The sequence below is a fragment of the Neomonachus schauinslandi genome, chromosome 10 (assembly GCF_002201575.2).
Source record: "Neomonachus schauinslandi chromosome 10, ASM220157v2, whole genome shotgun sequence".
NCBI lineage: Eukaryota > Metazoa > Chordata > Mammalia > Carnivora > Phocidae > Neomonachus > Neomonachus schauinslandi.
Window position 1 is genome coordinate 71,717,422 of NC_058412.1, and position 144,179 is coordinate 71,861,600.

At 41.1% G+C, this 144,179-nt stretch overlaps 2 protein-coding genes and 2 pseudogenes across 2 annotated transcripts; 2 read left to right on the plus strand and 2 right to left on the minus strand.

Annotated features, from left to right (window-relative positions):
* Nucleotides 1–16,547: 16,547 nt before the first annotated feature.
* On the minus strand, nt 16,548–98,118 carry MSH2 (mutS homolog 2). Its single transcript, XM_021701213.1, has 16 exons — nt 97,908–98,118; nt 88,528–88,682; nt 84,022–84,300; nt 82,537–82,683; nt 74,162–74,311; nt 72,788–72,921; nt 60,006–60,205; nt 45,169–45,278; nt 32,746–32,869; nt 30,718–30,868; nt 27,453–27,550; nt 24,708–24,953; nt 23,449–23,653; nt 21,842–22,089; nt 19,251–19,426; nt 16,548–16,996 (listed from the first exon to the last, which is right to left on the minus strand). The coding sequence occupies exons 1-16, from the start codon at nt 98,116–98,118 to the stop codon at nt 16,826–16,828; spliced, it is 2,805 nt and encodes a 934-aa protein (XP_021556888.1). The 3' UTR covers nt 16,548–16,825.
* On the plus strand, nt 52,743–53,750 carry LOC110590372 (annotated as a pseudogene).
* Nucleotides 98,119–108,149: 10,031 nt separating the features above from the next.
* Nucleotides 108,150–121,577, minus strand: EPCAM (epithelial cell adhesion molecule). The gene is made up of 9 exons (XM_021701192.1): nt 121,324–121,577; nt 118,956–119,063; nt 118,426–118,672; nt 117,396–117,461; nt 115,694–115,757; nt 113,724–113,825; nt 112,309–112,509; nt 110,389–110,433; nt 108,150–108,598 (listed from the first exon to the last, which is right to left on the minus strand). Exons 1-9 carry the CDS (start codon nt 121,397–121,399, stop codon nt 108,557–108,559), a joined length of 951 nt encoding a protein of 316 aa, XP_021556867.1. The 5' UTR covers nt 121,400–121,577; the 3' UTR covers nt 108,150–108,556.
* A 6,050-nt stretch (nt 121,578–127,627) lies between these two features.
* LOC110590459 lies at nt 127,628–127,907 on the plus strand (annotated as a pseudogene).
* Nucleotides 127,908–144,179: the final 16,272 nt, after the last annotated feature.

Here is a 144,179-nt window from a genome sequence, read left to right on the forward strand (position 1 = left end):
ATGGCTCAGTCGGTTAGGCATCTGACTCTTGATTTTGGCTCAGATCATGATCTCAAGTTCGTGAGATCGAGCCCTGTATTGGGCTCCACGCTGGGCATGGAGCCTGCTTGAGATTATCTCTCTCCTTCTCCCTCTGACCCTGCCCCTGCCCCTCCCCTCTCTCTCAAAAAAAAAAAAAGACAAATTTCCAGCCATCTCCTATTACATTTCTAACAAATGTTGTCTCCAGCGTTGACTTAGTGCTTATGTGACAGGGTCTCTGCCAGCCCAGTTCTGATACTATTAACCAAACACCCCAAGATTGGCAAGAGTCTCTCAATCTGTCTCCTTCTTCCATGTTCCAACTTCCCTAGATTCTCTTCTCAGCATCCAGAGCTTGAGGCAAGAGGGCTGGAGGGAGGTTTCTACTGGCTAGAGAGTCTCTCTGTTCCAGAAACGGGGAACATTTGCTCCTCCACAGCCCACTTATCCTCGCCTCACCTTCCCCGGTAAGGGATTTCCCTTACCACTGGTTAAAAATCAAAATAATAAAAGTGGGGGGAAATTATGATTACGGCAGTTTTGTTCATTCTAAACATATTAACAAGGCATAACGCAGAAGCACTGGGGGTGGAATCGAGCTTTCCTGCCAGGAGACGTCTTAGGGCACAGCCTTCTCCTGGCGTTGCAGCCCCTCACCCCCTTGCCCTGACGGCATCAAAGCCCCTCTCCGCCCACAGCCTCCACGCAGTGAGCGCCCCTTCCTCTGTGGGGCCTGCGCGCGGACTCCAGGCTGGGCTCACGCCCCCCTGCTCCACCACCAGTGCCATTCGGGAGCTTGGCTCCTGCTGCGGAACCTCCACACAGATCTGCCATCAAAGCCCAGTGCCCCCTTCGGCGCAGTGGGAACACAAGCCGAGCATCGCCGGCCTCTCGGTACCCCCTCCAGCTCACCCGCTGCGCACTGGGGAGGCCAGGGACACAAGGGAAGGAGCTGCCAGAACAACCCCCCGAACTCCAAAGCCTGCGCTGGCCACCCTTCCCCACGGTTTAGCCTGCCCTCCCGTGTTACAGACGAGGAGCCTGAGGGCGAAAGGGAAGTGACTTGCCGTCCTGGTTTTATGCGGGGCGAGGCAGGATGGGGCGGGGGGGGGGGGGGGGAGGCCAAGAACAGAAGCAGATCTGCCTCTGAGGGGAGATTTCAGGGCATCTCCTCCCCCTTTCACTTAAAGAAAAATAAGTAACACTCCCCACCAGCTTCTTGGTGCCAAACGCGGGTGAGACCACCTGCTGTAGGGCCTTTGAAACAAACATGGGGCTCAGGTCCTGGCACTTTTGTCGGGGGTCCTCAAGACCACCCTCAGGTTCAACGAAGGACTCACAGAACTCAGAAAAGCTATGCTACCCACACTTGTGGCTGATCGCAGAGGAAGGGTAGAGATTAAGATCAGCGACGGAGAAAAGCACAGATTGCCGAATCCTGGAGAAACCAGCGGCAGCACCTACTGGTCCTCTCCTGGTGGGCTCGCTCGGAGGGCACCTATTCTCCCAGTCACAATGTGTGGCACCTACAAAGTCTTCCAGCAAGGGGAGCGCCGCTAAGCCTCGATGTCTAGGGTTTTACTGGGGTCGGGGTCAGTCACATGGGCATGAAGCACCCGCATGACTGACCTCAGCTACTCATGCTTCAGCCCCTCCAGGGATCAGGGCCCCAGGTGAACAGATAGGGGTTCACACGAGTGACTCACTACATCTCGTCCCTTCTCCTTCCCAATGCCTCGCAGTGAGGGGGGTGCCGACACACTTCTCTCCCATGGCCACTGTTGACATCCCTGCACCTTATCACTTTCCCACACAGCTTGTTTTCCACTCTTTGGGGGGTTAGGGGTTCTCTCCCAACCAGTGTTACAGTTTCTAAGAGTGTCTCCAAAAGGGGCTGGCTGTCTCTTCTTCCTATAGCCCTCTTGCTCAAGGAGCCAGGGATAATGTGAGTCATAGGGCACTCAGAGGGCACTACACAGACTCCTACCCAAAAGTGCCTCTCCCCACAGAATTACAAGGTCCAGCACGAGTGCCTTCAGCCTCTGCCACCTCATGGGGACTTTCTCCTCTACCTCGTCAGCTCCCTGGTGGAGGGGAGGGGGTGCTCTCTTCATCCATTTTGGGGATGTGTTCCAGGAACCAAGCACCCACTCCAAAGGGCACAAGGACTCCTGAGGGTCCCCATACAGATGTGTGCCAAAACAGCCTGGGCCTGCCAAGGCGTTCAGGTAGGCAGATGAGTCTCCCACAGAGATGCAAATAAAACAGGGTTATAATCACCCCGAAAGACAACATATGTGAAAAAATAATGTCTACTGTTGAAGGCCATATGAACAGAAATTAGGATTAGTATTCTTTGACTGACAAACTTTTTCTCCATAAGATGACTTGAAGTGTAAATAAGAGAAAGAGATACTGTGGTTTCCACTTAGACTCCCACACCAATACATGACCGATAACAGAAGCCTTGCAGAGGGTAGCTGATGGCAAAGCTAAAGGAAGAAACAGTAGGCCGTACTGGTATCTCAAGGGGTGGGGAGAGGGGTCTGTGAGGAGTTCACAAAAGCTGGGTAGCTTTATGGTTTGTCAGAAGCTCAGAAGCTCCACCTCAAAGAGGACAGAGTAACCGTGGCAGCTTGTTCGTCGGGGTGGGCCTGCTGACAGGAGCCTTACCCCCACCCACAAGACAGGTCATCTGTGAGGGACAGGTCCACCGGGTCTGGTCGGGACAGACTCTGAAACTAGGATGCTCCCGCAGGGCAGACGGCCACCATGTGGGGGAGTCACACCAAGGATTCAATCTCCAGAACCAAATGCATAGTCTGGGCTCCCAGCCCTGCTGCCCGCTGGCTCCCAGCCCTGTCTCCTTTGACGGTGACATCAACTTGAGGCCAGGCCTGGCAAACGTGTCCCCAGCCAGCCCCCAGCTAGCAGAATGCGGCCTCCTCTCTCTCCTCTTCCGAGGCCTGCCATTCGGGAAACTCTTGCTCTCAGCTCTTACACTCTGCAGTAGGCACTGAGAAGGGTACAGTCGGCTGTCTGCAGGGAAAGGCAGGGCTGGGGGACCTGGGAGGGAAGAAGGACACCTCTGCTGGCACACAGCACCCTTTTTTTTTTTTTAAGATTTTTATTTATTTCTTTATTTGAGAGAGAGAGTGTATGTGTGTGAGCAGGAGGGGCAGGGAGAGAGAGAATCTGAAGCAGACTCCGCCCGAAGTAGGGCTCGATCCCACGACTGCGAGATCCTGACCTGAGCTGAAACCAAGTTGGATGCTTAACTAACTGTGCCCCACCCCCAGGTGCCCCCAGGCACACAGCATTCTAGGATAGGTATGCTCAGGGCATGGCCACACCTGTCCTGACTCCTCTGGAACCAAAGAGGGAAGCCAGTCTTCCTGGGCTGACACTTCAGTCAGCCAGGCCTTGGGGAGGCGAGCACCTCGCTCACTCCCACAGCAGACCCTCGGTCATGCCCAAACCTGCTCCACCAATCTGCATCCACATACTTTTGGGGTCAGTGCACTGGGTAAACAACATCATAAAAGTCAACTCTTGGTGCCCACTTGGTGCTGGGTTGACTTTTAGAGTGTGGTGGGTTTTCCAATTCAGACTGGTCTAGATGAGGGTCCCATTAAGCAAATTCCTTAACCCTCTGGGCATTAAACACCTTGAAATGAGAAAACAACCCACCTGACTGCATTGGTGTAACGATTACTGAAATGGTTATAACGTGCCAAACACAGTGTTTAGCAAGGACAGACGTTCAATGGATATCAGCTCCCCTCTTACCCTCCCCTCCTGAATCCACAAGTTCTACTCTTCCTGTGCCAACCTGCCTATCAGGGGCCATCCATCCAACCAGCTGTCCATCCATCAGTCTGTCCATCCATCCAACCATCACGTATTTATATTACATCATTTATTGAACACCTTCCATGCATACAAACCACTGCAAACTGTCCACAGAAGTAGATATAGGGACATACCATCTAGAAGCAAAAATTAAACATTAAGACCAGACACAAATAACTTGGCAGCAAGTAAAGAGTGTCGGAAGGGAGGTACAGAGAAAGAATGAGCTGGGAGATGAAACATTCCCAGGCCTCTCTTCAAGCTCCAGTAGAAAGCAATTGCCAGGATTACATATAATTTAATAAAACATTTCTTTCTCTAATGGAGACCACCAGCATAACGGTTTTTTTTTTTCCTCTTATACAAGGAAGAAGCCTTGAATTCTAATTGTCCTAACCTGAGCAATGGCTTTGTCTCACTTTTCATTTTACTCTTTTCAGCTCTTAGTTGCTCCACTGAGGACAATGTACAGAGCCCAGATTCCTCCCAAGATTTTAATTGGACTCTCCATGAGGGATTGTGAAACCAGCAAAATGAGCTAAATGAGAAGATGATGGATACACTGAAGACAGCTGCCTGGAGCCAGACTGTCCCTGGACAGCAGCGCTCCGGTGAGCCAGTAAAGGGAGGCTGGGCGGCGTCAGCAGCCAACTTCCACCCCTTACGCACCTCTCCCCAGCACATGGGTCCAGCCCATACTTCAGTCAACCCCAGGAGGAATTAGGGAGAACGTATCTTGCTACAAAAGTGCCTGATAAACAGCGTGGAGATGCATCTCTCAAATAAGGAGGAAAATCTGACAAATTTTGTTGCCACAGTGAGAAGGGACCCATCAACATGAGAAATGAAACACTCTGAAATCTCCGCAGACCACGACTCACCCCGCAGGCGGAATTTGACTGCAAGATTCCTACAAAGACATCATGGAGCCAATGTGGCCGCCGACCCTGCCCCTGCCAGCCCAGCGAGTTTGGGCAAGCCTCCAGCCCTCCGAGTCTTCATGTCCCCGTCTCTGCGTGGGGAGTGCTCTCTCGGTGAGCACTTCACAGGGGTGAGGGTGGGGGGGGCAGGAGGCATGGGGGGCAGCCGTCCTTCCATCACTCAGCTCAGTGACCTTGGGCAAGTGACTTCCCTTTTCCCAGCCTCCCTTTGGGGGTCCCCACAGCTCACGGGTTTGCATACGGATTAAATGAGAGTGTGTGTGCAGAGCGCATGGCGCAGACTGGGTGCTCGATAGCTTTAGTTCCCTTCCCCTAGACTTCTGCTGTCCATGCTCAGTTCCCCTCGGCCCAGGACAGGGTCTCCCTGGGGCCCCAAGCTAAGACCCTAATGCCTTAGGCTGATTTCCACTTGGAAACCTACACAGGCTCCATAGCTCTTGGCTTCTAGAAAGTGATTTTCCAAAACCCTTCCTCATTTCACTACCCCACCAGCCACAAATTCATTCTCCCATTCAGCATTCCTTTACAAGACTTTAGAATCATTTTTCCAGCACTGGCCTTTGTGAGTTCAGGGATTTTAGCTCTTTGTGTCTCAACACAAAGACATCTTTTTCTTCCGAAAGGCCACTGCTGCTCATACAGGGCCTTTGTGGGAATGGGCCGGCCCTCGGAGCAGACAAAGCCCGGGCCAGAGCACACAGGGGAGGTAGGGCTGGCATACAGCCCACTTGGCCTCCAGCTGGCAGCCCTCATGCAAGGCACAGAGCACAGCCCAGCCCTCCTCCTGCTCCTTCCATTTCCCCCTCCCCCTCCTCCTCACCGCCACCACACAGCCGCTGACTCTTACTGAGGGCTTTGGAGCAACAGACACAGCTCAGGTTTCCCCTGCTGTATCTCTTCGAACCTTCACCTCCTGGAAGTGCATGGACGTGCTGTTCTCAGCCTGGCACCCCTTCTTCACTCCTTTGGGTCATGATGTTCCCCATTTCCTCTAGGGAACCTGTCCTCCCCCAGGCAGGGGCAAGGGGTGAAGCCCGTCAGCAGGAGGCAGCCCAAGCAGAGCTGAGAGCAGGAAGTGGCTGGGCCTGGGCACAATGGGAAGATCAAATTGTGATAAGAACTGGCCTCAACAGTCCAAGTGGTGAGAGTGCTCGGTCCTTCGGCTGCCCGAACTAGTAGGAAGCATTTGGAGCCAGAAGGGCAGAGATCTGGAAGCTCCAGGAAAGGAACCAGAGGGGGTAAAAGTGGAGTGGAAGCTACTCAGCTTCAGACTTTTCTTCGTTGGCCATTGGGCTGCCAGGGCTGAGGCGGGATATACAAGAGAATGTCTTAAAGCTAATCAGAAACGGAGCCCCCAGAGCTCCCAGGAGGTGGTGTGAGAGCTGGTCTCTGAGCTGTCACCTGGGACCTCTCCGGTGTGACCATAGAATATGGGCAGGAGTCACCATGGGACTAGCTCCCGGGGACACTGTGCCGCCTCTATAAGGCTCACCAGGTGCTCCCAGCCACATGGATGGAAGTGCTCGCTAACCCCTGAGAGACTCAGAGGGAGGGCTGCCTTCGAAACCATGAGGCCAGCTGAGGACAAATAGGAGACTACTTTATGTAAGAAGGAACCAAGAGACAGGCATGGATTGATTTCAAGCAGTCTGAATGATAATGTCATTAAGCGAGCCACAAATATCTGAGAAAAGTCAGAAGAAAGCAGAAATGGCCTCAAAAAACCAAAACCAAAACCAAGAAACCCTCATGAGGGGACCCTGGGCCTCTGTCAGTGAGATTCTGGGAAGGCAGGAATTTGGCCAATGACTGTGTGAGTCCCGAACTGGCCATTCCTTCCCTGGAGTGTGTTCTCCAGTGAGGTGTCCTTGAAGCACGATTCCTTCCCCAAGGGGAGTACGGTATTTACAGCGCTGCCCTTTAGAAATATGACACAACTCCTAGAAAAAAGAAACTGTTCTTTCTTCCAGCTCATTTATTTTCTGGCTCCTCAGTTCTCAACACTAAGGGGGGAAAAAAAAACTGGGGGAGAGAAAAGGGTCCTCTTAATAAGTATTATGGTCTTCTGGAAGTCTACAAACAAGGTACAAGAACAGTAATTACCATTTAGACCTGGTGCTCAAAAAATCAGTTCAGGTCCATTATTTCCAGCTAAACGAATCAATTCCAAGAGGAAGGGAGGAGAGGAACAATTTCCGAATACATAAGAATTTATTATCCACTTCTTTTTTAAGATTTATTTATTTATTTATTTGACAGAGAGAGAGAGACAGCAAGAGAGGGAACATAAGCAGGGGGAGGGGGAGAGGGAGAGGCAGGCCTCCTGCTGAGCAGAGAGCCGATGCGGGGCTCGATCCCAGGACTCATGACCCTGGGATCATGACCTGAGCCGGAGGCAGACTCTCAACCATCTGAGCCACCCAGGCGCCCTTATTTCTTTTTTTCTTAATGATGCTGTGTGATGAGGCTTTGCCTTGAGATCAATGTTCGATTGAGCTCTGTGGTCAGAGGACGTGCCTGAGGGTCAGGAGGCCCACTAGCCGCTCTGCCACCAACCACCCATGAGACCTGAGGCCTAGCTCCCCAGCTCTGCATGCTGGCTTCAACACTCTGCCAGTCTGTTCTGTGGAGGGTCATTTTGTTCTAGCCATGCCCATGTCCGAGCGCTCCACAACCCTTCATGACAGCCTAGAGGGAGGTATATACACAGGGCACACCAGAGTCCATGCTCAAAGGTGCCGATAAGCTGGGTCCCCCCCGGAGCTTACACTCACTACACAGGTGTGTCCTGAGAGCCTCTTCCACACCTATGGTGGTCAGAACTGTGGGCAAGACTGACAAGGTCCTGAATTTGGAGCTTAGTTGGATTCGGTGGAAACAGGATTATAGAACAGAGTGGAATCTGAAGGAGTTATTACACGGGAAGGAGAAGAACAGAAACCAAAGGACACTTTGAGAGGAAATAAATATTAAAGGGGGGGTTTCCGAAGATGGTGCGCAGAAGAAACATCATCATCCCAAAGCATTTACTAAGCACCGAATTAAAAATCCCCTGCCATTCCTAAAACGCACTTTTCAAAATGAGTTTGCTCAAGCGCCCCAATGAGGTAGGGTGAATAGCTAAAGACAGCATTTCCCAGCCCCCTCAGTGCAGGCACCCCCCTTGATTCTAGCCAGGAAGATGCAAGTGGAAGCAATGTGTACCACTTCCCTGTTTCCTTAAAGCTAGTAAGAACAACCTCACAAGCGCCTTCTTTCTGCTGCTTGAAGTGTGGGTATGTTGGCTGAAGCCCCAGTGGCGTGTTGGGCCATGAGGGCCTTGAGAAGAGACGCCACACACAGTGCAGAAACAAGCTCAAGGAATCCAGGGTCCCTGATGTTCAAGGAACCACAGCACCGAGACTTCCTACCTCCAGATTTCTTTTGCATGAAAGAAAAATAGGGTTTTCCAAAATGAAATTGTATTATCATGAGATTCATAATAGAAAACGGCAGTCTTCCCTGCCTGTCCTGCTCACTGTCCAGAGGGGGCTGCTTTCAGCTCTTAGAATCCTCTGGCATTTGTCCCCATGCTTTTTATAACATGCTCATGCTGCTATGTCTTTATTTTGCAATTTGAGACATTATCTTACAGAAAGAACGTCAGATTTCCTCTCTCATGTACTTCCTTATCCCAAATACATGTACTTTTTTTTTTTTTTTACTATTTTCCTTAAATTACTTGTTGGTGTTTAAATTATTATGACTAACTTTAAAATAAAATAGAGTGGAAATCAGCAAAACAGAAATGGACAAACAATAGAGAAAAATCATGGAAACCAACCAAACGCTGGTTCTTTTAAAAGTTAAATAAAATTGACACGATGAACACTGAGTAATGCATATAATTGCTGAACCATTCTATTGTACATCTGAAACTAATAGAACACTGTATGTTAGCTAGACTGGAAGTAAAGTTTAAAAAACCTAGTAAATTATTATGACTAAATGAGCAAGATACTATAGTTGAAGTGGGCAGTATACAATCATATTTTACTTTTTTAAAATGAAATTTTTATATCCCCGGAGTTAATAATCCCACCACCTTTCTTCCCAATCACTTTTTCTTTGTAGCTATTATGCATTGAACCCCAAAGTCCTCCACTGCACCCAAACCCAGCAGGTCCAACCTTCCAGGGATTCCTGTCCTCCACCTGGTCGCCGTCTGATTTTGCTTCAATCTACTATTTTTCAATCTTGAAGGTTACTTAAGTCAGAGCGAATTCCGAGGGTCACAGCCTGCTTTATCTCCTCACCCCCACTCTCCCCAAAACGTGGACTTAAGTGTATGCAGGTTGGAAGTGCTGCTTTGATCCAACCAGCTAGGCTTTCGTTTGTCAGGTAACCAGAGGTCCTCTCCCATTCTATGTCCTTGGGATTCACTGGGTCTTTTTTCTCCATGTTTGGTTCTAGTGAAGGAGCCACCAAAAGAGTTTCAGGGAAAAGCATTATCAATGAGTATTTCTACACCTTGACATACTTGGGTGCTAAGATCACAGCTGATAATAGGAGATAAAGCAGCCAAGTGTGCTGTTCCTGATGAGAGAAATACCAGCTGGATCAGAAACATGGTACTTGGAGAGGGAGCAAGAAGGACAGGACCCCGTCGGGGTAGCAATTGGGGTGCTGGCATAGACTGACTACAACAGAGGCTTGAGTCTTGCAGGTGTACAACTACCATTTCATATAAGCAGGAAATATGAGACCACCCCAACAGACACACACTGGTGGCCCTTGGACAAAATCAGACCCGCAGACATATTCTCCTGGTCAGCAGCATTTCTAAGCTTTTGAATGCTTTTAGGCTGGCGTTCGCCTTCACCACTACCCTCCGTACCCCGTACCAGCCCGGGCCCGAGGGTGTGGCATTTGAGAACTCTAATAATCTGGTCCCTTTAAATTACAGAAGGTGGCGGGGGGGGGGGGGGGGGGGGGAATCTCCGAGGAGGGGCAGTTTCAAGTCACGCAGCTCAGTGGCGACGACGCAAGGGCTAAGCAGCTCTGACAGCCGTCTGGATACGTCTGGATACGCCACTCTGCCGCTCACTCTCACTTAGCCGCATGGCCTGGCCTGTGTTGGCTGAGTCATCAGTTTGCTCACTAGGAACAGATTTAGAGCAGAGCAGAGCGCCTGAGACAACCAGCAGGGCTATTCCCCACAGGCTGGATAAAACCTTCCTGGCTCAAGAAAGAACATACATAACCTCCAAGTCAAGTGATCAGAACATCTGAGTGTGCCAGCTTCAGTGTCCTGCTAGAAACGCTGCTGACTTTTCATTTCATTCCCCCATTTTGCAGGCTTCTGGCCAACCATCTCTTTTCATTTCAACGTAATCCTTTGTCCAGAGTACAGTGCTGCCGCTTGATTAGAGGGCAGCATTTGGTGATTGGTAAGCACCTGAAAGAACGTAGCAGCTTCTCAGCTGCTCAGTGTCCTTGGGCTCATAAGCCCTAGACAGCGGCCGTGTGTCAGCCGTAAAGCTGGCGGGCAGCAGGGCCCTCGTGGACAGACCACTCTCGCTGTGTCCCCAGCCGCCAAGAGAGAAGCCTTCCATAGGAGTGCCAGCTTCCACCACAGAATTAGAAATACCTAACATCCGCACCACACCTCCCTCTATTTTCCTTAACTCCTGTTCCTTTGCCTGCACCACTCATTTTGACACTAAATAATATTTAGAAAGATTAAATTTATCACAAGTGTGCCTTTCAGATTCCTAACTATATTTTAAGGCTCTAAATGGAAAGGGGGAAAAAAGTACAGATTTTGGAGACACGCTCCTGGGGTGCAGATCCTAGCTCTGCCACTTACTGGCCGTGTGACCCGGCCGGGTCCCTGAACCTCTGAGGCCAGGTGGCCTCATCTGTGGAGCGCAGACAGAAGTGCCTACCTCTAGGAGCTTCTGGAGGAACAAGCACAGGACCTTGTCCTTTCAGATACTCACCAAGTATTTAATGTTGCCAAACTGTTCATCCAGGTTGTCATATTCAGGATTCATTGTGGAAAGTCATTGTCATGATTGATTTGGCTGAGACACACAATGTTTTAACAATAAAATACCACATTAAAACTGATACTAAATAGGAAGTCCTGATCATTATGTGAAGAAAAGACAGAGAAAATAAACATACATCTTGCTGGACGGACAATGCATACTAAAATTCCAGATCGGTGTCTGAACTGAAAATAGTTACACTGTCCTAGATTTAACTATGCTTAGTTTGGTTTTAAGCTATTTCCATTCAAGATTATTTATAAAATTAAACTGGCTGCCAGTTATAAGTGTCACCAAGATTCTAGGAAATAAACATAATAGTAATAGTGTGATGATACATGTTAACCGCTATGGTTAAACTTACTGGTTGCTTCTGAACACCAAGGGACTCATTGCCATTGTTATTTTGTTAGAGCTAATGAATTGTCCACTGAGAGTTTTCCTTTCCTTCTCAATTTAACCATTTAAGGGAGTTTATAATTTCTCTTGACCTCTTTGAAGTGAACCAAAGGCAACAGCAGTGTGGTCTTCTATTCACCAAGCCTAGAAGTAAGAGCAGGATGGTCCAGTGAAGGCTGCCCAACATCCCATATTGTTCGTGCCACTGCTGAATTTCCCACAGAGCTGGATGAAAGATGTGTGTGGGCACTTCTGTTGGACAAACCACAAGCCAAAGCAAAAATATGCTAACATACATTGAATTTGGACCATGTTCTGAATGTTGTCTGACACCATGAAACACTGCTTCCAGGGAGGTGGGGAAACTGCTGTGTCAAAGGCAAGGCGAGGGCTCCCCATTTCCCTCTGCAGCGGGCGGGAGGCATGGCTACCAGCAACGAGCCGTTTCCTACAAGGGACTCCTCTGTGACGTGCAAGCTCGGCAGCACAGAGTTCAGACATCTGAAGGCCACATGGATAAATTCTGAAGCAGAATTAAGAGAAAGCTGCAGCTCGCTCTATCAAGGAAAGTGGAGTGGGGAGAACAGCAGGCAGAAAAGTATTATTTTAATTCGGGCTCCACTTCCAGGTTTAGCCTCAAACTGTGGGTATCACTCTGGGCATTTTTCATCACCGTCCCCGGCCACACCAAATCCCCCTGACCCAAATACGCTGCGCCCAGGAAGGCAGTGTTAGATTTCCTTACAAAATCCCCTTTACTCATTTGTTCTTCTTCAGAAGCTGATTAACAGTGTTTAACTTATTTCAGACCAGGAACCGGTTTTTCTTCTGACTGTTCAGCGCACCATTCTGATCAACAGAATGTAACTAACAAGCTTAAAGAGCCACTCAATACTGAATCAGCAGCTCATACCATATGCTGTGGGTAAAAACATACTTCCCAAAAAAGCTAAATGCAGAAAGACCAAGGATAGAAGATGCATTTAATACTTAAGTCTAACAGGATGTGCTTAGTATGTGGAACATTGAGATTTTAAGGGGGAAAAGTTATTCTTTAAATATATCTATCCTAAAACATCTTTCTTCTGTTCTGTTACAGTTTTTATCCTCACAACAGTATTTTAAGGGAAGAAATCAAATTAATTACAAAAACAATTGCAACTTGGATGGATCTTTAGTGCGATCTTTTAAAAAATGCAAAATCCTGTTTTCTCAGAAACGTGGTTATATGGCCCACAGATTTCATGGTAACAGTATGGTTAAGTTCTAAATCTTGGAAAATATATATTCGACTTTACTCCGGTATTATCCAAGTTCATGTCTGAGTGAAGAAAACCCAAACCACATCACAATTACAATTTTTAAATGCAAGGGTCTTTTGCTTTTCTTTTGCTTTACATCCACCATTCCAAAAGGAAGGAGACTCTCATTGAAGGCCTGGTTGCTTCATTAGCATATTCATGTAATAAGCACAGCTTAGGCCTGAAATATCTCAAAGGGCTCCATTATGTATTTGTCATTTTCAAAAACATCTTACAACTAAACACTAAATCTCTTAGAGAAATGAAAGCCGCCTGATTTATCAGAGCTTGATAGACTACGTTTTCTTAGCATCAACACCCCCTCCCCCGCCCCGTTTCTTGTAGGGCTAACAACTAAAACCATGGGCTGATTTCTGTTTTATGCATGCTTTTGTGTAGCAATCTAAAAACACTCTTTCCCCGCTAAGCAAGGGACGAAATATTTCACTGGAATTTTAAAATTGCTTTTGAATTATATGACAGTCTTCCATTTGGAAGTGACTAAATGATTTTGTCACCAATAAAAATTTCCACATTTAAATTCTTCCTAAGTTTACTTTCTTCCCAAGCTTTTGGTATCCAGAAACGAAAAACTGATATATAACTCATCCTAAACTGTCGATGATGAAAAAAAGCACAGTAAATTAAAATGAGCATTTTAAAGGGCCCATTGGGTCTTAAATTTTCATTTGTTCTCATAACAAACATAATGGCAGTTTAACAGGAACTATAAAGCACGTGCACAACCACCACCCGGGTCAGAAGACAGAATGCTATAGCACTCCAGAAGCCCGCTAGGGGCCGCCTACCCCTCAGTACCCGGGCCTCCAGAAACAAACCACTCTTCTGACTTCCACATTCAACGTTCTTGTTCTTTAGTCTCAGCCCCTATAAATGCACCACCAAACAGTATTTACCTATTCTTCAACTTCAACCGAGTGGGGAAAAAACTATTATTCCTATCTCTCACTTCTTTTGCTTATTGTTAAGATTCCATCCAGGATGTTTTGTAGAGCTGTAGTTAATTTCCAGAACTGGGTTGTTTCCAGCTAGGGTCTATCACAAACATTTTTTTTTTAAAGATTTTTTATTTATTTATTTGAGACAGACAGAATGAGAGAGAGAGAGCACATGAGAGGGGGGAGGGTCAGAGGGAGAAGCAGGCTCCTTGCTGAGCAGGGAGCCCGATGCGGGACTCGATCCAGGGACTCCAGGATCATGACCTGAGCCGAAGGCAGTCGCTTAACCAACTGAGCCACCCAGGCGCCCTATCACAAACATTTTTGTATACTCATCGTAGTACAACATGTCCAAGCATTTCTAGAGTATGCACCTAGGAGATTTGCTGGGTCCTGGGCATATTTTCCACATACTAGAAAATTATTCCCACCAGCAGTGTGGTCATGTCACATCCTCACCAACAGTTGGCGCTGTCACACTTTAAATGACTGTCAGTTTGGGGGGGGGGGGCGGTAACCCAGCACAGTTTTCATTTTCATTTTTCTAAATGGTGATTGAAAATCTTTTCATGTGCACAGACCATTTAGATTTCTCTTGGGTAAAGTCCCTGAACTTTTTCTGAACCGAGTTTTATGGAGATATAATTCAAACACCACACAATGCACCCATTTAAAGTATACAATTCAGTGGCTTTTGGTATACTCAGACAGATGCAACGATTAACAGTTTTAGAACATTTTCATTTCAAAAAGAAACTTTAAGGCACCTAGGTGGCTCAGTCATTAAGTGTCTGCCTTCAGCTCAGGTCACGGTCCCAGGGTCCCAGGATCAAGCCCCGCATCGGGCTCTCTGCTGGGCAGGAAGTCGGCTTCTCCCTCTCCCACTCCCCCTGCTTGTGTTCCTTCTCTTGCTGTGTTTCTGACAAGTAAATAAAATCTTAAGGAAAAAAAAAAAAGCCAAAACTTTATCGTATCACCTCCTTAGCTACCTGTTTTCTGCACACCAGCCCTGTGCAACTGCTAAACTACTCTTTCTATAGTTTTTTATATTCTGGACTCTCGTATTAATGGAATCATATAATACATAAACTCTTGTACCTGGCTTCATCACTCATGTCCATCCACGCTCATCCAAGTTGTAGCACGTAGAAGTCTTTCAGTCCTTTTATGGCAAAATAATATTCCACCATATAGGTATCCCACATTTTGTATGCTCCTTAATTCATCCATTGGCCTTGGCCAATTGGGGTGCTTCCACTTTTTGGTTATTATGAATAATCCTGCTATAAACTTTTGTGCACAAGTTTTTGTGTGTTTCTCTTGGATATATACCTAGGGATGGAAATGCTGAGTCATATGGTAACTCTGAGAAAATGCCAGCCTATTTTCCAAAGTGACTGTACCATTTATATTTCTCAGTGTATGAAAACTCCCAATTCCTCCACATCCTCATCAATACTTGTTATCTACTTTTGATCTTAGCTGTCCTAATGCGTGTGAAGTGGAAGCTCACTGTGGTTTTGATTTGCCTCTCCCCATGGTATCCTGTACCTTTTCACGTACTTATTGGCCATGTGTACATCTTCCTTGGAAAAGTATCTCTTCAGATCCTTTGGCTTTTAACTGGATTGTCTTTTTGTTATTAAGATGTACTAAGACTCTTAAATGCCCATTTTCTTAGTAACTGTATAGAGTAGTTCTTTATATATTCTGGTAATAAATCCTTTGATATCTTACATAGTACCAATATATTCTCCCATCATGGATCTAGTCTTTTCACTATGTGATGCCTTTTAATGAAAAGAAATAGTTTCAATATAGCTGAGTGAATGGTGTTGTGACTTAAGACATCTTTCCCAGGGCGCCTGGGTGGCTCAGTTGGTTAAGCGGCTGCCTTCGGCTCAGGTCATGATCCTGGAGTCTCGGGATCGAGTCCCACATCGGGCTCCCTGCTCAGCGGGGAGTCTGCTTCTCCCTCTGACCCTCCTCTCTCTCATTCTCTCTCTCAAATAAATAAAATCTTAAAAAAAAAGACATCTTTCCCAAAGCCAAATCATGAAAATATATTTCCCTGTATTATTATTATTATTTTTTAAGATTTTTATTTATTTATTCATGAGAGACAGAGAGAGAGGCAGAGGGAGAATCAGGCTCCCAAGGAGCAGAGAGCCCGATGAGGGATTCGATCCCAGGACCCTGGGATCATGACCTGAGCCGAAGGCAGACGCTTAACCATCTGAGCCACCCAGGCGCCCCCCTGTATTATTTTCTATAGAACTACAAAACTAAACACTAAAAGCTTTCCAGTTTTGCTTATACATTAGGTCAAAAATTCACTGGAGTTCATTTTTATATATGGAGTAGGGATCCAATTTCATTTTGTTCTTATACGGCTATCCCATCATCATTTATTGGAAAGATGGTCCTCCCCACCCATATTCAGCAGGGCCAGCCACTAACGCTTAACCATTTCATCTGTCCTGTAAAATAAGAGAAGCAGACTAAATCAGGTTCCCAATCTGAAAGGTTTTATTAAAATGCAGATTTCTAAGTCCTCCCACAGAGAGAGGTGGGAGAACGGCAGGCAGGCAGGCAGGCAGGCGGATCACACTAGGACTTCGGGTTTATAGTAAATTCCTTGGCTAATGAGTATGCAGCCAACCTGGCTCCTGCCAACATATGGACACTGTGGAGATCAATGGAAATGATTTCCATGGTTCCTTCTAGCTTTTTTTTTTTTTAAAGATTTTATTTATTTATTTATTGGAGAGCGAGCAAGAGAGAAACAGCATGAGAGAGGAGAGGGTCAGAGGGAGAAGCAGACTCCCCGCTGAGCAGGGAGCCTGATGCGGAACTCGATCCCGGGACTCCAGGATCATGACCTGAGCCAAAGGCAGTCGCTTAACCGACTGAGCCACCCAGGCGCCCCCTTCTAGCTTTAAGAGCCTTTGTTTTTGCAAAGTCTTTGGGTGCAACTTGCTTTTTCCATATCATTTGGGAAGAAAGATGTATACACGTCCTATCACAAAGAACCACAACGCATTTCAAATTCCACAAACTACATGACTTTATTTATAAAATGCAACACACCACCTACTATTGCCCATGTCCATTTAAGTATTCCTCAGCCACAGCTCTCATTCTTCCAAAATAAAAATCTTTGAAAATGTACTCCAAGTATTACTAAATACTTTATTAAGTTGATATCCCATGGGTCTCAAATTGCCAGCACTATGAAAACAGGGTTAATATAAAACAATACAAAAGTGATACAGATAACAGCTTATCAGTATTCTCTTCGCTCCTTTGGTGGGATTTTCTCATGTAGTAACTTTGATTCGTGAAATGATTTCATTTACAAAACTATTATTCTTTGCTATTACCTCAGCTTTCAGCTGTTTTAGCTTCATTGTGATGTTTTCTTCTGACATTTCAGTAAAAGGCACTTGCTTCACCTTGGATAAAAACTCCTGAATAATTTTTTCACCTTGCTGAAAGACATATGAATGCTCCATTAGTCTTTAAAATCTCTCTAAAAAGTCACAATAAATTGTAATGAATTGTTTCATTAAATTTCAATCTAAACACACCACCCAATATTCAAAGAACATTCTTTAAATTTTAAGCGTGCACTATCCAGAATATATAGAAAGCCCTTAGTTGACCACATTTCGTCATAGCAAGTTATTAAAGGGTATTTATAAATACATTCTCAGCTGCTAATGAAAAGGGGCTCAGTATTTTAGTAGTTCCCAACTCTGTCACCCTTTATAATCGATATATAAACTTAATCTTCTGGGAGAAAAAGAACTCAAGGTTTATAAATACTGTAATGCCTAGATAGTCCCTGAAAATTCAGTACTCGCATACACACAGAATTTTTAAATTACTATTTTACTGGCCAGTTACTGGCATTCTAAAGAGCATGGCCATCACTTGCCATGTGATCGTGGGGAAATTCCTTAACCCACATTCCTCATTCATACATGGGGATGATATTACCAACCTCACAGGGCTGTTGAGAGAACTGGAGAGTGAATATGTGTGCTCAGAAGTGCTTAGAACAGTGCCTGGCAAAGGGTAAGTACTATGTAATGTTCATCATCGCATATGAAGCAGAACTAAAAAGTCTCCTTTTCATACACGGAGCTAGTTGGTAGCAAGTACCTTAAGGGTTGAAAGGTAGATATCCAAATGGTAAGGTAAAGAAGATATATTTCTCTATTAAATAACAAGTGTACTCTTTTTGAAATACAGACAGGATCTAGACTTAACATTCATAGTTATGCATCTCCCTTAGCTTAAAGTTTTTTCAAAATACAATGTAATTAATATTATCAAAAGTACATGGTTTCTGTTCTAGTTGGAAACCAGGGATTACATAACAGAGCCTACCTAACCCCAGATCACTGTGTTGCTCCTAACAAGACCATTCCAAAGCAACCTCCCTAACTTAAACTAGGAGCAAGATAGAATACATTCCTCCTGCCTACACAGGTACAACAGATAAAACTATACCTTTTAAGCTTAAAAATCATACATGCTCATCTATTACTGTAACAATTATCTATCCTTCAGGTAAGAACATCAAAAAACTCACTGGCTAAAAGCTAAAACATGACAAGAAGTTCTCACAATGCATAACCACAGTAAATGCTGCCAGGACCCACCAGTGAATTAAGATCCTTTTATTTTCATTATTGCAGAGAATTATCCTTTACTTTTAAAAATATACATCAGGCATATGCTGTACCTTTCAGTGTGATTTTCACCCATCACTCAGAGAAGGCCTAACTTAAGATGCACTTCTCGCATGAGAACTGAAACATCCTGCCCACAAAGAGCTTTGTAGAGTAAACATGTCATATACCGCATTATTCTCCTTGACAGGTTCATTATTATCTCCCCAAATAGATTCTAGACAACTGGAAGGCAGAACTGTGTTTATTTTTTTGTTAGTCCCTTAACTAAGCAATTAACTGAGTAAATGTGCAATTAACTGGACTTGACCTATTTGTTTATGAAGTAATCAAAAAAGGGCTTGGACATCTGTAACTCCTTTGAATTACTTCCTTTAAACCTAGACTAATATTCCTGTCCTCCTACATTTATTTTATTTTATTTTTTTAAAGATTTTATTTATTTATTTGAGAGAGAGAATGAGAGACAGAGAGCATGAGAGGGAGGAGGGTCAGAGGGAGAAGCAAACTCCCTGCCGAGCAGGGAGCCCGATGCGGGACTCGATCCCGGGACTCCAGGATCATGACCTGAGCCGAAGGCAGTCGCTTAACCAACTGAGCCACCCAGGCGCCCCCCTGTCCTCCTACATTTAAAATGTGGTATTGAGGGCGCCTGGGTGGCTCAGTTGGTTAAGCGACTGCCTTCGGCTCAGGTCATGATCCTGGAGTCCCGGGATCGAGTCCCGCATCAGGCTTCCTGCTCGGCGGGGAGCCTGCTTCTCCCTCTGACCCTCCCCCCTCTCATGCTCTCTCTATCTCATTCTCTCTCTCTCAAATAAATAAATAAAATCTTAAAAAAAAAAAAAAATTTGAAAAAAAATGTGGTATTGACATGCTCTCTTTTGGTCATGTACATAGTGCAGAAATCAAAAACGATATAAATGAAGTCTTCGCCAAGCAAAATCTAAGTGAAAGGCAACAATGAATGATTAAGTATTAGAATCACACGGGACCTGACAGATCTAACAACACAGGATTAAATAATTACAAACACAATGCGACAAACCTCTCTTTCCAGATAGCACCTCTTTGCTGCTGGTTCCATGTCATCATATCCTTCTGATTCTCCGATATTCTGAAACTCCTCTAGTTCCAGAGCTTTCTGTCTAGCACACTCTATGACATGCCTAGGGAAATTTGCAAGCTCTGCAACGTGAATCCCAAAACTCTGATCACAGACACCTAGAAGAAATTTTGGGGTTGTGAGGAGCAGGGCAGAAAGAGACAGCAACTGATGTAAATAGAACTTATCCATCTCACCTTGTCATTTGGAAACTTAATTTTGTATTTCAAATACATTAGCCAAATGTTTCACAGTAACTTAGACGAAGGAATTTTTTTTTTAAAGATTTTTATTTATTTATTTGAGAGAGAGAGAATGAGAGAGAGCACATGAGAGGGGGGAGGGTCAGAGGGAGAAACAGACTCCCTGCCGAGCAGGGAGCCCGATGCGGGACTCAATCCAGGGACTCCAGGATCATGACCTGAGCCGAAGGCAGTCGCTTAACCAACTGAGCCACCCAGGCGCCCTAGACGAAGGAATTTTAATTAAGCTTTCAGTGGAAAGTAATTATGACTCGGCACACAGTGTTTTGTTTTATCCTTGACAAATGTAGTAGGAAAAATAAAAATACCCCCCAAAAAAGCTTGATAGCGAATCCTCAGAGGTCTGGACAAATATCAGAATCTGAAGAAAAATTAATCAACTCAATTATCCCTCTGAGGTTTTCTCATTTCATAAGGGAGGAATTAAATAAAGTACAAAGAAAAAAAAAAAACAAGATAAATGTGTGTCACTAATTAAGAGCATTTTATTCAAAATATATGGCTTGTTACTGAACAGTCCATCCTCTAGATCTGCCTACGTCATTTTCTGGAGATAGTGACTTCAGGAAATTGGCTGGATAAATACAAATATTTACAATACCGGTCTTAGAAAAGTTACTTACCAGTCTTACATAATCTTATTCTGATTCTAAACTACTGCAAACTCATGACAATGGAATTTTAGACTCATATTACCAGTAAATTTTGTAGACTAGGTAGCTTATCTTCATCCCCATTTGCAGAAAATAAATGGACTTACAACATTCCTTCCAGACATTTAATACAAATGATGCTCAGAGTTATCATGGAGCTTCCATTTTTTGCCTCAACTATGTATCAACTATAAAAATGTTTTTGGCCTAGTTATATATCCCATGCACTCTGGGCTGGATACTCTGCACAACTAAGAGAAACAAACAAAAATAAAATAGAAGCAAATGTTGATAAACATCCACAGCGACGGATGGATTTATTCCTATCTTCTCTCAGGTCATCTAGTCTTTTAAAAATTCTAAACCCAGGGGAGCCTGGGTGGCCCATTCGGTTAAGCGTCTGCCTTTGGCTCAGGTCATAATCCCAGGGTCCTGGGATCAAGCCCCTCGTTGGGCTCCCTGCTCAGTGAGGAGTCTGCTTCTCCCTCTCCCTCTGTCCCCTACTCGTGCTCTCTCTCTCACTCCCTCTGTGTCAAATAAATAAAGAGAATCTTAAAAAAAAAAAAAAAATTAAAAATTAAATTCTGAACCCACTTCTTGGGGCGCCTGGGTGGCTCAGTCAGTTAAGCGTCGGACTTGGTTTCAGCTCAGGCACGATTTTGTGGGGGTCGTGAGATCGAGCCTCACAGCAGTCCCCATGCTCAGCGGGGATGATTCTCTCCCTCTGTCCCTCCCCGCCCCCTCGCATGCTCGCACTCTCTCTAATAATTAAACCAAATTCTGAACCCATTTATCATACAAAACACAAAACAAAAAGCAAAACTTCAACTTCGTGCTAAATGCCAGGTCCAACTAAAAGTATCTGTGTTTTATATCAATAATAATAATAAACACAGTAAGTCAAACGGATTCCCACTGAAGCATAAGCAACAAAGGATAAAAGAACCAAAAATAATATTGCACTTATGTGCAACCAAGTGATTGCAAGAAAATGTGTTCTTGGTAAATCAGAAAGCTATCTGAAAAAGTTATTCCAATGACTGGTGAAATGTCTAGGCAGCAAAAACTTTACAGCACGTTAATCTCACCAATTTGGTAAATCTCATTAGCTGTCAGACCCACAAATGACAAACTTTTCCGAAAAGATGTCATTCCCTATGTGAGAACTACTAACAATTTCAGGATTTGTGAAAACCCTACCTTTAAATGAGCCTGTTTATGTAACACACCCTTAAAAATACAACGAGATAATTACAATAAATGGTTCCTTAAGCAGCATAAGAGCCCTGGAACTTCAAAGGTTATTATTGTTACTATCTAGTAGATACTTTTGACAAGAAATCAGGCTGCCATGGGAGGCAGTACAAAACCCTCTGTGGTAATGTTGAAGAGCAGGAGTTATTCTTTCTGCAACTGTCTTATAATGAGTGGTCCTATTATGAGACACAGAAATATAATGTACCCTGTCCTTGTAGCCAGATTATGAACTAAGAGTAAATGTGTTCTGTACAAACATCAATAATTCATACTCAGAATCAGGAAATGACTGATGATGTCATGGGTAGAAGTTTCCCACTGCCACACCTGAGTTTACAGTACACCAGTGGTATACACTCACCTTTCTTCACCTGATAAAGCATAGTTAAGGTCTCTTCAGTAGTTAGTGCTGTGACATGTAGATTATTAACAGTTGGTATCTGATTGGCCAAGGCAGTAAGTTCATGAAAATGTGTTGCAAACATGCAAAAAGCACCAATCTTTGTTGCGATGTACTCTGATATAGCCCACGCTAATCCAAATCCATCATAGGTAGAGGTTCCTCTCCCCAATTCATCTATAATTATTAAAGAATCTTTGGTTGCAGACCTGAAACACATAATTACATGAAAATCACCCATGATGTGTGATAATGCAAAAAAAAAAAACAAAACTAAGGCAATACATTGGGAAAGATGTGCCACAAACATAACAGATCATCTTAATATATAAAAAATTCAATAGTAAATTAAAAAAAGAGAACGGGCATGGTCATAAACAACTGATGGAAAAGGAAACAAATTGTGAATAAATATTTTTTAAATTACCAATCTCACTAGTAATCGAAGAATTTCTGAATCAGCTATCATTCATTTCTTGCCAATCAAACCAGCCCAGATTTTAGAAAATACCGCATGAAGATGGCACAAGGGTGTCAGGTTATGGACACACAGCTGGTGCACGATGGCCGTAGCCCTACCAATCAGATATTAGCATTCTTCCTTTTCTCTTCTTTAACCAAATGTAAGAAGAGGATTTTTTTTTTTTTCTCAATTAGAGAATGCAACAGTACTTTTTTTTTTTTTTTAAAGTAGGCTCCACACCCAGCATGGAGCCCAATGTGGGGCTTGAACTCACGACCCTCAGATCAAGACATGAGCTGAATTAACATAACATTAAAAAAAAAAAGACATGAGCTGAGATCAAGAGTTGCACGTTTATCTGACTGAGCCCCCCAGGCGCCCCAAGAATGCAACAGTTCTTCATGTGCTTACCGGTCATTTGTTTTCTGTGAATTGCCACTGACATCTTTTGCTTATTTCTTTAATTTTTAAGTTATGAATATTAGCTTGTTGACCAATTATTATACCAAACACTTGTACTGCTTCTATAATTCCCCACAAACAATGAATAGTAATTTACTAGGCATCTACTATATGTGATGTGCTTTAGAAGACACCAAGAAACGGAAGGGATAGCTTCTCTACCTTTAAAGAAGTGTCTTAAAAAAATGAAATAAAGACAAAAGATTTCAGTAACCCCTAAAACAAAAAACCGAGTAATTACAGGCATGTCAAAGAGTTCAGAGAAGAAATACCCATGACCTGAGGCTTATGTGACAAGGAAAGTCATCAGAGAAGTAGAATTTCTGTCACTAAGGCCTTTAAAGATTGGAAAGGACATGGGTAAACATTCCAGGTACTGTGAACAGTTCAAGCAAAAGCACGGCAGTGGTGGGGGTTATAAGGCGAACAACCACCAAAAACCTTAAGACAAATTTAAAAATCAAAGCTTTCCTCAACTATTAACAATTACCCTTTTAAGATAATATGAAGTGCATAAAGTTCACAAGAAAACTATTAAACTAGATAAAGGTTCTCCAATGTTTTATCAATGAATCTGCAAATGTACTTCTAACAGGACAGGGACATTCATTTCCATTTTGAGAGGACTGGGAAAATCACTCACCTGAGAATAGAAGCAGTTTCTAGCATTTCAGCCATGAATGTGGAGACTCCTTTCAACTGACTGTCGCCAGCCCCTACACGGGCCAGGATGCAGTCCACAATGGACACTTCTGCTGACTCACATGGCACAAAACACCCAATCTGGGCCATGAGAACGATCACCCCAGTTTGGCGAATATATGTGGATTTACCTCCCATATTGGGGCCTTTAAAATAAATTACATCAAAAAGCAAGATTATGCATTTATTTCTGCCACTAATAAATTGCTAGTCCTAAATCGCATTTTGGTGACTAATCACCTGGTCGTACAGATACGGCATATAAGCAGCAGAACCATCAACCGCCAGAGTATTGCTATTCTCCCTTCAGACAAACCTACACTGCACCCTTCATCGACAGGACCATAAAAAATATACCTTACCTATAATTTGCCTAGAAGAACCATAGATTTTCCCACAGCTCATACAACTGCCTGCACGATAATTTTATGTCATCCAGAAGAGTAGTACACATCTAATTGATTAACTAAACACAGTAATTCATTAATAAACGAGGCTATTAGTGAATGGGTCAGTACGGTCTAATCCTTCAAATCACTTAAATTCCACACTAAAGCCCTAAGACACAACCCTATTTTTCGCTAAAGTATAATTTATTTGTCTGGGTTAGATCATATCAACAACTTGAAAATCCATTTGGGGAACTAGAATATTATCTCTGACTGTTTCCCAAATATATCTGGTCAAAGACTACCCCCTCCACTTTTGTTCTCTAGAATCTGGTTGGTTAAGATCTAAAAATACTTCAGCTTGAGAGACAGGCTGCATTAGTCTATAAGCAAACTTTTTTTCATATTTCACACGAATACAGTCCCATGTCTTTAAAAGAATTGCTACCCTAGGCTGAGGTCATTCCAGCAGTCAGTTCTGCTTGACCTTCAATGACGCACTATCAAAAGGTCTGGCTTTGAAGGCATGTTCATTTTTAAATGCACTAAACCCCTGGAACAGAAGTTTCATATAAAGATGACTTTCGCTCCTAAGGCCTCCCCTTCCTTCCAAATCTTCCCTCTAACCCAAATGTGAACATATTACTAACTAGGATGAATAACATGTTCCATTTCTAACATCAAGAACTAGGATTTTCTTCATCAGTTTTAAATATTTCCACTCCAACATAAAAAAGGGGAAACATGACCCCCCCCCAAAAAGCCCATAAATTAGGTGGGGGTTTTTTTGTTTTATTTATTTATATATTACCAGTAATGATGTGGAACATCTGTTTATCTTTTTCAAAGTGAACATCATTAGGAATAAATGCAACTTCATCTTGAACTTCAACACAAGCATGTCTGGATGCTTTCAATGTAATTTTCCCTTGTCCTTTCTCCAAAATGACCGGTCGTACATATGGAACAGGTGCTCCGTTTGACACATGTGCAAAGCTGACAACAGCATCTAGCTGAGCTAACACATCATTGAGCGTCTGCATTGGTTCTACATAGCCTGTATAAAAATAGAAAATGTGCACAGAAATACTGAATAAAGAAAATACATATAAGCAGTTAGAGGAATAAATTTAACTTCCCTATTTAGGAATTTAAAATCCATTTTCTAATTTATGTACTTAAAAAATTAACAGAAGTTTGCCATAACTAAACTTCAAAGGAACATCTAAAACCTCCAAGGTTAAAACGTATTACTACATCTTCCCCTACTATGAATAGACTTCAAAAATAGGAAGAGTGTGATGCCCTCCCTTACCAAAATCCATTAAAACAGAGAACACACAGCTGCTTATCATGATACATGCAAACACCAGGTTGTAAGATACAAAATTGTGACCATGAAGGCCTGTGCCTGTATAAACCTGACCATATGAGTGTTACTTGAGCTTTTCCTCCCCATCAGTACCACATGCAGTTGAATTTTAGCAAAATTTAGATCCATAATTGTCACTTAAAATACTTTCAATGAGATTCTACTCTTCTAGAACATTAAAACTAAAAGCTATTATGTACACTAAAAAATCCCTGACAGGTGGCAGGCAATTCATGTTTCAACAATAAAAATGGTCAAAATTTATAGAACAGATTCTGAAATTTTAATAGCGAGGAGGGGTTGGTAAAACATCCCATACATTATGTAGAACTATCACACGGGCATCAATGTGTCAAAAGCTTCAAAGGACATTCATGAGAATTAATGAAATGGCAGGATATAGGATTCATCTTTGACTCCCTTGTTCCCCATAGAATTGATAAAATGTTTTAAAAATAAAAATTAACTTATGAATGGCTGAATACAAATAATTCTGTTACTGTCTCACCACTTTTAAATTTATTCCTGTCTTACGTAACAGGTATCATTTAAAAAAAAAAAAAAAAAAAGGAAAGGAATGGTTCACACTACCCTATCATGTAGGAACAAGAACCTGCAAGAATTACTTAAACATTAATGGAGTACTTATTGTAGCTACTTTAAAAAAGGAAAACTGAAGCCTCTTAAGGTATCTCACATCGCCTAGCTCTTAACAGCATCACCTAGTCTCATTTAATAGCAAGATAAAGAACCATAAAGATAACCCATTACATTTTTAAATACAGATAATGTGTATAGACCAAGAAAAGGTTTCATTTAAATTCAAGGTAACTCTAGGGGCACCAGGGTGGCTCAGTTAGTTAAGTGTCTGCCTTTGGCTTGGGTCATGATCTCAGGGTCCTGGGACTGAGCCCCGCATCGTGCTCCCTACTTGGCGGGGAGTCTGCTTCTCCCTCTCCCCACCCCACTTGTGCTCTCTCTCAAATAAAATTTAAAAAAAACCTTTAAGTTTTATGTTTATTTTGATTTACTATAAAATTCATAATAGTAAAATAATTTATAGAATGACACAAGTACATATTAAATGAGTTTTTACCACTCAATAATTCAGCATGAGTATCCTGGAAACGAGGACATCCTCCTACTTACTCACAATACAAACTCAAGAAATACGACACCAGTACCATGTTCTCTCTTATTAAACTTCACCGATTTGTCCTGAGTGTCCTTGATAGCTCTTTCCCATCCCCAACTCCTAGTCCTGGATCCATTCAAGGACCACCTACTGATTTGCTTGTCGTGTCTCCTTAAGTCTCCTATAATCTAGAACAGATCCTGGCCATTCCTTTTTTGCTACCATGACACAGACATTTTTAAAGAGTACAAGCCTTAAAAAAATGTCCCACAATCTAAATTTATCTCCATTTTCCCTTCTTGTTAACAATCAGGTTAAACATTTTTGTCAAGAATACCACATGGGCAATACTGTGCTCTTCCCTCTACCTCACATCCGGAAGCATATATATGTCATTTGTCCCATTACTGAGAATGCCAACTTTGATCCCTTGGTTGAAGTAGTTCTTTGGTATATTTTTGAAAGGCACAATAACGGTTATAGTCAATACACACGTGATGACAGGCAAAACCTTCCAGTTTAACACATCAGCCTCACCTTGTGCTTCATTCTGTGCCAAGGGCAATACCATAGTGTCAAGCCATGCAATTTTCTCAAACAGTGCCTCCAGAAGAACTCTGAAAATCTACAAAATGGCACATAGAACTTGGAAAGGCTTGTTTCATGCGTAATTTTCTATTTGTTTTTCAGTGATATTTATTTCCAAAACTTAGAGCATGGGCCCATAGATAATCTAATATTATTAGTGCCTTTAGTCCTTGGTGTTTCTGTTCCTTGTTACAACTACAATAAATTTTGTGCTTTTCTGCAGTGTGTTTTTCAGGGTATTCCCATTCCTTAGCCTGCACTAGCTTCTCTTTCTAAGTTATTTCCAGTTACTTTTCCCACCACAATACAGCATGCATTATTTAATAGGTAGCCTAACATAATAGTCACAGTATGTAACAGCTTTTTAAAAAACCACTCTTGAAACATCCTGATATTTTTTTCTATTACTAAAAACCAGGTTATATTCAGAACATTTTATGTATTGGTTCTATTAAATTTACCTGAAGAAATATTGACAATTTCTTTAACAATGGCATCCTGGGCTTCCTCATACTCGGTTTTATTTTTGGTATACTCTTCATTGAGAGAAGTCAGTTTACTGCAAGTCAAGATAATGACATTATTAAAAATATCAAAACATCTACTAAAGTAATGTGTACTATAAAGCACCAAAACAATAATTAAAATGAAAATGTGAGTAGAAAATGGGCAACTCATTAGGGACAGATGTGGATGGAATTCAGTGTATTTAACATTTATACTGTTTGGAAGAGCTCACTGGCACAAATCTTGCTATAACATTTATTCCCCTGAGTAGAATTCTGATCTGTGACCTTTTCTAAAATATTTAAATGGAATTAAGTCTTCATCCTCATTTCAGATAGAGGCCATCTCCCCCCCCGGTTTTTTTAAGATTTTATTTATTTATTTGACAGAGAGACACAGCGAGAGAGGGAACACAAGCAGGGGGAGTGGCAGGCAGAGGGAGAAGCAGGCTCCCCGATGAGCAGGGAGCCCGATGCGGGACTCGATCCCAGGACCCTGGGATCATGACCCAAGCCAAAGGCAGATGCTTAACTGACTGAGCCACCCAGGCATCCCCATCCCCCCTTTTCAAATTCACACACACACCACACAGTTTCTCTCATTACTGTAGTATGGCTGTCTTTTGATATTGAAGGTTGTCAAAGTAAGAAAATGTTTTGAAAACCAAATCTTATTGAGTAAAGAAAAAAATGAAAACTATAGGTTGAAATAAAAAAAGAAGAAGGACGAGAATAAAGTAAAGGAAAAATATTCACCGATATCAAAGAAAGAGAATGAAATAAAAAACAAAAAGACAAGATTGGGGGCACAGAGGAGAAGAGAAAGAAGGGGAAGCATTCACTAGATGGAGGAGGACATCGACCAAGGCAGTAATTGTGAACTTGATGGATTAGCTGACTGCATCACCCACACATGCAGCTCAGGCACAGTGCATGGGCAAGCAGCAGCAGCAAAGACTGCTAGGAAACAGGCAAACAGAAAGAATTAAAGGAAGACAAGCAAGAGGCAAAGACATTGTGAAAGTGAGACCACTATGTGAAGGAGAGCAAATAAGAGATGAAAGTGGATGGGGACGGGACCAGACTGTGCAAGTCACAATAGATTTTCCTGGATGACAGATACTGGAGGATTTTAAGAAGGAAAATTGTATGATCAAAGAATCAGATACACAGCAAGCATTCAATTTGTTGACAAAAATGAACAAATGAATCTTCCACAACTTTTAGACTAAATGTGGTCATTCAGCTCAATCTCTTTTACTTGTAACTAACCAATGATGATTTGAAGATGGTTTTAATACCCCAAAGTTCTATCTCAGTTAAGCCATTATTGGATATAACTTGAATCAGATATAGTTTGCTGGAAAAACAACTACTACTAAATTGGGCAATAGGAGAGCTAGCTGTTGAGTACCTAATTTTAGTTGTCTAATCCTGGGGAATTGGGAGTTTCAGCTTCTTCATCTAAATAATGAAAGAAATAAACCTATTTATTTCAAAATTGTTACAAGAAACAAACCGAACAGATTGTTTTCATTCCTGGGGTGTCTGAACACCCAGAATAATGACTGCACATAATAAACACTCAAAATACTTGCTGAATAAATGGATAAAAGGGGATCACATAAACAAAACTACCTGTAAAGTACTGGGAATATTCAGGAGGGGTGGGTGTAAGGCCTGCCATAAATTCTAATATAGTACAGAAGGAAAAAGATATATGCCCCCACCCCAAATCATGGAAGATTATTTCAAAATAATTCGTCTTTCACCTATACATAATTTGCTTCAGAAACTTTCTAACATCAGTGAAGGAAAAGAAAACTTATAAAATCTTTTTCAACATGAAACAGGATTTTGAAAAAGCAACAATCTAGTGAGTGGCCTCACTAAAGATGGTAGGCATCTCCCTAACTAATTTATATATCCAACTGATATACCAGAATTTTTTAAATTGATAAATGATATCAAAGCTTTCTTAGAAAAAACAAACGTGAAAATAATTATAAAGCAGAGATATGATGGGAAACTCTGATATGGAAGCGTAATATAAACTAACTATAATACAATCTCATATTGACAAAAGAATGCTGAGACAGATATGTAAAAGAACAATTTTTTATTTTTTTATTTTATTTTTTTAAGATTTTATTTATTTATTTATCTGATAGAGAGCACGCACAAGCAGGGGGCGCGGCAGGCAGAGGGAGAAGCAGGGTCCCCATGAGCAAGGAGCCCGATGTGGGACTTGATCCCAGGACCCTGAGATCATGACCTGAGCTGAAGGCAGACGCTTAACCAACTGAGCCACCCAGGTGGCCAAGAACAAACTTCAAAATTTATAAATAAATAAATATTTATTTATTTGAGAGAGTGACAGAGGAGGGGAAGAGAGGGAGAGAGCGAGAATCTCGCTGAGTAGGGAGCCTGACTCAGGGCTCAATCTCACAACCCTGGGATCATGACCTGAGCCGAAATCAAGAGCGAGCCACTAATTCCACTGAGCTGCCCAGGCACCCCATGAAAGAACAATCTTTTTTTTTTTTTTTAAGATTTTACTTATTTATTTGAGAGAGAGTGAAGTGCGAGAGAGAGAGAGCGCGAGCACAAGCTGGAGAAGGGGCAGAGGAAGAGGCAGAAGTAGACTCCCTACTGACAGGGAGCCCAATGCGGGGCTCAATCCCAGGACCCTGGGATCATGACCTGAGGCGAAGGCAGACATTTAACTGACTCAGCCACCCAGGTGCCCCGTGAAAGAACAATCTTAAAAACAGACCCAAAGGGGGCACTTGGATTGCTCAGTTTGTTAAGCATCTGCCTTTGGCTCAGGTCATAATCCCAGGATTCTGGGATCGAGCCCCTGTGTCAGGCTCCCTGCTCGACAGGGAGCCTGCTTCTCCCTCTCCACACCCACCCCCCTGCTTGTGCTCTCTCTCAAATAAATAAATAAAATCTTTATAAAACAAACAACAATAAAAAAAAACAGACCCAAAGTATCCCTTCAGTCAATGAGGAAAAGAGGAGTTATTTAACAAGGGGTGTTGGAACACCCAATGAGGCTCTTATAAGAAAATAAAGCTTCATTCTTACCTGATACCTCATATCAATTAACAAGTAAGGTAAAACTTCCTTATCATAGAACATTCATGTCTCATCAGAAAATAATTTATAGTTCCATGGAGCCACTGAAGGCTTAACAAAATAATGTAGGCATACAAACCTGTTGGTAAATTTAACACCATTCTTCTGAATGTCCACTGTACTGAAGTTTTTATTGTTACGAAGGACTTTTTCTTCCTTACATGTTACGCGAAAGTAATAACCAAACTGTGCACTGGAATCCAGTTTAATCTGTTTGCCAGGATCCAAACCTTCATGATATGGAGATAAAGAAAAAGTATGTCACAGATGTCTATAGCCATCTTTCAATGTAAATGTTTAAAATAATTAACTCTTATTACAAGACAACACAGTGGAAATTATTAAGATGATCTAACCGGGAAATACTGAAACTCTACTTCACTCAACTACATGAATGAAGGCTATCTATAAAATCCTCCAACTCTCGTATTAATGGTAGCTTCTGACATGGAAGTGCTCTCTGGGTACAGCCAACCAAAGCTGTAGAGCACAACAGTGGGCTATGGGCACAGGGATGGATACGCTACAGCCCCTGCCCTTGAGGAGCTCTGCACCAGGGTTCTTACTTCACTGAAGCATATCTCTGGATCTAATACAGAGTAGGATGAAGGGGAACAAACACACCTTCCAAACAAAAACTTAGGACTCTCACAATAAAACTCTATAAAACTAGGACACATAGTTTCTGTTAAGTGTAGGAAACTTCACAAAATAAGCAATGATCGATCAGCTAGATTTTATTTACCTAAGGTTTTTGAGTTTGTTTGTTTGTTTGTTTTTAAAGATTTTATTTATTTATCTGACAAATAGAGAGACAGTGAGAGAGGGAACACAAGCAGGAGGAGTGGGAGAGGGAGAAGCAGGCTTCCCGCGGAGCAGGGAGCCCGATGCGGGGCTCGATCCCAGGACCCTGGGATCATGACCTGAGCCGAAGGCAGACGCTTAACGACTGAGCCACCCAGGCGCCCCAGGTTTTTGAGTTTTTATAAGTGTGTCCCCATCATCTCATTCATCAATGTGATCTTTAGAGTATAAATCAGAAGAAAGAGATCATCTACAAATTTGATAGCTAAAGCATGGCTATCAAATATTAGTAGCAGCAAACAACTAAAGACAGACTTCACTGGGCCGGGGAGGAAAGAGACCATAGAAAGAACGCAGAAAGAGCTATGAAATGAGAAGGGTAAAGAAAGGCAAAGATTCTTTACCTAGGGTCTAGTCCATATATGGATTCTCCATGGTAACTATTTGCAAAGTGTTTTGTATATGTAGGTATGGACATATTTCTGGGAAGAGGATTCATAACTTTCATCAGATTCTCTAAAAGTTTAATAAGAATTACTGCTTGAGGGGTCTTCTAATATGCTAAGATATATTTATTCATTCAACATACACATGAAAGATGCTCAAACAAAAAGGTTCATAAACTCAGAACAAATTAGTGTGAATAATATGAGACTAATTGGGGAATTAATAATCTAGTATGGGGCGCCTGGGTGGCTCAGTTGGTTAAGCATCAGACTCATGATTTCGGCTCAGGTCATGATCTCAGGGTCCTGAGATCGAGCCCCACACTGGGCTCTACACTGGCTGAGAAGGAGCCTGCTTAAGATTTTCTCTCTCCTTCTCCCTCTGCCCCTACCCCCACTCACGCATGCGTTCTCTCCCTCTCTCCCTCAAAAAAAAAAAAAAAATCTAGTATGGAAGGCAGACATTTAAAAAAAGCTGATGTTAATGCAGTGCTCGGGAACCCCAAAGCCAAATCAATGAACTATTCCTAGTAGAATGAAGCTTACAGAGGAGGTGATGTTTAATACAGATCCTATTTCAAGGAAATGATGCAAGGCCTCTTGGTTGATTTGTGGGATCATCCTGGGGTTGGAGAGTAGTAAGAGACAAATCTGGAAGAGAGTAAGGCTCCAAACACAAAGTATCCTGTACCTCAATTTGGAAGTGTTTATAATTTCATTCTGTGGAAGAAAAGGCCTGGCACTTTAAACAAGGAAGTGGCATGATTCACTGTGTCTTCTAGGCAAGTAATTCTGGCACCAGTGGGGACACCATATACACAAAAGCATTATTCAAACCGCCAATGAGGCCTTCTTACCTAAATCTCTCGCTGCACTTACTAATGTTGACTGCATCTTCTTTTCCAAGTCATCCATAATTTCTCTTAATTCACTCAGATTGGGATCAAATGAAGGTTTCACAAGGAATTCATGGTTTTCCACCTATAGACAGAACAAAGAATAACTAAATTTTATAAATGATGGGTCAAGATGGAAATAATGTATTTTCTTTTCCTTCATTTTAACTTCACTTGTATTTTGAGTTAAACTTATGTTTTAAGTTACTCTGCCAATTAAGGAGTTTAGATGTAAAATTCTGTTTATAAGGAGCTTATTAAAGCTCTAGACATCCAAAAATTACTTAGATGAAAAAGATGCAGAGCTTATGTCACTAGTAGTATTCAGTATTTTTATTTACACTTCCCCCTAAACAATGTTCAATATGTTCTTCCTAGCCATTACTAAAGAATGTTCAATGTTCATAGCCTATAAAAGAATGTGTAGTTTTTACCCAAACCAAGGATCCATCTCAGGAATCTCAAAAATTTTTTTAAGAAAGCTACAGAATTTCATTTCTTCAAACTGAAAGTTGATCAAAATCTTTCAAGGGGGCGCCTGGGTGGTTCCGTCGATGGAGTATCTGAATCCTGATTTTGGCTCAGGTCATGATCTCAGAGTCCTGGGATCAAGCCTGGCGTCACGCTTCATGCTCAGAGTGAAGTCGGCTTGGGATTCTCTCTCTCCCCGCTCCGGCTGCCCCTCCCCCTGCTCGTGCTCTCTGGCTTGTTCTAAAATAAATAGAATCCTTTTTTTTTTTTTTTTTTAAGATTTTATTTATTTATGTGACACAGAGAGACACAACGAGAGAGGGACTACAAGCAGGGGGAGTGGGAGAGGGAGAAGCAGGCTTCCTGCCGAGCAGGGAACCCGATGCGGGGCTTGATCCCAGGACCCTGAGATCATGACCTGAGCCGAAGGCAGTCGCTTAACCAACTGAGCCACCCAGGCACCCCTAAAATAAATAAAATCTTAAAAAAAAAATCTCTCTTAAATACTTTGTCTCCCTAAATTCTTACCAACAGCCATCAAGAAGCTATAATGAAAGACAGATCTCACTTACAATGGCAAATGTATACACAAAATATTTAGAAACCAAGTCTTAACTATTTAGGACTTTTTTAAAAAAAGATTGATTTGACAGAGAGCGCACAAGCAGGCAGAGCGGCAGGCAGAGGGAGAGGGAGAAGCAGCCTCCCCGCTGAGCAAGGAGCCTGACGCAGGGCTTGATCCCAGGACCCTGGGATCATGACCCGAGCCGAAGGCAGACGCTTAACTGACTGAGCCACCCAGGCATCCCAACTATTTAAGACTTTTATAAAAAATAACTGCTTACTGGAATATTTATAACAACTGGTAAGCACAAAGGTAAACTATGAAAAGAGAAAACCAAATCAATTAACATCTACTCATTCCTAAGAGACCGTCCAATAGGAATCCCTTTTTGAAACAAAACAATTAAAACTTAGACAAAATTAGGAAAGAATATCTTTTAAAAAAGAATGCAGCATATCCTTACAGACACTAAGAACTATTAAAAAGAATCAGGGGAGGGAAGCCTGACTGGCTCACAGAGCATGCGACTCTTAATATCAGGGATTAATAAATTAAAGCCCCACGTTGAGTGTGGAGCCTATTAAAACAAACAAAAACTACTAAAAATAATTATGTATAAAAGCACAATACAGGAGAGTCAGTTTTCTAAGACAAGGAGATCTTCTAAAACTTAATAAATGGGATTAATATAATCTCTTTCCAATTACTCTCCACTTATTCAGAGCACACCTTCTTCACATACCAAAGGTGAACACCACAAGAATAAGGAATTAAAATTACAAAAAGCTAGCCAAAAAAAAAAAAGAATAAAACATTGATCAAATAACTTTCTCAATTTAAACTGACAAGAGATTTCACTATACTAAAATTTAAATTTTTGAATAAACCAAATTTAAAAAAAAAACCAAAAAGATTTGTAAAAATAGCTACAAAAAAATGTAAAAATGGAAAGATTAACTTTTTTTTTAATAAAGGAACTTGGTTTGCATGTATTTGAAAAATACCAAGGTCATTAAATAGGCAAATATAAAAACATACAACTCACAGATGAGAAAAGTAGCAAAGTAACCCACAAGAAAATGCTAAAGCTCAATAAAATATATGAATATTTAAGTAACCTTAAGATATTCTACAGCTACTTTTTTTTTTAAAAGGAAAAGAAATCCTACTACCAAATACTCATGAGGCTACAGTGAAATCAGCATACTCATTCATTTCTGATGAGAATCTAAGTTGTTATAACCTTTAAAAAAAGGCAGTATGAGACAAGATTCAGAAATATTTGTTATACTCTTTGACATAGCAATTCTACTCCCAGGAATTCAACCTAAGGAATAATGCAACAGATGCAAAACAACACAGGGATGAGTAAGATCTCTGCAGATTTATCTGTTACAGCAAAACCCAGAAATGATAAACATCACACATTTGCACAATGGTACATCAATAATATTATACAGTTGATTAAAAGAGACAGTGAAGATGATCTAGAAAAAAGAACCAAGACTTAGGATAATTCCAAGGGAAAATAATACTGCGATGGTGGGCTGACATTGCTGAAGGATTTGCCTCTTCCAGTGAACTTAAGAGAGGCAGAGCCATGTGGGGCTCAGTGGGGCTCAGTGGGGAGTCTGCTTCTCCCTCTCCCTGCACCCCCACTTGTGATCTCTCTCTCAAATAAATAAAATCTTAAAAAAAAAAAAAATTTACCTGTACTACTACTATAGTAGAAAGACTTTTTTTAATCAGAGAAGTTACATGAAAGATAGATTTAAGTAATTAGAAAGGAGAAATTAAATAGGGAAGATACTGGAGAGCTTAAAACAAACAAAAGCACTCCACTATCCTAGAAATACTAAATATTTATAAGCATTTATTAAAATAAATGTATAGTTGAGTTAAAAAAAAAAACTAGACGTCAGAGCCCCTGCAAAGTGGAGGGTTGCCAGCATAAAACCAGGCCACAAGGACCATTTTTAATAGCCATCTTTATCGGCACCTGGATGGTTCAGTCAGTTAAGCATCTGACTCTTGGTTTTGGCTTGGGTCACTATCTCTGGGTCCTGGGATGGGGCCCTGCATTGGGCCTGTTTGGGCCCCGTGCTGTGGGGCTCCACGTTCAGCGGGAAGTCTGCTTCTCTCCCTCTCCCTCTGCCCTCCCCCTGCCCCGCACTTGTGCTCTTTCTCTCAAACAAATAAATAAATACTAAATCTTAAAAACAACAACAAAAAAAAACCTCTCTCAGCCTGAGCCCGTAGGAAAGGGAAGGAAAAGAGAGAGTTTCCTCCCTGACAAAAAGCCAGCCTTCACTGGGGTTGGGATTTCAAATGTCTGTTTTTGTTGGCAGTGGAAAAAGGCTGCTCATTGTTGCCATTTTTATTATCCTTTCCTTCTACAGTAGTAGATCTGACCACTTTTCACAGGATACATAACTATTAAGAACAAAGAATCCAGCTCCGGCTTCCCATGCAGCTAGGTGTGGAGATAGGACTAAATTCTGGCCAACACAACATGAGCAGAAATGACGTGTACCATTTCCATAATGTGTCCCCCACTTCTCCTTTTGTCCTCTCCCACTCGCTGGAATAAAGGTAAGGCAGTAAGCCAACCTGGACCTTGAAGGCAATACCCTAAGGGTTCTGCTCTGGAGCAATAAAGGAGGAGGCAGGTCCCAGAGACAGCAGGGCTGTCCCACCAGCCCTGTGCTACTATGCTCACGCTGCTTTGACAGAAAATTAAGCCCATATTCTTGTTTAAGCCACCATTATTTATTTATTTGGGGCTTCTTTTTTAGGAGCTACATCTTTGCTCCAACAAATCAAAAAAACTCCAGGCTGAGAAATTAACTTAAAAGTGTTCTTAGCTTATGGGGCACTTGAGGTGGCTCAGTGGGTTGAGCGTCCGACTCTTGATTTCAGCTCAGGTCACAATCTCAAACCCCACGTGGGGCTCCATGCTCATCTCTCTCCCTCTGCCCCTCCCTCCCGCCCACACACCCTCTTGCTATCTCTCTCTAAATAAATAAACAAAATCTTAAAAAAAAAAAGTGTTCCTGGCTTACATTGTGGGATACATGGCAAGAGTAAATTTTATCTGGGGCAGGGGGAGGATGTATGATTTGCACGGACAGAACCCAGAAAGATACAAATTCATAATCTAAATATACAGAACAGAGAAGGAAAGAAGCCACCAACAATAAGAGTCAAAAAAAAAAAAAAAAAAAAAAGACTCAGCAGAGACAAGGGGTAGATTTAAACCAAGAAATTTTAAATATGGAATATTAAGTATATTAAAATGTTTGAAATAATAGAGAATGGAACACATGAGCAAAGAACAAGATGCTACTTTAAAAAAGAAAAAAAAAAGACTAGGCAGAGTTAGAAATGAACCAAATAACTTTTATAAATAAAAAATATAGTCATTGAAAAAAAACCCCTATGGACTGGTTAAACATATCAGAGCTGAAGAGACACTCAGTGAATTGGAACATCTGAAGTAATCACAAAGAGAGCAGCACAGACACATGGCAGAAAAAGAATGTGAAAGTCTAACATATGTCCAATCACAGTTTTAGGAGAAGAGAATGAAGGAACACATTTAAAGAGATAATGATTGATAATTTTCCAGAATTGATAAAAGACATGAATGCTCTGATTAAGAGAACACAGCAAATCCAAATAGAAAAAAGAAATCCACTTTTGGACTCAGAGCAGTAAAAGGAATCAATATCTGGAACCAAGACTTCTCAACAATAATTCAAGCCAAAGGACAGCACAACACAATATTACAGATACTTGGGAAAAATAACTATCAATCTGGAATTGTACACCCACAAAAATTTCCTTCAAGAACAAGGGTGATATAGACCTTTTCAAACAAACAAAACCTAACTAAACAGACTGCCAATAAAAGAACTCCTAAAGAATATTCAGGAAGAAGGAATGAATGGCAAAGAAATTGGTAAGCATATGGGCAAATCTAAACTTAACACTGACTGTATAGAATGGAAATCTAAAGGGGTAAAGAAACAGAACTAAAATACCTGCCAATAATGAAGAAATGTATTCTGATCTCAGATATCCTAATGCCCTAGTATTTTGGGGGTAAGTGAGAAAATACTGACAGACTTGATTTTGATAAGTTATGTATACACATTTTGTAAAAATTTGTGAATAACTTCCAAACCAGTGCGGGTGTGATAGGAAAGGCAAAATGGAATTTTAAAAACCCAATCAATATATAATAAAGAAAAACAGAATGAGTAAGGGGAACCAGGAAGACTAGGAATCACAAAGTAGTATGGTAGAAATAAATGCAAATTACCACTTAAAAAAGAAATTTAAAATAAATAAAATCCAGCTATAAACTTCGTTGACTCACAAAGGATGGAAAAATATACATCATGTAAAAAACTAAAAAGAAGGGCTCTGGCATAGCCCTCTTACTATCAGACCAAAAAAAAAAAATCTAAGGCAAAAAGCATTACTAAGGATACTGTCCCTAAAGAATGATGAAGGTTCAGTTCACCACAAAGAAAAGTACAGCTGAGGGCACCTGGGTGGCTCAGTTGGTTAAGCGACTGCCTTCGGCTCAGGTCATGATCCTGGAGTCCCGGGATTGAGTCCCGCATCGGGCTCCCTGCTCAGCAGGGAGTCTCCTTCTCCCTCTCCCGCTCCCCCCTCTTGTGCTCTCTAATAAATAAATAAAATCTTAAAAAAAAAAAAAGTACAGCTGTGTATTGAAAACAAATCAATAATGGACTGAACTATATAAAGAAATCCACACTTCTCTCAATAACTCAGCAGATCAAAAATTAGCAAGCGTACAGACAACGTGAACAAAACTAAAGCTTTATCTAATCTAATGGACATAGAGAAAACTGCAACCAAAATTAGGGAGCACACATGATCCTCAACTACACTGAGAACTTTTATGAAACTGACACATACCAAGCTTAGAAATGAAACAGGAATAAAATTCTGAAAACTGAATAAGAGACTGTACCTTTAAAAACTTATAGGATACATTCAGCTAAAGCAACACATAGAAAGAAAAGTGCAATCTTAAATGCTTACTGAAAACGAAAAGGCTGGAAAAATAGTGAGCACTCAACTAAAGAGGTAAAAAAAAAAAATAGGTGGAAAAACGTACGTTAAGAACTGAAATTAATGAAATAAAAAGCAAAGACACAAAACGGGATTTAAAAAGTCACAAACTGATTCTCTAAAGAAACCCAAACTATGGAAAGGAAGAAATGTTGAGGGAGGTACAAATTATATTAAAAATAAGCAGGGAATATATCTGCAAATACAGCAGTGTTTTTAAAAAATCATAAGCATCACTATGAACAACTTGAGGCAAGTGGAAAACTCAAAGTACGTATTTCTTAGAACAAGGGTCTAGTATCCAGAAAATATATAGAACTCTTACAACAACAACAACAAAAAGACACTCCAATTTTAAAATGAGCAAAGGATCTGAATAGAAATTTCTCCAAAGATATACAAATAAACGGCCACCAAACATATGAAAACATGCCCAACATCATTAGCCACCAGGGTAATGCAAATCAAAACCATAATGAAATACCACTTCACATCCACTAGATTGGCTATTAAGACAAATACCCAAAAAACAAAGAACAGGGGCACCTGGATGGCTCATCAGTTGGTTAAGCAGTCGACTCTTGATTTTGGCTCAGGTCATGATCTCTGGGTCCTAGGACTGAGCCCTTCGTTGGGTTCTGCGCTCAGCAGGGAGTCTGCCTGAGTATTTCTCTCCCTCTCCCTCTGACTGCCACCCCCCACAAGCGCCCACTCTCTCACTCTCTTGCTCTAAAATAAGTAAATCTTAAAAAAGAAGTAATTATTAGCAACAATGTGAAGAAATGGAATCCTCCTATACTACTGGTGGGAATATTAAATGGTGCAGACACTTTGAAAAACAATTTAGTGATTCCTCAAAAAGTTAAACATAACATTACCATATGATCCAGCAATTCTATTCCTAAGTAAGGAATGTGATTGTGGCCAGGTACTCAAATACTTGTATATCACTGCTCACAAAAGCCTTAATCATAATAGCCGAGAGTCAGAAACAACCTGAAGGTCCACCAACAAACAAAACCAGCTGAGGGGAGTGGGAGGTACAGGCTTTCAGTTACGAAATGAGTAAGTCTCAGGGATGAAAGGTACAGCTTAGGGAACATAGTAAATGGTACTGTAGTAGCGCTGTATGGTGAGCACAGCATTACACGTTGAGTTGTCCATGTTGTACACCTGAAACTAATGTTAACATAGTGTGTCAACTACACTTCAATCAAAAAATAAAAATAAAAAATAGAAAACAAGGACAAATATAAGCAAAAATATCAACATGTATTTAGAGATAATTCTAGGTGAGAGAATATGAATACTTCCTTTTTTGATTTTTTTTTCATTTCCAAGAACAAAAATACTGAAGCATTTATATACTATAGTATCTTTACAGCTTACATACATATACTCACACAATGATATAGTTGTATTAGGATCATGCAACTGCGGCTTTTTAAAAACTATTTCAATTTTTTCTGTCCCAGTATTGTCAGTAAAGATTTATCTAACATTACTACTTTTCCAATAATAGAGGAAATGTCAGTAAGTGTATGTGAAAACTAATATTAAAAGATAAAATGCTCAAATACAGTATAGAAAGATTTTAAAATTTAATATATCTCACTAAATCACACAATCTAACTGACATTATTTTTTGGTGCAAACTCATTGCCTTTTTGAACCTTGTCCTGGGGGCAGTATAAATCTACGTTTCTATTTATTTCAGAAATAGAAAATCTTTCCATAAAATTTATGGAAAGCAGACACATAAACACCTGAAGCATTAGATACAAAGCTAAGCCTAGGAAAAAAGACAAATTAACCCAACCATGCATGTAAATGACTGCTCCCTTCATCACTTAAGCTCCTTAAGTGCACAGCTGGAAAACATGAGTAAAGCTTTCAGAAATCATACATGAAATGATTGCTATCCTCTGAGGTTTGTTCAAAGTAGTTTTGAGTCATGTAATTTAAATGCATAAATTCATTACAAATATCTACAATGACAGTGAAGGGTTGAATTCACTTTATAACCCAAGGTAAGTTTAAAGGTTTATAACGGAATAAAGAAGATATTATATTAAGCTGATTCTCTAGAGAATCTAGAGCAGGTTTTAACTAGGAATCATATTTATTTAAAAGACAGCATCACACTATAAAACATGAAAGCCTTTAGTTACAGGACTGTATCTTAGTAGACATGACTGGTTGTCTATACCACAGTCATTCCCCTTCTTCCCCCTTCCCAGTAGTGCTCTCTCATTTTCTGTATCTCCAACAGAGGGATAACCCACCCCTAGTTATCTTAGGCCCATCATCACATTCTATATCCCTGGCCACAATCACTGCTTAAATGGTCCCAAAAAGGCAACTTGCAGGACTCTTCCTTGGAACGTTGCATGAATTGCTACTGGTAGGCAGCCAACCTAGGACCAAAGAGGAACCAGCGTTTAGCTGAAATTCAAATCACAAAGATAGAAGAGTTCAAGAAATTAGGTCCTTTGGATGGTATCATTGAGCTGCTGGATCAAGCAACTCTACATTAAAGCCTACCCTATTTCTAGACTTCTAATTTCATAAGCCAGGGTGTACTGAGGTTTAAGTTATGTGCAAAATAAAGAGTCCTGACTGATACTGAGTTTAACCTCAAACAGTCTACTCAGAAGGGGGAAAAAAAAAAGGAAATCCACAACTCATATCTTATTGACACAGTACTTAATGTTGATGAGGGGTCCAGAATATGCCATAGTGGCATAAAAATTATTCCAAGATGAAAGCATCCGAGAATAGACTTTGTTTCTGAACCCTCTTATCTCCCTAAAAGCAGAGCTTCCCAAAAGAACTCAGTTGTTGTAAATCCCCTCCCAGAAGTTTCACAACCAAGGAAGTCAAAATTATCATATCTTCCATCTATTCTCCAAAGGGCTCATAAATCACTCCTAAAGTCATTTGTCTTCCCCTAAGTGCCCCTTTTCTCTCTCTATTCCCCAACCAACAGTATATAAGCCCCAAATTCTAACAGCCTCCTTGACTCACACTTCTCTGTGAACTCAAAAATCTGTTCTCTTGCTAATCTGTTTATCAGTTTAATTAGCAGACCTCCAAACAATGAACAGAAGAGAACAGAAAAAAAAGTTTTTTCTCCCCTACAAAGTTAACTACTTAATGTTCTACTTTCAGATTAAGAAATCAAGGTTTGTTATAATCTTAAGTGACAGCAATGAAATTAGGACAAATGACCTCTTATTTTCCAGCCTATATCCATATAATTGCACTGCTTGCCTTCCTAAAATCCACTCTTCCCAGACACAAAATCTTACAACACTCTAATCCCATAGCATTATTCGAGAATTAACACTATTTCAAAGTCACAGTATAGTCTAGTTTAACAGATATGTGTCAAGTATTTCAGATCAAAGTAAAAAATCTTAACCCACAATAAGGAAGAGAGTATAATGGAGCTGGAGAAAGCCAACCAGGTTGCCAACATTGTTCATCTGAAGAGGGAAGAATGGTCACTTTTGCCTCTATACTTCTTTGTATCATTTTGTTTCACTTGTTCTAATAGTATGTGTTACCTTCATAAGTAGAAAAGCTTCAAATAAAGAAAACACTTAAAAAATTTACATTCTGGTATTTTGGTCCATCATCATTTTGGCTTATTTGCTGCCAGTAGGTATGTATCCCAAGGGCTGGATCTATGTGGTCAAAATACTGCATGACAGGAGCAATGGAAGGCCAGAAGGTAAGGAGGGAGTAAATCAAAAGGCATAATATGAAACAAAAGTATCCAACACTTTATCATCCTGCTGCTTTTTGTAATTATCATAGCAATGGCTAATAATCTCGTATATAATGCAAACAAAATGCTTACTGCAGGAGATAGCTTTTACTGTCCAAGAGTGGAAGAGGGAGAAGAGAGGTCCTATTAGGCAGGGCCTCCACATCTATTGGGCAGGCTGTGAATGTGATGACCCAGATAAAGAGGCAGCTGCATGGGCTCTTCAATAGAAGATCTGTATACTGACAGAGGGGCTACAAATTTTAAGAAACTCTTAAACACTCCCAATTTATACACACCAACTTCTGGCCAGATAATGCCCAGTGACTGCCCAAGAGCACAGCGCTTGCAGCAGGCTGCATACTGGTGAAAAGAAATCACATGCTCATTCTCACTTTGAAATATGATTGCATTCCTAATTTATTAGGAGTAATTTATTTTATTAGCAAGTAGTTCTCAAAGTGTGGTCCACAGACAAGCAGCATCATTTGGGTACATGTGAGAAATGCAAATTTTCTAGCCCCACCCCAGACTGAAAGATTCTCATTCTGGGGAGGGAGCCCAGCAATCTGTTTCAGCAAGCCCACCAGGTGGTTCTGATACATGCTTACGTTTGAGACCCACAATATTAAAAGCATGGCAACTTTTAGAAGAATAAAGTTTGCCACAAAGGGCGAAATCAACTGCAGCATTTCAGCAAAGCTAAGCTGCAGAGACAATGAAACGTTCTGATTCTTGCCTTCCCACCTCCCTATTTTAGTCAGAGCTTTTATTAACCACCAAGAACTACACCTTTACATGCTTTCATTTAAAGATGTTTACAGGGGCGGGCGCCTGGGTGGCTCAGTTGGTTAAGCAACTGCCTTCGGCTCAGGTCATGATCCTGGAGTCCCTGGATCGAGTCCCGCATCGGGCTCCCTGCTCGGCAGGGAGTCTGCTTCTCCCTCTGACCCTCCTCCCTCTCATGCTCTCTGTATCTCATTCTATCTGTCTCAAATAAATAAATAAAATCTTAAAAAAAAAAAAAAAAAAGATGTTTACAGGGGCGCCTGGGTGGCTCAGTCAGTTAAGCATCTGACTCTTGGTTTCAACTCAGGTCATGATCTCAGGGTCCTCAGTGAGGAGTGTGCTTGTCCCCCCCCCCCCAAATAAATAAAAACTTTAAAAAATAAATAAAGACCATTTACAAATATCCAGCTCTGCCCCATCACAGGAAAGGCCACATCCCCAGCTCCTGGTAGCAGAGGCGGTTTCATTCAGCATGTCTGTGAGCAGTATTTCTGCCCACCACTGATCTGAAAGTTGTACACCTAAAATCATTCCACTAAGAGCAACATTAGAGAGGTCACAATAGCTAAAATGCAAGTTTTCCCAAATGAGAGGCAAACAATGCAAGTTTTTTGGCTGCTTGGGCCTATCACTGACAAAACAGTACCAGGAAAGTAAAGCATCTATCCTATATATGCATATGCATGGATTTCTAAACCCAAAGAGCACAGAGTAAATGAGGTTTGACTGTTTTAAACCTCAGTTAACGATCCAGTAAAAACAAAATAAATCGACATCCCATAGGGCAAACATTAACCCAAATCCAGTTATTAAGAATGCAAAGAATCTAACAATTAGCAAACCAAACTATTACTTTAATATGAATGATGTGAGAGCACTTATTCCCTGCATGATCATTTTTGACAGAAAATTTAGTGTAGAAAAATTTAAAGGTATTATTTTTAAAGTCATAAAATTGAAAAACCCTACATTCAATGGCCCCATATTAAATTTGTTCTACAAACTTTTGACAGTGAATTTTACCATTTGATAAATTTGCTTTCAATTTCATTTTCATACAAGGATATTTTCAACTATTTCAGAAACTATTCCCACTTTATATTTATATAAGTTACTGCTTAGTATTGTTATAAACCTGAGGACAGAGATCGCTTACACCCTAAATGCTCTTCTCAACTAACAAGAATTTGGAACTAAACAGTATTTAGAGTATGGTTAACTTTTTAGTTATATCAACAACTATTTAGGAGATACACACATGTTCTATCCTCTTCCCCCAAACACTTTCCTACATGGAAAATAAACAAAGGAGAAGTTGCCTTCTCTTGTGTTCCAAATTTACCTTTATCTTCTCTTTTTCAGTGACTACAATTTTCCTTCTCTCTTGAAATTAAAACAAAATTCAGACTGCATATGTGAAATCTTTTACTTGTGAGATTTCCTTTAATCAGGCCAGCTATGCCCAACATTCATTTCCTGTTAATCTTTCTTCATCCACTAAAACAATTATTATTTTTAAGAAAACAACAAACTTGCCCCATCATTTAATCTTATGTCCACGATCTCAAAGGTGCCTCATAAAAATACCAAAATTAAATACGAAAAAAAGAAAATCTGAAAAGTTTTCTGACATGCATTTCAAAAATACTTCACTGCTTAAATTCAAGAGTAGATTACATACCTGATCCATATCTAAAGTTGTTTCTATCATTTCCTGAAATTTGGAGAAATCAGAACGAAGATCAATAAAAGGAGTGACAAAAACTGCCAACAATAAACTCTGGTGTTTTCCTAAAAGAAAGCAAAAAATAATAAAATAAAATGGTCCCATTTTGAAAAATGGAAGACCACACATCATAAAAATTCATCTGAGATAATAAACAGCATGTAATCCAAAAAGCACAAGTAGTGCAGCAGGTCTCCAAAGTTACTATTTACTCCCATATTTTAATTCAAATGTGTTTAGTATTTATTTTATAGGAAGGGAGATCATCTGGCACTCAGAGCTTTCTAATAAAACACTGCCTCCCTACCTGTCTGTAATCTCCTTCATAAAGAACACTAGAGATGCAGAAACATGAAATTAATTACAACTAAATGAACTGTATTTCTTCACAGATTTAAAGTCCAAGTCATTAAAATAAAATGCCTCTAACTTACCTTATATCCCCAATTTCCATTAATAATAGTGTTCCAATTAACAGAGGTTAAATCAAGCCAAGTATTTACACTGGCACTTTACTTGATGCTATTTAAGAGCACATGCTAGGGAATTGTATGAGGAGTAAGTGAAGCAGCAGAGTCTATAGTGTGAAAGGCATGAGTACAGACCTGGGCGCCAACCCCAATTCTGCTACCTACTGGCTCTGTGATCTGGAACATGTTACTCTGAGCCCCTTTCCCGGGTCAACAGGAGTAATGACAACAGCAACCCAGAAGAGGAATAAATGAGTTAACTTTACATAACACTTAACATGCTTGACACTTAACAGGAGCTCAGCTACAGTTACCAGTATTGTTATTGGTTACACTGCAAGGATTTTTTTTTTTTTCTGATCTCCAATAAATTCTTTTACAAGTATTCTGCAAATGATCTCTAGCCTACTGCATTTTGTTCCAAAGCAATAGTTCCTAACCTTTTCTAGAAGTAGCAGTAGCTCTTAATTGAGAAAACGATGAAAAGCTACTATGAAGTCAGCAAAATTAAGAATTCACGTTTTATTAATCACAACAGCATCTACACATATTTAGAAAATAGTACATATGTGTGAAACATCATTTAGACAGTCTATAAACAACACTTTGACCACATAATGTCTGTTGTGCTTCAACACCTGGTTCTTTATTCTGAATTAGCTAGTTCATATGCTATTGGTAAACAGGAGAATAATGGAAGCAAGGCGCGGAGGTGGCACTGGTTCACAAATGATTTTTTCCTAGCCCATTAGTGTTCTGAAGCGATCAAGGGCAAGCTTTCACACAATTAAAGAGTAAACTTAGCAATATGTGAAGACCTCGAAGTAGTTGGCCTACTGCAGTGTACTTACCACTATGCCAAAACACAAAGAAAAGCAGAGTATAGATGAAAAGTACAAAACATTTACTGGTGTTTAAAAGAATTTTTTTTTTTTAAACTAAATTCTCTACCCTGGTTTGGATGTTTAACTTTTGTGAAACTGACCTTTATTAGAAGCAAACAGCCTTACAGGGCATCTCAAAGGAGGAACAAGAACCTTAGACTTTAAGGCTTCATGCAAAGAGTCACCTGATGCTCGTGCTGGGTACAAATGCAATGGACATGTATGTAGGCTACTGTTTCATTAAAGTTTGCTAATGCTTTTGCTATCATTTTAAAATTTTCATATATTTTGAGGTCTACCTTAACTCCATTTTTTCTGTTATGTTTTCTAGCACACGACACTGAAGAAAGTTAAGTTTGCTAAGAATAAACACATGGTATTATCACAGAAATACCTGTACAACCTTCAGAACCTGTCATCCTCAACATGTCCTCGGGTCCCTCAAACACATAGGCCCACCTTGCTGCAGCTCTTCTCAGAGTCAATAGGCCCCTTCTGAGCTCACCTGCTCCCTATCCTGCAAACTTTCACTAACATCTTGAATTCTTTCCCCTACCTATAATTTGTACTGAGCCCCAGCTGTCAATTTCCAACTGGGTTTTTTTTCCCCCCAAATGGTTATGGTTTTTTGAATTAAAAATAATAGCTTTACTGAGATATAATTCACATACCAAACAACTCTCCATCTTAAAGTGTAAAATCCAATGGTTTTTAGTTTATTCACAGATTTGTGTGACGACTACTATGATCCATTTTCGAACACTGTCACTGCTCTCAAAGAAAAAGGGAACCCTGTACCCATTAGCAGTAACTTACCATTACCCTCCAACCTCCGGCCACTCCTCCAAGCCCAAGCAACCTCTAATCCACTTCTGTATCTATAGATCTGCCTATTGTGCATATTTCACATAAATGGATCATATGATACTGTGACTGACCTTTTTCACTTAGCATAATGTTTTCAAGGTTCATCCATATGGCACCATGCATCCGTACTTCATTTCTTTTTATTGACGGATATATCACATTATACAGATCTAGCACATTTTATTTATCCATTCATCAAGTGATGGACACCAACTGGTTTTTTATAAACTCCATTTTTCACTAGTTATCACAGCCGAAAAGGCCCTACACAATCTATTTAGGGTCTTCACACAAGGACTACAGACCCTTAAATTCAAAGTACTACATAAACACAGAAAAAAATTCCAAATTCATTTTCTCTAACATCTAACTACAATCTGACACCTCCTTCCATTATCAATGTGTGCAATACACCACAGTAGTATTCCCAGGACCTATGTCTTTGTCATCAATCAAAATCCCAGATATATTTTCATATCATATTACAGTTTGGGGAGATAATTTTAAGTATCATTTAAATTCATTATTAGTTCAAAACTTAAGACCTTAGTAGGGCTTCACTCAGATCATGTTATTTAATGCATTAGTAAAAAGGATTTATTTCTTTATCAAGTTTGTTTTATATTTTGATAAGTGTTTCAATATAATTGGTTTCTTCTGCAAGCCTGTATTACTTTATGCATTTAAAAACACTATTCTGAAGAGGGGTTCACAGACTTTATTTAGGGTCCACAGCACACAAAAAGTTAAAAACCTCAAATAAGCCTTACCTCTCTGGCCTCTACTCATAACATGGCCCTTATTCTCTATCTCTATGCTTGACCATTCTAGCCTTCCCTCGCTCCGTCAACAAGTTAAGCCTTAGGCACTTGCACTAGCTGGTCCCACTAGCCTCCCCCCAGATCTTAAACAGCTGGCTCCTTATCAATCAAGTTGTGGAACTCAGACAGCAATTCCAGAGAGACCATCCTTGACCAAAAGATCGAGTGTCTCCCTGGCCCCAGCCAAGTCACTCTATCATATCAATATATTATACTTCCTTTACTGTACTTATTACTACTTGAAATTCTTGCTCACTGATGTTTATTGTCTGTCTCCCTCTATCCTTCCACTATTGCTGACCCTCCTTAAGAACAGGGACATTAACTGTCACATGTACTGTTGTACCTCCTAGAACAATACCTGGAACAAATTAACTATCTGTTGAATGAATGACTTACTGAAGGAAGGAAGCAAGGGACTGGTGAAGCAATTACTGGTCATTAGTTCTGATACACACAACACTCATCTAGCAAGCATACCAAAGATGACACAAGGAAATAACTGTTAACTTCCTAAGTGCACCAAAATATGAAATGTCCAAGTAAATCAAATCATTAAATAATTTTTTTTTTTTAAGATTTTATTTATTGGGGCGCCTGGGTGGCTCAGTCGTTAAGCGTCTGCCTTCGGCTCGGGTCATGGTCCCAGGATCCTGGGATCAAGCCCCACATTGGGCTCCCTGCTCCGCGGGAAGCCTGCTTCTCCCACTCCCACTCCCGGTGCTTGTGTTCTCTCTCTCGCTGTGTCTCTCTCTCGACCCGAGCCGAAGGCAGACGCTTAACGACTGAGCCACCCGGGCGCCCCCATTAAATAATTTCTGTAGAAACTCCAATTCACTGCCAGCCACTAAAAGATTTATTTTAACTTCTTGAAGTTGCTGACAGCATACACAAAAATAAACTCGAAATGGATTAAAGCCCTAACTGTGAAACATGAAACCATAAAACTCCTAGAAGAAAACATTGGCAGTAATTTCTTTGACACTGGCTACAGCAACTGTTTTCTAGACATGTCTCCTAAGGCAAGGGAAGCAAAAGCAAAAGTTGACTGGGACTACACCAAAATAAAAAGCTTTTGCAGTGAAGGAAACCATCAACAAAACAAAATGGCAACCTACTAAATGGGAGAATATATTTGCAAATGATATACCCATTAAGGGGTTAATATCCAAAATATATAAAAAGAACTACAACTCAAGACCAAAAAAACAATCCAATTAAAAATGGGCAGAGGACCTGAATAGATATTTTTCCAAAGAAGACATACAAATGGCCAAGAGACACATGAAAAGATGCTCGATATCATTAATCGTCAGGGAAACACAAATCAAAACCACTACAGATATCACCTTATACCTATTGAATGGCTAGAACAAATAAGACAAGAAGTAACAAATGTTGGTGAGGATGTGGAGAAAAAGGAACCTTTATGCACTGTTGGTGGGAATGTAAACTGGTGTAGCCATTGTGGAAAACAGTATGGAGGCGCCTCAAAAAATTAAAATAAAAATACTATATGATCCAGTAATTCCACTACTGGGTATTTTTTACCCAAAGAAAACAAAAACATTAATTTGAAAAGATACATGCACCCTCTGTTTACAGCATTATCTGCAATAGCCAAGATATGGAAGCAACCTAAGTGTCCACTGACAGCTGAATGAATAAAGAAGATGTGGTACTGGGATGCCTGGGTGGCTCAGCCGGTTAAGCGTCTGCCTCTGGCTTGGGTCATGATCCCAGGGTGCTGAGATCCAGCCCCACACTGGGCTCCTTGCTCAGCGGGGAGCCTGCTTCTCCCTCTGCCTGTCGTTCCCCCTGCTTGTGCTCTCTCACTCTCTGCCAAATAAATAAAATCTTAAAAAAGTTAAGGAAAAAAAAAGATGTGGTACATATGTGTACACACACACACAGGATTATCACTCAGTCATTAAGAAAAAAGGATGAGATCCTGCCATTTGTGACAACATGGATGGATCTAGAGGATATTATGCTAAGTGAAACAAGTCAGACTGAGAAAAACAAATATATGATTTCACTTATATGTGGAATCTAAAAAACAAAACGAATAAACAAGCAAAAAGCAGAAACAGACCCATAAATACAGAGAACAAACTGGTGGTGCCCAGAGGGGTGGGAGTGGGGAGATGGGTAAAATGGGTGAAGGGGAGTAGGAGATACAGGTGTCCAGTTATGGAATGAATAAATCACAGAGATGAAAGGTACAGCATAGGGAATGTAGGCAATGGTACTGTAATAGTGTTCAGGGTGACAGATGGTGGCTATACTCGTGGTGAGCACAGCATAACATACAGAGTTGCTGAGTTACTATGTTGTATACCTGAAACTCATATATCACTGTGTGTCAACTATACTCAAAAAAAATTTTTTTTAAGTTTAAAAAAAAAAAGAAAATGACTATGAGACTGTCTAATTAAGTTAAATAAGCAAGCAACATTAAAATCAAAACAAACTACAGGCTAGTTCTGGACAGCAGATAGAAGTGCCTCCTTACACATGCCCTACTGACACTAACCTCAGAGCCAAGGCCTGGCACTAGTCACAAGTCTGCTAGATCAGACTTGTGTTCATATAGTGCATGACTGAGAACATCAATCTGAAGTCTAAATTAATATAAAGCTGGCACTAACATTTTATTCTATTAAATATTTTGGTAAATGATAATAAAAAGACATGAGTTTCAATTAACAAAAATTTAAAGTTTATTCTATGCCTACATTTCCTTGACTAATTTTACTGCCAAATAAATAAAATCTTTGTAAATTCTTTGTATTAATTTCAATCTCAAAGTTTTATTAAGCATAATTAAACTTTACCTGACCCCTTTAATGTATTTATGAAATGTATTTAAAAGTCCAGGTAAGTGAAAAAATGAGGACAAGATACTGCTAATCAAAGTTTAAGTGTTCACACAAATATGAGGCTGGAGCCAAAAATTCCCAAATTAAATGAAGAAGCCAACAGAAGTAGAAGTGCAGGTGAATCATGGTAAAATGGCTAAGTAATTAAATCACTCTGAATGATGACCCTGGGTGCAAGGTCATCTCTGCTCTTCCTTCCCTGCTGTCAGCCACTCCGCAGTATGGCCTCTCATCCTTCCTCATGGCCCCCGCCTGCTTCCTTCACTCACCCTCTCTTGTCTGTTTCTCTAGCCACCGTCATCCCTCTTCTTAAGTACAACCACTTGTCTCGGTTCCCCCACTTGCTAGTAATACTTTCTCTGACACCACCCCTCATTTTCCTTTCTTACGACTGTCATTTTGACAAGAGTACTTTTCTCTTCTACAATGACTTTTTCTTCTGATTCCACTGATTATTTATGAGCATCATTTTACACCTGCGCTAGTAGTCCCTGGGAGATAACAGAAAACATATCCGTCTCTGCCCCCAGTTCCTGGCACAGAGCTCCTATAAACGCTTGTAATTTCCTAAGTGTTAAGAGCACTAGGAGCATCTCTTGTTCTAAAAGGGTGATTCTAGGGGGTGCCTGCCTGGTGCCTAGATGAAGAGACACACGCTGTACCAGGCGTCCCTAAAGAAATTTTCTTATAAATCTTGTGACTGGAGGGGTGCCTGGGTGGCTCAGGCAGTTAAGCGTCTGCCTTCAGCTCAGGTCACGATCTCAGGCTCCTGGGATGGAGCCCCACATTGGGCTCCCTGCTCAACGGGGAGCCTGCTTCTCCCCTTCCTTCTGCCTGCCGCTCCCCCTGCTTGTGCTGTGTGTCAAATGAATGGATAAAATCTTTAAAAAAAAAAAAATCTTTTGACTAGAACTGGAAATGAGTACAACCTTCTTGGAAAAGTAATTGGTCAGTAAATAATTACTTGCTGTTAAAATGCAGACAAGGCCCCTCTGGTCCTACAGGTCAGAGAAAGCAATTAATGTGTTCTGAACTGAAGGAGAAGAAATGACATGATCAGATGAGCTAGGAAACATTACTATGAATTCACTGAGGAGGATGCACAGACCAGGGGAGGGAAAATAACAAATGTGAGGTTTTTAAGAAGAAATTAAACAGAAACATGAATAATTGGATATGGGAAGAGGGAAAAGTTATGTGCCTCAGTGTGATGGCTGTTAGAATAAAATTTACCAATAAAATAATCTAGATAGGGGCGCCTGTGTGGCTCAGTCGTTAAGCGTCTGCCTTCAGCTCAGGTCATGGTCCCAGGATCCTGGGATCGAGCCCCACATCAGGCTCCCTGCTCAGCAGGAAGCCTGCTTCTCCCTCTCCCACCCTCCCTGCTTGTGTTCCCTCTCTCGCTGTGTCTCTGTCAAATAAATAAACAAAATCTAAAAAAAAAAAAAAGAAAAACTAGATATTTAGAGGAGTTGTTTTAAGCACTATCAGAAATTTGCCCTAAATGCACAATACCATTATTCTAGGTTTTGTCTCAACTTTTTAATTTTAAAAGCTACAAGGGGGCTCTACAACTGGGGACGCTTGCAGCTCTCAGCGCCGGGCCCAGCTTCCTTCAAAATGTCTAGTATTCACAAAATTCTCTACAAGTTCAGTTTGGAGGGTGATCACTCCATGCCCCCAAGTGCATATGGGTTGGTCAAAGCATACACCAATTTTGATGCTGAGCGTGATGCTCTGAACATTGAAACAGCCATCAAGACCAAAGATGTGGATGAGGTCACCAATGTCAACATTTTGACCAACCGCAGCAATGAACAGAGACAGGATGTTGCCTTTGCCTACCAGAGAAGGACCAAAAAGGAACTTGCATCAGCACTGAAGTCAGCCTTGTCTGGACACCTGGAGACCGTGATTTTGGGCCTATTGAAAACACCTGCTCAGTATGATGCTTCTGAGCTGAAAGCCTCCATGAAGGGGCTGGGGACTGATGAGGACTCCCTAACTGAGATCATCTGCTCAAGGACCAACCAAGAGCTTCAGGAAATTAAGAGAGTCTACAAAGAAACGTGTAAGACTCATCTGGAGAGGGACATCGTGTCTGACACATCTGGCGACTTCCTCAAGCTGATGGCTGCCCGTGAAAAGGGTAGAAGAGCAGAGGATGGCTCTGTCATTGATTATGAACTGATTGACCAAGATGCCCGGGATCTCTATGATGCTGGAGTGAAGAGGAAAGGAACTGATGTGCCCAAGTGGATCAACATCATGACTGAGTGGAGTATTTGATAGGTACAAGAGCTACAGCCCTTATGACATGCTGGAGAGCATCAAGGAGGTCAAAGGAGACCTGGAAAATGCTTTCCTGAACCTTGTCCCGTGCATTCAGAACAAGCCGCTGTACTTTGCTGACCGACTGTATGACTCCATGAAAGGCAAGGGGACTCGCAATAAAGTCCTGATTAGAATCATGGTCTCTCTCAGTGAAGTGGACATGTTGAAAATTAGGTCTGAATTCAAGAGAGAGTACAAGTCCCTGTACTACTACATTCAGCAAGACACAAAGGTGGACTATCAGAAGTGCTGCAGTACCTGTGTGGTGGGGATGACTGAGGCCCACGACAGATGAGCATCCAGGAGTGGTGCTCCTTTGTTTCCAGCTAACGGTTCTAGAAAATAGCCCTGTGAGGATGACATTAGCATCCCCCTCCCCATCCTTATTTCAGTTGCTTAAGCATTGCCGCCTCTCGTGTCTAGTCTCTCCTTTTAGCCAAAGAAATGAACATTCCAAGGAGCTGGGAGTGAAATCTATGATGTGAAACACTTTGCCTCTTGTGTACTGTGTCATAAACCGATGAATAAACTGAATTTTTACTTTAAAAAAAATTAAAAATGAAAAGAAGAAGCTACGAGGGATAAGGGAAGCCAAGTATATTTTTAAAATAACTACTTCTTAGAGGAGGAAGATGATTTAGAGTAAACCTTCCATTACTCAATTCAAGTCTGCTTTCTAAGCTGCTGCTGCCCTCTGCTGTCTCTGAACTTATTTTTATTTATTTTTTCCAGGAATAACGTTAATGTAACTTTAAACCTAGACTTAATCAAAAACCAAACACACCATAAAATAGGAGAACATAATCTGAAGCAATATACTAATACACACAAAAAAATTTTTTTTGAGCGAGTGCATATGGGCACAAGGAGGGGCAGAGGTAGAGGGAGAGGACAACCTCAAGGTGGCTCCACACTCAGCACGTAGCTGGCTTCGAGCTCGATCTCACGACCCTGAGATCATGACCTAAGCCAAAACCAAGAGTTGGACATCTAACCAGCTGAGCCACCCAGACATCCCTAGAAATAATTTTTTTATATCATGATTCTCCTTTTAAGGACAATTCATGGGCACCTGGGTGGCTCAGTCGGTTAAACATCTGCCTTCAGCTCAAGTCATGATCTCAGGGTCCTGGGACTGAGCCCCACATCGGGCTCCTTGCTCAGTGGGGAGTCTGCTGCTGCTTCTCCCTCTGCCCCTTCCCCCTACTCATGCTTTCCTCTCTCTCTCTCACCCTCTCTCAAATAAATAAATAAGTAAAAAAATCTTTAAGGACAGTGCATTTGGTTTATTTTCCTCGTAAGTTAGCCTCAGTTTTGGCTTTCTCCATGAAATCAGTAGGCTAAAGAGCTACGGTGAACTCAGCAAAATGCCACTTTTTTTGTTTTCTTTTAATGATTTTGTTTGTAAGCAATCTCTGCACCCAACATGGGGCTCAAACTCACAACCCCGAGATCAAGAGTCGCATGCTCCACTGACTGAGCCAGCCAGGAGCCTCCATTCTGTTGTTTTTTAAGACAAAATTCAGAACAGTTAGGTTCCTAATGACTAGGACACACCTGGACTCTTCAGTGTTTCTTTTTTCTTTTTTTTTTTTTAAGATTTTAATTTATTTATTTGAGAGACAGAGAAAGGGTGAGCGAGAGAGACTGCACAAGCAGGGGAGGCACAGAAGGAGAGGGAGAAGCAGGCTCCCCGCTGAGCAGGGAGCCAGATGTAGGGCTTGATTCCAGGACCCTGGGATCACGACTTGAGCCAAAGGCAGACGCTTAACCGACTGAGCCACCCATGCACCTCTACCAAAGTTTCTTACAGAAAGAAAAGAACATAGCTCTTAGCACCACAACACCTGGAACAGTCTTCCTCCTCTAACATTCTCTAGGCTGGGTGACTTCAAACACTGTAGGGCAAACATCAGTTGCCAAACTGATAATGTGAAGCTTTTGATTTAGATAATGTTATGTTCTCTCACAGGTGTATATAACTTAAGCATAACCCCCCAAAACACCATAAGATAGGAGAAATTAATGACCTGTTGCAAAACTCTTGAGTACACTGAGCCACACATATGCAGGAGGAAGAGAGCCAAGCTACTCTTAAGCCCAATTCCTAACTTCTGTGCTTATTCCAGGGAATGAGAAAGATTCCCCAAAGAATGTGTACAACAGTATTCTTTTACCTCTTCTCTTTGGGGGAGGGGGGTTTTACATATGCTTTTGAATATCTGTTGAAAGTTACAGACCTTTTCCCAGAAAAAATACACATAAACAGAATCTTGTATAAAATGTCAAGACCCTTCTAAGAACTCATTCAAAAATCCCAGCTTTGGGGCGCCTGGGTGGCTCAGTCAGTTAAGTGTCTGCCTTTGGCTCAGGTCATGATCTCCTGGGATCGAGCCCCCCATCGGGCTCTCCGCTCAGTGGCAAGTCTGCTTCTCCCTCTCTCTCTCTCTGTGATCTCTCTTGCTTTCGCTCTCTAAGTAAATATCTTTTTATTTATTTGACAGAAAGACAGCAGGAGAGCACAAGAGGGGGAGCAGCAGACAGAGAGGGAGAAGCAGGCTCCCTGCTGAGCAGGAACCTGATGCAGGGCTTGATCCCAAGACCCTGGGATCATGACCTGAGCCGAAGCAGTCGCTTAACCAACTAAGCCACCCAGGTGCCCCAATAAATAAAATCTTAAAAAAAAATTTTAGGGGGCGCCTGGGTGGCTCAGTTGGTTAAGCGACTGCCTTCGGCTCGGGTCATGATCCTGGAGTCCCGGGATCAAGTCCCGCATCGGGCTCCCTGCTCGGCAGGGAGTCTGCTTCTCCCTCTGACCCTCCTCCCTCTCATGCTCTCTGTCTCTCATTCTCTGTCTCAAATAAATAAATAAATAAAATCTTTAAAAAAAAAAAAAATTTTAGCTTTAAGTTACTGGTTCTGAATGAAAAAAGGGCCAAACAGAACCGGGGTGGAGGACTCTTAAGGGGAAAGCAAACTATAAAAGGATCCAGCAATTCTACTTCTGGGTATATACCTAAAAGAAAGAAAATCACTATCTCAAAGAGATATCCGCACTCCCTTGTTCACTGCAGTATACTTACAACTGCCAAGATATGGAAACAACCTAAGCGTTCATCGATAAATGGATAAAGAAAATGTGGTGTATATATACAATGGAATATTACTCAGCCGTAAAAAAGAAGGAAATCCTGCCATTTGTGACAACATGGTGGACCCTGAGGGTATTATGCTAAGTGAATTAAGTCAGGCAGAGAAAGGCACTTATGATCTCGCTTAAATGTGGAATCTAATAAAATTAATCTCGCAGAAATAGAAAAGAATGGTGTTTGCCAGCAGCGGGGTGAGGGGAAATGGAGGAAGGTGGTCAAAAGGTATAAACTTCCAGTTGTAAGATTTAAGTTCTGAGGATGTAATGTATAGCATGGTGACTTATAGTCAAAAATACTGTATTGTGTATTTGAAAGCTGCTAAGAGATTAGATCTTTAAAGTTCTCAACACAAGAATAAAAGCTCTTTGAGGTGACAGATGTTAACTGAGCTCATTGTAATTATTTCACAATACATACATATTTCAAATCATGGTGCACACCTAAACCTATACTATGTTAAATGTTAGTTATAGCTCAATAAAACTGGAAGGAAAAAAAACGTCAAACTCAGCAGTGAAAGCTGGTAAGATAATGACTAGACCGTGTTTGCTGGATTTAGCAACAACAAGTAATTTAGCAAATGCCATTTCAGTACTGTGGTCAGGGGTGGAAGGCAATTGAGCAAATGGAAGGTGGAAATGTAGGCTTTCTAAAACCTTGGCTGGGAACAGAAAGTGAAAAAGAGATGTAGGTACTAGAGGACACAGGAACAAGGATACTTTTTTCTTCCTATGGGAAAGAAGAGATCTAGGAGAGAAAAGGTTCAAAACAGCTGATATAAGTGGCTAAGAGTGAATTAATTATTTAGAATCCTATCTCAGTGATAATCTGATATTATAGCCCTGCTACTGGTTAATCCCCTTGTGCTCCCAATTAATCCTGTTGAAATGGAGCCATAGGATATGGAATCAGAAAAGCACAGCAGTAAAAGATCTTCCTTTACTGGATGAGGAAATTGAAGCACAGGGACGGTAAATGGCAGCGTAAGCTACACTAGAGAAATGTGGGCACAGGGAAGATTTAAGACCCATTCTCTTTAATTCCACTTTGGTGGAACAAAATGCAAGGGCTTTTAACTGTCATCAGTCTAGGGGCGCCTGGGTGGCTCAGTCGTTAAGCGTCTGCCTTCGGCTCAGGTCATGATCCCAGGGTCCTGGGATCAAGCCCCGCATCGGGCTCCCTGCTCGGCGGGAAGCCTGCTTCTCCCTCACCCTCCTACTGTTCCCCCAGCTTGTGCTCTCTTGCTCTGTCAAATAAATAAATAAAATCTTAAAAAAAAAAAAAAAAAAAGACTTTCTTTAAAAAAAAAAAGTGTCATCAGTCTAAAGAGGAGCCTTGGCTAGAATGGGAATACTCTTTATACAGTGCTACTTTAAGATAAGTGCTTAAGATATCTTCCACACGTGGTGACATAATTAAGGGAAAAGGTTACCATAAAATTAAAATTAAAGCTATGCTTATTTTGGGGCTCCTGGGTGGCTCAGTCGTTAAGCGTCTGCCTTCAGCTCAGGTCATGATCCCAGGGTCCTGGGATCGAGTCCCACATCGAGCTCCCTGCTCGGCGGGAAGCCTGCTTCTCCCTCTCCCACTCCCCCAGCTTGTGTTCCCTCTCTCGCTCTGTTGTCTCTCTCTGTCAAATAAATAAATAAAATCTTAAAAAAAATCTATGCTTATTTTTTATCTTGTCAGTATAGAGTTGAGTTTAAGTCTGTCTGCAGAAAAAGCTTTCTCATAATACTGAAAGGTTTAACAGTTCTAAGGGATGGTGATTTTTAACTCTGAAACTTAAAATGCTTTACGTATTACGTATATAACTTCATAAATTTCTACAACAAATAATTTAGTACTTACGTTCACTTAAAAGTTAAAAACTACACTTGTAAGGGCAAGCTGATTTTATCCACCAATACTGTATTGATTAATATGTGACTTTGCACACTTTATTCTGGTAACTTCATTCTGATGTCAACTGTTACAGATCATCAAGACCTTTTGTCTTGGGGCGCCTGGGTGGCTAGCCTGGTTAAGCAGCTGCCTTTGGCTTGGGTCGTGATCTGAGTCCTGGGATCAAGCCCCACAGGGAGCCTGCTTCTCCCTCTCCTCCCCACTTGTGCTCTCTGTCACGTTCTCTCTCTCTCAAATAAAATCTTAAAAAAAAAAAAAAAAAAAGACCCTTTGTCTTAACTTTCTTTTATAGGTGTGCTGGAAAGGTTCACTCCAGCAGGCCTGGAATTAGGCAATGATCCCTGGCCAAGGCATGTTTTTTTGTAATCATGGATCTGAGGATAATCAGGATGGTTTGTTCAGCTTGTCAGTACTGTTTGTGATTGATGATTTGCACCTGGTTTCAGCGAGGCCTTCCAGTGCCAGAGGGTTCTCCTCTAGAGGCTGGTTACAGAACAGGAATATGCCCACAAGACCAGCAAAACTTAAGAAAGTCCAGCAAGACTCCATTTTAAGCTCCCTAGTTCCAAGGTGTTCTGCACACATTGGTGGTCCCTGATGTGAGAGAAAGTGCACCTCACCAAGGACCTTTCAAAAAGAAGGACAAGGGGCACCTGGATGGCTCAGTGGGGTTAAACATCTGCCTTCAGCTCAGGTCATGATCTCAGGGTCCTGGGATCGGGTTCCGCATGGGGCTTCCTGCTTGGCAGGGAGTCTGCTTCTCCCTCTCCCTCTGCCCCCCACCCAGCTTGTGCTCTTTTGCTCGCTCTCTCTCAAATAAATAAAATCTTAAAAAAAAAAAAAAAAAAAAGGAAGGACAATAGGAGCCTGCACCTGACCTCCCTGGGCCCCTGCCGTGACACTGGCTGTGACGCATTATCCTTCCCCTGGTGCTACTCCTAGACTGTACCCTTTTCCTTTAATAAACTATAGATTTGAAAGCAATGTCATTTTGGGTCCTGTGAGTCTTTAACAATTGAACTCTGGTCAACTGCCACTGCTAGTGCAATAAATCCAGTTACCCTAAATTTCACTTCTAAAAAGCAAAAATTTGGGGTGCCTGGGTGGCTCAGTTGGTTGTTAAGTGTCTGCCTTCAGCTCAGGTCATAATCCCAGGGTCGTGGGATCAAGCCCCACATTGGGCTCCCTGCTCAGCAGGTAGCCTGCTTCTCCCCCTGCTCATGAGCGCGTGTGCTCGCTCTGTCAAATAAATAAACAAACAAATAAATAAATAAATCTTAAAAATAAATAAAATAAAAAAATAAAAAGCAAAAATTCTAAGTTGTCTCATGATTCCTGACTTCTGCAACATAGCTATTGGTCAATACTAACCTGTTATTAGAAAAACTTAAGAGTTACCAAACCCAACTTTATAAGGACAGCACATGTGCTAAGTATATTGAAGAGTAAAGGAAAACAAAAACAAAATCATTGTTACCTTCATATTTTTCCAGAGCCCGAATAACATTAGGAAGTTGATTTATACCCTGATAGAGTCGGTAACAATCTTGTAAGTTTGCTGCTTGTCTCTGAAATTTCTTGGCAAGTCGGTTAAGATCTGGGAATCGACGAAGTAAATCTTCTTGTAAACTCTGCCTCAATTCTGCATCTTCTACAAAAGCTTCCACCAAATTCAGTCTGAAATAAATTGCACTGGTATTAATCTTAAATATTTTGGTATAAAATTAAAATATGTCTACTAGGTACATAAGAATCAACTAAATGAACTCAAAAATTCTATGCAGGAAGCTTGACTCTATCCTTAAATGTCAGCCTCTTAGAGAGGATGGAAAGCTCCATGATACTGTGATGTAAGCACTTCCTGATTAGTTAATAACCAAACTAACGTTTAGTTGTAGTATCAGAAGATACTAATATATACCCAATTTCATTTGCCTTTCATCAAATTGCCTTTTCTTAAATAGAAGAATTTCATTATTGGGACACTGCTGTTACTGACACATTAGTGCACATGTAAACAATGATCTTCAATAAAACCATTACAATTCAAGAATGTTGCCAAATCCAATACTTATTCTATCAGAAGTTCTTATAAATTTTCAGAATGCATTCTAAAATTACCTTATGACAGTACAAAGCCAAAAATTTCTAATTAAAAAACTGAAGGGTGCCTGGGTGGCTCAGATGGTTAAGCGTCTGCCTTCGGCTCAGGTCATGATCCTAGGGTCGTGGGATCGAGTCCCACATCGGGCTTTCCGCTCAGCGGGGAGCCTGCTTCTCCCTCTGCCTCTCTCTCTCTCTGTCTCTTATGAATAAATAAATAAAATCTTTAAAAAAAAAAAAAAAACTGAAATAAGTTTATTGCTTCCCCTAAATCAATATATAAAATCTTGGCCTGTTCAAAGAACTATAAAACATGCAGCTCATATTGCTTTTGCAATTTACTGGAATCCATAGCTTTCCATTTCCTTCCTTGTAACTCACCGCAAGAAATGTTTTGGGGGGAGGGGAGGGGAAAAAAGAAATGTTTTTACATCCTGACCCAGCACATGCATGCACAGATATTGTAGGAGGCATCATATGCCACCTCTCAAAACGTGCCACTTTAGAGTCCTTAAGGACTATTTTGACCTGACAACAATTAAGAAGCAAAAAGAAAAGCCCTCTGCCTTCTCCCTATTTGCCCAAAAGCAGGACATAAATTTACAGATGTCCTCTCCCTTCTCTCTTTACCAGAAAGGACAAAAGTTAACCAAAACACTAGACCCTTATCAGCCTGGAAATGGTACCAGAGGAATCTACATAACAAATTTTAGCCTTTATCTACCATTAGCTTCCCATAATTTGCAGCCCTAGGAACTCAAAATCCTTCTCCCTTGTCTCTTCTCCGAAAATTTATTGTTCCTTTGCTAAGATGCTATATATGCCCAAGTTCTCATCAACCCTGGAGTTACTCATCTGAGTGCTCCAGTGTAAAAGCATAAACTTGTTTTTCTCTTGTTAATCTGTCTTTTGTCAATCTAATTTATAGGGCCTCAGCCAGGGAACCTACAAGGGTAGTAGAAAAAAAGAAATTTTCCTTCCCTACAATATATAATTAAAATAGGCTACACAAACAATACTTACTACTCTTACTATATGTAATGTACTGTTATTTTTCTTTCATATTTAACTCATCCAAAAATGCTAGTTTTCACCCACTACACTAATTTCATAACTCACTACTGGGTCACAACTTGCAATGTGAAAAGCTGTATTATAGATCCTACTGCAGTAACATATATATAGATGAAAGGTAAATTTTAGTAATCAAAGGTAGGGTGGGGGTGCCTGGCTGGCTGCCTCAGTTGGTAGAGCATGCAACTCTTATTAATCTTGGGGTCGTGAGTTCGAGCCACACATTGGGTGAGGAGCCTACTTTAAAAAAAAGTGGGGGGGGGGAGCAAGGAAAATCACCACGGGCATAGCAAATGGCCCTAGGTTCAGAAGGCTATGAATGAGCAACCATTTCCTTGTATTTGTAAATTAGAAGAGCAGTAAATTAACCCTTGAATTACACAAGGACAGAGAAAGGAAACAAATCAGCTTTCTAAGTTTCTTAACTATTCACTGATCTCTCCAACAGCATTTATAATTCCTCCATCATCAAAATGTTCATCCAGCATATTACATGAGGGGAAAATTATGCTGCCCCCTAAGCAAGATTTCTCAACCTTGACAATACTGACATTTAGGCTAGACAATTCCTTGTCATGAGAGGCTCTTCTGAGCTCTTTAACAACTTCTCTGAGTTCTACACTTGACACTCTGGTGACAACCAAAATGTCTCCAGACACTGCTATACATCCCCTTGCCTCAGGTTGAGAACCACCAGCTTAAAGAAACTTGAATCACTTTTTAAAAGATGAAAAGGGAAAAATAACTAAAATCCTATAGAAATGTCAAGGTAATATCTAGGCAGCTGACAGCAGATATGCACTATGGCAAATGCCAAATTAGTGGGGGGGGGGTCCTGCTACCAAGCTGGTATTATACTGTGTACCAGTCCCTGTGGCTATAAACAAACTTCTAGAACACTTCAGGCACTTACTGCTACAGAAAAGACTTCTACGGCTTGTACTCTATATTTAAAAGATGAAACAGAACTTGAGTAAACATATGCAGTCAAGTCCCATAATCCAATAAAGCAAATTTGGGCCTTCCTACCTAAGCCTCTGGCTCTAACTGGGCACCTATCTAAGTTCGGTTCAAGATCACCAGCATGGAAGTCACTTGGAGGCGGATAGTACAATATTCCTGGGGGTGAAATTTCTATGCGCTTCTCATGGACCAACAGTTTGATAAAGTCTGAAACCTAACAATCACAAGAAATCCCTGAGTTCCCATAATAAAGTGGGGAAAGCGACATAAAGGGGTGAGGAAAGGATGAAAGAAACCTGATGCTTGGCTGACCGACCCCTGATCTTTCTTTTTCTCTTCTTTTCCTAAGACTCCCGTATCCTTAGGCCACTCTTAGGTAATTGACGAATCTACAGAGAAGATATTTCTGATCAAGAATCTTCCAGGGGTGGGGCGCCTGGGTGGTTCAGTCAGTTAAATGTCTCCTTTGGCTCAGGTCATGATCTCAGGGTCCTGAGATAGAGCTCCACATCGGGCTCCCCACTCGTAGGAAGCCTGCTTCTCCCTCTCCCTCTGCCTCTGCCTGCTGCTCCCCCTGCTTGTGCTGTCAATTAATAAAATCTTTAAAAAAAAAAAAAAAAAAGAATATTCCAGGGGTGCCTGGGTGGCTTAGTTGGTTGTGTCCGACTCTTGGTTTCGGTTCAGGTCACGATCTCAGGGTGGTGGGATTGAGCCCTGCGTGGGGTTCCATGCTCAGCAGAGTCTCCTGGAGATTCGCTCTCTCCCTCTGCCCCCTCCCTGTTTGTGCATGCTCTAATAAATAAATCTTTAAAAAAAAAAAAATCTTCTTTTAAATCTTCTTAAAAAACAAAAGATCTTTAAAAAAAAAAAATGCTTCTTCCCTATTCCAACTATTTTATCACTGTTTCCTCTCAAATTGATCAGGGAAGAGGCCCTAAGTCATCAACACCACCTTTCGGCCCTGTAACCCGCCCAAATGACCAAGACAAATGTAGAGGGGCACCCACTATGTTCTCTAGGTCTTCCAGAAAACAGAGTTGGTCCTTTGGCCATGCACATCCTTTGGCCATGCACATCCGTGTAGACATGCACATCTACAAGCAAGATGATGATGACACTGTATAGACAACAGGGGAATGGCACTAATCAAAAAGTAACACCCCACGAACGTTACCATGGCAAAACTCGAAGAGTCTACACAGTGTTATCCAGCATGCTGATAACTAAGGGCAAGATTCTTGCCAAGAGAATTAGTGTATATACTGAGCATATTAAGCATTCAGCTTCTCGAACCTGTGAAGGAAAATGATCAGAGAAAACGGAAGCCAGGAGAAAGGTACCTGGGTCCAAGTGAAGCACCAGGCTGCTCCATGCAGAGAAGCACACTTTTTAAGAACTAACAGAAAAGAGCCTGAGCTGCTGGAAACCCATTCCCCATGAATTCATGGCATGATAGACATTTAAAAAAAAAAAAAAAAGACCTCTGGAATGTAGAAATGCTTCTCTTAGTTGAGTAGAAGTGTGATGTCCCCTCCCCCAAGGAAATACTTAAAGCAAACTTTGTGTCCTTAAAAAATAATCAACACCATTCAAGAGCATAAAGTTCCAGTAGGACTCTAAGAAGTAAGACAGCAAGGGAATAAAACAGCTTCTAAAACATATAGTACAAGGCACTTTACACAGCCGCCTCAATCTTTGGTCCAGGTATCATTAAAAGCTCAATAAATTGCTAGTTTCACAGTCTGTTCAGTATGCCATTTCAGAAATAATTACAGTATCAGTTTATGTACCGGCTAACAAGTTTTTTAAAAGGATTGCTCTGCTGTTTCTATGACAATGCCACTCTTAAATCACAATTTGAGAAGCTCCAAAGTTACTGTCGGCATAACACAGTATACCTGTCAATCCTACACAATAAAATTACTCAGCTGTACACAATATGACACAGCAATTTGCAAACTGACTAGAATAAAAGAGAATTTTTTAGGGTCAGTTCATCTCTAAAATTGGAACAGAATAAATCATAAATTAATCATGAAATGTTTGGTATCCTAAAAAAGCCACATTCTGTCCTTTCTTTAAAACTAGCATTTCTGGGGATGCCTGGGTGGCTCAGTCAGTTAAGCATCTGACTGTTGGTTTCAGCTCAGGTCATGATCTCACGGGTTCCTGTAGGGCTCTGTGCTCAGCATGGAGTCTGCATGAAACAGGATTCTCTCCCTCTGCCCCACCCCTGACTCGTGTTCTCCCGCTCTCTCAAATAACTCTTAAATTTTTTTTTAAAAAACTAGCATTTCAGATCTCTGATTGTAAGAACAGCTGACTGGCATTTCACGACAGCATATTTATATGGCTGAGAACAAATTTGGTCCCTAAAAAACTGCAATCATAAATTTCTGAGTCTTTTCTTTACCTGTTCTCGCATGATTAAATGCAGTCAGAACCACTCATCTGATGTGTATTCTGCTAGGCCTGAGAAGATTAAAAAAGGAAAAGTATGACAAGATATAAAGAGAGGAACATGCTTTTAAGGAATATTCAATCTAGTGGAGAAGGACATGCTCCATCTCACAGTTAGTGCTGAGTAACAAGTGAGATAAAAAATGTAATGAAATGTGGGGCGCCTGGGTGGCTCAGTTGGTTAAGCGACTGCCTTCAGCTCAGGTCATGATCCCAGGGTCCTGGGATCGAGTCCCGCATCAGGCTCCCTGCTCTGCGGGGAGCCTGCTTCTCCCTCTCCCGCTCCCCCTGCTTGTGTTCCCTCTCTCGCTGTGTCTCTCTCTGTCAAATAAATAAATAAAATCTTTAAAAAAAAAAAAAATGTAATGAAATGTGATATGGGGGGCGCCTGGGTGGCTCAGCTGGTTAAGCCACTGCCTTTGGCTCAGGTCATGATCCTGGAGTCCCAGGATCAAGTCCCGCATCGGGCTCCCTGCTCAGCTGGGGGGTCTGCTTCTCCCTCTGACCCTCTTCCCTCTCGTGTGCTTTCTCTCTCTCAAATAAATAAATAAAATCTTTAAAAAAAAAAAAAGAAATGTGATATGGACAAGAAAACTTCACTTTGGGGCATTTCATTTGCCTGTATTTTAAACAGTTGGTATTTATAGAAATAGGACTTGGGGGAGACTACTTGGGATGGGAGGCCAAGCAGAGACTTGAAGGGAGAAAAGTAAGAGGATACAATGGAAAACTGAAGCAGAGAAAGAACAGGAAAAAACTATGTCCAAACGTAAAAATGAAAAGGTTAGCTTTGGAGAGGAAAAAGCCAGGGAGTAAGAGCCAGGGAGTAAGACTGAAAATACAGATACATTTTGAGACTATAAGGATTAAGAAGGAGATGATCTGCTTAGAGGCAGGAGGCAGCTGAAGACTTTCAAGAAAAGTGAAAAATTTTGGATTGGTCACTGTAATTTGTCACGTAATAAAAGTTAAGAGGAGACACACTCCAGGCCTGGACTATTAACTAAAGACATCCTTGCACAGAAGGGTAATATAACCTGGAGAGACGTACGTCTAGGCACCGTCGGAGTACACCACTGCCTCAAAAAGCAGGATATACTATATCACAGAAGCTCCCCCACTATTTATCTATTTATCTAAATTTACAGGAGCCATACTTTTATTCAGAGACTTACGTTTCTATTAAAACTGCTACATGGGGCACCCGGGTGGCTCAGTCGTTAGGCATCTGCCTTCATCTCAGGCCCTGATCCCTGAGTCCTGGGATCGAGCCCAGCACTGGGTTCCCTGCCCGGCAGGAAGCCTGCTTCTCCCTCTCCCACTCCCCCTGCTTGTGTTCCTTCTCTCCCTGTCTCTCTCTGTCAAATAAATAAAATCTTAAAAAAAAAAAAAAAAAAGACTGCTACACAAAGGGAGCCTCGGTGGCTCAGTCGGTTAAGTGTCCAACTCTTGCTTTCAGCTCAGGTCATGATCTCAGGGTCATGAGATTAAGCCCCAAGTTGGGCTCCATGCTCAGCAGACTGTGCTTGAGATTCTCTCTCCCTCGCCCCTGCCTCTGCTCGTGCTCTCTCTCAAGTAAATTCTTAAAAAAAAAAAAAAAAAAAAGATTGCTACATTAATTGTATTAAATTTTATATAAAACAGGGGCGCCTGGATGTCTCAGTTGGTTAAACATCCAACTCTTGGTTTCAGCTCAGGTCATGATCTCATGGGTCATGGGATCGAGCCCCACACTGGCTCTGTGCTCAGCGTGGAGTCTGCTAGAGATTCTCTCTCTCTCTCCTTCTCCCTTTGCCCCTCTCCCTACCACGCGCACTCTATTTCTCTAAAAGAAAGAAAGAAAATCTTAAAAAAATTTTTTATATAAAAAGTAATTCAATTTTAAACTAGAAGGCACTAAGAATACCAAATTCAACATATACAGTAATTTCGTAAGAGTGAACTATTTCATATGCTACCATATATTCAATGTTCTTTAGAGAATTCTAACTTTAAAATTATCAAGGCCTCATATGAATCTAAAACAAAAACCCAGAAAATTAAAAGCAAAAGTCCTAATATATGTGCAAAAATGAGGACTCTTGGGACAGATCAGAAAGTAAGTTTAAAAATAGTAATATGGGGGCGCCTGGGTGGCTCAGTCGTTAAGTGTCTGCCTATCAGGCTCCCTGCTCATTGGGAAGCCTGCTTCTCCCTCTCCCACTCCCCCTGCTTGTCTTCCCTCTCTTGCTATGTCTCTCTCTGTCAAATAAATAAAATCTTTTAAAAAAATAGTAATATGGGCGCCTGGGTGGCTCAGTTGGTTAAGAGACTGCCTTCGGCTCAGGTCATGATCCTGGAGTCCCTGGATCGAGTCCCGCATCGGGCTCCCTGCTCGGCGGGGAGTCTGCTTCTCCCTCTCCCACTCCCCCCTGCTTGTGTTCCCTCTCTCGCTGTGTCCTTCTCTGTCAAATAAATAAATAAAATCTTTAAAAAAAAAATAGTAATATGAACAAAGTTGTTTTTTTAATTCAAGTATTTTTATTTTATATACAAAGAGCTAGCATTAGGGTAGGTATCTATCTTGGACATCTGTAGTAAGGTAGGTCTCTCTTGGGATGACCCATTCAAGGCAGTTCACTTAATCCAACTTAATGAAGCCCATATTCTTCAGGCACTGACAAACACTAGCGGCACATATTGAGGCTGTATTTCTTTTCCTTTGAGGCCCTATTTCTGGATCAGACCATGCCAGTTTATGCTGATGAGGCAAGGACGAGAATCCTGGCTGAATTTCTTTTTTAAATACTTTTTTCTTTCTTTCTTTTTTTTTTTTAAAGTAAACTCTACTCCCAACATGGGGCTTGAACTCATGACCTGGAGATCAAGAGTTGTACACTCTACTGACTGAGCCAGCCAGGTGCCCCTGGCCAATTTTTTTTTAGATGACTCCAGAAAGTTACCCATCTTGCTCTCTTGGAAGCAATGAAACAAAAGGTGGACAGTTATTATTATAATTTCTAATTTGATTGTTAGATGAAGTACAAAGAAGAAATTACGTAGATACTCGCTCCTAAAAGGTAATAACAGTAATAACTTACCATTCTCATTGAAGACGGAAGTATTTAAGCCATTAGCTAAAAATAAAAAGTATTTGTAGTCTCAGTGCAAATAGGTTTTAGTGAATGGAAACAGCATGACAACAGATACAGCCATTCCATGGATGTAACTTAAATAAAAGTCAAAATAATATGTTCCATTTCTGGTATTAAAGTCCAATTTGGATCAAGTTAAATAGCACTGGTGGAAGTAATAAATACAGTGCAGCAATTAAGCACATGGGCTCTGTAGTCAGGCCAGCCTGGCTTTAAATCCAGTCTCCACCACATTACAGCTGATGAATTTGAGATGCTTAGCAAACTGCCAGGCAGGCACAAAGTAGATACCAGTCTTATCACCCTCCTCCTCCTAATAGCTTGACAATAATCTAAAGGTAATCCCATTTCCATCATTATTCCTGAAGTTATCAACCAGGCTATTGTCCTTCATAAGATGTATGCACCAAACTCTAGTTAGTCACATCTGTCCCTACCTCTGCTCTAATGAAAACAGAAGAAAGAGAAATCTTTGTTTTTTTTTTTTTTTTTTTTAAAGATTTTATTTATTCATTTGAGACACAGAGATACAGAGACAGAGAGAGAGCATGAGCAGGGAGAGAGGTAGAGGGAGAAGCAGGCTCCTCGATGAGCCAGGAGCCCGATGTGGGGCTCGATCCCAGGACCCTGGGATCATGATCTGAGCCGAAGGCAGACGCTTAACGGACTGAGCCACCCAGGCGCCCCAAATCTTTGCTCTTCTTAACAGAATTCACCCACAGCAACATAATTTAAAATTAACTCTTGGGTACCTGGCTGGCTCAGTCAGTAGAGCATGTGACTCTTGATCTCAAGGTCATGAGTTCAAGCCCCATGTTGGCATCAGAGTTTACTTAAAAAATAAAATTAACTCTTCACTTACAGATTCCCACTACTTACTCTTCTGGAAATCACCCCAAAATAATAATGACAGTAGGAAACTGAAAACATGATTTCAGTGTTACCCTGAATAAAGATCAATCCTAAATGCTCAAAGAGGGAGACAAGAGATTTGCCCTGAGGCCCCTGGAAGGTGTAAACCCAAGGTATCACAGCAGGCAGAACTGAGAAAAGGAAATAAAACAAGGAGACTGTCCAAACAAGAACCTGTATTGAGGAGTATAACTTTCTCTCCCTACTCTGTGGAATTTCACCATTTGGTCTTGAAAACCAAGGGCCTTCCTATTTGCTGGCAATCAAAAAAATTCTCACCAAGATAAAGAGGAGAAAACAGGTCTTCTCATCTTACAGGTACAGAAAACCAGATTATATTCTGATTCATAAAGCTCTCCTCACAAGTGTTATTTCTAATTAACAAGTCTTGTTAGACTACCAGATTTTGGAAATTATTGCTATGCTCTGTGGAAAAAAAAACCCTTTATTTACCTCTAAAAAAAATGTACTTTTGCTCTCTTATCTTCTAAGTAATTTGTTACTCTGGTAATGTAAAAGTGACATCCCAGGTTTCAGAAGAGTCTAAATACATACGTGCTCTAGTTAAGCCAGAAGGGGACCACTGACACCTGCTCTGTTTCCACAAGACCAAAGTTAAAAACATAACCAGTGACCTAGAGCTTGAGGGTTAAATTACCTAATTTTTCTTTAGAAAAAAAAAAAAAAGACTGGTTGCTCCCAGGGCAATGGTGGCAATTCACAAAGAGTACAATAAGAAATATACTCAGCAGGGAGTCTGCTTGTCCCTCTCCTTTTGCCCCTCCCCCCGCTTGAGCTCGCTCTCTAATAAATAAAACATTTAAGAAAAAAAGAAATGTGTCCCTGGAGCTGTACAACAGAGAGGCCCTGAGGAAGAGGTCCCAGGAATTAGGGGACAAGAATAGGAGAATAATCACTGTGTATCCCTCCATTCTGTTTGAATTTTGACACATATAAATGTTATTATTCACAGATAATTAAAAATTACAAACTTGTGATTATTTGCAAATACCTAATCCTTCCTATTTCTTAAGTTACTAAATCCCACTCCTCCTGCCCAACAAACCTGACTTCAGAAAAGTCCCCTTAGCATCTCAACTTCTGCATTTTCAACAGAATATCAGCACATCCACAAATCACTAACCTTCTGAGTTATTTTTATTGTAAGGCTCTTTAGAATGCACAGGATTAACACTGAGCTTAGTAATTATGTACAGGGTGTCTTACAATACCGACCAACTACTTTATATTTGCCTGGCAACGTCCCAAATATTGAAGAGATCATTATGTTTTTGTGTATCATCAGTATTCAGTAGGTATTCAACAAATTCTTGAATGACTGGACATCATAGCCATAAAAATAACAAATCTTTTACCAATTCTGGCAATATAACTTAATTTGCCAAATGGAAAACACTAGGTACAAAACAGGACCTTTAGAAATAGCCTAATTATTGAGAAAGGTAAAATAAAGTTCATCTAGTTAATAAAATATTATGTACTTATTAAAAATTAAAAACGTTGAATATAAAGATAAAACAGCAATGGCAAAAAAAACGCTTATGATAATATAAGCATAAGTGGGGAAAAACTGGGGCACAAAACTGTATTATGATTTACAATGTATTTTTTTTTTTTTAAAGATTTTATTTATTTATTTGAGAGAGAGAGAATGAGAGAGAGCGAGTACATGAGAGGGGGGAGGGTCAGAGGGAGAAGCAGACTCCCTGCCGAGCAGGGAGCCCGATGCGGGACTCGATCCTGGGACTCCGGGATCATGACCTGAGCCGAAGGCAGTCGCTTAACCAACTGAGCCACCCAGGCACCCTGTATTTTTTTTTTAAAAAGATTTATGTATTCATTTTAGAGAGTGAACACGTACGCACAAGTTGGGGGAGGGGCAGAGGGAGCGAATCCTCAATTCCCCACTGAGCCGGGAACCCAACGCCAGAACCCGAAGCAGGGCTCAATCCCATGACCCATGAGATCATGACCTGAGCCCAAACCAAGAGCCAGACCTGTAACTGACTGAGCCACCCAGGCACCCCTACAACTATGATTTTTAAAAAAAGGACTAATGTAAAAGTGCACCATACAAAATGACTCCATTTATATAAAGTTCATGGAGCACCTGGGTGGCTGAGTTGGCTAAACATCCGACTCTTGGTTTCAAGCTCAGGTCATGATCTCAGGGTCTTGAGATCGAGCCCAGTATCTGGCTCCATGCTTAGTGCAGCCTGCTTAGGATGCTCTCTCCCTTCTCCCTCTGCCCCCCACGCCCACATGCACTCACTGTCTTAAAAATCTTTTTTCTTTTTTTTTTAAGGTTTTATTTATTTATTTATCTGAGAGAGAGAGAGAGAGAAACAGCATGAGAGGGGAGAGGGTCAGAGGGAGAAGCAGGCTCCCGGATGAGCTGGGAGCTCGATGTGGGACTCGATCCCAGGACTCCGGGATCATGACCTGAGCCAAACAAAGGCAATCACTTAACCAACTGAGCCACCCAGGTGCCCCACGTACTCACTGTCTTAAAATCTTAAAAATAAATAAAGTTCATAAATGGGTAAAACTAATTAATCTATAATGTTAGAAAGACAATAATCACTTCTGAAATGAGGAGGGTAGTAACTAGTAGGAGAATCCAGGGAAGTTACTAGGGATGCTAGTCACGTTGTTTCTTGATCTGATTGTTGTTACACCGATGTGTTGTTCACTTTGTGAAAATCCACCAAGCTGCACACTTAGAATTTGTGCTCTTATGGATATTATACTTCATTGAAAAGTCTTAAAACTCATATCTAAAACAAAGGATAGGGGTGCCTGGGTGGCTCAGTCGTTAAGCGTCTGTCTTCGGCTCAGGTCAGGACCCCAGGGTCCTGGGATCGAGCCCTGCATCGGGCTCCCTGCTCTGCGGGAAGCCTGCTTCTCCCTCTCCCACTCCCCCTGCTTGTGTTCCCTCTCTCGCTGTGTCTCTCTCTGTCAAATAAATAAATAAAATCTTTTTAAAAAAATAAAATAAAATAAAAAAGATAAAAATAAAATATACCCAAGTGCTAATCATATTCGGGTAGCAGGATTATAAAACTTTTTCGTTCATTTCCTCAATTTTAGAGATTTTCTGAAATATATGTTTAGACTGCCTTAAATCCTTTCTAAAATAATTGAGTGTTTCCTATGTACTAGACCTTCTTCAAAGTACTTTACATTATATATATTAAATCATCTAGTCTTCATAACAATCCTATGAAGTAGGTTATTACTGTCATTTTAAAAGGAAGAAACTACAACACTGAGGTTAAGTAACTCGCCCAAGATGACACAGCTAATAAGTGGTAGAGCCATAATTTGAACCAAGATACCCAGGCTCCCAAGTTCATGCTCTGAAACACTATCCAACCATTTTCATAATAAAACCTTATTTTCTTATAGTGAAAAAAAATAGTAATTAATAAACTAAGTTATTCTATCAATCTAAATCATTACTACTCTATTACTGTGTAGGTAGCTCTCTGTGTAGTCAGATGCTAAAATATGGGAGCAAATTTGCATACTACAGTGGCATAATCCTGGAGTAGTTACTCAAAGCTTACAGAAGTGGACATGAGAAATATACCTCTCTTCTATTCTGTTCTTATCCATGAGAGGCTGCTTAATCCACTGGTTAACCAGTCTTTGTCCTTGAGGGGTTTTGCATTTATTCAGCAATGCAGCCAGAGACTGAGAGCCAGTAGTATCTTCAACAGACCCCTAGCAAAAAAAAAAAAGGAAGAATGGCATGCTCATTAGTGAAAACCTTACTGTACCATGAAAAATAATTAAAGAATTTTGGAAACAAGAACACTTAATATTCTTTAAATACTAAATGCAAAATCTGCACAGAAATTCCTCTTCCTCAGCTGGGTCACTGTCAGGCTGGATGGCAGTCTATACTGCAGTACCTGAGTATTTTGAATGCACAGTCAAAGTGGTGGCTTCCCAGATGCCATCTCATGTTTATCTAGCACCTCCCATTTCCATTCTTTTAAGACCTTCACAGTGTGGTGATCTCACTTTAAATACTGTCCCATTTGGGGGCACCTGGGTAGCTCAGTAGGTGAAACATCTGTCTTCAGCTCAGGTCATGAGCTCAGGGTCCTGGGACTGAGTCCTGCATCGGCCTCCCTGCTCAGTGGGGAGTCTGCTGGAAATTCTGTCTCTCTCTCCCTCTGCCCCTCTCCTGCTCATGCTCAAGCTCTCGCTCTCTCTCTCTCTCACATAAATAAATAAAAATCTTAAAAAAAAAAAAAAAATACTGTCCCATTTTGTCATCCTAAGTCATCTCTGGAGAACTGGTACTAATGGCCAGACCAAGCCCACTGAAAGTCTTGAGTAAAGCAAACCCACGATCATTTGAAAACAGCATGTGAGAGGCCCCCAGCTGTGTGAAAGCCTAGCCTGTGTCTTATGGTGCTTTAGAATGTATGTATGCATGTTTAAATGCATGATACATATTCGTATGTGTTGCCATGGCTATATGTTGAAGGCCAACATAACTGGTAGACAGGGTCCATTAGAGGAAATGAAACAGTCTTTTTGGTGGCTATTAAAGCAAAATGTGTATAAAGAAATATTTTTTCTTAAAAAAACAAAACAAAACACAAACGCTTCCTAAAAATCAAACTTCCAACCTTTTAATCTGTATTTTCTGCAGTGTATTTTTCCTCAAACCAAAATCACTTTATAATTACTACAGTTTTAGACATAAAACTTAATGTAATTTTTTTAAACTGCCATTAATATAATAAAACTATTTATAAAGCTAAGACAAATACCATTTATATAGCTTGCAACTAGAAAAATTTTTAAAAAAGGCTTATCTAAGTATAATAATATTTCATATAGAATAGAATGATATTTCAGAATATTTAAGCTCCTTAATAGTATTCTTCAGTATATAATAAAGGAAACATTCAATATTTTTAATCCATGTATTTTTTTTTTTTTTTACCTGGAAAAGGTTAAGGGCTCTGACTGCTGCAATATCCAACTTCATGTACTGGCTGAAGTCAAAAGTAGTCAGTTCAAACTGTCCAAAGTTTGAATCATCTGATAAGAGTTCTAAAAACTTGATTACTGCAGACAATGCTGAAGCTGCAACCTAAGATGAAGAATTTAAAAGAAAAGATTCTGTGACTAAAATCCTAGAGATTAAAAAAAAAAATGGCAAAATGGAAATAAATTCTAAACGTGATCATTTTCCTTGGTGTTCCTTCCCAATCCAAATCAAGAAAATCAGAAAAGTTTAAATAAATCTCTTAAGATTAGAAAATGATTTTTAGAAAGTCAAAATTTACTGTAATAGTAACACTATTTATAATAGCCAAAAGTGGAAATGACTCAAATGCCTACCAAGTTTGGTATGTTCACCCCTATGGTATACTGCACAAAAAGATAGAAGCACCAACAATGCAGTGACACATGACAATATGGATAAATCTCACAAACATAATACTAAACGAAAGAAACCAGGCACAAAAGGCTACAAACTAGGATTCATTAATATAAACTATAAAAACAGGCCAAACTAATCTGTGCTGTCAAGAGTTAAGAACCAGGGTTACGTTTGTTGGGTAATGATTGGAAGGAAGCATTAAAAAGGTCTTTGAAGTGCTGGTACCATCGTTTCATGGATGCTGGCTATTTGGCTATTTGCAATTTATGAAAATTCAGTTATACACCTGTGATATATGCACTTATCTACATGTGTATTTAATAAGAAGTTTCAGCGCGCCTGGGTGGCTCAGTCAGTTAAGTGTCTGACTCTTAATTTTGGCTCAGGGTCGTGAGATAGGGCCCTACATGGGGGTCTGCGCTTAGTGGGGAGTCTGCTTGAGATTCTGCCTCTCCCTCTGCCCCTCCCCCCACTCAAGCACCCACTCTCTAAAATAAATAAAATCTTTTGAACATAAATAACTTTAAATAAACTGTCTATGTTATTACTATAACATAAGTTTCAGGACATCAAACTGAGAGCTCAAAGACGAATCCTACATACTAAAACATACTTGAGAGCGCCTGGGTGGCTCAGTCAGTTAAGCAAATGCCTTCAGCTCAGGTCATGACCCCAGGGGCCTGGGATCCAGCCCCGCATCAGGCTCCCTGCTCAGCAGAGAGTCTGCTTCTCCCTGTCTCTCTCCCTCTACCTCTCCCCCTGCTTGTGCTCACTCTCTGTCAAATAAATAAGATATACTTGGTACTAGATTGTAAATTGTAACCTATTTTCCCTAATTGAAAACAGTCATCTATGTGTCCTTGCCAAACTCTAGCAAATGTGTAAGACTGTCAGAACCTCCTACAATGTTACCACACAGATAAAAACACTTTTCAGTAACCCTAAAAGCTTCTTGATATTTTCAAGAGGGAAGGCTTTTTTTTATTATTAACATATAATGTATTCTTTGTTTCAGGGGAACAGGTCTGTGATTCATCAGTCTTACACAATAACACAGCGCTCACCACAACACACATCCTCCCCAATGTCCATCACCCAGCCACTCCATCTCTCCCACCAACCTCCACTCCAGCAACCCTCAGTTTGTTTCCTGAGATTAAGAGTTGTTTCATTTTTTCCTCTCTTCCCCTATGATCCTCTGCCTTATTTCTCAAATTCCACATATCAGTGAGATCATATGATAATTGACTTTCTCTGATTGACTTATTTCGCTTAGCATAATACCCTCTAGTTCCATCCGTCATTGCAAATGGCAAGATTTCATTTTTTTAAGGTTGCATAATATTCTGTGTGTGTGTGTGTGTGTGTGTGTGTGTGTGTGTGTGTGTACACCACATCTTCTATATCCATTCATCTGTCAGTGGACATCTCAGCTCTTTCCATAGTTTGGATATTGTGGACATTGCTGCTATAAACACTGGGGTGCAAGTGCCCCTTTGGATCACTACATTTGTATCTTGGGGGTAAATACCCAATAGTGAAATTGCTAGGTCGTAGGGTAGCTCTATTTTCAACTTTTTAAGGAACCTCCATACTGTTTTCCAGAGTGGCTGCACCAGCTTGCATTCCCACCAACAGCATACGAGGGTTCCCCTTTCTCTGCATCCTTCCCAACATCTGTCACTTCCTGATTGTCATTCTGACTGGTGTGAGGTGTTATCTCATTGTGGTTTTTGATTTGTATTTCCCTGATGCCGAGTGATGTTGAGCCCTTTTTCATGTGTCTGTTGGCCATTTGGATGTCTTCTTTGCAGAAATGTCTGTCATGTTTTCTGCCCATTTCTTGATTGGACTATTTGTTCTTGGGGTGTTGAGTTTGAGAAGTTCTTTATAGATTTTGGATACTAGCCCTTTATCTGATATGTCATTTGCAGATATCTCTTCCCATTCTGTCGTTGTCTTTGGTTTTGTTGACTGTTTCCTTTGCTGTGCAAAAGCTTTTTATCTTGCTAAAGTCTCAATAGTTCATATTTGCCCTTGCTTCCCTTGCCTTTGGGGATGCTTCTAAGTTGTTGTGGCCGAGGTCACAGAGGTTGCTGCCTGTATTCTACTCAAGGATTTTGATGGATTCCTATCTCACATTTAGGTCTTTCATCCACTTTGAGTCTATTTTCGTGCATGGTGTAAGGAAATGGTCCAGTTTCATTCTTCGGCATATGGCTGTCTAATTTTCCCAACACCATTTGCTGAAGAGACCGTCTTTTTTCCATTGGATATTCTTTCCTGCTTTGTCGAAGACAGTTGACAATAGAGTTGAGAGTCCATTTCTGGGTTCTCTATTCTGTTCCATTGATCTATGTGTCTGTGTTTGTGCCAGTACCATACTGTCTTAATGATTACAGCATTGTAATAGAGCTTAAAGTCCAGAATTGTGATGCCACCAGATTTGGTTTTCATTTTCAACATTCCTCTGGCTATTCGGGGGGCTTTTCTGGCTCCATACAAATTTTAGGATTATTTGTTCCAGCTCTGTGAAAAAAGTTGATGGTATTTTGATAGGGATTGCATTAAATATGTAGATTGCTCTAAGCAGCATAGACATTTTAACAATATTTCTTCTGCCAATCCATGAACATGGAATGTTTTTCCATTTCTTTGTGTCTTCTTCAATTTCTTTCATGAGTATTCTATAGTTTTCTGAGTACAGATCCTTTGCCTCTTTGGTTAGATTTATTCCTAGGTATCTTATGTTTTTTGGTGCAATTGTAAATGGGATCTACTCCTTAATTTCTCTTTCTTCTGTCTCATTGTTAGTGTAAAGAAAGGCAACTGATTTCTGTGCATATATTTTATATCCTGCCACTCTACTGAATTCCTGTATGAGTTCTAGCAGTTTTGGGGTGGAGTCTTTTGGGTATTCCATATAAAGTATCATACCACCAGCAAAGAGTGAGAGTTTGACTTCTTCTTTGACGATTTGGATGCCTTTTATTTCTTGTTGTTGTCTGACTGCTGAGGCTAGGACTTCTAGTACTATGTTGAACAGTAGTGGTAATAGTGGACATCCCTGCCATGCTCCTGACCTCAGGGGGAAAGCTCTCAGTTTTTCCCCATTGAGAATGATATTCACTGTGGGCTTTTCATAGGTGGCTTTTTGATATTGAGATATGTACCCTCTATCCCTACACTGTGAAGAGTTTTAATCAAGAAAGAATGTTCTTTGTCAAATGCTTCTTCTGCATCTATTGAGAGGATCATATGGTTCTTGTCCTTTTATTATTTTTTTTAAAAAATTTTATTTATTTATTTGACAGAGAGACAGAGAGAGAAAGCACAAGTAGGCAGAGCGGCAGGCAGAGGGAGAGGGAGAAGCAGGCTCCCAGCTGAGCAGGGAGCCTGATGCGGGGCTCGATCCCAGGACCCTGGGATCGTGACCTGAGCCGAAGGCAGCTGCTTAACCAACTGAGCCACCCAGGCACCCCTTGTCCTTTCTTTTATTAATGTAGTGTATCACAATGATTAATTTGCAGATGTTGAACCAACCCTGCAGCCCAGGAATAAATCCCACTTGGTCATGGTGAATAATCCTTTTAATGGACTGTTGGATCCTACTGGCTAGTATCTTGGTGAGAATTTTTGCATGCATGTTCATCAAGGATATTGGTCTGTAATTCTCCTTTTTGGTGAGGTCTTTGTCTGGTTTTGGGATCAAGGCAATGCTGGTCTCATAAAATGAGTTTGGAAGCTTACCTTGAATTTCTATTTTTTGGAACAGTTTCAGAAGAATAGGTCTTAATTCTCTTCTTTAAATGTTTGGTAGAATTCCCCTGGGAAGCCATCCGGCCCTGGGCTCTTGTTTGTTGGGAGATTTTTGATTACTGCTTCAATTTCCTTGCTGGTTATGGGTCTGTTCAGGTTTTCTATTTCTTCCGGTTCAGTTTTGGTAGGTTATATGTCTCTAGGAATACATCCATTTCTTCTACATTGTCTAATCTGTTGGCATATAGTTGCTCATGTTCTTATAATTGTATTTCTTCAGTATTGGTTGTGATCTCTCCTTTTTCATTGAAGATTTTATTTATTTGGGTCCTTTCTCTTTTCTTTTTGATTAAGTCTGGCCACGGGTTTATCAATCTTATCAATTCTTTCAAAGAGCCAGCTCCTAGTTTCATTGATGTGTTCTACTGTTCTTTTGGTTTCTCTTTCATTGATTTCTGCTCTGATATTATTTCTCTTCTCCTGCTGGGTTTAGGCTTTGCCATTCGTTCTCCAGATCCTTTTGGTGTAGGGTTAGGTTGTGTATTTGAGACCTTACCTTTCTTGTTTCTTGAGAAAGGCTTGTATTGCTATATACTTCCATCTTAGTACCACCGTTGCTGCATCCCAAAGATTTTGAACAGTTGTGTTTTCATTTTTTTTTTTTTTTTTTAAAGATTTTATTTATTTGACAGAGAGAGACACAGTTAGAGAGGGAACACAAGTGGGGGAGTGGGAGAGGGAGAAGCAGGCTTCCCTCGGAGCTGGGAGCCCAATGCGGGCCTCGATCCCAGGACCCTGGGACCATGACCTGAGCTGAAGGCAGACGCTTAACGACTAAGCAACCCAGGTGCCCCCAACTGTGTTTTCATTTTCATTTGTTTCCATGATTTTTTTTTTAATTCTTCTTCAATTTCCTGGTTGACCCATTCACTCTTTAGTAGGATGCTCTTTAGCCTTCATGTATTTGAGTTCTTTCCACCTTTCCTCTTGTGACTGAGTTCGAGTTTCAAAGCACTGTGGTCTGAAAATATGCAGGGAATGATCCCAATCTTTTGGTACCAGTTGAGACCTGATTTGTGACCCAGGATGTAATCTATTCTGGAGAATGTTCCAAGTGCACTAGAGAAGAATGTGTATTCTGTAGCTTTGGTATGGAATTTTTTTTTTTATTTTTTTAATTTTTTTAAGATTTTATTTATTTATTTGACAGAGACACAGCAAGAGAGGGAACACAAGCAGGGGGAGCAGGAGAGGGAGAAGCAGGCTTCCTGCCAAGCAGGGAGCCCGATGCAGGGCTCGATTCCAGGACGCTGGGACCATGACCTGAGTTGAAGGAAGACACTTAACGACTGAGCTACCCAGGCGCTTTTGGAATGTTCTGAATATATCTATGTAGTCCATGTAGTCCAGTGTGTCATTTAAGGCCCTTATTTGTTGATCTTTTGCTTAGATGATCTGTCCATTTCACTGAGGGGAGTATTAAAGTCCCCTACTATTACTGTATTACTGTTGATGTGTTTCTTCGATTTTGTTATTAACTGGCTTATATAATTGGCTGCTCCCTTGTTAGGGGCATAAATAATTACAATTGTTAGATCTTCTTGTTGAATAGACCCTTTAAGTATGACATAGTGTCCTTCTTCATCTTTTATTAGTCTTTGGTTTATAATCTAATTTGTCTGATATAAGGTTTGCCGCCCCAGCTTTCTTTTGATGTCCATTAGCATGATAAATGGTTTTCCAGCCCCCACTTTCAATCTGGAAGTGTCTTCAGTCTAAAATGAGTCTCTTGCAGACAGCATATTGATGGGTCTTGCTTTTCTATCCAATCTGATACCCTTTGTCTTTTGACTTAGCTCATTTACATTCAGGGTAACTATTGAAAGATATGAATTTAGTGCCATTGTATTGCCTGTTAGGTGACAGTTACTATATATTGTCTCTGTTCCTTTCTGGTCTATGTTACTTCTGGGCTCTCTCTTTGCTTAGAGGATCCCTTTCAATATTTTCTGTAGGGTTGGTTTGGTGATTGTAAATTCTTTTAGTTTCTGTTTGTCCTGGAAACTTTTTATCTCTCCTTCTATTTTCAATGACAGCCTAGCTGGATAAAGTATTCTTGGCTGCACATTTTTCTCATTTAGTACCCTCAAGAGGTAAGTTTCTAATACCAGTATTACTACTCATATATACTGGCTTTTGATTACATCACACACACAAACACTAAAATAATTATTCAATTTATAAGAATCAAACTAGGGTGTGCCTGAGTGGCTCAGTCGTAAAGCGCCTGCCTTTGGCTCAGGTTATAATCCCAGGATCCTGGGATCAAGCCCCAAGTTTCTCCCTCTCCCACTCCCCCTGCTTGTGTTTCCTCTCTCGCTGTGTCTCTCTCTGTCAAATAAATAAATAAAATCCTTAAAAAAAAAAAAAAGGAATCAAACTATTACGTGACAGACAATCACCACAAAATCATGATAATCATACAGTCCCAGTTCATTCTAGTTTGAAATCTACTCTGAGAATTCTAAGTTATAAAGTTCTAAATCTACTCTGAGAATTCTAAGTTATAAAGTTTGTTCTGTCTTGCTTAAGTATACAATAGAATTTTTCATTTTACTTATCAGTGACCCACAAATATCAAGAGCTTCCGATATTTTTTAAATATGTAAAAATACATCTCAAGCCATACTCACCTCAAAGATTTGAACAAAGAAACACTTCAACCAGTGAAAATCCCATAAAAAATTACATTGTTTCCATATTCATTTCTGCCACGAAACATACATAACCAGTGCCAATTTTTTAGCCAAACTGTTAAAATGTAGTATTCAGGGGCGCCTGGGTGGCTCAGTCATTAAGCGTCTGCCTTCGGCTCAGGTCACGATCCCAGGGTCCTAGGATCTAACTCCACATCGGGCTCCCTGCTCCACGGGGAGCCTGTTTCTTCCTCTCCCCCTCCCCCTGCTTGTGTTCCCTCTCTCGCTGGTCTCTGTCAAATAAATAAATAAAATCTTAATAAAAAAAAAAAATGTAGTATTTATTATGCACTACATGTACTATATATACTTTCACCCTTATTACTTCCTACTCTTGACAACAATCCTTTAAGATTTATGATCTAGGGCGCCTGTGTGGCTCAGCTGGTTAAGCGACTGCCTTCAGCTCAGGTCATGATCCTGGAGTCCCGGGATCGAGTCCCGCATCGGGCTCCCTGCTCGGCAGGGAGTCTGCTTCTCCCTCTGACCCTCCTCCCTCTCATGCTCTCTGTCTCTCATTCTCTCTGTCTCAAATAAATAAATAAAATCTTTAAAAAAAAAAAAAAAAAGATTTATGATCTAGGGATGTCTGGGTGGCCTAGGTGGCTCAGTGGGTTAAGCATCTGCCTCTCGCTCAGGTCATGATCCCAGGGTCCTGGGATGGAGCCCCGCAACAGGCTCCTTACTCAGTGGGGAGCCTGCTTCTCCCTCTGCCTGCACCTCCCCGTGCTTGTGCACTTTCTCTGACAAGTAAGTAAATAAAATATTTACTTTTTAAAAACTGCAAAGTCTTAAAAAAAAATTATTTAACAAAAAATCAAACTGCCTCTCGGGCGCCTGGGTGGCTCAGTTGGTTAGGCGACTGCCTTCGGCTCAGGTCATGATCCTGGAGTCCCGGGATCGAGTCCCGCATCGGGCTCCCTGCTCGGCGGGGAGTCTGCTTCTCCCTCTGACCCTCCTCCCTCTCGTGCTCTCTGTCTCTCATTCTCTCTCTCTCAAATAAATAAATAAAATCTTTTAAAAAAAAAATGAAACTGCCTCTCATAAAGGTGAAGTAATTTATTAAGGAACCCACAACTTCTACATTGTAATGCTGTGCTAGGTCTTTTTTCCCCCTACAACCACTACGCTATCTCATCCACTTAAATGACAGTAATCGGGCTCTTTCCTGTGAAATCAATAAAACTCTTCTTGCCCTAAGGATATATGTTGCATAAATATAATGTTATTATATTTAAGGTTATGTTTCAATTTTTCTAGTCATTTCCTTAAATTTTTCACAAGCTTCATTATAGTAAAGATAAACTTAATTAGTATCAGTGATCCACAGTTTAGAACTTCACAGAGATGAATCAAGCAGCCTTCTACAAGTCATGATCACAATTTAGGAGTAAATTTGTATTGTAATCCACATACCTGATTCTCCATTTCTGGCAAGACAGCACTATTCACCTGCTCTCCCTTTTTGCCTTTCAACAACCGGTTGAGGTCCTGATAAATATCTTTTGTAAAAAAGTCAGCTCTTTTTCTTTCTGTGATCAGAATTCCTCCTCTCTGAATAACCTATTTTACAAGGAACAATTTAAATTACTTCAAGAAAAGGATTTAAAAAAGAAATGAGAAAAAACTATACCACAAATACAGTAACAACAGCTTAACCAATTATTAACCCACATTAAATTTTTATATAATGTGCAAGACATTGGTAACATATAAACAAGTCTTTTTAAAATCTATAAGCTAAGTTTCCATGAAAATTTAAAATTAAGTTCACATAAAGCTTTCAAAAAATAGTCCCAATAGTAAAAACTCTTAACAGAATAATAATACCTGTAGAATGTTGCTTAGATACTACCTATGCTAACAATGCCCATCATAGATTTGTTCTTTCCCAAGCAGTCTGTATGGCATTTGAGGCCCACAAAAAGAAAAGAATCCTTAGGGGATACAACATCGCTTAAATACCTAAATAAAGCACACACATACACAATCAGTATAATCAGAATTTTTTAAAAAGACTCGGTAAAATAAGAGGTTAAACGTCCCACTTGAACTATCAAAAAATAACCCTGAAGACCTACATCTTATTTATTTGATAAACCCATGCTAAATACAGTAATAAATTGGTTTTTTAATGGACCTGAATAACCTCCCCCCCACCCCAACTGTGAAAGCATTACTTTTTATCAGTTGTGATCCCCTGAAGATGATATTCTGTTACTTTTTTAGGAAGGAAGGAAGGAGAGGGGGAAATGATCTGAAGCAGAACAAGTCTTCAACAAGAAACAGCCTGTTCTAACGTCCTCTTAAAGATACAAAGTTCCTGGGGCGCCTGGGTGCCCCAGTCATTAGGCATCTGCCTTTGGCTCAGGTCATGATCCCAGGGTCCTGGGATTGAGCCCCACATCGGGCTCCCTGCTCCGCAGGAAGCCTGCTTCTCCCTCTCCCACTCCCCCTGCTTGTGTTCCTGCTCTCCCTCTCTGTCAAATAAATAATCTTTTTCGGGAAAAAAAAGGAGGTGCCTGGGTGGCTCAGTCGTTAAACGTGTGCCTTCAGCTCAGGTCATGATCATCGGGTCCTGGGATCGAGCCCCGGATTGGAATCCCTGCTCCACGGGAAGCCTGCTTCTCCCTCTCCCACTGCTTGTGTTCCCTCTCTCACTGTGTCTCTCTCTCTCAAATAAATAAAATCTTTAAAAAAAAAAAAAAAAGGGAAAAAAAAGATACAAAGTTCCTGTGTAAGATGAACATCAAGATTTTCCTAAAAATACATTACTGTATTTAGATACAAAAAATGGACTTTTGAAGTTTTTGTTGTTTTTTTTTTTAAATAAAACAGTGTCTATCATGTTAGTCTTTCCTAGGCTTAGATTTTCCTCCATCACTAACTTGATTCCCTTACCTGCCTCAGTTTTCCCATGTCTCCAGCAGTCTCTCCTCCTGGTAAGACACATTCCTTTGGTCCAATCTGAATCAGCAGAGCCTCCAAACTGGAGAACTGATCATTGTCGGGGAACTCACAAAGTCCTAGCTTCCGCTGTATGGAGTCAACATACCCAACTCCGACCTGTCTTTGGCCATCAACTGTAGATATTTTAACACCCACGACACCAATGGAAGCTGACATATCATTGTTACCAAAGAGAATGTCTTCAAACTGAGAAAGATTACCTGGAGAAGCCTTAACAAAGATAAAGAAAAATTTTAAGAACTGTTGACTGTACTTTAAAATTTTACTAGTAAACAAGCATTACCCAACCCTGACCAATTTTATTAACAAAATTTTCTCTTACAAAAAACTGCTTATAACAATATATTCCAATTATTATTACCTCATTTTCTATAAAGTATCCTCCCTATTTTTCCAATTATTTTCAAGACACTTGGTCATATCTAAAAATAAACGTATCAAAAGAGATTTTCAATTTGAAATTTGGCACTGGATTTATACACATAATCATTAAGGTGTCCAAAGTGATAATCCTATCAGTGGTATGCTTAAATTTCTATATCCTGTGAAAATATCTACCTATTAGTTGCACATACCAGTATTTTCACTGACTATACCACATAGGAGACCAGTAAAATTAGCTAAAAATGCTGACCTTGGAAAGTCAATTCTCTATCAATATATTTATCTGTAAAAGGCAGAGATTGTTCTATATCAGTGATTTCCAAATACAAGGTCCTTGACCTATTTTCAATATTTCAAAAAGATTAGAAATCTCTAAGACTAATCTTCTAAGACTACACAAGTCAACTAAAGGTTCAAGTTTCTTTGCTTTTGGCTGAACTTGTGTCAGGTCAGTGGGTGACACTACATATTTCAACCTGATCAGAAGCTGAAATATGCTGGTAGCATATGGCATTTTGGGGGGCAACTGACGGCCCATGCTATGAAACAGGAGATAGTCACAAATTGTCCAAATGACCATGGTGACAGCCAATCTTAAGCAACCAACAGCCATCAACAGTTCAATAGTTCCTGAAGGTGTTTAGCGTCATAATCATGACAATCATTTATTTTTTATAACATGATTCTAAATATCTTATAACTATGGATTGTTGATTAAAATCTGGATCAAAAATGAAATGGAGGGGGGCACCTGGTTGGCTCAGTCATAAGAGTATGGGACTCTTGATCTCAGGGTCGTGAGTCTGAGCCCCATGTTGGGTGTAAAAATTACTTAAAATCTTTTTAAAATTTTTTATTTTATTATTTTTTCTTAAAGTAGGCTCCATGCCCAACGCTTGAACTCATGATCCTGAGATCAAGAGTTGCATGCTCTACCAACTGAGCCAGCCAGGCACCCTTTAAAAAAATTTGTTTTACTGAAATGGAAAAAGCATTATCTTGCACTCAAATTTTAAAAGCAGATTCAATTGCAAATGTAAACATCATACTTTTACATATATACTTTGGATTTGCACAGATTATGAAGCAAACCTTTAAAAAACTCTCAAAAGGGAACAAGTAGCTAATAAAATTGGGTTCTTGAGGGTGCTTGAAAATGATTAAGACTGGTAACCTGTGAACTAAATGGTATCCAAGATTTTTTCCTGCTCTGAACATACCACTGAGAACATGAGAAAAAAACCAATCATAGAGATCAACTATTTTAAATATCACTAAACTTTATCATAGAATCAATAGGCTAAAAAATGTAATGATAAATCAGTTTTTGCAGTTTTAGATCTGAACTTAACATGTCAGGATGAAGATACCACCTTTTTAATCTGATAAAAATAAATATTTGAAAAAATTTCCCCAACCTAAAAGGTAGGGGTTAAGGAGAATTCATCTTGAAGGATTCTGATATGTCAGAGTGAGGTGTGATGGGCTGATAATCAAGGTAATCTCTTAAACTTAGGATTCCACATTTTCGTGTTACTGAGTTCTGTGAAGAATGAGATAGAAAACTTCACTTTGTGGTACCCTCAATTTTCTACTAAAATCTTTAAAGACATAGGCTAAAACTCTAAATAAAAGCCCCACCATTCTCAGGGAAACACCAATGAAAATCCCCAGGAAACTATAATGTTAAATGCTAAATTCTCCCACCCAGATATAATCTTCAGTAAATGTCCACATTTACAAAGGTGGGCAGGGGGAGAAGGACACACTATAGAACAAAGATTGAAGAAGATTATATTTGGGGACGCCTGGGTGACTCAGTTGGTTAAACATTTGCCTTCAGCTCCGGTCATGGTCCCAGGGTCCTGGGAACGAGTCCTGCATCGGGCTCCCTGCTCAGCAGGGTGCCTGTTTCTCCATCTGCCTGCTGTTCCCCCTGTTGCGTTCTTTCTCTCTGACAAATAAATAAATAAATCTTAAAAAAGAAATAAAAATTATATTTGGGGTAGTACCAAGATCAAATGTTTAAGTATTCTATTAAACCTCACAAGGAAAAAAAAAAAAAAAAAATCAAAGGACTTTCAAATTGGAAAACATAAAAAAAAAAAAACCTTCTAATTTTACTGTTTATGGAGAAACAGATCCAAGAGAAGGTTGGGAAATTTGCCAAGGACACCCAGAGGGACAGCTGAGAAAAGAACATATGCTGACTATAAGCCCAGAGCACTGTCTCCCTTATCACACATTTACTCCCTTTCGAGAATAAATCTCGCCTCCCCAACTACATTCTAACCATTAATTTATTCCAGTATTATTGGGAACTTACTACTGGGAACCTACTCTGCAGGCACTGCATTTGAACATCAAACACAGGACCTTACAGACTAACTATGAAGGTATCATTATACAAAACAAAATAGCACTAGTACGTCCATGAAGGCATAGAAGCATTCATGTCAATGAGCCTTTCTAGGGACACCAAGAAATATGATCACCATTAAAGTCCCTGACTTATAAAAAATTATAAAGTTAATGGAAGAGAAAGGACATACAAAGATACAAACACATTACAAATGTGTACAAATGAGGGGCGCCTGGCTGGCACGTGACTCGATTGTAAATTCAAGCCCCACGTTGGGTGCAGAGATTATTTTAAATTCATAAAGTTTAGGGGCGCCTGGGTGGCTCAGTTGGTTGGGCGACTGCCTTCGGCTCAGGTCATGATCCTGGAGTCCCTGGATCGAGTCCCGCATTGGGCTCCCTGCTCGGCAGGGAGTCTGCTTCTCCCTCTGACCCTCCTCCCTCTCATGCTCTCTGTCTCTCATTCTCTCTCTCTCAAATAAATAAATAAAATCTTAAAAAAAAAAATTAATAAAGTTTAAAAAATTTGAGAATAAAAAAGGGGGGGGTGCCTGGGTGGCTTAGCCGGTTAAGTGCCAGACTCTTGATTTCTGCTCAGGTCATGATCTCAAGGTTATGAGATTGAGCTGGCCTTGGGGCTCCTGCTCAGTGGGGAGTCTGCTTGAAAATCTCTCCCTCTGTCCCTCCCCTCTTGCTCTCGAGCTCTTTCTCAAATAAAAAAATCTTTTTTTTTTTTTAAAGATTTTATTTGAGAGAGAGAGAGAGAGAAAGGGATAGGGAGAAAGCACAAGCAGGAGCCCAACGTGGGGCTCGATCCCAGGACCCTGGGATCATGGCCTGAGCTGAAGGCAGACGCTTAACTGACTGAGCCACCCAGGCGCCCCTCAAATAAATAAACCTATAAAAATAGGGTGCCTGGGTGGCTCAGTCTGTTAAGCGTCTGACTCTTGATAGGTCATGATCTAAGGGTACTGGGACAGAGCCCCACGTCTGGCTCCATGCTCAACGTGGAGTCTGCTTGAGATTCTCTCTCTCCCTCTCCCTCTGCCCCTCCCACTCATGCTCTCTCTCTCTTGCAAATAAAGAAATAAAATCTTCAAAAAAAATTTTTTTTTAATCTTAAAAAACAAATGTGTATAAATGAGATATTCCGGATACAGTAAATCTGTGTGATACTATTTTAAAAACAGTAAAATCAAATCTTTGTTTAATGCTGGTATTCAATTTTATATAAAGTCTATTTTATTTAGGTTTCAGGGATACTGACTAAGCTCACATTTTCATAATAAGGATTTACTGAATTTCTAAATTGCTATTAAACTGTGATTTTAAAAACCACATGCTAGGGCGCCTGGGTGGCTCAGTTGGTTAAGCGACTGCCTTCGGCTCAGGTCATGATCCTGGAGTCCCGGGATCGAGTCCCGCATCGGGCTCCCTGCTCGGCGAGGAGCCTGCTTCTCTCTCTGACCCTCCCCCCTCTCATGTACTCTCTCTCATTCTCGCTCTCTCAAATAAATAAATAAAATCTTTAAAAAAAAAAAAAAAAAACCACATGCTAAAGAATATTTATTTCTCAAAACATTTTATTATCACAACCTGGTTAAAATATTAAAACACACAATAGAATTCCCCCACATCATTATTTTTTCTACTCTTAAAAATCATAACCAAATTAAAGAGGAAAATAATTACCTTAAATGCCAAATACCAATCATTCTCCTTTGAGGCCTTATTTCCAGCTCTATTCTTATAAACTTCAACTCTATACTGTCGAACTAGAAGAAGATCTTTTACAAAAGATTCAAAATTCATTTTACTAAGCACAACACTCTCCAGAGTCTTTGTTCCTAAAGAAAAATATTAAAAATACATGTTACAGATTTGAGGATTTAAAGTAGTAAGTGTTCAAGTACTCAAAACAATGGCTCCCCTGAAGCTAAATTCTTCTCTCAGTAATTCATTCCTTCAACAAACTATTTATCAAGAACTTATTACTCGTCCCAGTTGAAGGGTTTAAAAAGGTGAATAGATGTAGCACCCCACTCGGCCCCCTTCTGTGGAACCTACACATCAAAATAAAAAATTAAGAAGATACAAAGATAAAAGAATGAATACATACATATATAGCTAAACTTACTTGTCCTTTCTTATAATTAGTTTCTCAGAAGTCTGAATAAAAGTCTTGTAACTATATTAGTACTTGTACGGAATTAAACTTTTTCCAAAAAATCCATAAAAATGAATTAGTCATTATTCACTGCAAAATATTCTAGGCAACACAGATCAAAATTCAAAGGTTCAAAAAAGTACAGCAAAGGAGACTTCCCTTTCACCGATAACCTACACATCCAATTCACCAGCCAAGTGCTATCAAGTTTATAAAATATATTCCCAAACACAAGCTGTGCACACAAGCATTACTTTGTTCCTCTCTTATATCAGTAAGTGCATACTACAAACACTGTTCTATATCTTGGCTTTTTTCAATTTTAATATATTCTGGAGGTTGTTCATCAGTACAATCAGCTCCTTTCTGTTTACAGCTGCAAACATTCCAATGACTCTGAGGATGTTCTATAATTTAGTCTTACTGATGGACATATAGGTTGTTTCCAGTCTCTGCTATTACAACAATGCTGCATAAATAATCTTGTACATGCTTCACTCTCCAAACATGTGAGTACATCTGTAAGATAAAGCCCCAAAACTGGAAATTATCAAAGAATATGAGTAATTTTGATAAATATTGCCAGACTATTCTCCTTGGTTGGCTGTGGCAATTAATACTATCATCCATAAGTTTGAGTGCATCTATTTCCCCTATCCAATCAACAAGAGTTTTAAAACTTCCTGGTCTTTATCTTAGATCACTACTCAACTGGGAACAATCTTGCTTCTCTAGCAGACATTTGCCAATGTCTGGGAACATTTGGGTTGTCACAACTGGGGGACGGAGGAAAGGGGAGTACTAATGGAATCTAACGGTGAGGCAGAGTTGCTGTTAAACATGCACAGGATAGCCCCTTACAACAACAAATTATTCAGTCCAAAAAATCAATAGTGCCAAGGTCAAGAACTCTTATTAGATAGGGAAGTGTCCCACCTTAGTTTTGATTTGCAATTATCAATTTCCTACAAAATTAATAAAATCACCCATACCACCAAATGGAATAAAAACTCAGTTTTCATACAGGAGAGGTAATACCAATTATTCATTTAAAGGTAATACTTGGGGGTTCCTGGGTGGCTCAGTCAATTAAGTAGCTGCCTTCAGTTCCGGTCATGATCCCAGGGTCCTGGGATCCGGCCCCACATCGGGCTCTCTGCTCAGCGGGGAGAGCCTGCTTCTCCCTCTCCCCCTGCTTGTGCTCTCGCTTGTTCTCTAATAAATATTTTAAAATAAATAAAAATAAAGGTGATACTTGTAGATTATGCTGACAATTCTGGATCTTATTAAAGATTTAACCTAAGGGGCGTCTGGGTGGCTCAGGTGGTTAAGCATCTGCCTTTGGCTCAGGTCATGATTCCAGGGTCCTGTGATTGAGTCCCACATCGGGCTCCCTGATCAGCAGGGAGTCTGCTTCTCCCTCTCCCTCTGCCTGTTGCTTGGCCTACCTGTGTGAGTGCTCACGTGCTCTCTGTCAAATAAATAAATCTTTGAAAAAAAAAATAAAAAAGATGTAACCTGAATTTTTTTAAAGATTTTATTTATTTATTTGACAGAAAGAGACACAGTGAGAGAGGGAACACAAGCAGGGGGAGTGGAAGTGGGAGAGGGAGAAGCAGGCTTCCCGCGAAGCAAGGAGCCCGATGCAGGGCTCGATTCCTGAAACCCGGGATCATAACCTGAGCCTAAGACAGACGTTTAACGACTGAGTCACCCAGGTGCTCCTGTAACCTAAATTTAATAACAGATCATGCCAAGTACACATATCAAACATAAACAAGCATGAAGATTAATTAAATGACATAAGGCAATTGTTTTGTACAGCTAAGGACAGCTGAGACTTCCAATATCCCTTTCATTAGTTACAAGTACTAGCAAGAATTCCCACTGTCAGACACCCTGAAAAGGGGCTCAATTCTTGCCTAAGGTTCTTCCCTAGAACATTCCTCATTACCTCACCCAGGACTGGCAAACAAATATCTACAGGGACCAGGCAGGTACCAAACAAGCAAAGGAAGCCAAAAGAAGAGCAACAACAGAGCTGACGTGACAAGTGGCTTCAAAAGAGACCATATGAAGTGGTGGAAACAGTGACAAAAGAAGGAAAGCACATCAGGGTAAAGGAGGAATCTAGACTATGTCAGAGAGAGCAGCCACTCAGCTCCAAACCCATTGCTGAACTGCAGGGATATTTACACCCCGAGTTTTCAACTGTGCAGATTTTTCAGAAGCAGCTCAAAATATAAATTTTTTCCCTGAAATCTCCCAATCTTTAAAATACAGGCAATCAGTTCAAACTTAGAGCAAAACACTATGTAGGCCACCAGTTTTCAACTCAGTATGTTTAACAGTCATTTTCTTAGAAACTTGAATAGACTGCTGTTTCTTTAGCTTGCATTTTTTTTTTAGCTTTTTTTATTTTTTTAGCTTGCATTTAGAAAGCAAGTTATATGAAAATTATGTTTACTCTAGAATCCCATTCAACAAGGCCTGTACTCACATTCTCAGAAGCATGTGTGAGACCGAAGGCCTCCAGCCTGCAACAGACTTTTATCTCCCAACTAACACTCACTCAGGATCAGAACCTGAGTGGAATGGTCGGCCCTATCTAAATTATTTCCTGGTTTGGGGGCGCCTGGGTGGTCAGTAGGTTACGCGTCTACTTTCGGCTCGGGTCATGATCCCGGGGTCCTGGTATCAAGCCCCACATCAGGCTCCCTGCTCAGCGGGAAGCCTGCTTCTCCTCTGCCTGCCGCTCCCCCTGCTTGTGCTCTCTCCCTCTCTGTCAAATAAATAAAATCTTTAAAAATAATTAATAAATAATTTCCTGGTTTTGCCTAGCACTCATCCCATTTTGCCCGAGCCTCTTTTAGTTTTAATACTCAAAGTCCAATGTTCCAGGAGCCCCCTTGGTCCCAAGCAAATCAGAATGACCGGTCACCCTACCAATCCATCCAGTTGAATTCGACATGAGTAACATTATTCATTATAAAGATGTCATAAAAATAAAAATGAAGGGAAAAAAACTTGCTCAAGAAAAGCAGCAGAGGCACCTGGGTGGCTCAGTCAGTTAAGTTTCCAACTCTTGGTTTTGGCTGAGGCCATGATCTCATGGTTGTGAGATCGAGCCCCAAGCTGGGTTCTGTGTGGAGCCCACTTTAGATTCTCTCTCTCCCTCTGCCCCTTACCCCTGCTAGGGCGGGGTCTAACAAATAAAATCTTAAAAAAAAAAAAAAAAGAAAAAGAAAAGGAAAGGAAAGGAAAAGCAGCACACTAGAGTTAATACAAAATCAGAGAATTTCTCCTAAAGGCACTGATAAACACCACTGTATTACCAGCAACTTCCAGTAAACACAAGAGTTCAAAAACACTGTTTCTCAGGGGCACCTGGGTGGCTCAGTTGTTAAGCGTCTACCTTCGGCTCAGGTCATGATCCCAGGGTCCTGGGATCGAGCCCCGCATCGGGCTCCCTGCTCTGTGAGAAATTTGCTTCTCCCTTTCCCACTCCCCCTGCTTGTGTTCCCTCTCTCGCTGTGTCTCTCTCCATCAAATAAATAAATAAAATCTTTAAAAAAAGAAAACAGGGCGCCTGGGTGGCTCAGTCGTTAAGCGTCTGCCTTCGGCTCAGGTCATGATCCCAGGGTCCTGGGATGAGTCCCACATCGGGCTCCCTGCTCTGCGGGAAGCCTGCTTCTCCCTCTCCCACTCCCCCTGCTTGTGTTCCTGCTCTCGCTGTCTCTCTCTGTCAAATAAATAAATCTTTAAAAAAAAAAAAAAAAACCCACTGTTTTTCATATCATCCTTTAAATTAAAAGGCAAAATGTAAAGTCCAACTCAGCAAAAACAAATCTGAGAGGGAAAAAAAAACATTAGTCTGGCAAAATTCTGAAATAGCTCTTAAGTCATTAAAACAGTAGGATGTGCCTGGAGAACTGTCTTGCCAGCACAGGGTTTTTAAAGTACCTGAAATTGAACGCCATCACAGGATGAACAAGCACTCTCAGATCCACAAGGCCCACCACTCCCTCTTATACCCAACTACTTTGCACATCAATGTTATCTACCTGGTTCTAGATAGAAGAATCCAGAGCAATCTGGTCTCTTTAATACTGACGCTTTCAACAACAGGAACACAGATTCATAACAGTGGTGATTTCTTAAGAGTGGGTGGGGTGAAGAGACAAATGAGGTGATTCCCCTCCCTTCATGGCCTCCCCTATCTCCATTGCTAATGTACAATCAGGCTGCCCAGCTGCCAAGGTTACCCTCCAAAGATACTATTTCCCTCAAAGGAGTTTCTGTGACATACTGGGTGGCAGTGCATTAAGTCTTATTTACTGACAAGCACCTAAAGTATAGCTACTCTATGTTGCTGGTGAAGAGACTGGCATTGTAGGCTTTGTCTAACCAGCTAAGAAGTAAAACTGACCTCCTGGTGTGAAATAAGGGGAACAGGAACAGAAAGCTACCCAGCCTCCACCTGGGGTACAGCAGAAGGAATAGCCTCAGGTTCATACAAGATTCTTCTCTTCAAGAATAATTTGGAGACCCCAACGTCATTCACCTGACAATTACCATGTGCCTGCTACATGTGGACGTTGTCCCATGTTCAGAGGCAGACTTAGTTAAAACATAGATCCTGCTCTCTAAGAGCTTTCAGTCTATTGGGATAGACAGGCAATAGGTAGAATAAATGCTGTGTCTAAGGTAAGGAGAAGATCCAAGAGCAGGGAATACCTAAGAGGGGCAGGGCAGCTAACCAGGCAGTCTTAACATGGGAATCAACAAAGGCTTCCAAAGGGAGATGCTTTCTAAGTTGAGTTTTGACAACAAAAGATGCACAAACTAAGTACCTTTCTTTTTCAGTGACTCACATTCCTTATTTATAAATTGGAGCTAGGTACTAACCCATCTCACAGGGCTTTTTTATAACACTGTGAGCACTAGAAGTTGAAGATTAAAAGTAGCTAAAAAGATGTAAGTCTAAATGCGAATAGAATGAGCCATATAGAGGAAACAGAAAGCTACCTCTGAGAAGACGGGACTGGGATCCAGACCAAAGCAAAAGGCTCATCTCTTCACTGGCACAATAGGGAGGAAAGAATGGGTACAGATGAAATTAAAAAGTATAGGTTCAGGAAATAACCCAAATGTCTGTGAACTGGAAAATGGATAAAACCAAGATATGGTATATCCATACAGTAAAATATTATTTGGCAATCAAAAGGAATAAAGTACTGATAGCAGAGATAAATCTTGAAAAGTGAAAGAAGCCAGTCATGAAAGACCACATATTTTATGATTCCATTTTTTTTTTAATTTTTATTTATTTGAGAGAGCGCACGCATGCACGCATGAGCAGGGGGAGGGGCAGAGGTAGCGGGAGAAGCATACTTCCCGCTGAGCAGGGAGCCCAATGTGGGACTCGATCCCAAGACCCTGGGATCATGACCTGAGCCGAAGGCAGACGCTTAACGACTGAGCCACCCAGGCGCCCTTATGATTCCATTTTTATGAAATGTCCAGAATAAGCAAATCTAGAGAGATGGCAAGTTAGTGGTTGCCTAGCATTGGGAGAACTGGGGTGTGTGTGTGTGTGTGTGTGTGTGTGTGTATGACTGCTAATGGGTACACAGTTTCTTTTGGGGACAAAAATGTTTTAAAAATTTACTGTGGGGGCACCTGGCTGGCTCAGTCAGTAGAGCATCCATCCAACTCTTGATCTCAGGGTCGAGGTCGAGCCCCATGTTGGGTATAGAGATTACTTAAAAAAATAAATAAAAATAAATAAATAAGATGCACTGTGGTGGGGCACTTGGGTGGCTCAGTCAGTTGAGTGTCCAAATCTTATCTCAGCTCAGGTCTTGATCTCAGGGTCGTTGAGTTCAAGCCCCATGTTGGGCTCCACACCGGGCATGGAGCCTACTTTAAAAAAAAAAAATGGGGCGCCTGGTGGCTCAGGTCATGATCCTAGAGTCCCGGGATCGAGTCCCACATCAGGCTCCCTGCTGAGGAGGGAGTCTGCTTCTCCCTCTGACCCTCCCCCCTCTCATGCTCTCTCTCGCTCATTCTCTCTCTCAAATAAATAAATAAAATCTTAAAAAAAAAAGATGTACTGTGATGATGGTTGCTTAACTTTGTGAATATACTAAAAACCCCTGAATTATAAAACAAAACACTGAAATGTATACTTTATATGTGTGAATCAAAAATAAATAAATGTGTGAATCATATTGTATGTGAATAATACCTCAACAAACCAGTTATGTTAAAAAAAAAAAGTATAGGTTTGAGGACAGGAAATTGAGGGAGTTCTAACAATTTCTGCTTTCTATAGTCAGAGACAAGTTTGAATGCTAAAGAATGCTGGAAAGGTCATAGGCTCCGAGATTTGCCTCAAGTGCAAGTGCATGGGATCCTCATCAGGTATTTTATAGTTCATCAGGCGCTACAGTCCAGATATAATTTACCAATCTAGGGTCATTTCTGCAATAAGCAATGCTGCCTAGAAACGTAACTAACCTTCTTAACTTGATCACGGTTTCCAGGTGGAATAGAGAAGCACAGGAAAAGGTTTTGTTAACCCTTTACCTAAATGGTATAATAATAAAATGAAGGAAAATTCCTCCCAAGAAACAAGTATTGGCAGCCTTACATTATTTAAAAAGATGCTCAGTTACACTGCACCTTGCACAGTGAAAACTTCAAGACACCCACTTTGGGAATCCCCGGGACATTTTTGAGTCCCTCCTTCTTTCATTTATTTCAGCCAATTTCTAGTAACAAATGATCAATCTTTTTATAACTGTTATTATCCAGGGCAACTGGGTGGCTCAGATGGTTAAGTGTCTGCCTTCGGCTCAAGTCATGATCTCCAGGTCCTGGGATCCAGCCCCATGTTGGGCTCCCAGCTCAGCAGGGTAGTCTGCTTCTCCCTCTCCCTCTGCTTCTCCCCCTGGCTTGTGCTCTCTCTCTCTCAAATGAATAAATAAAATCTTAAAAAAAAAAAAAAATTTTTTTACTGTTATTATCCTACCCAAACACATATTAGGACAATCTTCTACCTAAAATGTGTGTTTGGCATAAACGTCTAACCTAAGAGCTACATGCTTAGGAATAACTCACATTTACTTGCTAATCTCTGAAAAGTTAAATTCACCTTTAACACTATTCTCAACATGAATAGGAGGTGACTGTCTAGATTATTCTTAGAAATGTGCCCAGTAAACACCTACATTTTAACCTTCAAGAGCAATGAAAGGAAAATTTTTGTTTTTTAAAAGTCTATACTCCAGTATAGAAGATTCTGGATATTCATACTAAATTTCCTTCCCAATAAATGGGTGTAATGCTTAGCATCCATTATTCCTTTCATAATCTAAATTAGAAAAATAAAAGCATTAGAATCATTAACAGGTGCTTAGAAAAATCAGTGATTCAATTTACACAAACATACAAGGACGTTTATAACTTTTTACATCATTTTAAATACTTAAGTTATTCTAAACTGCATAATACAAAAATAGGAGAGCTAAGTGCACTAGCCTTGAATAAGTTTAAAACTGGAAAGGAACTTAGACCATCATCAACTATGAAGCCATGCCTCACTATTTCTGGCTGGTCTTCACTGATCCTAATCTCTCTCCTCTTGCCCCTTCTAACCCATCCCCCATCTTACAGCCAAACATCCAACACACCACTCCACCTTGTCATCCAACCTCTGGGCCAAAGCTTAAAATTTCAACTCAGTACAACAACAACAAAAAGTCTTTCATCCTCTGACCCCACCCACCTGGGCTACCCTCCTCCAGGTTCTCTGCTCCAGAGACACCAATCTGCCCCCTTTCAGGCCCTCTCCCCAGCAAACGTCTAGTCCTTCAAGACTCAAGTGGAATTTAGCTTCTCATCCAATGCTTCTTCTGTGGTCTCCAATTGTTGCCATTCCTGTTTCTATGCCTCTTCAACAACTTGCTATGGTGCACACCTCCACAGTTCTTCACCTTCAATTATTATTTCTGCCTTGCTCTCCACTAGAGTGAGCTCTGTGAAGGCAGGGATACGGTCTTTCCCAGTGTCCATAACCCTGACACAGCAGCACTCAACAAATTTTTGTCTGATGAATGAAATATTAACATTCCACCTGCATGTGGCAAAGGCAGGACTAGAACCCACGACTCCTCACTCCCCCCAGAATGCTCTTTCCATCATCACAACGATGCCGGGCAGTAAAGCAATCAACATAAAACATCTAGAACATCTAGCTCACATAGGGTGAGAAGTTTGTAGCCTTAAAGGGAGAGATGATGCGGGGGAGATGGGGTCGGATTACGGAGGGCACGCAATGCCGAGCTGAGGCAAAGACATACGTGAGTAGCCCAGAGTCACACAGCTATTAAGTGGAGGCGCCGCGACGTGAATCCAAGAAATCTGGCTCCAAGTCCGAGGTCTAACAGCAACCCGTTCCAGATCCCCACACTGAACCAGAGGTGTTAAGTGGAGTGTGGGCAAAACCACACTGGTGACATGAAATGGTCTCCCAAACCCCCTATTTTAAATCTCACTCCCGGACCGGAGTTTGCGGGGGAGATCTACAGGGCCAAGGCGGGGCCGCCGGCAGACACCCACGCGACTGCTGTGCAATTAAAAAGAACAGTGTATTAAAACGCCTGCCAGAGTGGACGCTCCCTCCGTGTTCGTTGTTAGTTCAGGTCTGGGGCCGCTGCAGAGGGACACACACTCAGGGCGGGGGCAGGGCAGGGGCGGATGGCGCCCCACTTGGCCAGGCAGCGGCCGGCGAAAGCGCCATCCCTGGGAGGCACCGACGTCCCCGCCCCCGTGCCTCCTCGCCCGAGAGCCCGCTCGCCACCCGCGGCCTGAGGGGAGCCCACGCCGTCCCGGCCCTCACCTGCCGGCCCTATGTACTTGACTACCCCCTGGGTCTTGAACACTTCTCGGGCAGCCAGCAGCGCGTCCTCGTGGTGCGCCGTGTAGAAGTCGCCCCGGTCGAAGAGGCGCACCGTGGTGGTCGGCTTCTCCGGCATGGCCTGGAAGAAGCGCACGAAGCCGACCTCGGCCGCGCTCTCCAGCTGCAGCGTTTCCTTCGGCTGCACCGCCATTTCGAAACCTCTTCACCGCCTGCCAGAAGGAACTGCGCGACCCCGCACCCCCTAAGCTGTTTCCCGCCTCCCTTCCCTCTCTCCCGTGCGGCGTCCGGCCTTTGCTGAGACACCCAATCACAACCACCGCTGCGTTTCGGTGGGTGGGAGTCCGCCTCGGCAGCCAATCATAGGCGGACGCGGCCCAGCTTCCCGCGCACGCTGGTAATTCTGTCTACTGCGCACGCGTAAACCTAGGTCGCGCGCCGACCCTGGCAGACGGCCATCCTTAAAAGATTTCAGGTCCAGGTGTTTCTGCAGTGCTCGGGTGGAATCCGGGTGGAGAGGTAGTTAGGGAAGGCGGCCAGGTGGGCCGCTCTGGCGGTTTTGAGTTTAGTACTCGGAAGCATGAGAGTGAAATCAGAAAGAACCTCGAGAACAAGGAAAAACCAGCCTTTTTCCCCATCACTACATTTTTTTTTTAAAACTTCACCTCCTCTCTGAGCACTGAGTAATGTATACAATCGTTGAATCACTATATTGTACCCCTGTAAGTAACATAACACTGTACGTTAATACTGGAATTAAAAAAATAAAACTGCACCCCTCTCTCCCTAACAGCCTTTCCTTTTCCTTTTTAACCAACTGCCAACATCAAGATTATAGGTTTTTCCATAACCTCCTTATTGCTCTATCCTAGCCACATTCTCGTTTCCTCCACTCTGACTCATTCAAAAACATTTTTTTAAAAAGATTTTGTTTAGGGGCGCCTGGGTGGCTCAGATGGTTAAGCGTCTGCCTTCGGCTCAGGTCGTAATCCCAGGGTCCTGGGATCGAGTCCCGCATCGGGCTTCCCGCTCCTTGGGAGCCTGCTTCTCCCTCTGTTTCTCTCTGTCTCTCATGAATAAATAAATAAAATCTTTAAAAAAAAAAAAAAGATTTTGTTTATTTATTTGACAGAGAGAGAGGGAACACAAGCAGGGCGAGTGGGAGAGGAAGACTCAGGCCTCCGGCAGAGCAGGGAACCTGATGTGGGCCTCCCTCCTAGGACGCGGGGATCATGACCTGAGCCGAAGTCAGATGCTTAACGAATGAGCCACCCAGGAGCCCACATTCAAAAACATTTATATGGCCTTCTATGTGCCAGCCTCTTCTAGAATCTGAGGATCACTAGTAATGTTCAGTTTGCATTCTAGTGAATGAATTCAGATGATACAGTAAGTAAATGTATAGTAAGTAAACTGTTAGAAGATAACTGTTCAGGTGAAAAACAAAGGTAGGATGAAATTTTTTTTTAATATTGAGCAAAAACCTGCAGGTCACGATGTGTCCTGCAGTTAGCTGCCTTAGGAATAGTATTGTGCGCTCCTGTTAAGCTCACCCTTAACCCATGGAAGCAGCCGCAACCTGGACTCAGCAGCAGAATTACCCTGGGGGGCTTTTCAAAGGTATTCCTGGGCCCCACCCACATATAAAGGCTTGGAATTTCTGAGGGTGGGGTGTTGGGATGTTTTTAAAAACCTCCTTGGGTAGTCCTGACAGTCAGCTCAGTTCTGAAACCACTGGCCTGCAAGTTAAAATTCAAATACCTTGGGAAGCAGAGGAAGTGGATCATCCAACTGCAGACTACTTTGCAACAGACTTAGAGCTCCCGCAGCCTGCAGTACTTCTAGCCTCTCACTGCAGCTCTGGGATCTGGGCCAGTAAATTCCCCTTCCCTGGCACCTGGCTGGCTCAGTCCATAGAGCATAAGACTATTGATCTCCGGTCCTGAATTCAAGCCCCATGCTGGGCCGAGAGCTTACTGAAAGATAATAATTATAATTAAAATAAATTCCCCTTCCCTTTCAACACTTGTGGCTCCAACACAAACTTGGCCCTCTTCTGGAATGGCCCTTTCCTGCTCTTTGTCTAGCAAACTGCTAGTTATCATTCTGTCTTCCAGGCCCAATGTCTCCTCAGTCAAACCTGCCCAGTTTCCACAGGTATAATTAGTTGCATTATCTTCTGGAGTACCACCTTATTCATATTTATATTATAACAATATTCGCTGCATTGTTTTAGAGATACCTGTTCACCTCTTGGACTAAGCACTTGGAGAGGACACCAATGGGTGTTTATAGTTAATTATAATGGCTACTGTTCATCAGCATTCATGGACTGTCAGGTGTTTTCCTTTGTTTTACATGTGTTTACTGTTTTAATCTTCAGAACTCTTGGTATTAGGTACTATTGTTATTCTTATTCGACAATGAAGAAATTGAAACTTGGAGATGTGAAGAACTTGCCCAAGATTACAGAGTTGGTAGTAAGTGGTAGAGCTAGAGTTCTGTCTTGCTCCAGATTCTGTATGCTTAACCATCTGTGTGATGTCATTTTTTTAAATGTTGGTGTGTTGGTGGGGTCTGGAGCTGACAGCCAAGAAAGAATTCTTGAGATGTCTTTGGTGCAAAAAGGTGGTTTTATGAAAGCACGGGACAGGACCCGTGGGCAGAAAGAGGGATTGTGGGGGGCAACTGATTATATACCTTGGGGCTGAAGGGAGTAAAGAGAAGGGAAGTTCCAAAAGGCTTTTCATATGCTAAAGAAGACTCAGGATCCTGGAGGAATGTTATAATCTGTCTATCTCAAGCATCTGTCAATGGACTGCAGGTTATAAGGACGTTTAATTTTATCTCCGTTTCCCTCTGCCTTTGTTTCCCACATCATGTATACCATAAGGCCTGGCACCTATTGGGTGTGCAGAAAATGTTTGTAAATGAATGAACTACGGCTCACAATAACTGCTTCTATATAACTTGGCTTTTGAGTGTCATCTCATCTCTCCCCTTTCCTAGTTCACATTCTAAATAGTTCAGAGGGAGGCAGCATGGTAATAATAATATCTACCTCCAGGGTTGATGTGAGGATTAAAGGAGGTAATAGCTTTGAAAATATTTTGTAATCTTGGAGCATCTGGGTAGCTCAGTCGGTTAAGTGTCTGACTCTTGATTTCTGCTTGGGTCATGGTCTTCGAGTCATGGGATCAAGCCCAGTGTTAGGTTCCATGCTCAGTGCAGAGTCTGCTCAGGATTCTCTCCTTCTCTCCCTCTGCCCCTTCCCCACCCCCACCTCCTGCATGTCTCTCCATCTCTCTCTATAAAATAAACAAAATCAGGGCGCCTGGGTGGCTCAGTTGGTTAAGCGACTGCCTTTGGCTCAGGTCATGATCCTGGAGTCCCAGGATCAAGTCCCGCATCGGGCTCCCTGCTCAGCGGGGGGTCTGCTTCTCCCTCTGATCCTCTTCCCTCTCGTGCTCTCATTCTCTCTCTCAAATAAATAAATAAAATCTTTTAAAAATAAATAAATAAATAAAATAAACAAAATCTTTATATTTTGTAATCTTTTGTAAACAGCTGAGCAAAGAACCTGATGCAGGACTGATTCTAGGATCCCGGGATCATGACCTGAGCCGAAGGCAGACGCTTAACTGACTGAGCCACCCATGCATCCCAATAAATAAAATCTTTTTAAAAAAAGTAAGGCCTATGTATATGCTGCCTCCAACGGACTCATCGGAAATCTAGACACATGCAGATTGAAAGTGAAGGGAGGGAGATGCGTTTGTTATGCAAATAGAAGTGAAAAGAAAGCCAGGGTAGCAATACTTATACTGGACAAAATAGACTTTAAAACAAAGACTACAACAAGGGACAAAGAAGGACATTATATAATCATAAACAGAACAATCCAAGAAGATATAAAAATTATACACATTTATGCACCCAACATGGGATTACCCAAATACATAAAGTACTTAATAGTCTAGTAACAAACATAAAGGAAGTAGTTGATAGTAATACAATAGTAGTGGACCTTAACACCCCACTTACATCAATAGACTGATCATTCACACGAAAATCAACAAGGAAACAGTGGATTTGACTGACACATTGGACCAGATGGATTTAACAGATATATTCAGAACATTCCATCCTAAAACAGCAGAAAACATATTCTTTTTAAGTGAACATGGAACATTTTCCAAAGTAGATCAAATATTAGGCCACAAAACAAACTCAACAAATTCAAGAAGATTGAAGTCATACCATGCATCTTTAAGATTTTATTTATTTGAGAGAGAGAGAGAGAGAGCATGAGTGGGATGAGGGGCAGAGGGAGAAGCAGAGTCCTCGCTGAGCAGGGAGCCCGATGTGGGGCTCAATCCCAGGCTCCTAAGATCCAAAGGCAGCTGCTTAACCAACTGAGCCACCCAGGTGCCCCCCATGCATCTTTTCTGACCACAATACCATGAAACTAGAAATCAACCACAAGGAAAAAATCTGGAAAGAGGACAAATACAAGGAGGGTAAATAACATACTACTAAACAATGAAATCAAGAAATCAAAGAGGAAACCAAAAAATACATAGAGACAAATAGAAATGAAAACACAATGGTACAAAATCTTTAGGATGCAGCCAAAGATGTCTAAGAGGGATATTTATAGCAATACAAGCCTATCACAAGAAGCAAGAAAAATCTCAAACAACCTAACCTTACACCTAGTGGAGCTAGAAAAAAAAAAAAAAAAGAACAAACAAAACCTAAAACCAGAAGAAGGGAGGAAATAATAAAGATTAGAGCAGAAATAAATGAAATGGAAACTGAAAAAAACAATAGAACGGATTAATGAAACCAAGAGCTAGTTCTATGAAAAGATCAACAAAATTGATAAACCATTAGCCAGACTCATCAGAAAAAGAAAGATAACTCAAACAAAATCAGAAATGAGAGAGGAGAAATAACTGACACCACAGAAATACAAAGGATTATGAGAGAATATTATGAAAAATTATATGCCAGCAAATTGGACAACCTAAAAGAAATAGATAAACTCGTAGAAATATATAACCTCCCCAGACTGAATCAGGACGAGATAGAAAATTTGAACAGACTGATTACCAGCAATGAAATTGAATCAGTAATCAAAAACTCCCAACTTGGGCACCTGGCTGGCTCAGTGAGCAGAGCATGTGACTCTTGATCTCAGGGTTTGAATTAAAGCTTTACACTGGATGTGGAGCCTACATTAAAAAACAAAACAAAACAAAACAACTCTCCCAACAAATAGAAGTCCAGAACCATACAGTTTCACAAGTGAATTCTACAAAACATTTAAAGAGTTAATACCTATTCTTCTCAAACTATTCCAAAAAGTAGAAGAGGAAGGAAAACTTCCAAATACATTCTATGAGGCCAGCATTACCCAGAAACCAAAACCAGATAAAGGCACTACAAAAAAGAGAACTAGAGGCCAGTATCTCTGATGAACATAGATGCAAAAAATCCTCAACAAAATACTAGCAAACAGAATGCAACAATACATTTTAAAAATTCATTCAGGACACCTGGGTGGCTCACTTAAGCATCTGCCTTTGGCTCAGGTCATGAACCCAGGGTCCTGGGATCGAGCACCACATCAGGCTCCCTGCTCAGCAGGGAACCTGCTTCTCCCTCTGCCTGCCACTCACCCTGCTTGTGCTCGCTCTCTCTCTCTCTGGAAAATAAATAAATAAATAAAATCTTAAAAAAAAAATCATTCACTATGATCAAGTGGATTTATTCTTGGGATGCAAGAGTGGTTCAGTATTTGCAAATCACTCAACATGATATATCACATCAATAAGAGAAAGGGTAAGAACCATGTGATCATTGGAATAGATGCGTGATAAAATGTTTGACAAAGTACAACATCCATTCCATGATACAAACCCTCAACAAAGTAGGCTTAGAGGGAAATACCTCAACACAATAAAGGCCACATATGAAAAAACCCATAGCTAACATCATACTCAATGGTGAAAAACTGAGAGCTTTTCCCCTAAGGTCAGGAACAAGACAAGGATGTCCACTGTCACCACTTTTATTCCCTCACTAGAAGTCCCAGCCACAGCAACTGGACAAGAAAAAGGAATAAAAGGCATCAAAATTGGTAAGGAAGAAATAAAACTTTCACTATTTGCAGATGGCATAATACTACATACAGAAAACCCTAAAGACCCCACCAAAAATAACTACTAGAACTGATAAATTAATTCAGTAAGGTTGCAGGATACAAAATCAATGTACATAAATCCATTGCATTTCTATGTACTAATAATAAAGCAGCAGAAAGAGAAATTAAGAAATCAATCCCATTTATAATTACACCAAAAATAATAAAATACTTAGAAATAAACCTAACCAAAGAGGTGAAAGACCCATACTTTAAAAACTATCAAGGAATGGGGGCACCTGGGTGGTTCAGTTGGTTAAGTGTCTGACCCTTGGTTTCAGCTCAGGTCCTGATCTCAGGGTCATGAGATTGAGCTCCTTGTTGGACACCACTCAGCATAGAGTCTGCTCGAGATTCTCTGTCTCCCTCTGCCCCTCCTGCTCGTGCTTGCTCCCTCACTCTCCTTCTCTCTCAAATAAATAAGTAAATAAAACCTTTTTTTAAAAAAGCTATCAGGGGCGCCTGGGTGGCTCAGTTGGTTAAGCGACTGCCTTCGGCTCAGGTCATGATCCTGGAGTCCCGGGATCGAGTCCCACATCGGGCTCCCTGCTCGGCAGGGGGTCTGCTTCTCCCTCTGACCCTCTTCCCTCTCATGCTCTCTGTCTCTCATTCTCTCTCTCAAATAAATAAATAAAATCTTTAAAAAAAAAAAAAGCTATCAAACACTGATGAAAGAAATTCAAGATAACACAAATGGAAGGATATTCCATGTTCATGGATTGGAAGAACAAATATTGTTAAAATGTCCATACTACCCAAAGCAATCTACAGATTTAATGCAATCCCTAACAAAATACCAACATCATTTTTCACAGAACCACAATAAACAATCCTAAAATTTGTATATAACCACAAAAAACCCTGAATAGCCAAAGCAATCTTGAAAAAGAAAAACAAAGCTGGACATATCACAATTCCAGATTTCAAGTTATACTACAAAGCTATAGTAATCAAAACAGTATGGTACTAGCACAAAAATACACATAGATCTGTGGAACAGAATAGAAAGTCCAGAAATAAACCCATAATTATATAGTCAATCTTTGACAAAGGAGGCAAGAATATCCAATGAGAAAAAGACAGTCTCTTCAACAAATGGTATTGGGAAAATTGGACAGCTATATGCAAAAGAATGAAACTGGACCAATTTCTTACACTATACACAAAAATAACTCAAGATGGATTAAGAACCTAAATATGAGACCTGAAACCATAAAAATTCCAGAAGAGAACACAAGCAGTAATTTCTCCGACATCAGCTGTAATAACATTTTTCTAGAAGTGTCTCCTCAGGCAAGGTAAACAAAAGCAAAAATAAACTATTGGGACTATACCTCAAAATAAAAAGCTTCTGCACAGCAAAGGAAACTATCAACAAAACTAAAAGACAGCCTACTGAATAGGAGAAGATATTTGCAAATGATATCCAATAAAGGGTTAGTATCCAAAATATATAGAGAACTTATATAACTCAACACCAGAAAACCAAACAATCCAATTTAAAAGTGAGCAGAAGACATGAACAGACATTTATTTCTCCAAAGAAGACATACAGATGGCCAACAGACATAGGAAATGATACTCAACATCACTTATCATCAGATAAATGCAAATCAAAACAATCAGATATCATCTCACACCTGTCAGAATGGCTAAAATAAAAAACACAAGAAATGGGACACCTGGCTGGCTCAGTCGGAAGAGTGTGTGGCTCTTGATCTCAGAGTTGTGAGTTTGAGCCCCACGTTCGGTGTGGAGATTACATAAAAATAAAGAGTACATTTATTGTGGTGAGCAGAGTAATGTACAGAATTATAGTACACCTGAAACTAATATAACACTGTATGTGAACTATACTGGAATTAAAATTTAAAAAAATTAAAAGTTTGATAAGGAAGGACAAAGGAATGGTAGTTTGTTAGGGAGGTCAGTGGGATTTTTTTTTTTTTAAAGATTTTATTTATTTATTTGACAGAGAAAGACACAGCGAGAGAGGGAACACATGATAAGCCGTGATTAAACACTGGGGAAAAAGGGCCATTGTCAATTAGTAGGTCAGTGCTGTCTTCAGAAGAGATAGGACAGAAACCTGAGGGCATGGAGTTGAAGAACGTGTCCTTATCGATTTATTGCCTCTTAACTGCAAATTCACTCTTTTTGCCTGCTCTGTAAAAATGCACCCGAAGCTTTGTCAGTGGAGGGCGCAGGACAGACCCTGCAAGAAGAAAGGGTAGTTCGCTCCCCTTGCAACACCTGCTATTTCCCCAGTGCACAGCCCTCAGGGCTTCTCCCGCACACGGCTGCTCCTGCAGGGGACGGTAGTCAGCAGCTTCCCCGAGTACCTGCTCCCACACCCAAGTTATAGAAGGCAGCTTTATGGAGGACCTTTGGTGTCTGGGAGGACACCTCCTCATGAACAGCTTTTCCCCAGCACCCTACAGCAAGGGTCACAAGCTCATTCCGTAAAGGACCAGGATGAGTATTTTAGGTTGCGCCAGCCTTGGGGTCTGACTCTACTCAACTCTTCTTGCTGTAGCGCAAAACAGCCACACACAATAAATGAGCGCAGCTGTGCTCCAACAGAACTTTGTTAATAGACACTGACATTTTTGTGTCATGTAACTTGCACATACCAGGGAACATTCTTTTCAAACATTTAAAAATGCAAGACCATTCTTACCTCCCAGACTATGTAAAAACAGGCGGTGGGCCAGGCTGTAGTTTGAGGACTCCTGTCCTAGCCAGCAGGTTTTCAGCTGAGCCCCTCCAGTGCAGCCTCACTGCCACTTCCCTGCTCTTTAGGGAGCCCCGGTGCCCTCCCACAAGGTCCGGATCTCAGCCCAGGGTGTGGGGTTTAGGAGAAAGTAGAGCTCTTCCTTGGGTGCTCTCTCAGCCCTAGGGGTCACGGCTGCTCCTTGTTATCTATTGCCATTCTCTTTACTTCCTACTAGCTGTATCAATTTCTATTGCTGCCTAACAAATTACCACAAAGTTAGCATCTGATGACCATAAACCTTTATGATCTCAGTTCCCATGGGTCAGGAGCCTAGGCATTATGTAAGTGGATCCTTTTCTCAGGGTCTCGAGATTACAGTGATGTTGGCCAGGGCTGTGATCTCACCTGGAGCTGGGGTCCTTTTCCAAGTTCCCTCGTTGTTGGCAGAATTCAGTTCTTGAGGTTGTGGGACTGAGGCCCTCCCCTCAGCCAGCCTGGGGTTTGCTGGTAGGTGACCCTTCCCACAACATGGCAGTTTGCTTTAAGGCTAACAGGAGAACACATCTACAGTTTCTACTTGTCTCCTACCTTCGGGCACTCTTTTGTAACTCCCTTTTAATTCAGTCGAGTTATTAGGGATCTTAATCACATCTACACCTAAAAATCTCCTGGCCTTTGCCATAAAGGGTAACTTCATCTTGGGAGTGGCAGTTCATCACATGCACAGGCCCTACCCACACTAGGGGAGGGGATTATATAGGGCATATTCATCAGAGATAAGAAATCTTGTGGGCCATCCTAGAATTCTGCCTACTACAGAAGGGATAAAAATTTTTGTTCAATCTAGCTTTTACATTTTCTTTAATGTTGTTCTTTTCAAAGTGTTTTAAAGAATTTCCTATTGAAAGCAAAATACTTCAGGATACTTAACTTCATGTAAAATGTGTTTGTACTACAATCACTCATTACGTAAGAGGTTGAATGACTGGTGCTTTAATTCAACCAAGCACGCATTCATGGTTTACAACATTCTCCATCAGTTCCGCCCCAAGGCTTAAGTGTTTGCCAAAGTGCTGATTTGTTTAAAACAGAAACTTAGATTCATTCAGAATAAAACTGTTTGATTTTCCTGTTAGAAGTTACATATTTTAGGTTATACATTTTCTATTAAATACACATGATTATAAGTACTCATACAAAACTCTAATTTGTAGTTCACATTCAGAGCATTTTTCAACCTGTTAACCTTATGTGTATACTATGAAATTTGATTCAATGATTCAAAGTTAGGAAATTCAGTTTTAAAATGTTTTATTTCACAGTTTGTAAAAAAAGTTTATATGTACAAGACTCAGAGTAAATAGACAGGCAGCTTTCAATCACAAATGGATGAGACAGTCGTCATTCAAACTCTACTGTGGAAGCATACTTAAGGCACAAACCTCAATGTTAGGCATAAAAAATTTTAACTATGCAGTCCAAATTCTGGGTTTTATATCAGATCTGCAAAGATAGGACCCTGTGGTCAAATTTTAAGACTGGTAGAGTCAATTTGAAGCTGTTTATATATTGAGTACAGGTTTCACTATTACAAATAGGAGATGTTAACTAACAAAATAATAGTCCTCAAAGATCTCTTTGTCCCATGCTCATACACTTGCAATCTGCTAATTTCCCTTCTTGTAGTTACTCTTCAATTTATAGTCATTATGCACTGAGTTCCCTATGCATCTCACCCATCTCCTTTATCTGCAATAGAAGAAAAAGAGAAAAAAAATTTAAATAATTTTCCAACCTTTTGTTCATCCTGAAAATAGTTAAAAAAAAAAAAAAGAGGAAAGCAAGATGATTATCTCCCACATTTATGAGCCTTATTTGGAAAAAGAAAAAAATGTACTACAAGGAAGCACACACTGAATGCATGACCCAAACTGCTATTTGGAGGTAAGATGGTCAAAGTGATGGGGGAAGTAGCAGGTGCGCTAGATCTGTAAGAATGGATAAGGTCTTTATTAAATGTATGCCATTTTTACATCCAGTAAGAATCTTATTTTCTATCATCAATCTTTTAATTTTATAGATGAGGAAACTGAAGTTCAGAATTAAGTGACTTGTCCCAGATCACACAATTAGTTACGGGCAGAGCTGAGACAAGATGATGGAAACCACCAACGCTGGCAAACATTCTACTATGTGGCATGCATGGGACCAGTACTTTATACACTCTACTTTGTTTAATCCTTATAACGGGTCTGTAATATTATCCCCAGTTTATAGATAAGGAAACATGGAGACTTAAAGAAGTTAAATAACTTGCCTACCCAGCTAACAAGTGGTCAAACCCACATCTAAATTGCTCTTAACCATATAGTACGCTGTCATTCCACCTTTCTGTTATGCTTCAGTTCAGGGAGAGTCTATCCCCTAGACCTGTGGTCACCAAACCAGGTAAGCCAGATAATCAACTATGGTATGGGAAAAAAATTTACAACTTTCTAGTTCTATTGGGTTGTTTTCTTTTTTTTTTTTTTTAAAGATTTTTATTTATTTATTTGACAGAGAGAGACACAGCGAGAGAGGGAACACAAGCAGGGGGAGTGGGAGAGGGAGAAGCAGGCTTCCCGTGGAGCAGGGAGCCCGATGTGGGGCTCGATCCCAGGACCCTGGGATCATGACCTGAGCCGAAGGCAGACGCTTAACGACTGAGCCACCCAGGCGCCCCTATTGGGTTGTTTTCAATATTCTTTTACATTTCTGTGTTTCTTGGTAAAAGATTAGTAAAAAGTACATATACAATTACAAATAAATACATAAATATGTAAAAATTGGTGGGTGTACTGAAAATGTTACTGACAGGGTTCAGGAACAACTATGTTTCACATCCAATTCCAAGTGGCTGACACACTAACGATCTGACAGTTTGTTTCCACACTAATGTACATGACTAGTTAGCATGCAACTGACCCACTAGGACATAAACGAAGGTCTTTTTTAATGATGATTTCACTGGCACAGAGACAGTGAATCGGGTCTTCAGTCCCATGGAGTTTCTCTAACGTGAATCTATAGAGTATGCCTCTAAAAGACCCCACTAAAAGTTGACACTTCATCAAACAAAAATCTCAGGCTTCCTATCCCACTACTCTGAGACAGAACTCAGTATCAGCTGGCCTGCTGTGGATCTCATGCAAGAGAATGCATTTAAGGGACGCCTGGGGGGCTCAGCTGGTTAAGTGTCTGCTTTTGGTTCACGTCATGATCTCAGGGTCCTGGGATCGGCCCCGCGTCCTGTCTCCCCTCAGCGGGGAGTCTGCTTCTCCCTCTGCCCCTCCCCCTCCGCTGTTTGCTCTCTCAATAAATAAAATCTTAAAAAAAAAAAAAAAAGGAATGTAAGTAAGGGAGCATTGAAAGACAGACCCTAAGAACTACGCTATAAAGGGGCTCCAGGATAATTGAGTCCCATCAGTGTCTTGGAAGGTACAGTGATTATCAGGAGTAAGAGATTAAAAGAGGGGCTTTTTATGAAGTAATCCATTTACCTCAGCCTTCTCATACTTTGCCATTCTGTTCTTTCTGGAAATAACCTGAATGGAAGAAAAATGATTACTATTTTAGAACTGCTATCGAAAGAAAAAGCTGATCCAAATTGACACATAAATGCTTTTAATGGACAGAATTCCTATCTGAACAAATTTAACTTACAAATTTATCCACAGATGTTATTTCTTAAATTAAAATTTCCCTACTAAACTAAAAGAAAAAAAAAGCCTACACCTATCATGAGGTGCACTGAGTAATGTATAGAATTATTGAATCACTATGTTGTACACCTGAAACTAATGTAACACTGAATATTATATTAAAAAAAAAAAAATCAAAAAAACTTTCAAGACCTCCTCCCCTGCTAAACCAAAATCTTTTGGAACAACAACAAAAAGCCTAACACAACCAGTGAAACAAAAAAAGTTGCACTGAGAAAACCATGAATAATCTTTAATAAAATCTAACAGCCTGGTATGCAGCCTTCCACATTTTGTTCCATCCTCATACAAATATACACAAAAACATACGTGCATGAGTTTTGGGAAAGGGGGGACAGTCTAAAAAAATGGGATAATACAGTATCATTTCTCTCTTTGCACAGCCTGTATCCACATCACAGGAACCTTTCCAGATCAAAAACTATAGATTGTACTCATTCTTTTTAATAACTTTACCCCATACCATGAATATTCCACAATCCACTCATCCGTTCTCCTACATATGTACACAAGTTGTTTTCCAGATTTATCCTTACCAGCAACACCAGAGTACATAACCTTGACCATGCTTCTTATGAACCTGTGCTTTTGTTTCTACAGAACAGTTTGATTTCTATGATTCTCTCATGCTTATTTCCCATCTGGATTTCTTCTGTAAATCATCTATCCATGCCTTTTGCTACTGTTTAATTTTCTCATCAATTTGTAAGAACTAATTACGTATTATGCATAACAACCTTTTTTGTTTTATATATCATGGAGATTTTCCCCCAACCGAGCATTGACATTTTTCACTTTACAGTATCTTTGCCATACAAAATGCTTAATTTCAACTCAGTCAAATATGTATCTTTCCATTCATGGATTCCAGATTTCTTGCCTTACTTGGTTCCCTTTACCACAAGGTTGTACAAATATTTCCTAAATTAATTTTGATATTTGTTCTAATTTTTTAACATTTTGGACTATAATCCGTCTGGAATTTGGGTTTCAAAGTGGGTGCACTGCTCCATAACGTGCCATTCACACAGGTGGGCAATATGGCCCACCGTGGTGGGGTGAAATAGGAATGCACCATTTTTTTTCTTCCAGATGGAGAGTCAAATATAATTCCATTGAACCGAAAATCTAAGTTCCCACATACCATCAAATATATTTCTGAATTCTGCTATGTTGGTAAGATTTCTAATGCTGGAGCATCCTTACATCTAAAATAAACCCTGTCTGTTCAGGTAGTACCTTGTTCTGCTGAAGCACTGCTAAATTCGATTTGCGAATCTTTTGTTTAGAGTTGCTCTTCATATTTACCACTTTCAATCCTTTCCATGCTAACGTTAATTGGGTTCTGTTGTTGCATTTCGTTGAATAGTTTGGGAGTTCAGGGATCTTGCACTGACGCTGGCAGGACTGGTAGACTGTTTGCAGCGAGAACTGATGGACATTTGTCGCCTGATGGCCACGTAACTGACCTGTGAGGGGCTTGGCTACGAGCTTTTCTCAGATTAGTATCCTTTCTTGCTTCAGAAAATGACTGTTTTATAAAAAAGGACCAGATGCAAGAGATTTGTTCACTATACCGAATTATAAAAAATGAAGCTTTTGTTTCATTAATATGTTCCAGAACGTAGCTCTCTCATGCTGTAGCCTTTTCTTGGAAGAATATGCCCTCAAGGGAAAGTTGACTAGTTCTATACTCACCAGCACAACGATTCCAGCAATAACTGCTAGGGCCACAACCACAATGACAGCAATAATACCAGCTTGTAGACCCTGCATTGAAAATTCAGGTGGTTTTTCATCAACATAGTAAATTGCAGTTCGACCAGGATCCAGATCCAATTGTTCCCCATTTACTCTCAGGTCCATTCTATTGGAATGGAACAAGGATTCGTCTTTAACCTGTATTGAGAAGGAGAAAAGCAATTTAAAATATTTAAGAAAACCCACCATGGGGATGCCTGGGTGGCTCAGTCAGTTAAGTATCTGCCTTCGGCTCAGGTCATGATCCTGGTGTCCTGGGATCGAGCCCCACATAGGGCTCAGCGGGGAATCGGCTTCTCCCTCTCCCTCTGCTTGTGCTCTCTGTTTCTCTCTCTCTCAAAATGAATAAATAAAATCTTAAAAAAAAAAAAAAGAAAAAGAAAACCTACCATGGCCACACAGAATTACTTGTCAACTGTACACTGAAAGAACCGCTGTCAAGGATCTTTGTGGTTTCAATGGTAACACTCTCATGCGCTCAAACTTTAAAAAAACTTTATTGTGGCAAATTTTCAAACATATATGAAAGTAGAAAGAATAGTATAATGAAGTCCCATTATCCCTATCATCCCGGATTCAACAATATAAATACATGGCCAACCTTCTTCAATCCATTCTTGGTTTCATCCTTCCTCCCTTCCCCCTCCCCCTGGGCCAGTTATTTTGAAGAAAATTCCAGGCTTCATCAGAAAATGGCTCACTAGAACATATTAAAGTTTATTTATTTACTTGTTGTTGTTTTTTAAAGATTTTATTTATTTGACAGAGAGAGAGAGAGAGATAGCGAAAGAGGGAACACAAGCAGGGGGAGTGAGAGAGGGAGAAGCAGGCTTCCCGCTGGGCAGGGAGCCCGATGTGGGGCTCGATCCCAGGACCCTAGGATCATGACCTGAGCCGAAGGCAGATGCCCAAGGACTGAGCCACCCAGGCGCCCCTAAAGTTTATTTTTTTGATAATATATTAAAGTAGAAACAAATTATTTTAATCACACTAGTTACACAGCATTTCTTACATAACTTCTTGTTCATGGACATTATAATGGGGAAGGCTATACACACACCCTAAGTAACTATCAAGGATGCAATAGGTAAGAATTATGAGAGAAAATATTCTAGGTAAAAGAACTGGAAAAAAAGGCATAAATATACAACAAACAGGTCAGAAAGGTGGGTGAGAAAGACGCATGGGAGGGATGAGGACAACGTTAATTGCAGCACAAGAACCACCTGGAGAACAGAGGTGTGGTTGATGTGTAAGTGGAGAAAAAGATGATGAAAGTTCTTAAATCCATTGAGGCATGACAGACATTACATTTCTAAACACAGGAATAAAATGAGGAAGATTATACTCACATCTTTTTCAAAATAGTAAGCCACGTCAGCTATGTCCACATCATTCTGAGTTTTCTGAGATGAATTTTGCATCAGATCAATAGTGATAAGATCATTTTCATACTGGGTGAAAAATAAAAAATACAAATTAATATCAATACAACCAAAACCATGTAAAAATATCATGGTTCAAAAATCAGAATATTCAGTTTTTGATTTTCTGTAATCTACATGTGTCAGTGTTCCTTTCCACTTGGTACAAATAATTTACAAATCTTGGGGCGCCTGGGTGGCTCAGTTGGTTAAGCGACTGCCTTCGGCTCAGGTCATGATCCTGGAGTCCCAGGATCGAGTCCCACATCGGGCTCCCTGCTCGGCGGGGGGTCTGCTTCCCTCTCGTGCTCTCTGTCTCTCATTCTCTCTCTCAAATAAATAAATAAATAAATAAATAAATAAATAAATAAAAATTTACAAATCTTTGGGAGGTTTTAAAATCTATCCAAGGGAAATAAGACAGCAATGCAACTAAAGGTAATGATGATGCACATTTTCTTTTCAAAAGAGTATTTTCTTCCCTTGAAAAAAAATTTAAAACAAGGTATTAAAGTATCTTATTTGAGGGTGCTGGGTGGCTCAGTCAGGTAAGCGTCTGCCTTGGGCTCAGGTCATGATCCCAGGGTCCTGGGATGGAGCCCCCCTCATCGGGCTCCCTGCTAAGCGGGGAGCCTACTTCTCCCTCTCTTCTGCCTGTCACTCCCCTTGCTTGTGCTGTCAAATAAATAAATAAAATCTTTTTAAAAAAAAAATAAAGTATCTTATTAGAAAAAAAACCAAACATTTTAGTTGAGGGTGCCTGGCTGGCTCAGTCCCTAGAGCATACGACTCTTGACCTCAGGGTCGTGAGTTCAAGCCTCACATCGGTTGTAGAGCTTACTTTTATTTTTATTTATTTATTTATTTATTTATTTATTTATTTTAAAGATTTTATTTATTTGTCAGAGGGAGAGAGAGAGAGAGAGAGAGGCAGGCAGAGGGAGAAGCAGACTCCCTGCTGAGCAAGGAGCCTGATGCAGGACTTGATCCCAGGACCCTGGGATCATGACCTGAGCCGAAGGCAGATGCTTAACCGACTGAGCCACCCAGGCATCCCTGTAGAGCTTACTTTTAAAAAAACAAAAGAAAACACACACACAAAAATGTATCTTATTTGGTTAGAACTACTTTAAAAATAAAATGCTAGGGGCACCTGGGTGGCTCAGTCGGATAAGCACCTGCCTTCAGCTTAGGTCATGATCTCAGGGTCGTGGGATGGAGCCCACGTTGGGCTCCCCGCTTAGTGGGGAGTCTGCTTCTCCCTGTGTTCGCTGCACACTCTCTCTCTCTCTCAAATAAATAAATAAAATCTTAAAAAAAAAATAAAATGCTAAAGAAATGCAATCCAAAATGCAATACGCATTTACCATGTTCTGCTTTTAAGGAGCAAAAAAGTATACTCCCTCCTGTCCTTAAAAATGACATTAATTTTCTGCCTTAAGGGGCACCTGGGTGGCTCAGTTGGTTAAGCGACTGCCTTCGGCTCAGGTCATGATCCTGGAGTCCTGGGATCGAGTCCCACATCGGGCTCCCTGCTCAGCGGGGAGTCTGCTTCTCCCTCTGACCCTCCTCCCTCTCACGCTCTCTGTCTCTCATTCTCTCGCAAATAAACAAAATCTTAAAAAAAAAAAAAAAAAATTTCTGCCTTAAAAAAGTTCTATCACATTATTCAAGTGTTTTTCAACCAGAGATACTACATTTTCCTTAAGGGTAAAACTGAGGTTTTCAAAGGCTATGGAAGGAAAACAACAACAAAATTCAAGGAAATTTGAATTATTAAGTGTCCAGGGTTTAAACTGTATTCAAATGCAGTTTAACCACTACCAAACGTCATACCCAAACCATTCTATCCCACTAACTTTCTGCTAGAGCTCATTTATTAAAAACAAAAATCTTACCAGAATATTTGTGATATATTTTGGATCCAGCTGATAACGAGTTGTGATTGTCTTCATAAGTGCACTGTAAATAATTAAAAATCTGTGTTTAAAAAAAAAGTGTACTACACAACATTAAGCAGCACTATTTTTTTAAGAAGCACTACTTTTTAACTAAGCAGGTAGTTCAAGCTCTAGAATTGTCATTAATCAGACTTGTTTTAAAAATGTTATGCCATTTTGCAACTATCATAATAATTGATTCATGCTAGAATCATCCATTGATCCTAAAACTGTTCAGTTCTAGTTTGATTAGAAACAGGATATTTATGCAGGATCCCAGTATCTGCCCACAGATTATATTTATCAATTACAAAGAGGTGGGGCACCTGAGTGGCTCAGTTGGCTAAACCTCTGCCTTCAGCTCAGGTCATGATCCCAGGGTCCTGGGATTGACCCCTGTGTTGGGCTCCCTGCTCAGCGGGGTGTCTACTTCTCCCTCTGCCCCTCCCCCTGCTTGTGCACTCTTTCTCTCAAATAAATAAAACCTTTTTAAAAAATTAAAAAAGAATTATTACAAAGAGGTAACCAGTAACTCTACATTACAAACCTGATAGATATCCCCTTAATCAGAGTTAACATCACTAATAAAGAGACAAGAAGACATCATGTGCTTCCTGATGTGAGGTACTGAGAAGGACATAGGATCACTTATGTAGTTTTTCTGTCAAAAATGCTTAACCTGGGGTGCCTGGGTGGCTCAGGTGGTTTAGCGACTGCCTTCAGCTCAGGTCATGATCCTGGAGTCCCGGGATCGAGTCCTGCATCGGGCTCCCTGCTCAGCAGGGAGTTTGATTCTCCCTCTGACCCTACCCCCTCTCGTGTACTCTCTCTCTCTCAAATAAAATCTTAAAAAAAAAAAAAAAATGCTTAACCTGGATTTAATTATGAGGAAACATCAGGTAAATCCAAATCTGAGGGACATTTTATGAAATAATTTGCCTATACTCTTAAAAAATATCAACATCATGAAGGACCAAGAAAGGCCAAGACAGTGTTCCATATTTAAAGAGACTAGAGCATCACAACAGCTAAATGCAATATATGATCTTAGATTGGGTTCTGGGTGAAAGGGGAAAAAAAAATTACCATAAAGATCAACATTGGGCAAACTGGCACAATACGGTGTAACATTAAATTTCCTAACTGTAGAGTGGTTACACAACAAAGTGCCTTTTGGGGAGCCTGGCTGGCTCAGCTGGTAGAGCATGCGACTCTTATCTTGGGATCATGAGTTCAAATCCCACATTGGGCATAGAGATTACAAGAAAGAGAATGAAAGAAATTAAAGAAAAAAAGAGAGTGACTTTTATTCCTAGGAAAAGATAGACTCAAGTATTTAGGGGTAAAGGGGCATGACATCTACATCTTGCTCTCAGATGGTTCTGGGAAAAAATATCTATACATGTTCAGGTAGATATATAAAGTACACACACACATAAAAAGAAAATGGGGCAAAATGTTCATTGGTGAATCTGAGTGAAGAGTATTACAGGAATCTACTATTCTTGCAACTCTACTTCAAAATAAGGTTAAAACATTACAGTATTTTATTTTTTCACAAATATAAAAAAGCATTAAGACTTGTTTTAGTTTTTCTAATGGCTTAGAATGAAGACCTAAGTACCAGCTGTGCAAATATAATGCACTTAACAGTACGTACGTCCTCAAACTCTTCATATCATAAGGTGTTTCTCTTGTTTTGTGCTTTAGTTCAATGATTATCCAGCTGTAAAGTAAAAAGACAGTATTTAATGATTGACTATAACAACTCAGCCTTTTACAGTATTTTCCTAATAAGCTAACAGCAAAATTCCCAAGTGGAACTACAGTACAATCAACGGAAAAGGATTCATGCAATAGATTTGCCCTTCATTTCTTCTTTGGCCCCCACACATTGCTCATAAAGCACTCATCCAGAAGAAAACACCCTTTCGAACAGGTCAACCTCTGGCTTTGGGCCACAATACTCAAGGTCATGTAAAGCCAAGGCTCAGCTGGTCATGCTAGGCCACATTCAAGGGAAGAGACAAAAAGGCAGAGAGAAACAGAAAAGTGACCATGAGGCTCCAGAAGACCAAAGGAGAGAGTGCCTGCCTTGGTCTGGATGACTTTTCAGCTCTAGTGACTTTTAAAAAAACCTCTTTTGCTTAAGCTAGCTTGAGTGTGTTTCTGTTCCTTTTTACTGTATAAATCTGAGACAACCATACTTTGGTTTTATTATTTTTATTTTTAATTAAATTCTAGTTAGTTAACATAGACTGCAATACTGGTTTCAGGAGTAACCATACCTCGTTTTAAAACAATAAATGAGCAAATATATAAACAACTTAAATTTTTCATATACATTCAACACTAATCCAACTTTCAAATCTGATCAGTGTTAAGGAAAAACTGAAGAGGAAAACCATGTTTAGTCTGCTACCACAAGGAAAAATTTTTTAAATAAGAAAAACATATTGCTAGTGAATTCATCAGATATCTCTGGAAGGTTCTATAACAAACTGGTGACCAGTTCTGTGGAGGTAAACTGGGTATGGGGGGGTGAGATAAAATGGAAACTTTGCACTGTTTACATACCCTTTCCTCTCTTTTGAATTCTAAACCACCAAATCGTATTACAGATTCAAAAATAAATTTACTTAAATGAAACTGAAAAGCATGAAAACAAGACCATGGGCAGCCCAACTCACTAGGTCCTCACTCGTTCGGAGCAGGAGATTTCATCGTCATTATCCTTATCTGTTCTTCGCACCCCTGCCGTGTTCACACACCAGCACGTGGTGGTGCCATTGCACTGCTTGGCTTTAAAGAGCCCCTTCTCATCACAGTCGGGATCATAGAGCCCATCATTATTCTGGAAAGCCCCCTCAGGTCTCACTCTTCTCCCAGACTTTGAGCGGGTCATTTCTGCTTTCATCACCAAACATTTGGTTGCCACTGTAAAGAAAGCTTAATGTCACACTGAAAAATAACTGCAGTTTTATGCTTAAGGAAAAAAATTTTAATTTAACTCCAAACTCCCAGAGCCAAAGATTATTGCAGACTTACGTGTTCCCACGTTCACTTTCTAAATTTTAAGAAGCTTCAGCTATGAGATAATTTTGACAAAACAACACGATTCAAATTTGAGCCCAAAAAAACACCTCCCGACTTGAGACACATCAATTAAAGAAGGCTAAGTCAAAATACAACTTAAAGGCAATGAGGATAATTTACTCACGTTTTGAGCAAATGACGGAATTTTGTGCACCGAGTGAAGTACACTCGCACTGACCATTTGTGTTCCAAGAGCAGTTTGTGGTCAGTTTGTAGTTTTCACAGACACATGCTAGATAAATCAAAAAAACAAAATCCCATTTTAAAATGTGAATCCGACTATGAACTCTGGTGTCTTAGCTAAATTATACTCTAACAATAATGCCTAAGTTACAGGGCCACAAAGCCTTAAAATGTTTTATTTTTCAGCTGCAATTTGAGTGGCTGATACTATGGTGAATAGTTTATATATTATACATAGTCTAATTTGCATGCATTCCCATTTTGATTTTTTTAAGCCAATAATACAGCCCTCTAAACATCATATTCAGCTTTGCCTCCGTGATGATACTACTCCCAGTCTCAGATCCTTCCCTCCCCGGGTACTGCTAGACAAAACCTTGCTTGTTAGCTACTGACTCTTTTCCCGAAAAATAACAATTCCAATTCTAGGATCTGCAGTAACTCACATTTCCTCCCTTCTCCCAGCCCATTTTCTTAAAAAGAGATGCTTGCTTTTGAGCTTACTGGTAACACAGTCAACCCTTGGACAATTTTGTATCTTGGAAAAATTAATACTTTCACATGAACTTGGGGGCTGTTTTGTTTGTGGCCTTCCTAACCAAATTAAATTCTAGCACCCAACTTTGAAAGTGAGATTACACAGCTTATCCTGGATATTAATGCCAGTTTAATAGTTTTATCTTTGGGCACCTGCGTGGCTCACTTGGTTAAACAACTGCCTTGGGCTGAGTCCTGGGATTGAGTCCCACACATCAGGCTCCCAGCTCAGGGGGGAGTCTACTTCTCCCTCTCCCTCTGCCCCTCCGCCTGCTCCTCTCTCTCTCCCGTGTGCGCTCTCTCTCAAATAAATAAATCTTTGAAAAAATAGTTATATCTTTGACTATCTCAAAAGCTGTTTTAACTTCAAATTGGCAAGCCCCTCTAATTCCTTTTAATTGTCTAGCTAAGAGGACCCAATCATTAACAAAAAACAGTGACAAAACAAAGAATTTTTGTATTGCTCCTTCATATCTCAAGTTGGCTTTAGTTATTCCCTGTTTAAGTTATAATTAATATGAACCACCTCTATAATCCGTCCAGCACTCAACTCAGTATTGGGATCACAAAAGGAGATAGTGGCTGTCCTCAAGGAGTTAAAGCCTTACGCAGTACTCTACTATACCGAGGCTCAAAAGCACCTTTCCGTGCCCAAGGGATGTGAAATTTAAAACAGACCAATCAGGTACAGATTTTTCTGAACCTATAGCAGCTATCATCACTTTAAAGCAATTTAAGATTAAGTACTTAGCCTTGGACTGGAGCTAGAAAAACAGGAGCTGATTAAACTGCATTATTTTGAAAGTGTAATGAATTTGGCCGATGCGCTGTTGGTGAAGGTTTCCTTTCCAGAAAGCTCTGGCCAACTGCCACTTTCTTACAAAAAATCAAGAGATGGCAGACAAGATGTTTATTCCAAACTAAGAAAACTGTAATCAAACCACATGCCCAATATATAGATAAGGGCGCGACCTTCCACACCAGAGATTGTTCCCTCACCACTTATATCGCGGTTTCCAAGACTAAAAGAAATGGAAAACTCTGGATGTTATGTGGGAGTAATAACATATACACACACAAGATATAAAACTGTGTTTCGGTTTAGGGCAATGTTTACAGCAATGTTTAAAAGAAAAGTATACTGGGATTAATAATGGGATTCTCTTGGAAGTGTTGGGATTGTGGATTTGTTTTTTTACTCTGTACAGGTATCGGTATTTCTGGGTTCCCTACAATAAACTTGGCATTACCTACACGATCCTTAAAAAAGGGGAAACACCCACACTCACACGCGAGGTCGTGAAGGCCCAGGAGAACTTGCTCCCGCGCGCAGGTGCGTGGCGGCCCCGGCGGCCTCCCTGCAGCCACCTGTCCCCGCCCGAGACCCACAGGTGCCCGGGGGGGGGGGGGGGGCCAGCGGTTGGTGACTACTAGTTTCCGCCACGCTAGGACCCCAAGCGCGCGCCCGGCCGGAGGAGGTGGGCGCGCCCAGACGGCACGCGGCCACCGCGCCGCCCCAGGCCCTCCTGGCCCATTCCGAGGCCGAAAAGTCCCCGGACGTGGCCACTCCGTTCCCTGCCTGCCTCCCGCCGCTGCTCCGGGCCATTTTCCTGGAGAGCAGGGCAAAGCGGCGAAGTGAGGCGGCTCCCTCGCGCTTTCCCGCCGCCTCCTGCGCGGAGGGCCTGGGCTGCGGCAGCCCCTTCACCACCATCTCCGTCTCGGATGCCGAGGGACGCCCCCGCCCGGCCCAAGCCCACAGCTCTGCTCCTTACGTTTCTGAGCCACGGCCACCGCCAAGGTGGCCGCCACGAACAGGAGCCCGAACGCGAGGACCTGGGGGCGCGCCATACTGCGCGCACGTCGTCGAGAGGGGCGCGAGGCGGGCTGGGGGCTCGCGGGAAGGCGCGTGGAGGGAGCCGGGCGCCGGGAGCCCGCTGGCCGGCCGGGGACGCGAGGCCTGGGACGCGCGGGTCCGCGTCGGAAGGACCGCGGCGAGTGCTGCCGGGAGGACGGCGCGAGCTCGCCGAGGGACTGCGCACTCTGCGGGCGCGGCGGGGCGGAGCAGACCTGCCTGACCTGGCGGCCCCGCCTCCCGGACCCTGCCCCAGGCTGCTCACCTCTGTCCGCAGGTCCCCGGCGGTGAGTCACCGCCTGGGGGCGGGCGCGAGGGAGCAAGCGCCCTTCCCCCACACCCTGCGCGGCCGTTGGGGCGCCACCCCCTCCCCAGGTGTTCGCGGGCGGTGCCCAACCCCGCGCGGCCAGCAGGTGCTTCTTCCCGAGGCAGCCCGTGGGGGTTGGAAGGGCGGTGGGCTGCGGCCGTGACAGTTGGCAAGGACCCTTGGTGGCCACGGAGAAAAACCGAGTCTTCCTTTTACTAGAGGGAGCACGATGCTGAAACCTTGAAGAAATGGGGCCTGAAGGAAAGAGTGAGAGGTCTGGGAAGAGGAAGGTGGAAGCTAAAATGGAATACAAAGGAAAGCAGGAGTACCGTCCAAACCACAATAAAAAAAAAGTTGACGGGCGCGCCTGGTGGCTCAGTCGGTTAAGCATGTGCCTTCGGCTGAGGTCATGATCCCGAGGTCCTGGGATCGAGCCCTGGATTGGGCTCCCTGATCAACCGGGAGTCTGCTTCTCCCTCTCCCTCTGCCCCTGCTTGTGCGCGCTCTCTCTCTCAAATAGATAAAAATCTTAAAAAAAAAAAAAAAAGTAGACCTTTGAGCTTCACCTGGCAGTCATACTCCTTTGAAACTAGAAAAAGAGAACTCTCCCTGGCTTTCTGGGGATGACAAATTCATGTTCTTTATAATTATTCTCATTTTTCTACCTTTTTTATAAGCACTTTCAGCACTTGAGGATGTAAGAAAAGATGTTCCCATAGAGCCAAATGCTGAGAACTGAGACGATTTTGGCTTCGATTAATATTGCAGAACAATGTTGATGAGTCCTTTGAAGTAGAAACGAAGGACAATAATTTGTCTCAGTGCAAATGAATTCAAATTACAACACGCTATTATTACAGTCTTAAAATAATTGTAATGACTTGAGGCTTTCTAAGTATTAAGTGTTTTTAATGTTATTTTGACTAGCTGTAATAGGATAACCTGTTTTTAAAAGGCTTTTTTTTTTTTCTGTTTTAGAAATCATCAGTAAGGGGCACCTGGGTGGCTCAGTGAGTTAAGCGTCTGCCTTCGGCTTAGGTCATGATCCCAGGGTCCTGGGACTGAGCCCTGCATCTGGTTCCCTGCTCGGCGGGAAGCCTGCTTCTCCCTCTCCCACTCCCCCTGTTTGTGTTCCCTCTCTCACTGTGTCTCTCTCTGTCAAATAAAATCTTAAAGAAAAGAAAAAGAAATAATCAGTAAGAGTTCAGAAGAGGAAAGGTGAAAAAGCAATTTTAAGATTCAACTAAATTTGATTAATTTTTACAAGTGTATATCAAGTAAAAAATTATGAGCAGTAATTATTGAGCAATAATACAAGTTGTAGTCCTGTTGCCAGTTGATTAATGTAAATAGTAACGTTACAGTGAGTAACTGTAAAATTTGAGTTTTACTTGAACATTAAATAAGCTATTTAACTATTTGATGGTTGACTTTGTAAGGAAATCCTATCAGTCTTTTAAACCTGTAAATCTGAGTTGCTAGACCTGGTTTTGGAACTTTGCAATCTGTTCAGCAATTTAAGTGAAAAGAATAGTAGCATCAAATCAGGAACAAGTTATCAACCCGATTTTTGTTGTGTTTGCATTTTGGATGTTACACACTGCCAACCCCCAAACCATACATACTTTTCCCAAGAATAATCTCACTGATTTTTGTGGCTTTATTTGCAAAATGTTCCATTGCCAGGTCTATTACCTAATCAAGAAGAAACTTGTCTTCTTGTCTTCTTATAACTTGAAGAATGTTTATTAAATTGTTCATCACAATAAAGTGAATTGAGTAAACATGATTATTAAATAAATGACAAAATACCACACTAATCTCTGACTCACTGTATCTGAGTATACATCCAAGATATTGTTTATTTTTATAGCGCTTTAACACCTCTGCAGCTTGTCACTCACTGCTCAAAATCACTCTCATTTTATGCCTTGATTAGGAATCTTTTTGGGTACCAGTGCCATATTGAAGAACATATCTTAATATTTTTATAAGTTTTCATACCCAAGTATATTCTTAAAACTATTCTCAAATTTTACAGATGTTGCTTTCAAATTTTGACAGTAGGGAGGGGAGATTGGTTAGCCCGGCGATGGATATTAAGGAGGGCACGTACTGCATGGAGCACTGGGTGTTATATGAAAACAATGGATCGTGGACCACCACATCAAAAACTAATGATGTATGGTGACTAACATAACATAATAAAATTTAAAAAAAAATTTGACAGTAGCCAGTTTGCTATATAATATTTGACAAAGAAATATGACAAGATAGCCCCACATTGGACTCCCTGCTCAGCTCTGCCCCTCCCTCTGCCCCTCCCCCTGCTTGTGCTCTCTCTCTCTCCCTCTCTCTCTCAAATAAATAAAATCTTTAGGGTCCGTGTCGGAAGGACCTGGGTGGCTTAGTTGGATAAACGGCTGCCTTTGGTTCAGGTCATGATCCTGGCATCCTGGGATTGAGCCCCACATCGAGCTCCCTGCTGAGCAGGGAGCCTACCTTTCTGTCTCTCCCTCTGCCTGCTACTCCCCTTGCTTGTGCTTTCTCTCTCTCTCTGTCAAATGAATAAATAATATCTGTAAAAAAAAAAATCTTAAAAAAAAAAAGGGGGGCACCTGGGTGGCTCAGTCGGTTAAGCATCTGCCTTTGGCTCAGGTCATGATCCTGGGATCCTGGAATGGAGCCCACATCTGGCTCCCTGCTCACTGGGGAGTCTACTTATCCCTCTCCCTTTGCCCCTCCCCTTGCTCATGCTCGCTCTCTCCCTCTCTCTCCCTCTCTCTCAAATGAATAAATAAAAAAAGAAATATGACAAGATTAAAAATCAAACTTTTCTGACCAAACTCCTGCAGGCCATCAAATAAGAACCAAATTAAAAAACCAACATCAAAGCCAAAGAATAGATGGAAATGAAGGGAAACTAGTTAATAAAAATACAATGGGTAGTACAGGGGCACCTGGTGGCTCAGTTAGTTAAGTATCTGACTCTTGATATCAGCCCAGGTCTTGATCTCAGGGTCGTGAGGGTCACACCTGTTTAGCTCACTTAAAAAAAAAAAGGGTGCCTTAGTCTGTTAAGTGTCTGCCTGTGGTTCAGGTCATGATCCCAGGGTCCTGAGATCCAATCCCGCATCAGGCTCCTTGCTCAGCGGGGAGCCTGCTTCTCCCTCTGCCTGCCACTCCCCCTGCTTGTGTTCTGTCTCTCTCTGACAAATAAAATCTTAAAATATATATATATATGTAGTACAGTGTATATATATGGGTAGTACAAAATATTGATTGAATAGGGATTTTGGTTATGACTTTTTCTTGACTATGTAAGGGATATTTTTTTTTTCTTTTAAGTAGACTCCATGCCCAGCATGGAGCCCAACACTGGGCTTAAACTCACAACCATGAGATTAAGACCTGAGCTGAGATCCGAGTCTGACATTTAACCAACTGAGCCACCTAGGCGCCCCAGGGATACTTCTAAAGTAAAACTATATCATATTACATATAATCAGCATTGGAGAAAAGAATCACGTTGCTTAAAAAACAATAAGAAAAATTACCTAGTTACCTAACTACTACCTAATTTTTCTTTAAGAAAATTACCTAGTTAATATCCTATAGTTAGTTTCTTCACATAGATTTTAGAGAGTGTGTGTGCACATGCGTGCCTGTGCGTACTTACAATATGTGAATTTAATGAAACCTTAAATGGGATAAATGTTATTCTTGAAAATGGCTAAAGGGAAGTGTAATGAGTAAACATTTACTGTAAAGGATTGCTAGTTCTTAAATTTTTTTTTATTTTGGGGCACCTGGGTAGCTTAGTCTGTTTGTCAGACTCCATTTCAGCTCAGGTCATGATCTTAGGGTTGTGAGATCGAGCCCAGTGTCTGGCTTGCACTGGGGATGGAGCCTGCTTAAGATTCTCTCTCTCTGCCTCTCCCTCTGCTTCTCGCCTCCCTCTCTTAAAAATTTTTTTGTTGTTATTTCATGAGTAATATATTGGTAGAAAACAAAAGTACATTATATAAAATGAAGAATGAGGGGCGCCTGGCTGGCTCAATCGGTAGAGCAGGCAACTCTTGATCCAGGGATTGTAAGTTTGAGCCCCATGTTAGGTGTAGGGACTACTTAAAGAAATAAAATCTTTAGGGGCGCCTGGTGGCTTGGTCATTAAGCGTCTGCCTTCGGCTCAGGTCATGATCCCAGGATCCTGGGATAGAGCCCCTCATCGGGCTCCCTGCTCGGCAGGAAGCCTGCTTCTCCCTCTCCCACTCCCCCTGCTTCTGTTCCATCTCTCGCTGTGTCTCTCTCTGTCAAATAAATAAATAAAATCTTAAAAAAAATAAATAAATGAAAATAATAAAATCTTTAAAAAAAGAAAAAAAAAGAATGAAGAATGAAAGTTATTCTTGACCACTATCCAGAAAACGACATCCCAGATAATCATTGTTAATGGTTTGGTATTCATTCTACCTGTTCATTAATTCTACTCACATATCCTAAAGAATCAGGTTCATAGGATTTACTCTTTGTAAAATGGAGGATATTACTTAGTTTGGTTTAGGTTTATAAAACAAGTTTGCATTTGTATATTTAGAGTCCCCCTTAATATATACACATATGTATGGGTATAATTTTTATCAAGTGTCATTTTATCTGTCATTAAAAAAAATTAACTTTGTTTCCAAAGCAAAACTTTTAACCCCTAACCACAAAAAAACCCTTTTTCATATCTTTGGACCCTTGAAATTCTTTTATAAAATATAAAGCACTACATAATAAATACTTAGTACACTGTTTAGTACATTAATATGCAGATGCTTATTAGCTGATATCTATTGTAATTAAAAATAATACAGTAGATTTTTTTACTTTTAACAAAGAAATGCATGTACATAGTATAAAGGTCAAGTAGTCCTACAAAATTTAAAATAAAAAATAGGAGCTCCCTTCACCATCCCGATTCTAGTTCCACTAGAGGCAACCACTTTGTTTAGCTGCTTTTTCTCCCGTTTCATGTGGTATCTATTCATATTCCACTGTAGAAGACTATTCCTCTCTTACAAAGCCCCTTACCCACATCTCTCCATTATTATGTGGAAATCATCCCACGTTTTGTTGTCTTATCATTTTCTTCTAGAACTTTCATAGTTTTAGCTTGTTTATTTTTTATTTTTATTTTATTTTTTTATTTATTTATTTTTTAAAGATTTTATTTATTTATTTGAGACAGAGAGAATGAGAGACAGAGAGCATGAGAGGGAGGAGGGTCAGAGGGAGAAGCAGACTCCCTGCCGAGCAGGGAGCCCGATGCGGGACTCGATCCCGGGACTCCAGGATCATGACCCGAGCCGAAGGCAGTTGCCTAACCAACTGAGCCACCCAGGCGCCCTTTATTTTATTTTTTTAAAGATTTTATTTATTTGACAGAAAGCACACAAGCAGGGGGAGCGGCAGGCAGAGGGACAGGGAGAAGCAGGCTCCCTGCTGAGCAGGGGGAGCCCCATGTGGGACTAGATCCCAGGACCCTGGGATCATGACCTGAGCTGAAGGTAGTTGCTTAACCAACTGAGCCAACCAGGTGCCCCAGTTTTAGCTTTTTTTTAAAAAAAGATTTTATTTTTGCAAGAGAGAGAGTGTGCATGAGCGGGGGCGGGGGTGGGGCGGGCGGGGAGGCACAGAGGGTGAGGGAAAAGCTGACGTCCTGCTGAGTAAGGAGCCCAGCGAAGGACTCAATCCCAGGACCCTGGGATCATGACCTGAGCCGAAGGTAGACGCTTAACTGACTGAGCCACCCAGCCGCCCTATAGTTTTAGCTTTTAAGTTTAGATCTATAATCTGTTTCAAGTCAATTTTTGTGTATGATGTAAGAGTCAAAATTTTTGACTCCCTGGGCTGGGACCTAGTTTGGGGCGACATGGCCAAACGCACCAAGAAGGTCGGCGCCATCAGTAAATAGCAGACCCATTATAGTGCCTCCCTCAGGAAAATGGTGAAGAAAATTGAAATAAGCCAGCACACTGAGTACACTTGCTCCTTCTGTAGAAAAACCCAGATGAAAAGACCAGCTCTGGGGAATCTGGCATTGTGGTTCTTTCATGAAAACAGTGGCTGGTAGTGCCTGGACCTATGACACCATTTTTGCCATCACAGTAAAATCTGCTATCAGGAGACTGAAGGAATTGAAAGACCAGTAGAAGCTACACCATTTGAAACATTGCTAGCCAATAATCAATAGGTTGATTTATGTTTAAAAAAAAAAGTTAAGGGGTGTGTGTGTGTGTGTGTGCACATGTGTGCGTGTGTGTGTTTAATATTTTATTTATTTGACAGCACAAGCCGGGGGAGCGGCAGGCAGAGGGAGAAGCAGGCTCCCCACTGAGCAGGGAGCCCAATGGGGGGATCGATGGTGGGATTGATCCCAGGACCCTTGGAGATGACTTGAGCCCAAGACAGACACTTAACCGACCGAGCCACCCAGGAGCTCCTGTTTTGTTTTTTAACTTCGATGTCTGGCTAGTCATTCCAGCATCATACAGTGAAAAAACTACTCTTTCTCCCCTGAATTACCTGCTGCTTACCAAAACTCAGTTAGCCATAGTGAGTAGGGTCTATTTCTGAACTCTCCTGTTTCCTTGATCTATGTGCCCATCCTTGCTCCAGGACTGCATTGTCTTAATTAAGGCAATCCTGACATCAAGAAGCAGAAGTCCTCCAATGTTATGAAGATGTTTCAGCTACTCTTGCTCCTTTGCATTTCCATATACATCTTAGTGTAGGCTTGTCAGTTTCTACAAAGAAGACTCCTGGGACTTTGATTGGGATCATATTAAATCTACATATCAGGGGCACCTGGGTGGCTCAGATGTTAAGTGTCTGCCTTTGGCTCAGGTCATGATCCCAGGGTCCTGGGATTGAGCCCGCATCGGGCTCCCTGCTCCACGGGAAGCCTTCTTCTCCCTCTCCCACTCCCCATGCTTTGTGTTCCCTCTCTCGCTGTGTCTCTGTCAAATAAATAAATAAAACCTTTAAAAAAATCTACATATCAAATTTAGGGAGAATTAACATTTTAGTAATATTGAGTTTTCTAGCCTATGTTCATGGTCTATCCTTTTATTTGTATCTCACTTTAATTTCTCTCAAAGTGTTTTTTCATTTTCAGTGTAGCGATCTCACACATATTTTGTTAAATTTAACCATAAGCATTTCAGCTTTTGATGCTATGACTAACCCTTGAACAACACAAGGTTTAGGGGTGTGACCCCCAACAGTCGAAAATCCCCCGTGTAACTTTTGACACCCCCAAAACTTAACTACTAATAGCCTACTGTTGACAGGAAGCCTTATCAATAGCATAAACAGTTGATTAACCAAATTTTGTGTGTTATATGTATTAGATATTGTATTCTCACAATAAAGTAAGCTAGAGGAAAGAAATGTTATTAAGAAAGTCATAAGGGGGGGCGCCTGGGTGGTTCAGTCAGTTAAGCATCTGTCTTGGGCTCAGGTCATGACCCCAGGACCCTGGGACCGAACCCCATATCGGGCTCCTTGCCCAGCCGGGGAGCCTGCTTCTCCCTCTCCCTCTGCCTGCCGCTCCCCCTGCTTGGGCTCTCTCTCTCTGTCAAATAAATAAATAAAATAATAAAGTACTGTACTATAAAAGAATCCACATTATAAGTGGACCTGTGCAGTTCATACCTGTACTATTGAAGGGTCAATTGTATTGTAAATTCATTTTCCAGTTGTTCATTACTGGTATATATAAATACAATGCATTTTTATATATTGACTTATATCCTTCAAACTTGCTAAATTCATTAGTAGTTCTAGCAGCTTTTTTTTTTTTGTAGATTTCTTAGGATCTGATATGTACACAATCATGTCATCTTTTTCTTTTTAAGATTTATTTATTTTAGAGAGAGAGAGAGAGAGAGAGAGCACATGCTGGGGGGGAGGAGCAGAGAGAGAGGGAGAGAAATCCTCAGACTCCCTGCTGAGCATGGAGCCCAAAACGGGCTTGATCCCAGGACCCTGAAATCATGACCTGAGCAGAAATCAAGAGTCAGATGCTTAACCAACTGAGTCACCCAGGAGCCCCACAATCATGTCAAAGAAAGTTTTACTTCTTTCTTTTAAATCTTATTTATTGCACTGACTAGAATCTCCAGTATAATATTGAACGGAAGTGATGAAAGTAGACGTTCTCGCTTTATTCCTGATCCTAGAGAGAAAACATTCAATTGTTTACTATTAAGTATTATATTGGGGTGCCTGGGTGGTGCAGTCGGTTGATCGTCCAACTCTTGGTTGGTAAGGCTCTGTGTTCAGTGAGGAGTCTGCTTGAGATTCTCTCTCCCTCTCCCTTTGCCCACTCCCCCACCACATGATCTCTCTCTCTCTCTCTCAAATAAATGAATCTTAACAAATATAAGTATTATATTAGCTGCAGGTTTTTTATTATGGATGCCTTTTCAGGTTGAAACACTTTAAAAAATTCTAGTTTCCTGGGAATATCATAAACAGGTGTTAAATTTTTTTTTAAAGACTTTATTTTTAAGTAATCTCTTCACCCAACGGGGGCCTTGAACTCACAACCCTGGGATCAAAAGTTGCACAATCTACCGAATGAGCCAGCCAGGCACCCCATTTTTTGGGGGGGTTTAAATTTCATTAAATGCTTTTTCTGCTTCTATTGAGGTAATCATACGATTTTTCTTCTGTTTTCTATTTTTTGGCAAATTACATTGATTTTTTTTTAATTAAAATTTTTTTTTCTTTCAAATTTTTATTTAAATTCTAGTTAGTTAACATTATACTCAATACTGGTTTCAGGAGTAGAATTTAGTGATTCATCACTTACATGTAACACCCAGTGCTCATCATAACAAGTGTCCTCCTTAATACCCATCACCCATTTAACCCATCCTCCACCCACCACCCTCCATCAACCCTCGTTTGTTCTCTATCATTGAGAGTTTTTATAGTTTGTGTCCCTGTCTTTCCTTTTATTACCCCCCAACATGTTCTTCTGTTCTGTTTCCTAAATTCCACATATAAGTGAAATCATATGGTATTTGTCTTTCTCTGACTGACTTATTTTGCTTAGCATAATACACTCCAGCTCCATCCAACACTGATTTTTTTTTTAATTACATTGATTTTTGAATGTTAATCTAACCTGGCATTCCTGGGATAAACCTCACTTCATCATAATGTACTATTTTTGTTATAAATTAGAATTCTACTTGCTAATATTTTGTTAAAGAGTTTTGTAACAATGTTCATCAAGGATATTTGTCTGTAGTTTTCCTATCACTTTGGTTAATGTTGGCCTCTTTTTTTTAAGATTTTATTTTATTTTTTAAAAGATTTATTTATTTGAGAGAGAGAGCATGCACGTGAGTGGGAGGAAGGGCAGAGGGAGAGAGAGAATCTCAAGCAAACTCCTTGCTGAGTGCGGATTCCCAACATGGGGCTTGATTTCACAACCCTCAGATCATGACCTGATGCGAAATCAAGAGTCAGATGCATAACTGACTGAGCCACCCAGGCGCCCCTTAAAGATTTTATTTTTAAGTAATCTCCACACCCAATGTGAGGCTCGAACTCAAAACCCCAAATCAAGAGTCACAGGCTCCACCGACTGAGCCAGCCAGGCACCCAAGGCTGGCCTCTTAAAATGAGATGGAAAGTATTCTTTCTTCCTCTAATTTCTGAAAGAGTTTTTATAGATGCATATATTTCTTTCTTGAATGTTTGTTGGCATTCACCAATGAAGCCATCTGGGTCTGGAGGTTCTTTGTAGGAAAACAAATTTTTTTTTAAATATTTTATTTATTTGAGATGCCTGGTGGCTCAGTCAGTTAGGTGTCTGCCTTTGGCTCAGGTACACAAATAAATAATAATAATAAAAATCTTTAAATAAAAAAAGATTTTATTTATTTATTTGTCAGAGAGAAAGAGAGAGAGCACAAGCCGAGGGAATGGCAGGCAGTGGGAGAAGCAGGCTCCCCACTGAGCAAAGAGCCTGATGCGGGGCTCAATTCCAGGACCCTGGGATCATGACCTGAGCCAAAGGCAGATGCTTAACCAACTGAGTCACCCAGGTGTCCCAGTAGGAAAAATTTTAATTACAAGTTCAGTATTTTAATAAATGGAAGGCAATTTAGATTTTCTGTTTTTTGTGTCTGTTTTAATACTTGTGTCTTTTAAGAAATTTTTGTTTCATCTAAATTATCCAATTTATTGGCATAAAGTTATTTATAACATTTCCTTATATCTTTTTAATATTTGTAGAATACTTAGAGATGTCTTTCTTTTATTCCTGTTATGGGTAATTTGCCTCTTCCTTCTTTACAATGACCAATCTAGCTAGAGATTTATGAATTATATCGCTATTTTCAAAAAGCCAAACTTTGTTTTTACTGATGTTGCTTTATTGCTTGTCTGTTTTCTATTTCATTGGTTTTCTCTCTTATTTTTATAATTTCCTTTCTTCCACTTATTTTGGATTTAATTTGCTCTCCCTTTTCTAACTTCCTAATGTAAAAGCTTAGGTCAGTGATTTTAGACTTTTCTTCTCTTATAACATAAGCATTTAAACCTATAATATCCCTTCTAAGCACAGCTTCAGCTGCATTCCACACATTTTGTACTGTTATAATTATCATTCAATTAAAAATATTTTCTAGTTTCCCTTATGATTTTTTATTGGCCCATAATTATTAAGCAGTGTGTTGTTTAATTTCCAAATATTTAAAGATTTTCTAGATACGTTTTTATTATTGATTTCTAATTTAATTTTAGTGGGGTCAGAGAATAAACTCTGGGTGATGTCAATTCTAAATTTATCAAGACTTGTTTCAAAACCCAGCCTGTGGTCTATCTTGGTGAATGTTCTGTGTGCTCTTGAAAAGAATTTTGTTAGGTGGAGTGTTCAAGTTGGTTGGTGGTGTTTTTCAGGTCTTGTCTATTCCTTCTGATTTTGTGTCCACTACTCTCAATTATTGAGAGAAGAGTATTGAAATACCCAAACTTAGATTATACCATTAATGCTTTACTGTACTTGTTTTATCACATACCTATCCATCTATCTGCCCATCTGTCATTATTCTGATGCATTTCCAAGTTAATTGAAAACTTTGTATACATTTTTCTCTAACTGCTTCAATATGTGTACCGTTAATTGAAGATCAATGTTCACTTAGAGCTTGTTCTTTTTTTTTCAGTAAAACAAGAAGAAGAAAAAAATTTAAGTTTGACAAATACATACACTTGTGATACAGACTCTTATCAAGATAAATATAACTGGGGTGCCTGGGTGGCTCAGTCAGTTAAACATCTGACTCTTTAATTTTTTTTTTTTTTAAGATATATTTGTTCATTTAAGAGAGAGAAAGAGACAGGGAGGGAGAGAGGGGCAGAGGGAGAGAGAGACAAAATCCTAAACACACTCTGCACTGAGCATGGAGCCTGACTTGGGGCTCAATCCACAACCCTGAGATCATGACTTGAGCTGAAACCAAGAGTCAGATTCTTAACTCACTGAGCCCACCCAGGCGCCCCAAGCATCTGACTCTTGATCTCAGCTCAGGTGTTGATCTCAGGGTTGTGAGTTCAAGCTCCACATTGAACTCTACACGGGTCAGGACCCTACTTAAAAAAAAAAAACTAACCATCATTTCCAAAAAGTTCTATTTTTCCTTTCCTAGTCAATCCCAGCTCCCTGCAGATGCAATCCCAATTTTGATTTGTTTTCCAGTATACATTAGTTTGCCTACTCCAGCACTGAAGAGCAGCTTCATGGACATGCAACCCATACAATCACACAGGACCCCATGCTTAGAAGGGTAACATACTTTGCATAATGCGAGCTGTAACAATCTTGAAATTCTCAATATTCTAACAAGGAGTCCACATTTTCATTTTGTAGCGGGCCCTGGAATTTATGTAGCTGGTCTCACTAGAACTGTCATACAAATGGAATCAAACCATATGTCATTTTTTGTGCAAAGCTTCTTTTGCTCAGCATAAAAATTTTTTGAAACTCATCATGCTGCATGTGTTGACAATTTGTTCTCTTTTATTGTTGAGAAGTATTGAACTGTATGAACATGCCACAATTTCTTTAATGCATTCTGCTATAGGTGGACAGGTGGGATGTTTCCAGTTTGGTGCTATTATGAATAAAGTTGCTATAAACATTACTGTTACAAGTATTTTATGGACACAAGAATGCCTTAGAGTAGCTGTCTTAACATGAGGCACTATATTGGACTTTTGGATGGGATATTCTTCAAAATATTTCAAGGAGATTAGCCTCCACCCACTTAATCTACTCAGTCATTTAGACAACTCAAAAAAGGCCTCCATACATTTCCAGCCCTTTGGGCAAGGCGGTACCACTTCTAAGGGCTACAGCCTTAAATTACAGCACACCTTGATTTCAGCAAGATATTTTATGTAATTCAGTACTGCTATAAGATAAGATAGAAAAAGTAGACCATGTTAAGGCAGAGGACATCTCCTGTCTGCTGGTGGGCAGATCCTAGGACTTTCCATCCAGCTTTCCTGCATCAACATATGTGAGCAGCTGTCAACTTACTGGAGGAAAGAAACTGCCCAGAAATTTTGAGATGGGGGCGCCTGGGGGGCTAAGTCGTTGAACATCTGCCTTCGGCTCAGGTCATGGTCCCAGGGTCCTGGGATCGAGCCCCACATCAGGCTCCCTGCTCAGCGGGGAGCCTGCTTCTCCCACTCCCCCTGCTTGTGTTTCCTCTCTGGCTGTGTCTCTCTCTGTCAATAAATAAATAAAATCTTTTAAAAAAAAGAAATTTTGAGACACTTAAATATTTTTAGACCAATTCGACTTCTTTAACATAAATACCTGTTTTTATCAAAAGGATTCCAATAAAATATTTTAAAGCAAAACAACAACAAAAGAGAAAGTGGACTACACAAAAGGTATGCTGGAAGAACAGAAATGAGGTCAATGGGACTAGAATTTTGTGGTTGAGAGGGGAAAGGCTTGAGGGCAGGAGTCAGCTCAGGCAAAGCCTTGAGGCATGGGAAGGATTTTATTCTATTGTAGGGAGAGAAGCAGGGGACAGACATGGGTTATGCTGTAGAAAGATCACTTCTGAATGCTTTGTAGAGATACATGGTGTGTAGAGCGTAAGAAGGAAGATGAATTTAGAAGCCATTGCAGTAGTCTCTGTGAGAAATTATGTTAACCTGGACAAGACTAGTGGCCATGAAGGTGGAGAGAAGTACCAATTCGTAAGGGATGCATTTTTGGAGTTAGAGCAGATAGGACTTACTAATGCCAATGCAGGACATGAGGGTAAGTAAAGAATCAAAGATCACTCCTTGGCTCTTAGCTTCAGCAGCTGAGGAAGATAATGGTGCCATTTGCTGACAAGGGGAAGACTGGGGAGGAGTACTTGGGGGGGAAATGTCCAAGTGGCCCATTAATCATCCAAGCAGAGATGTCAAGTAGGGCACGGCATATGGAAGTCTAAATTCATAGAGTCATCTGTATAAAGATGGTATTTTAAAGCTAAGCCAGTATACCAAGTAACTAAGGAGAGTGTAGGTAGAAAAAAGAGGAAGGAACCTTAAGGTACTCCATCATTTAGAAGTTGAGCTGAAGAGGAGGAGCCGGGGAAGAACATTGAGGAGCAGTGGCCAATGAAGTAGGAATAAGCTAGGAGAAGGAGCGTCACAGAAGCCAAGAGGGAAGGGTTTTCAAAATACAGTTAATGGTCAACTGTGCTGAATGCCACTGAGAAATCAATGAGATGACATAGAGGAGTCCATTGGATTTTGGTAATTTTGGTAGAGTCACAGCAAGCATGGAGAGAAATTGACAGAAAATAGCAATTGAGGAGAGAACATGAGCAGATAAGTCTTGCAAAATGTTTTCCAAGGGGACGAGGAAAATGGGGTAGCACAATGGGAGACAGAGACAGGGAAGGGTCTTCTTAATCTGAGACAGCACAACACATGTACATGGTGATGGGAGTGACCCAGGAGGGAGGGGGTCGCTGATGCAGGACAGAAGAGGAGTAGTTGAGGAAGGGGCATCCTTGAGAAAGGGAGAAGGGAAAGGGAATGGGACCCGGAGAGGAAGGGGTAGCCCTGGAGAAGAGCAGGAGCAGCTTTGCTCTTCTTCCAGAAGGATGGAGGTAGATGCAGGTACACCAGCTACTGTGGTGGTGGGAGAATGAAAGTTCCATTCCCACTCTTCTATTTGATCACGGATGTATGAGGTGAGGTCACTGGCTGAAAGAAGGGTATGAAGATGAGATGGGGAAATTATTAGTTTATGTTTTTATTTTGACATAATTTTAGATTTACAGAAGAGTTGAAGATGTAGCACAGAGTCCTCAGTGCCCTGTACCCAGTTTCCCCTAGTGTTAACACCTTATAGGCCCATAAGAACTAAACATTGGTACAATATTATTAGCTAAGCTATAGACCTTATTCAGGATTTCCCAGGTTTTCCACTAATGATCTTTTACTGTTCCAGGTTCTGATCTAAGATCTCATATTGCATTTAATCACATATGTCGTTAGTCTCCTTCAATCTGTGACCATTTCTGTCTTTCCTTTTCTCTCATGACCTTGACACTTTTAAAAAGTACTACTATGGGGCACCTGGGTGGCTCAGTCATTAAACGTCTGCCTTCGGCTCAGGTCATGATTCCAGGGTCCTGGGATCAAGCCTCACGTCGGACTCCCTGTTAGGCGGGAAGCCTGCTTCTCCCTCTCCCACTCCCCCTGCTTGTGTTCCCTCTCTTGCTGTCTCTCTCTGTCAAAAAGTAAATAAAATCTTAAAAAAAAAAATTAAAAAAAAAAAGTACTACTAGTCAGGGGCACCTGGGTGGCTCAGTCAGTTAAGCATCCGACTTTTGGTCGGCTCAGGTCATGATCCCAGGGTCGTGAGATTGAGCCCTGTGTCCAGCCCTGCTCTCAATGCAGAGCCTGCTCAAGATTCTCTTTCTGCCCTTTCACCTGCTCTCTCTCTCTAAAAATAAATAAATAAAATCATAAAAAAAAAAATCTACTAGTCAGTACTCTTGAGTATAGTACAGTTTTGTGGAATGTCCGTCAGTTGGGGTTTGTGTGATATCTTCTTTTCTTTTTTTTAAGATTTTACTTATTTGAGAGAGAGAGAGAGGGAGTGCACAAGTGTGCGGGAGAGGCAGAGGCAGAGGGAGAAGCAGGCTCCCTACCCAAAGCAGGGCTCGAACCCAGGACCCTGGGATCACAACCTGAGCTGAAGGCAGTTACTTAACCTACTGTGCCACTCAGGCGCCCTCTTCATTTTATTTTTTTATTTAAAAAACTTTTTTTAGGGGTGCCCCATTTGCTCAGTTGGAGGAGCAAGTGACTCTTGATCTCGGGGTTGTGAGTTCGAGCCCCATTTTGGGTGTAGAGATTACTTAAATAAATAAAACTTAAACAAAGATGATTAAAAAACTTTTTTTTTAAAGATTTTATTTATTTATTTGAGAGAGAGAGAATGAGAGACAGAGAGCATGAGAGGGAGGAGGGTCAGAGGGAGAAGCAGACTCCCTGGTGAGCAGGGAGCCCGATGCGGGACTCGATCCCGGGACTCCAGGATCATGACCTGAGCCAAAGGCAGTCGCTTAACCAACTGAGCCACCCATGCGCCCTAAAAAACTTTTAAAGCAAAATCTCTGACAAATTTATTTACTTATTTTACTAATGTACACCCAATGTGGGGCTTGAACCCATGTACTCGACATTAAGAGTCACAAGCTCTTCAGACTGAGCCATTCAAGTGCCCCTGAGAGTGTCATTTTAGAGTGGGACAGTGAACTTTCCTGGAAAACGTGACAGTATTTGCCAGGCAGTGTGAGTGTTCCTCTGAGGTTTTAGGTCACAATTCCAAGTGAAATCCCTCCGGGCTGGGTGGCTCAGTCAGTTAAGCGCCTTCGGCTCGGGTCAAGATCTCGGAGTCCTGGGATCGAGCCCCGCATCGGGCTCCCTGCTCGGCAGGGAGTCTGCCTCTCCCCCCTCCACTCCCCCTGCCTGTGCTCCTCTCTCACTGTGTCTCTCTCTGTCAAATAAATAAATAAAATCTTTAAAAAAAAACAAAAAAACCAAAGTGAAATCCAGCAGCTACATTGTGCGACTTCCTCTAGCAATAACCAGTTGCTCGGGTACAAGTTCAGACAGCCAGGGAGTTGGGGTCAACAGAATGGGATATTCCAGGCCAACAGGACAAATAAGAGAAAGACCAGATGAGTGTGAAGGTGTTTGCAGAAGTGGGATGACAATGGCGGGCCATGGCACCTAAGCAGGGTTCGGAAGTAAGGACGAGAGGCGACAGAAGTGTCTGTCAGACAAAAGAGAAGAACGACGACAACAGGGCTCATAAGCGAGGAGCTGAAAGGACAAGGGGTAATAGCAGGGGATTTGAAGGAGCTGGATGTTTAGAAGGACGGGAGTAAAGAAATAGTTTGGACATGACAAGCAGAACACCTAGGACACCCCCTGGCCCTGAGGTGCCTGGGAGGTGAGGGGAAAAGTAAAAGCAGCTTCCATGTGTGGGGGGAGCCAGGTTCATTCACCGTCTGGAGGGGGAAGGGATATTCAAGGAAGAGGAGGCTACCAGGGTGTTTGATGGTGACAGAGCAGGAGTCAGTAAGAGTGCCATGGGAGAGTGTGGGGAGGGCACAGGGGGACTGGATAAGATTAGGTGAGGAGTTCAGTGGTCCCGGGATGAACGGCCAATGTGACGTTGGGTGACCTAAAAGTCTCGCTCTTCTGGCAGTGACCGAGGCAAATGGGATATAAGGCATGGTCTGACTAGCCTGACAGGCTGTTGGAGGGAGATGGGAAATCAGCCTGAGGTGCAGAGTTTGAATGTTAATACAAAGGTCGAGTAACTTCAGGATGACTGCCCTGCCCTGCAGAGTATCACGGCAGGGGGTGGCAATCTTGGAGGGAGGGGTGGAGGTGCTCTCTCGGGGAGGATAAAGTTGAAGTAGGGGCTGTGGGGTGACCAGTCTTAGCTTACTAACCACCTGAATGATTGAGTCATGATCATTAATAAGTACCGCGCATTTACTTTGTGGATGACTTAACCATTCAACACCAACAGTGTTCTTAGAGCTGGCTGGTTTCAGAAATTGTATTGTGGCCTAGACGGAAGGAACTAGAGTGTGGCAAACAGAGATGGACCTTTACCCTCGCCTTATCAGAATCAGAGAGGGGTGGGATCTTTATGATGGTCATATACAGTGTATGCAACAGCCCTGATGAACCTGAGAGCTTATTTCAGACAGCGTTCAAGTTTAATGACATCTCCAAAGCAACCAGGTGTACATACATGATTCTGAGGAAGTTCCCTGTCCCAGTAACTGGACAAGGTCAAACAGGACTGTCACCTGGGTTCTCACATTGCTGGTTGAGAAGGAACACACTGGCAGCTTGCAAGGCACGAGAAAGAAACAACAAAGGAAAAATACACAATTACATGGCTTTCCTTTCTGGAATTATCTGTCCTCATAGGGCCTCCTGAGATGTCCTAGAAAATCAAGGTGTGTGATAAGAATGAGGTAAAAGTATCATAAACTTAATTTCACTGTCACTGCTATTCAGGGGAGTGGGTTATCAAGTGTCATGGCCCAGATGAACCTCTTATAACATACATCACTGTGTACAATACTGACTCAGAATGTACCCAGTTTGATAATGTTCCTGGGAAATTCCAGGCTGTCCCCAGGCGCAGTGCTAAGGATCAGCAGTCATTGAGGACTGGGTGCATTAGAGGGAGAATTATGGCCATGAATTGGTAGAAGAATGTGAAAGAAGAAGGACATAAAGGAATGTGGGTAGAGGAGGAAGGAGGATATGTCATATCTTATTTGGTTCCCTCTTTGTTAAAAAGAAAAAAAAAGGAAACTTCCAGAAATCTGTAGAGAAGACTATGAACCAATAAAGTAATTACCACATTTCCACTTCCATGCAGGATTTATTATGTCAAAAAGATAGCCAGGGGGCACCTGGGTGGCTCAGTCATTAAGCGTCTGCCTTCCGCTCAGGTCATGATTCCAGGGTCCTGGGATCAAGCCCCACGTCCAGCTCTCTGCTCAGCAGGAGCCTGCTTCTCCCTCTCCCTGCCGCTCCCCCTGCTTATACTCTCTCTCTGTGTCAGATAAATAAATAAAATCTTAAAAAAAAAATAGCCCAGAAAAAAAATAGGATGTGGGTCTAAATGCTACAATAACTCATAGAATATCTCAGACCAGTGGGTTAGTAAGCCATCTTGACATGGAGGACATCACATTTTGCTTCTATCCTTGGGTGCAAAAGGCTTTGTAGGGGAAAGCAGTGGTCCCTTTGGATGGCAGCGGCTAAGCAGTGGAATTATAGGAGTATAGGAGAACACAGGCATAGCTTGGTTTGTACATCACCCAAGCTGGTTCACTCCTATAGAAATCATCTGTTGAAAAGCACAGGTAAATTTATTTGATGCATGTTATTGGGCATAAAATGGGGGCAAAAATGTGAAAGCTGGCCTATAAGTAAGACTCAAGGGGCCCCAAAATTACCTAAGGAGAATCGTATTTCAGAACCAACTGGCAGGGAGGGGAGATAAAATGATTCCGTTTTAATGAACAATCAAACTGGGAGGCTCCACACTAGTTCTGTGGAGATTCAGGTTCAACAAGACAGGGCTCTTAGGGTTCAAGGTTCTCATGCATTCCCTTGAGGAGTGTCTAGCTTCAGGGGTGAGACAGATACCCACACAGAGAACTCAGTGCCCAGGATTAATAGAATCAGGACTGGTCTAGCTGCTCTCTCTTTAAATTATTAAAAATGTTTATGAAACAGATTACTTTCTTTTTTGCAGCTTATTTTTTAGATTCTTCTTACCCTCGAGGGTTTTCAGAGCCTTATTTGGCTACTGATCAGAGATCTTCCTCACCACGTAGTTCATTCAGCTGACCAGTTAAGAAAGGAAGAGAAGGGAAAACGAATATTTGGTAAGCACTCCCAATGTGCTTTTTTCACATTATCTTATTTAATCTTCACGGAGACTGTTTTTCTTATTTCCATTTTACAAATGAGGGGACTGGTTAGGCACAGTAAGGGAATGCCCAAGATGGGCTGAATGATCGATCCGAGAATGGCGGCGCTAAGGCCTGACTCTAAGCTGTACAGCTCCAAAACCCATATGCTTTCCCCAAAAGTTTCAGTGCTATCAGCCCTCAGGGTTAGGTCTTCGCAGTCATAAACCTAGAGAAATATTTATTTGTATATAAGATAAGCTCTGGTACTTAATAATTTCTGATTGATTCCCAAAGAAGCTTGTAGTTAGGTGCTTACCTTTATAGGGGCCTTCATTCTTTGAGATGGGATATCATACTTTCTAACCAAAGGGCTATAAAATATTTGTACTTTGCTTACTTCTTGTAAAAACACCCAGAAGAATGAAAGCAATAAAGCAGCCAAGGCCTTGTAACCATAGGAACCTTCCCTGTCTGCTTCCTACTGGGGGTTGGTAGTGGAGAGGGGACCCTGCCTGGTATCCATGATTCCCCACTCACTTTGGGATGATGCTGACTTCTGACTCCTAGCAAACGATTCATAGAAAAAATATCCTGGATTTATATCCATGGAAGCACTGAAGCATAGGTATGTTGTGCGTGGATGTAGGTATGTTTGCATCCAGATTGCTCAGAATTCAGAAGCTGTGTTGGTTGTGGGTCAAGAGCCATACTATATTGACCCATCCTCCCACCATTTTTTTTTAAAGATTTTATTTATTTATTTGAGACAGAGAGAGAGGGCACAAGTGAGGAGGAGGATCAGAGGGAGAGGGAGAAGCAGACTACCCGCTGAGCAGGGAGCCCAACAAGAGGCTCCATCCCAGGACCTCAAGATCATGACCTGAGCCGAAAGCAGATGCTTAACTGACTGAGCCACCCAGGGCGCCCCCCCATTATTTTTAAAAAAGATTTATTTATTTTCAAGAGAGAGAGAGGCAGAGGGAACGGGAGAGAGAAACCCAAGCAGACTCTACTCTGAGCCCAGAGCCTGATGTGGGGCTCTATCTCCCAACCCTGAGATCAGGACCTAAGCTGAAACCAAGAATCAGAGGCTCAACAGACTGTGCCACCCAGGTGCCCCTCCTCTCATCATTTTTGAGGGCAATTCCAGATGGAAACTTGAGTTAATAAAACCCTCTGATCCCCCAGAAATTCTTTCTCCTCTGTTGCCCCACTTTGGCTCTCACTGAAGGCTCTCTACTACAGATCAGTTCTGGTTGTGTGGAGATAAACTCTAACCCAGTTAGGTATTCCCTGCCCCACCCCACAGAGACCCAGCCCAGTGGACTCCAGCTCTATGCTCCCTCCCTCATCTGTGCCTGATGCCCTTGCACGGCTCCACCTAATTCACACCCCCAAACGGGACCCTAGGTTCTCTGGCCCTTTCCCCAGACTCAATCCTAGGCCCAAGCTCCCTGCTAGGAAATGATAAAGACAATGTACTAGTGATGGAAACCTCCCAGGTTAGATATTTCCATTTTAATACAGTTTTCTTGGAGACAATGTTTCATCCAAAAGAGGCACAGAAGTTGGTTTTGAGGGAGGTGTTTGAGGCAGTAGGGTCCTTTGCTACCTGTCAGATCACCCCTCTGAAGCACAGGGCTGGCTGGGGATTAATTTGTGACTTGTTTACTTAATACATATTTACTAAGCACTTATAAGTTACTTAATTTAAGCTATGCAACTCTATGCTAAGCATTATTTGTATCCAAGAAGTAAAAGACATAGGCTCTGTTCTCAAGAACCTCCAGCCCAGTTGAGAGAGATCAGAAACATGTGAAGTTAAAAAATAAACGGCTACATATTAACAACAGACAATAAAACTAGAGTACAGCACTGAGCTTTCCAGAAGAAAGGTAAGTCATGGTGCCCAAATCCATCATGAGACTGGGGTCTGGGGAGTCCATAAACTAATCTCCAGAAGAATCTTTCAGGGAATGTTAATTGCTTTTCTTTAGGCTCCAAAGTTATGTCTGAATATTGATCTCCTGAACACCAAGGAAAATGATTATTATTTGAACATATTTATGGCAGACCAACAAGAAAGCATTTAGCTAAGAGAACACTTTGGTTAAAAATTAAGCATGTTGGGGCGCCTGGGTGGCTCAGTTGGTTAAGCGACTGCCTTCGGCTCGGGTCAAGATCTCGGAGTCCTGGGATCGAGCCCCGCATCGGGCTCCCTGCTCGGCGGGAAGCCTGCTTCTCCCTCTCCCACTCCCCCTGCTTGTGTTCCCTCTCTCGCTGTCTCTCTCTCTGTCAAATAAATAAATAAAATCTTTAAAAAAAAAAATTAAGCATGTTATTATTATATTTTAACTTCTCATGCAAGTCCAGTTCTAACAAATGGTAACAATTTGGACCGTAAGCGATAACATTTCAATAATTTGTGAAATCATAACTAGCATATATATATTAACTCATCGAATGCTGTTGTCAGCCCTAAAGTGTTTGTCTTAGTCATGAAAATGGAGAGAAATGTTTGTGTTTCAGATAAACTCTGGCACTTAATAACTTCTAATTAATTCTAAAAGGAGCTTGTAACTGGGTGCTCATCTTTACAGGAACCTTCATTCTTTGAAATGGGTATTAGCCTTATTGCCTCCATTTTATAAATACACGGAGGATAGTCAGGTAGTTTCCCAAGAGTAGAGGCAGTAGGTAGAGAAATACCACTTCCCCCCAAAGCTGGCTCTACCCAAAATCCATGTCTGGTTGGTAGAAGCACAGTTTTCTTTCTTTTTTTAAAGTTCTTTTTTTTTTTTTTTTAGAGACAGAGTGAGCAAGAGAGTGTGAGCAGGCGCGAAGGCAGAGGCAGATGAAGAAGAGGGCTCCCAGGACCCTCAGATCATGACCCGAGCCAAAGGCAGATGCTTCACGGACTGAGCCACCCAGGCGCCCCAGAAGCACAGTTTTCTGAGGCTGGTAACTTATGAATCTCTAGGGCAGGGGAAGGCATCACCTCAAACCCCTGCAGGGCAGTCAGCTTTACTGGATGGACCTCGTCTCCACATGGACTTCAGGTTCCCCTCAAACCTACATGTGTCAAAAAACCCTAAAACTGATTTGTAATTATAAAAATTGTGCCGGTTTGGAAGAATATCTAGAAGCGTAAAGAAGAAAACCATAATCAGGGGCACCTGGGTGGCTCAGTCGGACGCATTTTTAGCCTTTTGTTCCTTATTTGTGCTTTGCTCTTCTGAAAGTGATTCTGTTTAAGCTCCCCCCTGCTCAGCATGAGTGTGTGCCTCCTTGGACCCTTGTTTCCATTGACTATTATCATCTTGTAAATCTTTGTCAGCGTGATAGGCAATAAGACAACAAAAAAAAACAAACAAAACACAAAACTATCTGACCATTATTATAATTTGTATATCCTTG

What these genes read in the sequence shown, in the direction of transcription:
- EPCAM (XM_021701192.1), bottom strand. Translation starts at nt 121,399, where the DNA reads ATGGCGCGCCCCCAGGTCCTCGCGTTCGGGCTCCTGTTCGTGGCGGCC. An exon ending in TTCCGTCATTTGCTCAAAAC is followed by an intron (nt 118,673 to 118,955) that starts GTGAGTAAATTA and finishes CTTTCTTTACAG; the next exon opens with TGGCAACCAAATGTTTGGTG. An exon ending in CAAAGTATGAGAAGGCTGAG is followed by an intron (nt 108,599 to 110,388) that starts GTAAATGGATTA and finishes CTTCTATTGCAG; the next exon opens with ATAAAGGAGATGGGTGAGAT.
- MSH2 (XM_021701213.1), bottom strand. Translation starts at nt 98,118, where the DNA reads ATGGCGGTGCAGCCGAAGGAAACGCTGCAGCTGGAGAGCGCGGCCGAG. An exon ending in CAAGTACATAGGGCCGGCAG is followed by an intron (nt 88,683 to 97,907) that starts GTGAGGGCCGGG and finishes ATTTTTCTTTAG; the next exon opens with GAACAAAGACTCTGGAGAGT. An exon ending in GGTGCTATCTGGAAAGAGAG is followed by an intron (nt 16,997 to 19,250) that starts GTTTGTCGCATT and finishes TATGTCTTTCAG; the next exon opens with CAAGGTGAAAAAATTATTCA.